Source organism: Muntiacus reevesi, chromosome 3 (assembly GCF_963930625.1).
Source record: "Muntiacus reevesi chromosome 3, mMunRee1.1, whole genome shotgun sequence".
In the NCBI taxonomy this organism is placed as follows: Eukaryota; Metazoa; Chordata; class Mammalia; order Artiodactyla; family Cervidae; genus Muntiacus; species Muntiacus reevesi.
Window position 1 is genome coordinate 117,795,541 of NC_089251.1, and position 142,470 is coordinate 117,938,010.

General features: G+C 47.3%; 3 protein-coding genes, 1 long non-coding RNA gene and 1 other non-coding gene across 8 annotated transcripts; 1 reads left to right on the forward strand and 4 right to left on the reverse strand.

Moving 5' to 3' along the window:
• Positions 1-4,545: 4,545 nt before the first annotated feature.
• COPS7B (COP9 signalosome subunit 7B) lies at positions 4,546-30,006 on the reverse strand. Of its 3 annotated transcripts, none has more exons than XM_065930354.1 (9): positions 29,850-30,006; positions 26,194-26,348; positions 25,020-25,284; positions 23,110-23,287; positions 19,472-19,547; positions 17,144-17,232; positions 15,030-15,232; positions 12,711-12,816; positions 4,546-6,290 (listed from the first exon to the last, which is right to left on the reverse strand). In XM_065930354.1, exons 4-9 carry the CDS (start codon positions 23,269-23,271, stop codon positions 6,132-6,134), a joined length of 795 nt encoding a protein of 264 aa, XP_065786426.1. In that variant the 5' UTR covers positions 23,272-23,287; positions 25,020-25,284; positions 26,194-26,348; positions 29,850-30,006; the 3' UTR covers positions 4,546-6,131. The 3 variants fall into 3 exon arrangements, with proteins under 3 accessions (XP_065786426.1, XP_065786425.1, XP_065786427.1); XM_065930353.1 differs by having other exon boundaries at positions 25,020-25,741; XM_065930355.1 differs by lacking the exon at positions 29,850-30,006 and adding an exon at positions 29,805-29,821 and having other exon boundaries at positions 25,020-25,741.
• A 374-nt stretch (positions 30,007-30,380) lies between these two features.
• PDE6D (phosphodiesterase 6D) lies at positions 30,381-85,265 on the forward strand. The gene is made up of 5 exons (XM_065927607.1): positions 30,381-30,610; positions 81,169-81,257; positions 81,836-81,961; positions 82,642-82,747; positions 84,669-85,265. The coding sequence occupies exons 1-5, from the start codon at positions 30,561-30,563 to the stop codon at positions 84,748-84,750; spliced, it is 453 nt and encodes a 150-aa protein (XP_065783679.1). The 5' UTR covers positions 30,381-30,560; the 3' UTR covers positions 84,751-85,265.
• TRNAN-GUU (transfer RNA asparagine (anticodon GUU)) lies at positions 51,711-51,783 on the reverse strand. Its single transcript has one exon. It is a non-coding gene; the product is annotated as a tRNA-Asn (tRNA).
• Positions 85,266-98,599: 13,334 nt separating the features above from the next.
• PTMA (prothymosin alpha) lies at positions 98,600-103,641 on the reverse strand. 2 transcript variants are annotated; one of them, XM_065930357.1, is made up of 5 exons: positions 103,404-103,641; positions 100,541-100,612; positions 100,192-100,285; positions 99,590-99,663; positions 98,600-99,343 (listed from the first exon to the last, which is right to left on the reverse strand). In XM_065930357.1, exons 1-5 carry the CDS (start codon positions 103,446-103,448, stop codon positions 99,296-99,298), a joined length of 333 nt encoding a protein of 110 aa, XP_065786429.1. In that variant the 5' UTR covers positions 103,449-103,641; the 3' UTR covers positions 98,600-99,295. The 2 variants fall into 2 exon arrangements, with proteins under 2 accessions (XP_065786429.1, XP_065786428.1); XM_065930356.1 differs by having other exon boundaries at positions 100,192-100,288.
• A 12,762-nt stretch (positions 103,642-116,403) lies between these two features.
• LOC136163171 (uncharacterized) lies at positions 116,404-118,918 on the reverse strand. The gene is made up of 3 exons (XR_010662196.1): positions 118,310-118,918; positions 118,181-118,234; positions 116,404-116,903 (listed from the first exon to the last, which is right to left on the reverse strand). It is a non-coding gene; the product is annotated as an uncharacterized lncRNA (long non-coding RNA).
• Positions 118,919-142,470: the final 23,552 nt, after the last annotated feature.

Below are 142,470 nucleotides of genomic sequence, written 5' to 3' on the forward strand. Positions count from 1 at the left end.
CCCAAGTTCTGTCTCAGGTAACTGAGTTATGGGACTGAATTACGTTCTCCCCAAATTCGTATATATTGAAGTTTTAACCCCGATATGACTGTACTAGGCCCTTAAAATAATTAAGGTTAAATGGAGTCATAAAGGTGGAGCCCAAATCAGACTGATGTCTTTATGAGAAGAGAAGGCACCAGGGATGCACAGGCCCAGAAGAAAGGCCGAGTAAGGACACAGGGGAGGGTGGCTGTCTACAAGCCAAGGAGCGAGGCCTCAGGAGACACCAAACTTGCCAACACCTTGATCCTGGACTTCGAGTCTCCAGAACTGTGAGGGAATCACTTTCTGTTGTTTAAGCCGGCTAGTCTGTGTGCTTCTTTATGACAGCCCTATAAAACAACACATTTGATGAACTGTGGGCATCCTTTACTGTCTATGAGAGTAGACCTGGGAAGAAAACCACCAGTGGATGGCTGGCAGTAGGAGCCACGTGGCAAAGGGTTTAGGTGTGGATGAGGGAGGAAGTAGAAATAAAGTGTACACAACTCTCAAGAAACTAAATTGTTAAAGAGCAGTGGCGGTTAGAGAGAGACATCAGGTTCAGAGCGGGTCTCCTTAACGTGTAAAATTCTCCATCACATACAGCCACCAGGAGAGGCCAAAGACATAAGTGAAAACTTGGGAGAAGAAGTGAGGCAGATCCCTACCACACAGGTGGATGAAGTACACTCCCGTGGAAGGAGGCTGCGTTTTCCACTGTGACAAGAAGACACAAAGGGTGGATGGAGGTGATTCTGAAGGTGAAAGACAAGAAACTGGGCATTTCCCCATCTGGTGAGATTTTCACTCTGAAGTAGGAATACAGTCATCTGCTGAAAGTGAGGGGTAAGATGGAGGAAATGATTTTAAAAGAACAGTGAATCAACACAATACTGTAAAGCAATTATCCTTCAATTAAAAACACACACACACAACAGTGAAACTTAGCTCTCGGGAATGAGTGAGAGCTGACAAGGGGCGTGTGCTGGGACGGCCCCACAGCTCTGAGGAGCCTGTTTAAGAGACAAGAGGCGCCGCCCCGCAGCTGTGTGCCTTCTCCACTGCTTGTATGAGGTACTGTATGAGGCCCCACTCTCCTCAGATGCCATGGGCTCTCTGTTGTAACATTTCTTCAGGGACAGCACTTCCTTTAGAACCCAGTCGAAGTACCTACTGTGGTTCCACTGTGATTTCTTTTACTTGTATATATTCTCCATAGCTTATATGATCCACACCCATGGTGACACCCCATTTCCTGTGACTCAAAGGTTTGGAAAGCTAATTAACTGGATGGAACCTTAGTAGGGTTTTGCTAGGAAAAAGCAATGTAAGAACAGGAACAAGTGACCCCAAAATTTGGGCTGCCTCTGATCTTTGCTCTCCCAGTTAACTTCATTGCGGGTTTCAACCTTAACCAAAGGACAAAGTTCTCAACCCTAATAGACCAACCAGTCTGTTGTTCCATGTCCAGTTCTAACTGTTGCTTCCTGACCTGCATCCAGATTTCTCAAGAGGCAGGTCAGGTGCTCTGGTATTCCCATCTCTTTAAGAATTTTCCACAGTTTTCTGTGATCGACACAGACTGACTCCAAATAGGGAAAGGAGTCCACCAAGGCTGTATATTGTCACTGTGCTTATTGAACTTATATGCAGAGTACATCATGAGAAACGCTGGGCTGGAGGAAGCACAAGTTGGAATCAAGATTGCCGGGAGAAATATCAATAACCTCAGATATGCAGATGACACCACCCTTATGGCAGAAGGTGAAGAACTAAAGAGCCTCTTGATGAAAGTGAAAGAGGAGAGTGAAAAAGCTGGCTTAAAGCTCAACATTCAGAAAACTAGGATCGTGGCATCCAGTCCCATCACTTCATGGCAAATAGATGGGGAAACAGTGGAAACAGTGGATGACTTTATTTTGGGGGGCTCCAAAATCACTGCAGATGGTGACTGCGGCCAAGATATTAAAAAATGCTTGCTCCTTGGAAGAAAAATTATGACCAACCTAGACAGCATATTAAAAAGCGAGACATTACTTTGCCAACAGAGGTCTGTCTAGTCAAAGCTCGGGTTTTTCCAGTAGTCATGTATGGAAGTGAGAGCTGGACTATAAGAAAGCTGAATGCTGAGGAATCGATGTTTTTGAACTGTGGTGTTGGAGAAGACTCTTGAGAGTCCCTTGGACTGCAAGGAGATCCAACCAGTCCATCCTAAAGGAAATCAGTCCTTAATATTCATTGGAAGGACTGATGCTGAAGCTGAAACTCCAGTAGTTTGGCCACCGATGTGAAGCATTGACTCATTTGAAAAGACCCTGATGCTTGGAAAGATTGAAGGTGGGAGAAGGGGACTTCAGAGGATGAGATGGTTGAATGGCATTACCGACTTGATGGACATGAGTCTGAGCAAGTTCCAGGAGTTGGTGATAGACAGGGAGGCCTGGTGTATTGCAGTCCATGGGGCCGCAGAGTCGGACGCAACTGAATGACTGAACGGAACTGAATAGATCAACACTCCCTTCTCATGATGACCATGTATTGTACCCACTTTTACAGTCTTAAGGTCATTATAAATAATCTACCTAAGTTCATTTTTTAAAATTATGTTTATTTTTTGGCTGCACTGGGTGTTCCTGGCTATGCACAGGCTTTCTCTAGTTGCAGTGAACAGAGGCTACTCTTTTCAGTGTGTGGGCTTCTCAGTGCAGTGGTTTCTCTTGTTGTGAAGTGCAGGCTCTAGGTACGTAGGCTTCAGTAGCTGTAGCACAAGGGCTCAGTAGTTGAGGCTTGCAGGCACAGGCTCAGGAGTTGTAGCACACAGATTTAGTTGCCTGGCAGCATATGGAATATTCCCGGAACATGGATTAAACCAGTGTCCCCTGCACTGGCAGGCAGATTCTCAACCACTGGACCACCAGGGAAGTTCCAGACATAAGTTTAAAGGATCTACTTAATGCCCTCAGGGTAATGTAAAGGAGATGTAAAATGAAATTTATAATAAAAAATATACCTTAATCTGTAAATCTCAAGTGTAACTATAAGAATAAAGACTTAATGAGGCAGTCAGATGCTCATGGCTGTATACAGATCCCCAGGAAGACAGGATCACAGACTGAAAAGGGTATGATACACTTGGAAATCAAACACATGAGTACTGAGACACTCCATCAGGTCCAGTAAAAATGAACCAACTGCTACATTTAAAACACGTTTGGAGTCTCAAGCTGTTAATGACTTTAAGTACAAAAACTGGAATGTTGTTTGGTTTCAGGCACCCCAGCACATCAGAAACAGAAAACTGCAAAGATGTAAAACATCACAGGTTGTCATACTAGCTTCTTTGATGGCCACCCTTTCCCATTACTCTCAAGTTTGGGGATGGATATGCTATCAGTGGTGGTCATCTGGATCTGGGGGACTTTTGACTGCCTCCCTCATGTTATCCAAGAAGAAACACAATGCCTCTCATCCAGACACAAAGTAAAGACGACCAATGAGGCCTCAAGGAAGCGGATGGCTTAGGGGTCAAAGATGGGCGCTACTACCGTTAACTGCTTCATACCGCAGTGTCTCCTTCCCGAACTCAGAGGGTTTCCTGCTGCTGAGGACACCTCTTCTGAACATTGACTGTGTTGATATGGAAAATACTCATGCATATTTCAGACCCAAGCCTGGCTGACACAGCAGGCCAGGTGGGAAACTGCAGAGCTCGGACAGCAGGCCTCCTAGAGTCCAGCGGAGCCAAGAACTTCCAGCTGTTCCCACAATGCCTGGTGCCCCACCCCACCTTCTGTTTCCTTATGAAGTGGCTGAGTGGGTCTGGGAAACAAGCTGTGATGTGTTGGGTGTCAGTTAAGAGCAAGAGGGGCCCCCAGAGGGATAAGCAAGTAGAAGGGTACTGAGGGTGAGTCTGGTGACCACCTAGAGAAGATAGCTGGGCACTCAAGTCCAGAGATCCGGGAGTCTTCATTTCACCCCTGAACACCAGGGGACTCTGAATCTCTGAGCTTCCATTATCGCACATGTAAAGTGAGGATGGCTCTAACAATACTTACCAATCTCAGGAGACTGTTTAATGGGAGGGATTCAATGACTTACTGTAGATGAAGTCATTCTGTAGAGCACCTTGTGAATGTTGTTCTTATGACTGTCACTACTATTTGTAAGGAACAGCAGACCTGTGGAGAAGGTGAACCTGGAGCCCCTGAGGGCTTGGAGCAGTCAAACAAGTACGTGCACACTTCCTGCAAATGAGTCACGTTTCCTAACCTGCTCCCTGGCAGGAAAGATAAGGATGAATGACCACTTGCAAGAGCAAGTGACTGTTTAGGATCTAGAAGGAATAGGTAGAAAAACCTATAAGGCTGGGAGGTGTTTTTGAGAAATACTGTTTCCAAAAATATCTCCAAAATATGTTCCACCAAAAATTACCAAAAAGGATAGGGTGCTGAGATGAGTGTGGTAACCAGCTTCCTCCCCCAGGCCTTCTCTGAGACCTTAACAATGAACTTCCAGTGAGGATATGGGATGCAGGATGTGCCAGATTTATTTAACAACAGAACCCCCTTTCCACAGAGCATCTACCAAAGGGTTTCATGAAACATACTTTGGGAATTAAACCCTCCAGCTGGGCATGTAATACGGGGACATGGATTATAAGAAAGGAAACAAGAACACTTTGTTAACATTCAATCAATGGTAGACAGCTGCTGGACATTTTGGAAAAAGGAGAAATCTGTTTTTTACCATGGCGCTGAAACAGTATCACCTGTTCCCTGAACCCTCTAATTCCAGCCCCTCGAGACCCACCAGCTATGCAACCCCACATTTTACAGTCACGTACATTAAATCTACATTTATTTTTTGTTCTAAAATGTGCTTTTTCTCTCTTTAATATCGGCCCAGGACCTCCACCTCCCCTTAAAAAAAAAACCAACGAACACCACCACACACACACATACACACACACCACCCTCCAACCAGGTGAAAATCCCCGGCGATCAGTCTATAACAAATATTGACACAAGGGGGAAAAAAGGCATGTTGAAATGTATTAGAATCAGAACCTGTACAAAAAAAAAAAAAAATTAAAATATAACCTGAAACTGTTCAAGTTCAGAAAGGCTACTAGTCAAGTCCTTTTCTCTTGCCAGGAGAATGCCATCATCAGAGGGCTCTGCGTCACCAGCCAGGGAGGGTGGGAAGAAAGAAACAGAAGCAGCAACAAATCCTTCACCAGAGGGGCCGCGACACACCATCCCCACCACGGATGCAGCCGGGAGGAATTAAAGATCTCGGGAGAGCGAATGCTGGCAGACAGCCCCCATGGGCAGCCGGGGCCTTCACACCAAAGGCCAGTCTGAGTAGTCAAAAGGCAGCAGGGAGCGAAGCCAGCAAAGAACACCAGCCGGAAGAGACTTCTGCCACCCAGCAGACCCATGGCAACCCACCATTGGTGCTCAGATCCCAGGGGTAAAGACAGCCCAGTGCTCCCAAATAATGAGAGATTGGAGCTGGGCGTTAAGAGGCTGAAAACCCGCAGGTTTAGTAAACACAGCCCAGCATCGGCATCCCTCCATGGCCTGATCGGAGCTGCCAACAAGGGGTAAGGCAGGTGAGGGAAAACGAAGCATTTTGATACCTGGCTACTAGAGAGTGCCCGCACCTCTGTGGGTACTGTGTACAAGGGGCTGGAGAAGGATGCCGCCCCCCCCTCAGAGAGCACCCATCCCTGTGGGCCGGTTAAAGCTGCTTCCGGCTTATGAATAGCCTGACAAAATGACACGAAGCAAAGGGAAAACTAGGAGGGAGACAAGCCCTTAGACAGAGACGAGAACCTCCTGGAGGGAAGCTGGGCAGTGTCGGCCCTGTTGGGATGGCATCCGTGGAGCCCCTGAGTCTGAAGGGAGCAACTGGGGACAGGGGCGGTGGGTTGGTGGGGAGGGACTTAACGGTTCTTCTGGAACAGTACCAACGAGGGGGGAGGCGCTGGTGAGGGGACGGGCAGGTCTGGAACTCACGGAAGGTGGAGAGGGGAGGAAGCAGGCCCTCGGTGTCCCCTCCCCACCTGACCCAGGCCTGGTGAGTGCCAGCTGCCCCAGCCGGCCCTAGTGGCGGCTGGAGACCAGACCTTTCACTTTGGACATCTTCTTAGTGGGCTGCCTCTGCTCGGCGTGAGGGGGACACTCTCGTTCGGCCAACTGCTGTTCCATCTCCTGAGCAGAGGAGGACGCGGTAGCTTTGAGGGTCTTCTTAATGTTGGTAACCTGGAAGGAGACAGAGAATTGGGGTGCTCAGCTCCTACGTGCCAGAAACTCATAAGCTGCTCCTGCAACAACGGGGGCCACTCAGCGAAGAAACCAGAGCCCTCTGCAAGAAGACCTGAGATTATCTTCAGAAACCTAGACAAGGGGAGAATGAGCAGGGGCTACTCACAGAAGATACATGGAAATGAATCAAGCAGAAAAGCGGAACGAATGATGCTTTCTTGGTTGAAAACAGGAAACAAGCCAAGTGAAAGTGGACCATTTGGCAAAAAGGTACAATAGAGCAGGTAAGAGAAAGCACTGGCTAAAATGGCCACAGAAAAAGAAAGGGTGACACAAGATGCTATCCTCAGCTGACCACTGTTCAGGTATGAAACTCAGATTGTTTTCACAAGAACTCTGGAATACAATTGCATGAGCCTTTATTTCAGCTTCCCTGGTGGCTCCGATGGTAAAGAATCGGCCTGCAATACAGGAGACCTGGGTTCAATTTCTGGGTTGGAAAGATCCCCTGGAGAAGGGAATGGCAACCCACTCCAGTATTCTCGCCTGGAGAGTTCCATGGACACAGGAGCCTGGTGGGCTGCATTCCATGGGGTCACAAAGAACACGACTGAGCAACTAATTCTTTCTTCTTGAACAAGCAACTAGAAGGTAAACTTCAGCCAACTAAGTGACCAATGACAAAAAATGTAGTCAAAGAAAAATGCAATCACAGTACTGTTTTCAGCAGACCTTTCTTAATAGATATTTAAGCACCTCCTGAACATATACTATACAGTAACATGGATGTACTGTTCTATGATGAATGTTCTACCACTTTTTAATTAGTTCCTAGCTTGCTTTTCACTTACGTATGGTGCTTCAATAAACAGCCTTTGCATACTTTTTTGAACACCTGTGGAGCTTTCCAGATCAAAGGGTTTACACATTTTACTTTAGTAACTACTGCTATACTGCCCTCTGAAACATGACTGTACCAACTTGTCCTACAAACTATGTGCTCCTATTTATGTACCCATATTTATACACATTTCCCAACGCCAGTTCCAATGGATCATTCATACCTTTGCCCTTCAGCTAACTGAGAATAAAGGGAAGAAAAACAGAAGAGGAAATATCAACTTTTTCCCCCAATCATTAGAAGGAAGAAAGAGGAGAAGGCTGATGCAGAAAAAAGGTGTACGCTTGTTGGTAAGAAAGTAAGCAGCTTCCCCTGTTTTGTGGCTTCCGTGTTCTCTGGGAAGAAGCCCTGGTTTCTTACAGAACAAGAAGGGAGTTATCAGCGTCAACACTTCTCAACAGTCACAGCATCAGGAGCTTGAGTAAGAGAGGCCGAATGCAGAGAGGAAAGCAACATAAAAATTAGGTTCCTGGAGGAGAGCTGTCATCTGCGGAATGGGCCTAGACTAGACTGCAGGTCATTTTTGTTTTCTGTTGTTCTGAGATGTAGGAACAGCCACGCCTCAAAACTGCTGTCCCCTCAGTCATCTCAATGACATTTCTAAGAGGAGCATCAACAGAGGACTGTGGGCAGGGACAGTGGACACAGAGGGCCACCGAGTCCACGGCTGGATGCATCCACTGTCTGCCAGGCCAAGACATGCCCTCTCAGGACCCCGGGCATCCCACCTTCCCGTGCTTACTGCTGCTCTGTTATCTCCTGTTCAGGAGAGTTACCTGGTGAGGTAGTGAGCGAAGAATTTGAAGCAAATGGACAGCCTGCCAACTCTTTCTCTTAGAAAAGAGCTATTTTGCTTTTTGCTTTACTTCAAGGCATATTTTGATGACCGTGGAGGAGAGATTAAGAAATGTGACTTATCAGTTATCACTGCCCTATAAAACAACACTCCAAGGCTTGTCCAGTTTGCTATGTTTTCTAAGCATTCAAGTGCCTATTTACCTCTTCAGTTTCTTATAGAAACTATCTCCCAGTAAGCTGATATTTTGGGTGCTCAGTGACACGTGAAGAAATGAGACCTACCTCAAGGACAAATCTGGCTTGTTCTCCATTTCCAACACGCCACTCAAGACCTTGTACCATCTTTCCCTTCACAATATGTGCCCTCCATTTGAGCCATGCCAAGTCCCCGGCCGCACACGTGGGAGCAGTCATTTCCCTCGGCCCGGCTGCCTGTCCTGCACACCCTGTCATTCCAGCCTGGGCAAGCCTCCTCCTTCTCTGGCCCCCTCTGACCCCACCTCTTCCACCCTTCCCACCCTGACCACTCGCCCACACTGACCTGTCTCCCCTCAATTACACTGCCTGACAGTACCCCTCACTGTCAGATGGCGGCCTCCTACATGCTGTGTCTCCTCTGTGTTTCAGGGGTTCACATCTAGCTTCCTATGGTAAGACTACGTGCTGAGCCCTCCACAGTCGGGGAAACAAAACACAGAAGAAAAGAGGGCTTCCTGAAGAAATGAGGCCCTTTATCCTCATAAGGCTTCAGCCGGATGCGGTGGGGGTCATGACGTGGCTCACAGTGGGTCGTTATGCATATACCATGCTCAATCAGTTTGACTGTTGGCATTTAAAATACACGGAACTCACAAAGGAGACTGCTGAGCCAGTAACAGACACTCAGAGTTGAAGGGGAGTTGAGTCAACCAGCTTTCTGTAATAACTCCCCAGGTCTAACCATAGACACCTCCTTCTAGAACCCAAGAGTGGCCACTCAGGCAGGTCCGCCAATTAAGCCTGTCTCAGCTCCACGGGAACAATCCTGAGAAGTCTAACTCTGCCCTCAGAGCCGCCCTTGAAATGATGATTGATATCCTGCAGGCTGATCTTTCGCCTCAATGTCATGCTGCCTTCTAACTTTCTTCCTTGAGCAGTCTGACTTGCAGGTCAGCACCATTCCATTACCCCAGATGACCTTGAGTTTGTCAGGTCCCTCAGATTATGAGCGCCAGGAATTTTCACACGGGACTGCACCTGCTAACACAATCACAGCCTAGTTCTACTAGAGACTTTAGATATTCAGGTAAAAGGAGAACCGAGACAGCTCTAGGGCAGGAAAACACCTGGAGCTGTGGGGCCGAGCAAAGGCAGACAGGAGAAGTAGAGCGTGCAGTGGGAAAGGGCCACTCAGAAAAAGGAGGACAGGGAGACAGAAAGAAGTCTCTCAGGAAGCACGGGGAAGCGCACGCTAACAGCCAATGGGCTCAAGGTCTAGCACCAACTCAGCTTCTGGAGGATTCGCCATACTGAAAAAGAAGAGAGTGTACTTTGTCCAGTTACGCTCTATTACCTACCTGAGTGGAAAATGGCCTATTTTGTAAATGCAGCAAGAGCTATATATTGACATTCCACCGAACATCAGACTTACAGGCACATTCAAATATGAAGAAGAATACATTCCAAAATCAAATATAAGTGATGAGGTACTTTGTAGAGGTGACCATTACCTCCCTCCAGAGCATTTGCTCAGAGATGACAAACAGTTCGTGACATCACTGCTCTATCTCCTGCAGGTATGCTGGCATTGTGACTAATTAGTTCATGTTATTTCTATGAAAGACTAAAAGGAGAGAATATTCTTAGGCAGTTTGCATGGGGCTGACTTCATTAAGAGGGAAAGCTCTTAAAACTAATAGTCACCAGAAGTTTGCTGTTAAAAGATTTGAGGGAAAAAAAAACATGAAGTTTTCCCCTCTGAGAACACCAATCTAACTTAAAAATAAAGATCAACTTAGTTGAGAAGATGCCTAAAAAAGTTATGAGTAACAGAAGCATCAATACAAGCAGAGTAGAACAAAATTACAACTTGGTGGTAGCTCTGTTTTCAAGTCAACAAATACTTAGTGGGCACTTTCCTTCTTGTGCCTTCAGCCAGGGGACAATCAGCACCCTACATGTAGTAGCCAGATCATGCACTTAGAAAAACTGACAAGGCTCTGGGCTTTGACCACGCTCCCATTCTTCTCATAGCTGTCTATATTTCCTAGAAGAATAACAAATTAGTGAAAAGTGAATGTGTGAGTTGCTCAGTCATGTCTAACTCTTTGTGACCCCATGGACTGTGGCCCGCCAGGCTCCTCTGTCCATGGAATATTTCCCAGGCAAGAATACTGGAGTGGGCTACCATGCCCCTTTCCAGGGGATCTTTCCGGCCCAGGGATCAAACCCAGGTCTCCTGCATTACAGGCAGATTCTTTACTTTCTGAGCCACCAGGAAAGACCAAATTAGAAGACTGCTTTAACTGGGACTGGAGGTGACCTTGGTGGTTGTTGTCGCTGTTCAATTACTAACTTGTGTCGGATTCTTTGTGACCCCATGGACTGCAGAACACCAGGCTTCCCTGTTTCCCTTTAGTTGGCTCAAATTTCTTTCTCTTGCACTTAAGCAAACCCTTACTGCCACCTGGTGGCAGCATCAGGCCCTGCCAGCTGGAGCAAATGTGTTTCCAGCAGTGGACTGCTGACAGCAAGTCCACATGTGCTGGCTTTCTCGTTTCATAACAGTAATTAAGAGTCCACACTGTTGTCTAAGTACTGGTCGGGTTTCAACATAAGGAGTCATTGCCTTCTTTCAAACAGATGCCATTTATTATGGAAATAAACTGTAGCCAGTCAAAGTTCTACGAGTATCATTTATGTTGGCAAGCCACCACAATCAAGTCCACCACCTGCCACACAATCAGCAGCGGTCCAACCACCCCGGTTCGATTCCTGGGTCAGGAAGGTCCGCTAGAGAAGGGATAGGCTACCCACTTCAGTGTTCTTGGGCTTCCCTTGTGGCTCAGCTGGTAAAGAATCTGCCTGCAATGCGGGAGACCTGGGTTCAATCCCTGGGTTGGGAAGATCCACTGGAAAAAGGAAAGGCTACCCACTCCAGTATTCTGGCCTGGAGAATTCCATGGACTGTACAGTCCATGGGGTCGCAAGGAGTTGAACACGACCGAGCAACTTTCACTTTACTTCACTTCACTTCAACCACAATGGGGCAGCCGGCAGTGATCAGGCTCCTCCTGGGCGACCAACCAGGTTAAAGAGCATCTCAGGTGATCCCGGGTCAGGTGGGTGTTTTGCCTCCAAATCTCCTGTTTCCAGGGTCTGAGTTACAGGGAAGTGTCAGTGAAGAAGGGAGAGAGGTCAGTGAAGAGGAGAGAAAGAGGTTAGCCTTTCCTACTTCGCTCAGACATCAATCCCAGGTTAGAGAAGAGACTACAATCTTCAACAAGGGGATTACAGAGTTTGTTGGAAAAGCAGCAGGCTTACTTTCCTAACTGTATTTGTCTTTGACTAATGCTAAATTAAATATAGATCACACTTCTGCAAGAAGTAGGGTTAAAAATTTACAACAGGTGGAACATTCCCAGAGTAGGTGTGCCTATGTAGTATACATGGGTATTTGTGTACATAAAATAAATTCTCTCTAGTTTGTGAAAAGCAGACTTCAGAGTTCACTGATACTTACAGTGTGTGCCTGAAATATACGACAATCATTTGAGCACTTATGCGTAAGGCATGGGGCAAAGAGCTGGTCTTACAAAGATCAGGTTTTAATTTAAATAAGACACAGGTTTTATTTTCAAGGAATACAAACAACAGAGTAGAGGAAATCTTCAAATGTCACAAATCCCCCTTTGAAAGGCACGACCACTTATTTCTTATGTTCCTTACCTCTAATTCTGGGTTCCAGTCTGCCATACTCTAGGACACCTGACTTTTAAAATTCATTAAATATCGTTAATGCCGCAAGCTCCATCATACCAGAAAAGAACTTTCAGTGCTAAAATTCTGATCTTCAGGGCTCCAAACAAATTGGGAGATGACTCCCAGGGGTGTCCAGGCCACAGGCTCACAAATGCCCATTCACTGCAGGGCTGGAGCCTGCATCTCCCCAGAGGCTAAAAGTGTCCTAAACAAACAGGTGTCTAATACCACAATCACACACTTTTACCTTCACTTGCGTTTCTTACACCAAATTTTTTCCCTTTCTTCCTTGTTCAGGATAAAACATATGACACATTTTCAAAGGTTACAACAAACATGCACAGATTAGAGAATCAAACAAACACGGAGCACCCACCACACCGCTGAGGAGCAGAGCAGCATTAGGCCTGGAGGCCAGGTGCGTCCGCCCAAGCTCACCCTCCATCCGCCCAGCCGAGTAACCATCAACCTTCCATCCGCCCTCAAGGCCATCCCCAAGTTTGCTCCTTGTGCTCTGCAGGTGCAAAGTGTACGTGAACTGAGGAATTACAACATTCTGGTCTCCAAGCCAATCACCCTCTGGCGACCGGGAATCAGAAAGGAGACAGAGAGCACCGAGCCCAGGGATGGGTCATACTGTCCTCTACCCGAGCACCTCGCCCAGGGCCCACTCGTGAGCGCTTCATCTCCGCCAAGATTCACGAGACAAGGAACAAACAGGGATACCTGGGAGTGGGGACAGACACTCCCTGCCTTACCTCAGCCTCTACCTGCTGCTGAGTTCGGCTGTGGTTCTCCTTGTACTGGTTGGCTCTCAAAACTTGCTGCTCGATGCCCAGCAGGACTGCCTCGCAGCCATCACACCTACATAGGAGAGAACCAGCCCTGAGCTGCAGAGAAGCTCGGGAGTCCACCAGTCTCCCAAATCTCCCTCCCCAACTCCACACACTTGCTGGAACATTCCGTCTGCCAGGGCTCCTGCCCCTTCACTCCTGCCAAAGGACAGGTTGTTACTAAATACGTAAGACAGGGCATATGGAAACAAACACAGAGGTCATGGAGCGGTTTCCTAAGAGTTTACTTTTGACCACGCATGCAGAATGCAGGATCTTGGTTCCCCAACCAGGGATCAAACCCACGCCCCCAGCAGTGGGAGCATGGAGTCTTAACCACAGGACCACCAAGGAAGTCCCTGGGGTGGTTTCTTAGAATACAGCTTCAATTTCCAACCTCTGTGTCCCTCGGGAAAGTGGCACACACCATGCAATTAAAGGAATTAGGAGAGACTGCACAGGTGGCAATACTTAATCAGTTTTCTCAACAGAAAAAATTATTTTCTAAAAGCATCCTATTTTGAAGATTTGCCTTTTTCTCAGAAGTGTGTTACTTCCTGGTTGCTACCCACCTCCTCTTTATTTCATTTTCCCCACCTTTTATTTTGAAAATTTTTAAATGTTTAAAAAAAAAAAAAAGGTTGACAATATAGTACAGTAAATACCCACCTCCCTTCCACTTCAGAGTCAGCAGTTGTGAACATTCTGCTGTACCTGTGGTACCACTTTATGTATATGTACCAGCTTTGTTTAAAATCTAACTCCAATGCCTAGAAACAAGAGGTAAGAATTTGTACTCGTAGACACTCTGGGATGGGAGCTAGGAGAGCCCCAAGTGCAAATATGTTGACGCCAAATATTGGAGGTGAAAACTGTGTCGGTCATCTCAAAGACAGAAACAGACAGCCAACTTCAGCAGGACTAGACACCGAAAGCTTCTCTTCCAGACCTTGTTCATGTTACGGGTATTTTCTAAGTTTATTTCCCTTCTATTCTGACTTAACAGTTTTACAATCTTTTGAAAGTTCCTGTTTGTGTCACATGTTGTAAAGGGAAGGTGTCTGGAGTCACACCTAGGACAGAACCTGGGGTAACGTGTGGGCAGCAAAAGCCTGGGGGTCTGACAGGAGCTGCAGTGAGAGAAGCTCAGAGGGCTTTGGACCTCTGGAAGGTCAAAGCCGGGCTGTACATCCCTGGATATACACATCTTGTGGCTAAGCTGGAGAGTCAGTCTGTTTAAAGTCAATTTTCACCCCTACCTCCACCCCTTGTACAAAGTCTACCTGCCCCGCTTCATGATCTCCAACACGCCATGAGCCCACCTGCAACTGTACTCTCCTCACCTCCAACTGTACTCTCATCCTGGCCCTCCTTCACAACTCGGTTTTTAATAACTATAACAAATTCTTGTAGAACGTGCAACAGCTCTCACAAGCATCCAATTCTATTAAAATAGAGTATGTGCAAATGTCCCACTCCTTTTTATATACCAGAATACAGTTATCAAATATTCTGTATCTGAATCTATGTCCCAATTTAGAATAACCCATTCCTTATCTTCAATATCCCTCACGGTGTTTTACAAACGCTAGCCCAATGTTACTGATACTGAATATGGTTCTTTTATCCCCAAAATCTTACTGACACGAATTTCCCAGCTTGGTCGAAGGCTGAGGGTGAGTCTGTGAAGCAACAGGATCAGTGTCAGGCTTAAGAGACTCTACCTGCCAATCCTGGGCATTTCATAGCCTGCTGCTAAATAGCCCCCAGTTGCACAGGACAAGAACTATTTTACAACTATGACACTATAGGCAGCATGAAGTGATTCTTGCTGTCACACAGCTATAGTCACAAATGTAGTTTCACACTCTGCTTGCTGTCCCAAGGTCCCAGCACCCAGGCAGCCCCCTCTGATATGTGAAGACCACATTTCTCCAAAAAGAAGCACGAAGGCCAGGACAGATATCCCCTTCCTAAAGGCGGAGTCGAGGGGTGGGCAGTTGGCTTCCCCGGTGGCTCAGCAGTGAAGAATCTGCCTGCAGTCCAGGAGATGTGGGTTCGATCCCTGGGTTGGGAAAATCCCCTGGAGAAGGAAATGGCAACCCACTCTAGGATTCTCGTCTGTGAAATCCCATGGACAGAGGAGTCTGGCAGGCTACAGCCCTTGAGGTCACAAAAGAGTCAGACACAACTTAACAACTAAACAACAACAAAGATGGGGGCGCCTCCTTCCCTGAGCCTCACCATTCATGCAAGGTCTTGACAATATTATTGATATCTTTCTTTCGGATATCACGGCCAATGCAGAAATCCACTTCCAGCAGCTGGTTTCGCTGGTCCAGCTTGCCCTGGATGATGTCAGTGTAGACCGCCTCGATGATGAGGTCCTCCAGTTCCCGGAGGTTCCGCATCTCCAGGTCCTTCAGTAGCACGGAGTAGGGGATACACTGTAGAGAAGGTATGCGTCACACTTACAAAACCACTGGTAAACATTCAAGAAAATTCAGGTTATTACCCAGATAGCCAATGTCTGCCTCAGGGCTTTGGGAAGTGCGGTCCACTGGTAATTATTAACATCTCCGGTGCGGTGAGATCTGGGCTTCCCTGGTGGCTCAGCTGGTAAAGAATCTGCCTGCAATGCAGGAGATCTGGGTTCCAACCCTGGGTTGGGAAGATCCCCTAAAGAGGGGAAAGGCTATCCACTCTAGTAATTCTGGTCTAGAGAATTCCATGGACTGTATAGTCCATGGGGTCACAAAGAGTTGGACATGACTGAGCGACTTTCACTCAGAGCAACAAGAGATGGATAAAAGAGCTGTGAGACCTGTGGGATCCAAACCAGACCCACAGTATCTAGGAATGCATTCTCCTCCATCCTCTGCCTCGTGGATGTTGCTCACCTTTCAGATGAGAAGAGAGAAATACTCAGTATTTGGCACTCTGCTGCCTTCTGGAAGCTTGCAGAATTTGTGTAACATGCCAGGCCATCAAAAAACTCCAAACAATCTCAGACACCAGAGAGACAAACTGGCTGCTTGCCCAGCAGAGCACAAATTTTAAAAACTTACAGGCTAACACACCCACCTACAGGTGGCCACTGGGTACTGCCAGCTCAGAGGTCATCCTGAAATTTACATTTGCTTTCTTAGTCTCTTACCCAACAAAGTCAACTCCCCAATAGTAGTCTTGTAATAGGCTGTACCAAAATTCTGCATGACTTCAAGGAAACTGGATATTTAAATACTCAGTTTTCTGCAAACCCTCTGACACATCACTATTAGCTTGAAAATTAACAGAGCAATCAAATCTGCAGAAACAGACAAGAGGAAGATGTATGCAGAGACTATGACAAACCTACCTGAGGGGTGTTCTATGACTAACGGTCTGAAATCCAGAGTTGGTACATGGGCTTACAGGTTGCAAAAATGAGGTAAAGAGTCACTACTACTCTTTGTTATACTTGAGAAGTCCGTGATCAGGACAAAAGGGGAAAAAAAGTTCAGGCCCTCATTTCCTAACAAATTAGGCCTCCCACCTGTATTGCCCAGCTGAGAATCAGAAATCTATGATTAGACCAGATAAAATAATATTAAGAAGTGAAAACAACAATCCAAGAACAAACATACATCTTTCTGGCTCAATCACAGAGGGAAAATGCAAAAAAGCAAACTTTTTCAAAGGCACAGCTTCACGAAAACTTAAGACATTTAGGTTAGGATTGAACAGAGAGCCAAAAACCAACTATAAATTGACTGAATCTGGATCTGGCTATGAGCAGATGGTTGCATGTCATCTAAACTGAGTGGGGCAAAGAACTCAGAGATATAGTGGAGTGGTATTTTACACAAGGTTAGGGTCAGAAGTTAGCATATAAAGCAAAAATTCCAATTAGCATATTCAACCTTGAAAATCCCCAGAGGAAGGCAGCCTATTAAAAAATCAACTTCTCAGTAAGTCCAAACAAGTTATTCCTCCAGCATGGGAACAGTTCACTGTGCACTGAGCAACAGCTGACGTAGTTAACTTGCCTTGAGATGCCTTGTTGTTTGAAAAGTCTGTATCTTGAAACAGCAGTCTCCTTTAAGCATGGCAAATGCTCAAGCACATGGGGTACCATGGCACGCCAGAACTGAGACCTGCTGATTCATATCCCTCCTGGGCATACTTTCCTGAACAGAATCGTGAGTAATTATCTACACTATTTTAACTGCTATCTTATTCTCTTTTGTCCTTTGCCAGGCAAATTTTATGCATTTATGATGCAACTCTACAGTGTGCAGCCGGGAGTTCCCACACTGATGCCAACAAGACACCTGCCTGGAGGTGAGGAAGGAGACAGGAAAGGGCCGGGGCCGTACCTTCATCCTCGACGCCAAGCTCACGATGGTAAGGTGTTTCAGCTTGTTCTGCTGAGCTGTGCTCAGTTCTGGCAGGCTCTCCTTGTTGGCTGCTCAGTCCCACCCACCACAAAAATCAAGACACAAAACAAAATTAGGATTTCTTCATGGAATAAGCACACAAACTCCCCACATCAAACCTACTACTGAATCACTGTCATGACTCTGCACTTACTCATGAGGCAAATGTTCCATAAGCACCTCCTGTCTTCACTCAAAGACCACGGGCTTCCAAAGAAGAAAAAAACTGAATCTCTACACCTAAAAAGCTGGGTCTCCTAAGAAGCCAGGCATGACTGCACAAAATGATATGACAATTATCTTAATGGAATACTATTTTCAATGTCTTCCCTAAGTATCTGTTATGTGCAATGCACTGTTTTAAGTGACTCAAGGGGAATAAGATGGGCCTTATCAGGGCTGCCGCGCTTCACAACTCCAGGAGCACCAACCACCACCCAGAGTTGGGCAACTCAATGGCACTGGACTTGTTCTCAGTTGTCATTGACGTTTCAACGGCTACAAATGCAGGAGAACTACCAGAAGAAAGGTACAAATTACCAGAAGATGACAAGAGGGTGAGAAGAAGAAAGGGAAAAAGAGAGAACACAAGTGAGTGCAATCACACTGGGGAGGTAGGAGAGAAAAAGAAAAACAGGTGGAGCTTCAGATGACTGTGGAAGGACGGGCACAATGTGAGCAATGACAACAATGGAAACAACGGCAATGGCAGCTGCCAAGGGAACACAGACGGGAAGCTGTACTTAGTGCAAGTGCACACACAGATCCACACGTACACACACACAACCAGGGAGTCCTCACAGCAACCCCACAAATCAGATTCCAAATGTTTTCGGTTCCTTATCCATAATTCTAGATTCCAATTGGTGAATCCAAACTGCCTTTTTTCCCCCTTGAACACTGTGCTGAAATTCACGTGGTGGCAATTCCTGACCTAAACTGAGTTAGGCTTTTGAATCCCATTTGTTGTGAACAGTCATTTATCTTGCTGCAAAACTTGAATGTGTTTGATTCCTGGTTTTGCCCACATCTCTCAAGGGTGTTACAAAAAAAGTATATGCATCATATAACTTTTTAAAATCATATAACCTTTTTAAAATCCCCGGAATTCTAAATGATGAAACATTCAGCCCAAGAAGTGCAGATAAAGGATTGTGGACCTTTTTATTACTCCCCTTTGACAGATGAGGGGACTGAGGTACAGAAGATCACTTAATTTGCCAAAGGACACACAACTGGTAGAAGTGGAGACAGAGTATAAAAGCCAAGAATCCTGGTTCCAGAGTCTGTAAAATGCTGCTTTTCAGTGAGGATGGAAACAAAGGATTCACTCACTGGAACAAAGTGAAGGTCAGAAAAAACTGGCAAGTGGCAAACTGTCCAGCATGATGGCAGCACAGAGTTAAGTAGAAGTGACCAGGGAGAAAGAAAGTGAGAGGAAAAGAGAAGTCAGGGATACCACAGTGAAGACCTTGAGTCATACCGCTAAAATAAACTTCCAGGTCTATGTCATACCACTAAAATAAACTAGGAAAGCCAGACAAAAATGGCTTGAGTAGAATGTAAGCTAGTGTTTGGACATGCATGTATCTCACTCCTGACAGTTACAATGACTATGCTGTACAATAACTTACAATGACTCAAATGATCTAAAAAAGAGAACTGGGTAAGTAGATTATGGAGTATTAGATTATGGAATATTAAAAATGACTATAAAGATGTAAAATGTGGATAAATGCCTATGAAATAAGTGAATAAAGCAAGATATAAAATTGTACACATAATCTAATTACACCTACAGAAATCATAAGCACAAGGGAGGAAAAGTCCAGCACCATAAAACTAACAGTGGTTATAGGTGGTACAACTACAAGTGACTTTTTCCCCTATTTTTCAAACCTTCTTCAATATGGTGATGGTATTTAGATAATATTTAATGCTTAAAGACTTTCCAAATGGGTATTCTGACATTTCACAATACTCCCAAGTGCTCTACCAACACCAGTCCTCAAGAACCTCATGTGAAAAAAAACAAGGGCTGTATTTATGGATGAGCATAAACTTAGTCCCCTTTAACCCACTGGGCAATAAAAGGAGGGAACCAAAGTCCTCATGGGATGTCACCTACGGAGCACAGTGAGATGAGAAACAGCCAGGTTAAGTGCCCACCCCACTGTATCCCAGACCTCAGTGAGCCTCAGGAAGACAACACACCCAGGCAGAGTAACATAATGAAGAGAAGTCTGTGGAGGATCTTAACCAACTCACCTATGTAATCTGGGTATGTTCCATAGGCAAACAGGTTCAGCAACTGCAAATAAGCCGCATTTGCTCCTTCTGCAAGCTGAGGAGGAAAAAAAGAAAACAGTTCACAGACCGAGCTGTCTACACATCACTGCAGCATTCGAGCAGAGGGCAGGTAGGTGATCACGGGCCACAGTTCCATACTGTTTTATTGCTTGGTCCCTGAGATCCCTCCCAACTCTGATTCTTTGGGAAAAAATAAATAAGGTTATTAAAGGCCCATATTAAAATTTTCTCTCTCAGGAGTACACTCTTTACACTCTATTCAGCTTGCCCAAGGAACTACTTTTGTCACAGAGATGCGCGTACATGCACACAAAGCAATAAGCACTGGGAGCAGGAAGAATTTTCTCAGCGTTCCCACCACTGAAACGAAGACTGGAGCAGCTCTGCCGACACCCCAGCTTGGCAGGAACAGCACAAGTCACTCTGAATCCAAACTGAAAAAGTACAGGGGTGGCTCCAAGTCTCAGGACTACAAGGGGACTGTGAATGCCGGAGATCAGCAAAGCCTAAGATTCGACAATACAGCCCAGCTGGGAAAGGAAACCAGGCTATCAGTCAGCCTCAAACAAAACTGTTCATTAAAATTACCTACTCCTCACTAATACTAAGGGCAAAGAGCCACCTGCGGAAGAAAAAGCAAAGCGGCCCCGCTCTGTTGAGAGTTGCTCCACCCTGCTCTGCTGCCAGGCACCATACCTGTGTGCTTCCCCTACTCGCAAATATGACCTGTCACTCTCCCAATTTACCAAACCCAGCAAAGTCTAAACAGGAGCCAAGTGGCATTCTGTGGACACTGATAATACCACTCAACTTTAAAAGGTTCCAAAAACTACATCTGTAATTTCTGACCACTGAAAGGCAACTAGTTTATTCCCAGCTCACATATGGAAAGAAACCGAACTGTGGGAAGATAAAGGTGTTCTGCTGAGCACTCCAATGAGAACTCTGGCATCCTAATACTCTGGTCTACCTTCTCAGGTTATTGAGAATCTCCTGAGGTCCTGAATCAGAAGTGGATGAGACCATCAAATCTAGCCCCCACTTTTCAGACAGTTTCAAAACGAGCCATAAAAGACTATTTTCTCTAGGGCAGACACTCCAAAATTTCTCCCACTGGCCTAAATCAGTAACATCTTTGTGACTAATTTTCATCCATCTCCTCTTACCCAAACTTCCATAAAAAACAACTACTTGTTTATATTCATTCAGGCTTTTCACAAACCTGAAGAAACAAATTACTCCTAGCTATCTTTTCTTTTGAAAGATGATGACCTATCAAGCCACAAAAAGACACGGCGGAAATTTAAATGCAATATTACTAAGTGAAAGAAGCCAATCTGAAAAAGCTACATATAGTTTCCAACTATATGACATTCCAAGAAAAGTAAAAACAACAGTGGTTGTCAGGGATTAGAGGGGAGGAAGGGAAGAACAAGCAGAACAGAGAATCTTGGGAGCAGTGAAACGCTCTCCCTGATACTGTAATGGTTGATACATGTCATTGAACACTTCTCTAAATCCATACGGTCTTCCCAGGTGGCGCTGTGGTAAAGAATCCATCTGCCATTGGAGTGGACACAAGAGATGTGGGTTCAATCCCTGGGTCAGAACGATCCCCTGGAGGAGGGCATGACAACCCACTCCAGTATTCTTGCCTGGGAAATCCCATGAACAGAGAAGCCTGATAGGCTATAGTCCATGGGGTCTCAAAGAGTCAGACACAACTGAGCACACACACACACAAAACCCATAGACTGTACAACACCAAGTGTGAACCCTAATGGAAACTATGGTCTTTGAGTGATAATCATGCATCAGTGACATTCCACACTGGAGGAGGATACTGGTAATGGGGCAGGCCATGTATGCATGAGAGCAAGGGATATATTAAAACTCTCTGTACCATCCTCTCAACTTTGTTGTGGATCTAAAACTGATCTAAAACAATTAAGTCTTAAAAAAAAAGAACTCAAATTTTCTTAAATTTTCCTCACAGGATTCCTTTTCTATCTCTGGTAATTAAATTTTTACTGAATGTCTACCGTGTCAGGGTACATAAGAAGCTCTAAGGAAACAACAGTGGGCAGAACAGACCTTACCCTAACAGAGCTTACAGTCTAGCAAGCCAATCTGATGTTAAATGAAAATTTACAATTAAAAAAAAAGTGAGTCTTTCTGTTTTCAACTGTTCCAGGGATAGGAACTGATGCCACACCCATACATCTGCAAGAGATGACAAAGGGGAACTGCTCGAGCTACCTAATCAAAAGGAATGAACTCATGTACAACAGCAAGTGCAGAAGACCCAACTCCTTCTGCTACAATGGGCTGACTCACAGCAGGGCAATAAGCATGAAGTTGGCAGCCAATGGCAAAGGCGTTTGTCCTACTGTCATGAACTGAAGAACTGGCCAGCAAAAGTCAGTCACCCCATTTACGTGGACCATCATCGACAAGAAAGCCCAACCAACCCTAAGTAGCATCTTGCATATGATCCTCAAGAACAAGGACCACCCAGACCTGCACAAGGCAGCCTTCAGCAGAGCAGGAGTAACACTGGGCAACCAGGAAGAAGCTCTGACAGTGTAGAGGAAGTCAGCCTTCCCCACCAAGAGCTCCTGGTATAATAAAGTATGTAATACAAAAAGTATGTAATAAAGATGTCACCAGGCTTTTTAATCAATCAACATAAAAGCATCAATCAATAAATATGAAAATATCTCAGGTGGGAAGCAGAGGTGGAAAAGTATGGGATCCTTTACAGCTCCATTCCACCTGGTTATTCTTCTCATTTTTAAGGTACAACAACCAAAGGTGATACCCAAGTTTTTAATAACCACTACCAAACAAACAAACAAGCAAACAAACAAAGCAAAAAGGACTACTTCCCAGCTTTTCATGTCATATTGTTTTTACACATCTTCAGCACTACACTGCCCTTTTCACAGAAATAATACATTCTTTATCCATGCCCATCTCATGCTCAATAACAAACACTTCCTGCTATGTATATGCCTGACCAATCTTCAATGTCCATGTTTACACTGGAGGCTTTTTGTCCCTAAGAATGACTGGAACTACTAGTAACATCATTCATGCTGATACTATACTTTTCTAATTTATCAGGTCCAGCTGGATTTGTCCCCTATCTTTCAAATTACTACCACTTCCCCGGTGACTCAGACAGTAAAGAATCTGCCTGCAGTGCAGGAGACCCGGGTTCGATCCTTGGGTCAGGAAGATCCCTTAGCGAAGGGAATGGCAACCCACTCCAGTATTCCTGCCTGGAGAATTCCATGGACAGAGGAGCCTAGCAGGCTACAGTCCACGGGGTCACAAAAAGTCAGACACGACTAAGCAACTAACACTACTACTAATCTCAATTTACTCCAAATTCAGATGAAAATACCGGCCAGAAGGAGCCCAGAATTTCATCCCTACTCTCTGCCCCTGCCTCATCAATTCCCATTCCTCGCTCAAAAATAGCATCTCACAGGTCCACAATGCTTCAGCACCAATAATTCCTGGAAGCCTAGAGAATCTCAGGAAGGTTTAAAACAAAGAAAATAGAGAAATTGTCTGAAAACTGCCCTTACCTCCTGCACATTGGCCAGCTCCAGCAGTTCTCCAAAGACATATACTCCAGGAGCCTCCAAGACTTGGTTTATGAGAGCAGTGAGGGCTGAACCACTGGTACCTTTGGCTAGTAAGATAAACTGTTCCAGGAGGTTACTTGAGGGCTTCTGTTCACCTGCCATTCTCTGGCCTTGAGATCTGTCCAAAAGAAAAGCGTTTCGGTCATTCTTCCTCCTCCTTTGCAAAATCTATGCTTTATTTCATGCTGGATCAGACATCAGAATAGTTTGGGGAGTATTCAAAAAGAAAAAACAGCTCCTGAGTCCAGATCTCACTTTGTGACATGGTAGGGTCTAACCTGGAGTTACAGGGATTTGGTCCTTATTCTGAGATTTGAAACATTTAATAAAAGCCACTTCATTCCATCTGACCCTTCCCCAAAGGCAGCACCTTCGAAGCCCTTAAACCTAACCAGGACCTGAAGAAACACACAGGAGTAACTCAGTAGCTGTCTTATATTCACCTCATTTTTAAGACTCTGGTTAAGAAGCAGAGAATCTTGTCAAAACACAGAGGTATCAGATGTAAGCAAAGCAGTTATAGCTTTCATTGTGCCATTAGAATCCCACCTACAACCAGATACAGCTAAGGGAAAACAAAAGGCAGACAAGAAAGATGACGCATTTAATCAACAAAATCACTGACTGCATAGAAAAGGGAAGGGGATCATCTTGAAAGATAAAGAGCAACATATTCAAACTAAGAAAATACATGCACACATGCTGTTTAAGTCCATGTGGAAAATCCCTTTATTTGGCTTCCTATTGGTATGTGACATTTCACCAAATACGACTTCAGAATTTGTAGAAAACCTCCAGAAAACAATAAAAAGATTTGAGGAAACAATGAAGATACAGAAAACCTCCAGAAAACAATAAAAAGATTTGAGGAAACAATGAAGATACAGTAGAGCCATCCTGAAGACATTAGGACAAGAGGGTTCCTCGATTGTAAAATCTACTGACTACAAGCTGAGTGTATATGAACACACACGCTGCATATCTACTCTACAGGAGTCCTACATAAGAAAAGATTACTTCTCTAAGAATGATATATCCTAGGCAGTGTGACAAAATGAAGGAGTAGTAGAGGGAAGAGAACAAATCGAAAAAGGATAGCTTGGTGCAAGAGAAACCAAGTTTTCCTTTGGAGGCAGGCACCAAGAGCTGCAGTCCTTTCATAGTATTACAGGAACAAGTATGTCGTTTCACCAGGGTTACCTAAGAGGGTCTTGTTGGAAACAGAAAAAAATGAAGTGCTAAATAAAGAGAATAAAGGTTGCTGAGGGGAGGGGAAACTGGACGGAGAAGAGGACAGGGTATGAGCGAGATGTCGGGGGAAGGTGATGTGTTTGGAGAGGAAAAAAAACCCTCCCTTCCAAGTGGAAATGTGTGAAAACACTGAATGATAGGGGATGGAGAAGGGGTAAAAACATGGATAGAACTTCGGTCCCTCAAAAAAAAATCTCGGCCTAAAAAAGCAAAGTCCGTGGGGGCACAGAGATAATAAGGAGGCGCTGATAACCGCTTTCTTCTGGAGTGGGAGGGCCCAAGGAGGCGGCTAGGAACTCAGGCGAGAATTCCCGTCCCGCGGGGAGCGCTATTTTGATGGACCGCAGAGGGGCAAAGCCGCAGCCTTTGCGGGTGGAGAAGCGAGAGCAAGCGCGGTGCCGACGCTGAGGGTCGCGGGCTGGGGTGGGCTTTAGGGCGAGCGGCGTGTACCTTACAGGGCCGCGGGTGCAGGGTGAGGAGCGGAGGGGCGCGCTCCGAGGCGGGGCGGTGTGGCCGCGGGATTTTCCCACGGCTGGCGCTAGGTGTGACGGCCCAGCCGCGCCTGGCGCACCGGGCCCCACCCTCTCGCCGGCCCCTACCTGTCCTCGGCCGCCTCTCTGTCCTCTCGGTCGCTGGCTTGGCCTCCCGGCGCCTGCCCGCAGGTTGTCAAGCGTCCATGATCGGCCCGGCGTCCGACGCTTTTCTGCCTCCGCCGACCCGTTGCCCTTGCGGCTCCCCCGGAAGCCTCCCGCCGCTGCACTCGAGTTCCGCCCACACTAGGTTCCCCCGCCTCATTCGCAGCCTCGGAGCTCTAGTGAGGCCTGCACCAGAGAAAGGGGGTCCGAGCCGGCTGCGGTGGGGGTCCTGAGGAGAGAAATTCAGCGTAGGCAGGACTGGGGCCCAAACCATCGCCATCAGCAGCTTTGGGCCCTAAATTCATTCTCCCTGCCGAACTGTGGCTATCCATGGGGTACAGAGCATTTTTGCATATGCCAGGTGCCGTATGCTGTACACCGTCTCATCGAATTCTTACAACTCCAGGCCTGTAACATTATTCCCATTTTTTCAGATCCAAAAGCCAGTGTGTCAAAGTCTGCTTTGAAACCCAGGCTCTCTGAAGCCAAAGACCATGTTCTTCACCTCTATTCAGAAAATGTTTTAAAATAAGTAAAACACGGGTTGAACCAACCATGATTCTGTGACCAAAATGATATTTGTGGCGTTGCATCTGGTATTTACCAACTCACCTGGAAGATGGCCAGGAACGCCACGCAACTGAACACCTAAGCTGGCTCCTTTAACGTGTACACCAGACTAAGGTCTTGAAAATGAGAAGGGGGGGGGGCCCTATTCACCTTTTGTGAATTCAAGTGCAGAAATCAGACAGCAGAAAAGGTGCAGGGCACCAACACATTCATTTAAAATTTTCCTTTAGTGCCTGTTATATTCTAGAAGGTTTTATGAAGATAAGGTTCTTGCCCTCAAAAAGCTTCAATCTGTTAAGTGCTATGAGAGAGATGACAACACTTTGGAAGCACAGAAGAGAATGCACTGGGGAAGAGAAAGTGGGCATCTTATGGGCAACAACTGAGAAGAAAAGAGGTCTGCGCTATGTAGCACATATTGATGCAAAAAAGAAACCAGAGTGACTGGAGCCCAGGGATCATGGGTGAGAGATGGGGGCTGCAGAGCTGGCATCAGGTCATCAGTGTTCTTGGAAACCACATGCAAGGCACTATACCCATGAAAACCTAAATACAGCAAAGTTCCTACCTGGGAAGTTCATGGTTCTGGGGGAGACAGGCCTGTCGGGCCAGGACAGATGGTGTCACAGGTATCCCAGGAGTGCAGCCAAGGCTCTCCTGACTGTGCCCTGGGGAGAGGCGATTCAAGGCAGCCTTCTGGAGGAAATGAGGCTTGAGTTGAGCCTGGAAGAAGGAGCAAACAAATCAGAAAGAAGACAAGCCCTGTAAAAGAGTTTTTCTTTTATCTTAGAGGCACTGGGGGGCTATTGAGGGTTTTTAAGCTGTGGAGAGGTCTGAATAATTGCCATTTTGGACACTAGCTGCTTTAGGAATGGACTGGATATGGAGAAAACTAGCGGCTGGGAAACCCTTGAGGTGACTGATGGATTCCGGTTAAGAGATTGTGAGATCCTGAACAAAGGTGGCGGCAGTTGGGCTTGAAATAGAAAGGTCCTTGTTGGAGATGTTTAGACCATAGAATCTGTCAGACCTGGCAACCAGCTGAATGCAGGGATAGAGAAGGAAGGTATCACCCAGGATTCTGGCTGGGGAGGCCAGAGCTGTCTGGAGGTGGTGGTAAGTGAACAGGGCTGAGGAGGAAAAGGGACAAATTTGGTGTTGGAAGGAGGACTAATAAGTCTTGTTTAAATTCATAAACATTCTGGCTGTGCCTCTGCTTCCTCCAGAATAATGTTCAAATTTGAAGGCTCAGGATGCCTCCCCCACCCATCCAGCCTTGTCTCGCTGCCTCCCCCCGACCATAGAGCTCAAACTCCATGCCATCCCAACCCACCAGGACTCAGATCTTCCCTCTCTGACACCAGGGCCTAGGCTCAGACCTGCTCTCTCTTCCTTTGTGCAATGTTCTTCCCTCATATTTGTCTGCTAAAATTCCACCAACTATGTAGGCAAAGAGTTAAACAATTCAAAAAGCACTAGTCATGAAAAGGTAACACTGAACTATGGCCCTTCATTAAAATTAAGAATTGCTCTTTCTCAAAAGACACCAGTACAAGACTAAAGGGACAAGCCACAGACTTGGAAAAGATATTTGTAAAGCGTGTATCAGACAAGGAACTCCGTATCTAGACCATATAAAGAAATACAAATCAACAAGAAAAGAATCAGCCCAATTAAAAAACTGGGCAAAAGACTTGAACAAACACTTCACAAGAGGATATAGCAAACAGTCAACAAGCATATGACAAGGATTCAACACCAAAGACAATGTAAATAAAAATATAATGGTATACCACTTTTAGTCAAAATGGCTAGGATTTTTAAAAACTGACACCGTTCTCTATTGCCAAGGATAAGAGTCAGCCAGAACTCTCTTATGTTGCTGTTTAAGGTGAAAATTGGTACAAATATTTTGGAAAACTGGCAATATCTACTATTGCTGATCACACACCCTCCACACAAGCCAGCAACTTCTCTCCTAGAAATAAGTGCACGAGTCCACAAAAAGAACCATTTAAGAATGTGTCACTGCAGCTTTGTTAATAAAAGCCAAAAATTGGTAAATGAAAACCTAAATGTCCATCAACAGTAGAGAAGATAAACAGTGCTATATACCTACAATGGAATACTACTTAGCAATTAAAAAATTAAAAAAAAAAAAAAACTTAGCTACTGCTACATACAGCATAGATGAATCTCACAAAAATACTGAACAAAAAAAGCCAGACTCATACTGTACATAGTGTATGATTACATAGGAATTCAAGGGACCTCCTTGGTAGTCCAGTGCTTAAGAATCCACCCTCCAATGCAGAGGACATAAGTTCAGTCCCTGGTCTGGGAACTAAGATCCCACAAGCCGTGAAGAAATAAGGCCCGTGCACCACAACTATTGAGCCTGCCAGCCCTAGAACCCATGCTCTGCAATAAGAGAAACCACCACGATGAGAAGCCAGGGCACTGCAACGAGACAGTAGCCCCCACTCGCCTAAACTAGAGAAAGCCAGCATGCAGCAACATGGACCCAGCTCAGCCAAAAATAAAGAAATAATAAATAAATAAATGAAATTCAAGAACAGGCAAAACTGATCTATGGTAACAGAAGTCAGAAGAGTGATCATCAGGACAGAAGGATGACTGGGAAGGGGCGAAGGGGTGCTGGAAACATTCTCTATCTGGATTTAGGGATTCATGACACAAGTGTATACATAAGCAAAAATTGTGCCCTTGCTGTATGTGTTATATTTCATTAACAAAAACAATTTACAGATAAAAATTGTAACGTAGAAAAAAATCCTACCCCTGCCACCTCCTCTATCAAGTTTTGCCAACTGAATATATCTTTCCATGGGGGCCTCTGTAGCATTCTAATGTCCTTTCTTTTGTGCCATTCCTAACAGTTCATCTTGAATTTCAGTGGAATCTCTTTATTTCCCTAACTAGATTGTTATCTTCCTGGTAGTAGTGACCATGTCTTTCACCTTCTACCAATAAAGTCTGGCAAATAACAGAAACTGGAAAAGGTGTTTGCTGAATTTCATGGAAGGAAAAATTAGGTGGATGGCCCAGATGGGCAAAAGGGATAAAGGAAGAGGAAGGAAGGCCTAGAAAAAGAGTAGCAGATCTCAAACTTTAGCTTAAACTACAGTATTTATCTAGTTTCTGAAATCATATTAAAGCTTTATTGTCTGAACCCTTGAGTAACATAGAACAAATCAAAACACCAAGTCTTACCTAGACTGAGGATAAACAAACATTGCACTCCTTCACTTGCAGGAAAGTCACCAAATAAATGTTCACCTAATATCCACTGTAGAAAAACGCACAACCTAAAACTTGCAAGTTATGTTTTATACAGGGAACTTACTGAGGACTATAGCCCAGGAGACAGTCTCATATAACCCTGAGTGAGGAACTGCTCCAAAGAAGTAAGGGAGGAGCCAGGATATATAGCAGTTTTTGCTGAAAAGAGAGCTTGTAGCTGAACATCAAAAGATTACTGCTAATTAACAAGAAACAGACAACTCAAATGAATGATTTCTGTGGTTTTTTATGCATGGGAAGATGCAAGTGTCTGGGCTCACTGAACTCATTCCTTAGATATGCATCATAATTATCTAGGGCAAGTTCCTATTTTTCTCCATCCTGAATCCTCCTCTGGGCCTATCTTCAGCGGTGGCTTCAGTGACTGATGGCTTGACGGTGGGCAACGTTTGTGAAATGTCAGGCAACATTTTTTTGTCCACAGTAACCTCTGAGTGTTTCAACCTTGATAGGAAAACTTCATCAAGGAGAGTAAGATCGCATAGCCATGTTGCTAAAAATATCATTACCCTAGTGTAGTGCAAAAAGCCCAGACTGCAGCAGTCTTAGAACTGAATTCTAACTCTGTCCCAACTTTCTGTGACCCCGACAATCTCTCTGCCTCTCTGGGCCTCAGTTTCTTCATACGTAAAATAACAGAGGTTGGATTAGCAAATCCTCTTAATTCTGACTGTATTGATAGTCTGAGCACACAACCTTTACATCTCTTGGTCCACCGCAGGAGCACACCAGAAATCCCTGCGAAATACCTAACCGGTTCCCCAGGCCAACAAACAAGTACGACTTGAAGGAGTCATTCTGTTACATTCTCTTTCATGATTTCATCAGTGTTTGTGTTTGTTGTTTCAGCCTTACCATGATTTGCAGGAGATTTCTGGGTTCCATGTAAATAGAAGTTACCTGTCTGTGGGCTGTCATCTTTTGAGGCTGAAGAGGATGTTCCCGCCAGGTTTCAACCCCTGGGATCCAGAAACCACCAAGCCTACAAGCAGATTTATGGATTTGCGCACACGGCGCGGCACACTGGAATCGAAGTTAGAGGAACTGAGTGCGGGGAATGCTGGGATTTGTAGTCCCTGGGCTTTCTGTTGCGTGCTGGGATCTGTGGTCCTCCCGGGCGCCCCCTGGAATGCTGGGAAGTGTAGTCTCCACCACATCGCACAGGGCAACCTGCTGTCATCTCAAAGCCCTACTGTACCCAGCCGCAGGAGTGCTTCTGCAAATCTAAAGCAAATTCTCCTCTGGGACAAACTCTAGGCAACCACGTCGAATAAAAATTTTGTCCTACGGGACTTCCCCGTGAGGGCCCTTCCCATTGACGCTCTTCGTCCCCCTGCGAAGCCGCTAGGTGTTTCTATTGGTCCATCAAGATGCCAATCGCCGAGGCGGGCTTTCTATTGGCTGCAGGGCGGGCGCTCAGAGGCTAGAGAGAGGGAGAAGGGATCAGGAGCGGGAGCTGAGGGGAGGGAGAGGCCGGTCTGGGTCTGGCCGCTGCCGCTCTTCGCCTGAGGTCTTCAGGCCGGGCTGCGGTTCCGTCCTTAGTTCCTGAGCACTGTCTGCGAGGCTCCGCCAGGCCAGCGTGAGAGAGCCGCAGGCGGCAGCCGCCGCATCATGTCAGCCAAGGACGAGCGTGCCAGGGAGATCCTGAGGGGCTTCAAACTGTATCCGCCCGGGAGCGGGGCGGGGCCGGGAGGACTCGAGAGGCGGCCGCTCGCTGAGGAGACGGACCGGGGGCGGGGGCCGCGCCAGGTGGACACCCGGGAAAAGGGTGGCGGGAAAGGAGGAAAGGAACGGCGTCCGGGGGCCCCCGGCGGGACCCGGCGCGGGAGGCGGGGAAGGGGCGTCCGGAGGGAAGGAGGGGACGTTGATGGGAGCCCCGTGGGTAGAGGTAGAGGAGCCGCCGAATGGGACTGGAAGAGGCTCCGGGCGTCGGAAACCGGAGTCGGGGAGGCGCGCTTGGGTCCGAGAACGGAGGCCGGGAAGGGGTTGCGGCCCGTAAGGCAGGGCCGAGGGGGCGCGGTGGGGGGGCCTCGAAGCCCAGCAGCTTCTCTGGCGGGAAGTCCACCGGGCAGCAGGGGGAAAGTGACTTGGAGCGAGTGACCTTGTGTGGGACAAATACAGATGCTGGTGTTGAATTCTCTCAATGCGAGCGCGGTTCTCGCATCCCACTCCGCACCCCCAGCCCCCCGCTCCCCACCCCCCGCCACTCCCCTTCTCGTTTCCACAACTTCTCTTCCTCACTTGTGGCTCCTTCCAGGGCTGGAGCGGAGGAAGGTTGGGAGTGAGAAGTCCGAGATGGACCTCATCTTAACTCTGTCTTGGCCCTTGGAGGCGTTGGACGGTCGCTGCTTCTCCCTCAGCTCCTCAGTTCTCTTTCCAGCGAAATGAGGACCCTAGATGTGTGCGTGAGATGCCTTGAGGCGTTTTGGTTTTGCACTGGGACTCCTGGCGAAGGTGTGTCTGCTCGCACGAGTTTGTGTGGTTAAGGCGTAGACACTCTGGAACTGTCCAGCAATTATTTGATTACGTTGGGGACACTGTAGGGTTTAGTGGGGTGTAGAAATCAGTTTCGGACCTGTTGTGGTGCTGCGGGTACTACCTTCTCTCCTTACCCTTGTCAAACTGTGTTTGAATGGAGTGTTCATCTTTGACCATTTGATGCACATGGAAAAAGTGCAATCTTGTCCGTTCCAATCTCACATTTTCCTGCTGACCTTAATCTCTTCTTACATCCTATGTTTACAATATGGAACATTCTTCACTTCGTCTCTTAGTGAAAATATATTCATCCCTGTAGGGCTCCTCCCCAGGAGATTTAGTCAGGCACGGTTCTCTGAGCTGACTGTGTGTTTCCACAGAGTCCATTTCACCCCTGCAAATTTAATTGCCTTGTCATAATCAGAAACCAAGTTGGTAGTAAGTTTTAGAACCCAACAGCAAAAAAGTTTAACAGGAAGTTTCGGAGGTACAAATTAAGTTTTTCAAAGGGGAACTGACCTCCTTTGCTTTTTTTCAAGGGAAGGCATTATCACCTAAGCTTACTGCCATTCATGATAAACTTTCAGTACTTTCATGCAGTGAAGTTTCCTAACAGCCTCTTTTATGTATTAATAGCTTCATGTACCTTCCCCTGTTTCTCTTCCTAATAGTGCCTATAGATAGGAATGGCTGAAGTGTTACAAAAGCTATGACATGGATTTTATTTTTCCCTTAAGTAATTTATATTGTTACTTAACATTTATGCTGTAAACGGTAAACTGAAGACTATGAAGAATTGAGAGATTTCAGAAGCCATGTTTTTATCTGATTGGAGTTAACATGTTGTGACAATAAGAAAGCGTCTTTTGAATGTCTTTAAACAAACCAAAAAGGGAAAGTTTGAGCTTCTCACCTTCAGTCTTGGTTCTTGAATGTTGTTCAAGAGAAACTTTGGCTCTTGAGAAAGAGGCAAAGGACAAATATGGAAAAGAATAGAAAGTAGAACCTGTGTCGTTTAGTGCATCACAAAACAAGCTTTCAGGGAAAATTTGACCAGGGCTGATTAAACCACATGGGGAGCAGCCACCAAGAAAAGTTAGCATGGAGACAACAGAATATCATCCTCTGGTAGCTTTTATTCGCATCTGAGAATTAAGAGAGAAAAGGAAAGAGTTCTAGGATTTGTTACTACCTTCAGGGGAAAATAAAATTAATGTTTTAATAAGAAACTACTTGACTGTTATCCACCTTTTATTGGATAAATTGTTCCGAGTATCTTTTTCTGTAAGAAGAGTCATTTCTACCAAAAGAAATCACCATTTTATTCTCCTGCCAACAATGTTGATAGTACTCATTTTCCACATTGACTGTGTTGGTTTTTTTCTTTTTGTCTGTTTGAACAGTAGATGACATCTTGTGTTAACTTGTGTTTCCCTGATACTGCTATCTCTGGAGAGGTAACAGCATAGTGGTTAAGAGATATACTGGCTTGAGAGCTTTACTGTTTGCAATGGAATTCCAGCTTAGGTTGTGTGTCCCTGAGGAGCTTCTTTTAACTGCTGCTACAATTTCCTCAGCAGTTAAAAAAGAATAAAAATAGTACCTTATCTCCTAGAGTTGTTGTGAGAATTAAATGAGTTGATATCTAAAGCATTTAGCCAAGCACCTGATGCCTGTAAGCACATTGTATTAGCTATTATCATTGTCATTGTTATTAGAAGAAGTCACAAAATCTTCTGTTTGGCCATTTCTTTTTCTATGAATTATTTGTTGATTTTATTTTTTGCCCATTTTACTATTGAGTCGCATATTTTCCTTATTGCTTTGTAGGTGTTCTTTATTGTAATATCAATCCTTTGTGTATATTACATATTGCCAATGTTTTCTCTCCACGTTTTACTTTTTTGTTGTTGAACAGAAGTTTAATACTATAACTTCAAATTCATAAATGTTTTTCACATGGCTTTTGAATTTTATGTCTTGTTTAAGAATACCTTCCTTATCTTACTGTTAAAAAATAACCTCCAATGTTTTTTCTCTTTTCAATGTTTAGCTCTTTAATCTACCTGAAATGTAGATTAAATATACATATGGTATGGGGTAGAAATTTAACTTCCTCTGCTATTTGGATAGACAGTTGTCCACTACCATTTACCAAGTAGTTAGACCATCCTTTCCCCACTGTTTTGAAAGCTATCTTTGTCATGTACTAAGTCTCCTTAAGACCTGGGTGTATTTTTGGAATATTTCTGTTTCACTGATCCATTTAGCTCTTCCCATTCCTTTACTGTATGCATTGGTTTAATATAGTTTTATAGCTTGATTTAGTATAGTTTACAAGAGGATTGATATGTCACAGACTTATGTGTTTTAAGTCATATAAGTTCCCTATAAATAATCATGTACTCTTTATACAAACAGAACTTTGCCCATGTGCTCATAATAGATACTCAATAAGTATGAATAACATACTTCATAAATCAGGCATAGTCTTTGTGTCTGAGAGAATCCAACATGAACTTTATATTTGTCATAAGATTTTTCAAAAATGAAATATTAAAAAAATTTTTTTTGACTGCTCAGCCTTGCGGAATCTCAGTTCCCTGACCAGGGATCAAACCCATGCACCCTGCAGTAGAAGCTCAGAGCCCTTAACCAGTGGACCACCAGGGAATTCCCAAGATTTCTTTTTCACATCACTTCCACACCACCTGCTTTTAGCTCATACATATTAGGAACTAAAGTTGTGAATGAAATATGACTTGGGGAACAAATGTGATTCTCTTGCAAGGTTTTGAATTTGAGTATTTAAGTAGCTAATATGGAGATTTTGTTTGTGAATTCTGCGTTCCGTATTTTATTCATTCAATAAATATCTGTTGGGCGATTTCTGAACAGGGCACTGTGCACTTAAAGGACATAAAAATGAGTGAGTCACAGACCCTTCAGAAGTCTAACCATTTTTGTGTCTGTTTAGAAGGGATATCTTATAAAGCAATGCATTTTTAAAAATAGCATTTAATTTTTCTTTTACAGACTCCAGCTACCTAGATATGACCTTTGTTAATATTTTAATATAGTCTTCTAGTGTAGCTAATGTTTATTGTATTTCCTTTTATTAAATGGAATCATAGGTATTATTTTGAAACTTTTTAAACTGAATAAATTTATCATGTTCATAATTGTCAAAGATAGTTATTAATACTTTGAGTTACAGTCAGTGACATAGATTTGTCACGGAAAGCCTTATACTAGTTTTGTAGTGTAGGCTGTAATGCACTATTCTGCCTATCAGATTATTTTTTCCTCAACATAAATCTATAATTTTATTAACTTAATTTCAAGAAACTGACCCACTGCCATAAGAAAGAATTATGCTTTTATGATCTCATTATTTTTAATCTGTCTGGAATTTGCTTTGGTATAAGGTATGAAGCAGTGATTTAATTTTTTTATAAAGACTACTAATTGTCTTTATTTCCTTATACTCCAAATATTAATATAATATCCAGAATATAAGTGCCACCTACAAATCAGTAAGATAAATATTTAATTCAAAATGGGCAAAGGATATGAAAAACAGTTCACAGAAGAAAACTGCAAATGACCAATGAATAGATTCAGAGATGTCCAACCTTCTTAAAACAACAAGGGACTTCCCTGGCGTTCCAGTGGCTAAGACTTCTGCTTCCAGTGTAGGGAGTGTTCCTCGATCTCTGGTTGAGGAACTAAGATCCCACATGTCTCGTGGTGTGACCAAAAAAAAAAAAAAATTTATGCCTTTTTTCCCAATTAGTTAACAAAAACTTAAAAGATTGATAATAGTCAGTGTTGGCAACTATTGGGGAAAGAGGGTGTTTTGTGTGTGTCTGTGTGTCTGTTTAAGACCTTTTGGAAAGTAATTGGTATCTATCAAAAGTGTACATGTAGCTGCAGCAAAGCACAGAGCAGTCATTGGAGCCTGGACTATACGTTCAGATTTTATTGCCTCTACCACTGTGACCCTAGGCAGAGCCCTCAACTCTGAACCTCAGTATCTATTTCATTTCTTTAGAGGGTTGTTAAGAGGATTAGATGAGACTGCATATAAAATGCTTAGTACAGTGCCTGGCTCATAGTAAGTAATAAATGTTAAGTGCTATATTATTTGTTTTATTAATACTTATTAACGTAATAGTAGTGTTAATATTACTGTAAGTGAAAAAAGTGAAAGTGTTAGTCGCTCAATCATGTTCAACTCTTTGTGACCCCAGGGACTGTAGCCTGCTAGGCTCCTCTATCCATGGAATTCTCCAGGCAAGAATACTAGAGTGGATAGGCATTCCCTTCTTCAGAGAATCTTCCCAACCCAGGGATCAAACCCAGGTCTCCTGCATTGCAAGCGGATTCTTTGCTGTCTGAGCCACCAGGGAAAGCCACCTATTTTTCTGAGGTCTAACCAATGACTTCATGCTACCATTCTTTCTCACTGAACAGCTATATCTGTTTTGCCTCTTTGAAGAAATGATTCAGTTAAGTAGCATCGATGTATACCTAGTATTTATCTTATTTTCTAGCAACTAATCACATTCCAATTTATGGCAGTGAGCAAAAAAAAAAAAAATAACTAGTTTGATTCAGAGGTTTCTGAAAGCAGCTTTCACTTATGTTCTTCCATTTCCTCTATGTAGTTTGCTCCTGGATCCCCTACCTTCTCTTTCTCAGAGCACCTTGATCTTTGACTTTACTTCCAGTCAAAAGTAATTGGTTTTGCGTCATCTATTCACTTAGATTTCCTTGTTAAGAATTGTAGACTGTTGAACTTTTTTTGAATGTCAATATTGCCTAAGAGATACCTTGACCAAGTGTTAAAAGTGAGTCCGGAGTTCATCTAATCAACCCCAAATTTGGGGAAAGTAAAACACACCACCCATACAGCCTGTGAACACACAGACTTTTATTTATTTATTTATTTTTAATTTTTTTTATTAGTTGGAGGCTAATTACTTCACAACATTTCAGTGGGTTTTGTCATACATTGACATGAATCAGCCATAGAGTTACACGTATTCCCCATCCCGATCCCCCTTCCCACCTCCCTCTCCACCTGACTCCTCTGGGTCCTCCAGTGCACCAGGCTCGAGCACTTTTCTCATACATCCCACCTGGGCTGGTGATCAACACACAGACTTTTAAAAATATTGATTGATTTTATGTATCTGGCTGCTCAGACTTAGTTGCAGCTTGCAGAATCTTTTATTTGGCATGTGGAATCTAGTTCCCTGACCAGGGATCAAACCTGGGCCCTGCCTTGGGAGCACAGAGTCTTAGCCACTGGACCACCAGGGAAGCCCCAAACAGATTGGTTTGATCTTAGATCATAGACTTCATGGAGATTGTGATTGGTAGTTTGTTCTCCAGGACCTTCCTGCGTGGGCTTAGAGAAGTTGTTGTTATCCTGAATTGATTAAATAGCTATAACATCCTATTGTTTTTGTTATTTAGGATTTTTAAACAGGAATTGCTCCTTTTGCATTTGGGGAAGGAATTTAGAATATAATTATACACTTAAATTCTTCTTCAGACCTTCTAAATTTCTTTCCAGAATTATGTTTATAGTGAAATACAATACTGACTTCTGGAAAAATGGAACAGAATATGGTAAAACTGTCATGGAAAATTCCAATTGTATCATCATTATATTTGATAAAAGACTATCAGTGGTGCTGAGGTTTGCCAGCTCTACGTTCTTATTAGGCTTGACCTCGCTTTTGCGTCACAGGCATCACTTGTCAGCCCTCTGTGTCCACAGATCGCCATGTTAGAGGAGGACTTGACTTCTAAAAGTATGGACCTGTCCCTATTCCTGAGCTTTGGCATCAGAGGAAGATACTATAACGGCAAGGCCATCTTGTCTAATAAAATCTGACTGTTCCAACCATTGCTTGAATGCTTACAACTCAAATTATCAAGATTTTAGTAGCAACATTCTTCTTTTGCTTTTCACCTGCTGATAATTTTGAAGTTGAGAGGAAAAGCAAATATATTTTCTTAAGCCCTATATCCATAAAGATCTCAGTGGATTGGACTAAAGAAAGAAGCACACTGTTTATAGAGGAATCTGCTTAGACTGCAGTGAGGATGGGGGGACATAGCGAAGTGGAGCTGGCCCAGAGGAGAGACACTTGAAAAATGTCAGCACAATAATTGGAGAACTGAGGGAGGTTAACCTGAAGATGAGTTGGGCAAAGGATATGAGTGTTGTAAAGTTTTAAAAAACTGTTCTAAAGAGTTAAAATTGAATGTATTCTTTGTGACTCTCAGAGGACACAAGGTTAGCAGTTATAAGGGACAGAGTTTAGCCCAGTTGTTTTTTGTCTTAAAGGATTTTGCGGGGTGGGCCTCTGTGCAGTAGGCAGGATCTTAGTTCCCTGACCAGGGATCAAACCTGTACCTCCTGCAGTAGAAGCAGAGTCTCAACTACAGGACTACCAGGGAAGTCCCAGCCCAGTTTTAATAATTAGAATTACCTGAAGAGAAAAAATTTTTCCAGAAAATATTTTAAGGAGCAGATGGATGCCTATCCATCAGGAGTATTGCAGAAGGGAATTATATATGCATCAGACAAGATATTAGAGTACATGGTTTCCAAAAGGACTCAAATCCTTTCAACACTGCAGTTCTTTGATTTGGTGACAAACTTTCTTAGTTAACAAGGACTCTTCAGCAGCTTATTTCTATTGAGATATGTACTACACCTAAAATAGGCAAAACACTTTTTGTGATTTGATATAATGAAAGCATGATAGCGTTTCCTTTTTGTTTTTCAGACAAGTCTTTAGGAACTCAGTATTGTTAATGTGTTTCGTTTAGTGTATTGTGGATCCATTGATTCAAAGTTATGGAGAGCAATTTTTGCCTCTGAATTTGAATAAAGTCTAGAGAACTAAACATAAGTAGTTCTAATATAAAAACCACTTTGCATATAGCCACAAGAAGAAAGGGGAGAGTCTAATAATATCTCACACTCTTGTAGTCTTTTTCAGTTTTTCAAAGCCCTTTGATGTATTATTACATTATTATTATATACAACTCTATAAAATATTAACCTCACTTTATTAAGGAGAAAAGTAAGGATTGACAAGGTTGTCACTAAGATAAAGGCAGAACCTTAACTTAAACTTTGGCTTGTGTTTCTACAGACTACTATTTTCTATAGCATATCATGATGCCTCTCTGGAGAATTTATTTTTGTTGCTATATTATTGGTTTTGAGTTTGAAAATTTTCCTCAAAAGAAAAAGAAAATTTTCCTCAGTGGTCAAGTTACAGATTTATTTTTCAGTTGGAAATTATTCTCTTCTGTTGTGATCCTACCCCCTATATTCTTCTTTGTTTTTCCTCAATTCTCAGATACAGAGGGCAGGATTTAGCTTGGGGTAAGGGAACATTTCCTAACAATTAGAGTTAGCTGGGGGGGAAAAAAAGATGTTTCCCCCACAGATGGGGGCCTTAAACAACAGAAATTTATTTCTCACAGTTCTAGAGTCTCGGAAGTCCAAAACCAAGGTACTGACTGATTTGGTCCCTGGCTCCCACATGGCCACCTTCTCCCTGAGTCCTCACGTGGTGGAGAGTAGATGGCAAATCGTAGGAGAGTCATCACTCTACCATGTGTGGCACTGCTGCCTGGCCGGCAGTTCTACTCAGAAAGGATGATTTGTAGACAGGTCACTGCAAAATAAACTTTTTTAAGGGACTGAATCTGAGAATCTAGCCTGATCACTTACCTTCATGGAATAGAAATTGATAGATTTAAATTAAATGTCTTTTGCTTTTGAGCCACTTTCTGTGAGAAGGATAAAGGCAGAGGAACTCTGGCCTTAGGACTGCCGCTTACTGGTGGTTCATTCAGACATTTGTTAGCAGGGTCTGTAAGTGCCAGGTAGTTTACTAAACCCAGGAGATGCAGAATAATAAGCCAGTTTCTGTATCCAAAGAGCTTTTATGAGGGAGGGAGAGACCGAGATGGAGATGATAACAAGCAGAATACAATGCGGTAAATGCCTAGTAGTATGAAGTACTGAGGAACCTCAGAATACTGTGGAACCTGCGGCTGGAGGCGTTCTAGAAGACTTCAGAATTGTCGTTGGAATGAGGTCTTGGATGATGAGTAGGTGTTGAGCAGTTTAATTTTAAAGATACGCGACAGTAACTTAGAGGAAGGAAGGTGATGGCATGGAAAATGAGGAAAGAGGATTTCAGAGGGGAGTTGGGGTCAAAAATGGGAAAGAGGGCTTCCCTTGTGGCACAATGATCCCTGGTCTGAGAAGATTCCACTTGCCTTGGACCAACTGAGCCAGTGCAACACGAATACTGAGTCCATTCTCTAGAGCCCACGAGCCGCAACTACTGAAGCTCGTGAGCTTTAGAGCCCGCATGCCACAACTACTGAGCCCACATGCCTAGAGCCTAGTGCTCCACAGCAAGAGAAACCCCCACAGTGCCCTGAACAGGTTAAACAGGGTGGCATAGCTACTTCTTTAAACCTCATTCTCTTGTGGAACCTGCAAAATTTGCAAGCTGCAGTAAAATCCTTTATAAAATCCTGAATTAAAAAGGAAAGAGAAGCCACCACAGTAAGCCTGCGCACTGCTAGGAAAAATAGCTGCTGCTTGCTGCAACTACAGAAAGCCCTCTCAAAACAACAAAGACCCTGCACAGCCATAAGTAAATATATTAAAAAAATGAGAAAGAATGAGGATCAAAAACAAGTCCTTGAGATTGCTGGAAATTTCATTCACTCCTTGAATATTTGAGACTCTACTGAAAGTTCCATAATCCTTTCTTGGTGATCTTTTTGAGAATAGCAGCTATTTGGGAAAACAAATTAACTACCAAGATTTAAAAAGTGGATAATAGATGAGGAAATAAATTCAGCAAGAATAGATTACTTTTCCAAGAAATCTGGTGACCTGAGAAAGCAGAGATTAGGGAAGTAACTTGAGTAGGCAGAGAGATTTTATTAAAGAGTGGAAGTCACTTATTAAAGCTTATCCAACTTTATGCAAGTTGCTTAACACTTATAAGACAAGGATAATGCTGGTTCCATCTGCCTTATAGAGATATTATGAAATTTGAGTGGAATAATATTTGTCATCTCACTTTAAAAACTGTAGCTCTCCAACTAATAAAAATAAATGGAAAAAAAAAATAAAAACTGTAGCTCTATAGACACATTGTGCTTACTATTACACTGTTATTTATCTTTGCTTTAAATTTCAGGATTGCTTTCTATTTTTCAAATTTTAGATTCCATATTTCAGGGTGTTGATAAAACCAGAGCCTTAGTGGTCCTTTTTTTTTTATTCTAGATTAGACATCTGAAGCCTTTTTCATAATTCTGGAGGATAATTATGGCTGCTGGAGTGATGAAATAAGCCCCCTCCATGGCACGTATGTCCCATTTGAAAGCCAAAATCATCTTTGGTTTTCTTTTTTTTTTTAAGGGTTATAACTTGAGAAAGTTGATTTCTCAATACTGTAGCATTTTTAAAGCTAGGTAAAATTTGGGATCTCTAAATGTTGATTTCAGTAGGATTTAAGGTAATATTCCTGTTCCTCTGAATTATGTATAAGAAACAGCTTCTGATCCTTTTGGGCAAGTACCCTGTGTTGTCTCTTCCTCCATCAGGAGGTTTTGGAAAGCAAGTAAAAATGCAAAGGGAAGATCTATGAATCTCTTTGGTTATGTCTCTTCTAGCTTGTTTCTGAGCAGTTTCAGGCACATAACCACACATATATCAGTAGAAGAATACACCTGCTAGAAAAAGGTTTGTTTCATTGTTTGTCTTTGCTAGTGAGAAGGCTGTTATATTTCAAATACTGTTCTTTTTCTCATTATAAATTACTTGCCTCCACTCTTTGCCCAGGCCAATTTGAATTTTGATTGTGCACTTTCTGAGCATAGTACCTCTGCCAGGCCAGAGTATTATTTCACTGGTATCGCCACTGATCATGGTGTGCATATTATGTTTCAAAGATACTAAAACCAAGTTTCTCAGGGATCTTTATATTTTGTCACCTTGTCCCCATGCATAAGAGAAATACCACATGGAAAAATCACTGGGAACTTACTGGGCAAAGAAAGATGTTGTTCAGTCGCCAAGTCATGTCCTACTCTTCGCAACTCCATGGACTGCAGGAAGCCAGGCTTCCCTGTCCCTCAGCATCTCTTGGAGTTTAAATGTCTATCAATTAGAACTGGTTCTTTAAACATACTAAAAAGTAGGATGCTCTCTATAGCCAATGCTAGGGCAGAAGGAGCCTAGAAGGAGGCTTTTGGTATTTAAGAATTAATGAAAAGCAGGGGGAGTTCTCTGGTGGTTCAGTGGCTAAGACTCCGTGATCCCAAAATGGGGGCCCCAGTTTCCATTCCCGGTTAGGGAATTAGATTCCATATGCTACAAATAAAAGAGACCACATGCCACAACTAAAACCCAGTGCAACCAAATAAATAATTTTTTAAAGGATTGCTGAATGAATACCTTATTTAAAAAAAAAAGAATGATAATGGGAATAAGAGAAGGAAGTGAATTCAGAAAGTGAACAAGGAAGAGAGGGTTCTAGAGGGGAGAGATCATAAAGTGTTAAAGTACAGAGAACAAGAACAAAAAGAAAAAGCTACAACTAAAAATGAGGAAAGCAGAGCAAAGAAAGGCACTCTATGATGAAAATGCTCAGAATACCACTAAATAGAAATTCCCTTTGTTTACTGCTGGTCATTGCAGCTGCTTCCACCCCAGAGGAATGAGAAGGGGGAGGTTTTTCCTCATGCCTGTGACCTTGGTGTTGAAGCTTTGCCTCCTATTGCTCAGGTCAACCATAGTAAATGTTAGCATATGTCATTTGTGCTTAGTCAGCCATTTTGCCTGACAATTCTACTTACCTTGAAATTCCTCCAGACTATAGGTAATGAGCCGCATTCCCATGTATAATTGACTGTGCCGAGTGACGAATTCAACTTAATACAGAATGGGCTTTTCATTCTAATGTGTTTTCATGTACAGTTTGGCTTAGTGATGAAACCGTTCTCCCAAAAGAGAATGGGGTTTTGGGGTCTGTTTGTTGCCGTTTGTTTTTTGCCGAACTCCATCTCTAAGCTGGCCTCTCCCTACCTATTGGACCCTGAATGAGCAGCTCTACTTGTTTGGCTTTCAGGCACTTTTCAGTGAGCCTCGCTTTCTGGTTGCTCAGCCTGAACAAGAATCTAATCAACCCCTCTGACGTGCTCTCTGATGCTCAGTGTAGTTCAACATGTATTTGAAAGGCTATTTTGTGCTGAGCACTGAGAAGAGAAGGGTAAATAATACAGTGCCAATGGAATTTGACTCACAGACTTATATTCATGGTGCATTCTGATAAGTAATATGATGCAAGTTTAAACAAGTGTACAAGTGCACTGAGGAGGGATACGAGCTTTGCCTCAGGGTGTGTCAGAGAGGTTGACAGCAGCACTGAGTCCTTAAGAAGAGTACTGGATGGGGGGATACATATTCTAAGTGGAGTGGAGCAGTAGTCTGCTAAACACTCAAGCAAAAGAAAATAAGGTCTTTGGGAAGTATAGCAATTAGGGGTAGCTGGAAAGTAGGCTGTGCCTAGGATCTAAGGTAGGAGGTGACTGGAGAATGGAAAGGATGGCTGGGACTAGACTCAGTGTCTTCCTCCCTCCAGTAAGCCTTGACTGACACTCTTAACTTCACTCCAGGCTTTCAGCAGTTCATTATACCTACTACCCTCCTGGCTGCCTGTTGATTTCCTGTTCTTTATTAAATTGTCTTTTCTACTTGACCTGCCTTCTTATCTCACCCTTCTCCATTGTTTTTTTTAACCTATTATTAACTTATAACCTTTAAAAAAAGAGTCAGTATTCCCCAAACCTATTTACAAAGCTTGAACTTTATATAAAGTTCCTTAGAAATGTGTGTGTCAGAGGATGGAAAGATTTTTTTTTTTTAATGCTCACATGGGATTAATTGTGCCCATGTCAAGCAAGAGCCAGGGTCTTATCTTTCTATCCTCTCAAATAGGGGTCCCCAACCTCTGGATCTAACACCCGATGACCTGGGGTGGAGATGATATAATAATAATAGAAATCAAATGCACAGTAATTGTAATGCGCTTAAATCATCCTGAAATCATCCCTTACTCCAATCCAGGGAAAAATTATCTTCCACAAAACCAGTCCCTGGTGCCAGAAAGGTTGGGGATTGCAGCTTTAGATCAATGCTACTTAAACTATTACTGTAAAACAATTAAAAAAAAAAATGGGATTCCCTGGTGGTCCGGTGTTTAAGACTCTGAGCTCCCAATGGAGGGAGCACGGGTTCTATCCCTGGTTGGGGAACTAAGATCCCACATGCTGTGTGTCCAATAAATAAACTTAAACTATTACTGGTAACAAGCCAGATTTTTACTTCTAATCCTTTATAGACTGATGTTTTTTATAAAATAAATAAAAGTGAGTTATTAGAAAGATAACATACAAAATGTCAAAAATTTTATGATTAGAATCAACATTCAAATTTCTCTGCTAAATTCCTGTTAAACTTTTCAGACCCTTGTCACAGACAGGTAACTAGTGCATTCACAAACCAGCACCAGTCTGTGGACCACGTTTTGAGTTACATGTCTGTAGAATCCCCAGAACAATTTGTGCCTGATACACAGTCGAACTTCAGTGCATGTTTAAAGAGTTAAGTATGCATGTTTAAAGAGTAAGTATGTGAATGAGATGGTTAGCATGATTATAGTAGTAGAAAGGGGAAAATGAACAATGGCGGCTCTCTTTAGAGAGTTGAAGGGAAATAATTTAGTTAGAAAGTAAAGAGTACCATAGCAGTGTTACCCTCCATGTAAAACAAGCTTTCTGTCATCACTCTCTGAACATTGTTCCTTTGGCTCTCTAGGCAAATACTAGTAAATCACCTGTGTGAATTTATGAGAAATACTAGTTTTGATCTTGACAAAAATATAAAAGTTACTGTGAATGTCTGTAGAAAACTGTCAACCTGCTTTATCTGAACTAGTTTTCAGGAGCAAAGCTACAGTTGGCAAGGATTGATTCAGATAGTAACCCTGCTCTTTCAGTCAAAGTACTCCTCCGTGTCATAATATGAACCATACTGCCAAATGCTTTCCCTGCCTGAGATTTTCTTGTTTCCTTTTGCTTCTTCTCAGAAGATTAGCTGAATAAGGTAAGAAGTCTTTATATCAGAAACTTTCTAATGAACAAGCTTTCTGTGTCAGGTAAGATAACTTCAGATTGCTTATTACACTACACATTTTCAGTTCCTTAAAGCAAGTTGTAAAGTCTTGAATTCCTTTCAAATAAGAAATTCATGCTGTTGTTCAGAGGATAGAAAAGCAGGAGGTGTACTCTTTAATATTCGAACACACGGATGCATTTCAAGGAGATCATTAATCTAAAATATTTCATTAACTGAATGCAGCTTATAACAGGGGACTTCTGCTGTCGTTAAGTAGAATCGTGTTTCCATTGTGGATCAGTAAAACCAGCCCTCCATATTCATGGGTTCCACATCCAGGAATTCAACCAACTGCATTACCAGAAATATTTAGGGGACTTCTCTGGTGGCACAGTGGTTAGGACTCCACCCTTTCAATGAGGAGGCATGGGTATGATCCTGGTTGGAGATCTAGAATCCCACATGCCCAGTGGTGTGGCCAAATTTTAAAAAACATATATTCAAGAAAAAAAATTCCAGAAAGTTTCCAAAAAGCAAAACTTGAATTTGCCATGCCAGCAACTATTTACATAGCATTTACATTGTATTATATATTATAAATATTCTAGAGATTATTTAAAGTATAGGGAGAATGTGCATAAGTTGTATGCAAATACTACACCATTTTATAAAGAAAGGACTTGAGCATCCACCGATTATGATGTGAGGGGGTCCTACAACCAGTCCCCCGCAGATACTGAGGGTACAGTTGTACAACATCAGTAGCTCAATCCATAGTCCCTATTCTCTACTAACCATATCCCAAGAGAACATTGTTAGGTGGAGCAAAAGGACCATTTTGAGGTCTGCCTGCCTTTATCATCCTCTCATCAGTTTCCTCAGCTCTTCTAGCACTGGAGGCCTGTCCTCATAAAGATACCCAGGATCTTGCAGCTGCCTGACGTCACTTCTTTTCAAGAGCGTGTAGTATGGACAGGCCTCACCTGAATGCGAGCTGTGTTGACTACCTGAGTACCTTTCTCATGAGTTCCTGAGAAAGATGTTTAACTTCTGAGATCACTACTGTTTCATGTGAGTGTCGTTATCAAGTGAGATAAGATTGAAAAATAGAAAAGACAGGGGCTCTTAGGACAGTGCTCAACTGGTATATTGAATGTAGGTACTCAGATAGTAGTTCTTTCCCCTACCTCTTTCTATGAAAGACCAGCTTTAAGCGATTAATGTAGCCAAATGTCAAGTAAGGCTGGAGATACTGTTTACCTTTTCCCTGGTACGTTTGCTGTTATCAAGTTGAACAAGACTGCTAGGAAACTGGCTTCTCGGGTGGCTTAGTGATAACAAATTCGCCTGCTAAGGCAGGCGACGTGGGTTCCTTCCCTGGGTGGGGAAGATCCTCTGAAGAAGAAATGGCAACTCACTCCAGTATTCTTGACTGGGAAATTCCATGGACAGAGGAGCCAGGCAGGCTGCAGCCCATAGTGTCCCAAAGAGTTGAACGTGACTGCACACGAATGCATGCTAGGAAGCTAGCTCTGAGAAATGCAAAGAAGTTAGGACTTTCTTTATCTGTCTGCACTGGTAGTGAATCGTTGATTAAGAATTATTGATCTTTGTTGCCACTGTTCAGCTACCTTCAGTGAGGTTTCCCTTAGCCTTTGGAGATTTTTACAGAAGCTCAGTAGAAAGACATGAACCTCAATCTGAGACAGATTTCTTTTTTCCTAGTCCTAAATTCCTGGACTAAATTATCCAGCAACACTCCTTACCATTTGAATGTGGAGGAGACCAACCCCTCAACTAGTACTAGATCTCTTATCTGGACATGTTGTGACTTTCTTGATTTTATAGAATTATATGGTTCAGTAATTTCTGGAAAGCTTGCCTAAGCTAAAAGAAATTATGTCTATAGTCACATAACGTGTCCTCTTTGTAAATATGTCTTCTGCTCATCAAGAGTATATAAAAGATCAAGAATCAGGGACCCCAAAGGTAAATAAGTTCTGACCCATGGAATACACCAGTAGCATAATCTGAGCTGACATGCCACAACACCACACGGCATCCTGTATTCTACAGTGTTTGAAGTACCTTTCCAGCCTTGTGTCCCAGAAGAACTGCTTGTCCTGTACCACAAGCTTAGGCATCACAATTTACATTCTATCCCCCAGTCTTGAGTATAGTTTCTCCCTGGCACAGACTTAGCACATAGGAGGGCTGTTTATGTCATATAAATGTTAAGAGAATAGGTGTTGAAATCAGGCACTCAAAAACCAGCTTTATGACCTACTGGCTTCATGACCTTTGAGCATGGTACTTGCCATGCCTAAACCACAAATTTTTCATCCATATAAGGCCTGTAATAATCACACCTATTTCATAGGGTTGTGCTTAGATGTGGATAAAGCACTTAGCCAACATCTGGCACTCAACACATGTTAACCATCACCGTTACACAGTAAGTAAGTGCTGAATATACAGATCAGTGGGACCATTGTGGTTGGGTATGATTCTGCCAAAGATTCTTACATCCAAGAGATGTGTAACATGAATCATGACATCAGAATTATTTTCATTACTTGGTAAAGTCTTCGCCTTTAGTTTCTTCCTCTTTAGTTTATTTGAACAGAACTTTACTCAGACATGGCTGATCTGATAAAGTGTACTAGCTGATTCAAATAATTCTCCAGTTTTATGCAAAAGTTTTCCTATGTTATTGTTTTTAGAAGTTATTTTGGAGGACAGTCTGGTGACTTAATAATACTTTTATATTTTCTGTTTATGAATACTTACATACTTTGTCATTCTACAAAATAGGCTAAACTTTTCTAATTTTCATGGGAAAGCCCTCAGGGGGGAAAAAAACCCTTTTTGTTCCATCTCCATTGAAATTTAGAAATCTGAAGTAGAGTGTTGCCAGGAAGCTTCATGCATGCTGAGTCGCTTCATTTGTGTCTGACTCTGCGACCCTATGGACTATAGCCCGCCAGGCTCCTCTGTCCATGGAATTCTCCAGGCAAGAATATTGGGGTGGGTTGCCATTTCCTACTCCAGAGGATCTTCCCAACCTAGGGATCAAACCCGCTTCTCTTATATCTCCTGCATTGGCAGGCAGGTTTTTTACCACTAGTGCCACCTGGGAAGCCCCAAGAAGCTTCATAACACCCTGTGTTTGAGCATCTCAGTGTTCCTTCTCGGAGAAGGCAATGGCACCCCACTCCAGTACTCTTGCCTGGAAAATCCCATGGACGGAGGAGGCTGGCAGGCTGCAGTCCATGGGGTCGCAAAGAGTCAGACATGACTGAGACTGCACTTTCGCTTTTCACTTTTATGCATTGGAGAAGGAAATGGCAACCCACTCCAGTGTTCTTGCCTGGAGAATGCCAGGAATGGGGTTGCACAGAGTCGGACACGACTGAAGTGACTTAGCAGTAGCAGTAACAGTATTATTTCTGCACACAGTGAGAAGCATTTGGGCAAATAGTCCACTGTTTGTTTGCTGGTTCCTTAAGTGCTGCCAGGAGAGACTTATACTCCTGGGGTCTCTTTTTTGGTCCCAGGAGTGGGTTGGTGGAGGATGGTTAGTAATCTGCACCAAGTTTATTAGCTGTACTGCTTCCCAAACATGTTTTTGGCAGTGAAATATTCTACAGGTCTCCTTGTAGTGTTTCTCTATCCATTTCCAGCACAACAGCCAAAGATTTTATTTTTCCCATAACAATTCTTTAGACAGTTGATTTTTTTTTTTCCTTACACTGCCAACCTTTCTTGTCTTCATTCTCGCTTGTCCTTCTTCGTGCACACAAACTATATAAGCTCTAGCAACTATTTTCCCCTGAAAAATGTGGTTATTCCAGACTTTCACTTTCCTAAAATCTTATTTTTTAGAAACATCTTTTAACTCCCCGTTTCAGTTCTTTGTCCATCTGTGGTAGACTGCCCTCCCTGCCTGGTGGCATAGAGCATGGGCTTCAGTGGCTATAAATGTTTCTTTCCATTTAAGAGTTTTCCTTCCCAGAACCCTATAGCTACTCAGACCACGGCCCTTGAGCCAATGCTGAATCTCAAGTCCTACGCCAGACGTACTGAACCAGAATCTAGACTTTGACAAGATTTCCACATGATCTATATGCACATGAAAGTTTAAGAACGCACTGCTGTAAATCACTGTTTTGCTCAAAGCGGGGAAAGCTGTCAAGTGGTGGCTCTTAACCCTGATGTTTAGTGGAATCACCTGGGGAACTCTGAAAAATACTAATACCTAGGTCCCATCTCCAGAGATTTTGATTTAATTGGTCTGTGGGAGTGGTCCAGACATTGGGAATTTTAAATATTCCCCCAGGTGATTCTAATATGCAACCAAGGTTGAAAACCACTCATGTGCATGAATCTTATGATTTACCCTAGTTTCCTAGAATATCATTATGTGTTAATCAGTGCAAGACTAATGACTAAGCAAAAGATTTAAGTTTTTCACAATTACATTTATTGGAAGGACATATACATGTAGATAGAAAAAATTGGAAATACCGACACAAATATTAAATAGTAATCTCTGGTTTACAGGAATACAGCTGTTGTTTTTTGTCCTCTATTTTCCAAATTTTCTATAATAGCCATGAATCCTTTTGGTAAAAAATCCTCACATATGTATATATACTTTTTAATAAATGTGATCACATTATATGTGTTTTGTAAACACCTTAATTTTAAAATTTTATCTTTTTTCACACCAATAAATTACAAACATTTTCTCATACCATTAAATATCATTTAAATAGGCTTTTATATTGTTTAAAATGAATCTTGACCCAGGGTGACTGTATTTTTACTTAAAATATACATTTATATACTGACTAGAGTCTTTGAGAGACTAACTCCTGGAGAAAGCTATAGTGTTTGGAAGCTTTCCTTGTCCACAGACGGAACTATGTTTATTTATGTATATTTTTTCATTTATTTTTATTAATTGGGCTAATTACTTTACAATATTGTAGTGGTTTTTGCCATACATTGACATGAATCAGCCATGGATTTACATGTGTTCCCCACCCTGATCCCCCCTCCCCCCCCACACACACACATTAGGAACTATGTTTAAATGGATACGTCAGAACTGCAGTGAGGTCAGGTCAGACCTTCCCAGAGGCTTTTGCAACTGTCATCAGTTGAGTACCAGCATTTTTTGAGCACTTAAACCTAACTAACACAGAAAACTTGACTTTTACCATCCCAGAAGATGCTGCCCCCTAGGGAATCCTTAATGATATTTGGATTGCAGCCTACATGTCCTGTTGAAGGGCATTATATTTCTGAATTTCCTCTGCAAATCCTTTTTGGTTTAGTTGGAATTGTGCTTCAAGACAACAAATGCCTCTCACAGTTTGAGTCTCCCCTGCATTACTGTGAACATTATTGTATGTAAAACTAGAATATCCTTTGAGCAAAATCTTGAAAATATCAATGGTGTATTATAGTGCTGTAAATCAGCATCACTATATGTAAATCAAACACATCCAGGCTGTGTTGTAATTAAAGAAATTCAAGTACCTCCTTTTTCCCAAACTTGGGAATAAATACCAGTCCTCCCCCAACTTCAAAAGAAAAAATAAATGATCTGCCTATTCTTGACTGTTCTATTGTTGACCCAGACCAGTTGCACTATATGGGAAAGGAATAATTTTGCTGATAGTCTCTTTACAATTGGAAGAAAGGAGATGCATTCTATAGTTGGGGAACCTTTTAAAAGAGGCACAGTAACCTGACTTTGTGGGAGAAAAATTCTGCTTGTTATTTTTTTACTCCATTTAACCTTTTCTCTACCAAAATCTATATTAAAAAGGTTCAGAAATGTACAGTCTTTAATTTCAGAGAAATAAGCTTAATGTTTTATTTGCATATTTTTAGTTCTAACTGAGCTTTTAAACTTAGCTTTTCTTCTGAAGAGAAAGATTTCAAAACAGTTCACAACCTAAAGACTTCAGGAACTATACCTACTAAGATCATGAGGGAATTTGTGTTCCTTTGAGTAGTATTTGATCTGAGTTTGTGCCTTAACCTGAGACAGTAGTGCTATCAACCTGGGCTATCTTACCTAGTTATGCAAATCAGGAAGAGAGGAGACACCTGGGTATGGCACAGTATCGAAAGGTGATACAGGTTAGTGAGTGGATATTCAGCTTTAGAGGCATGTTTTGGACACTGATACTTATCTTATCTCCCAAGACCTGATCATAAGCAAGCCAAAGATGGTACTTTGTACAAGTCTCCATTATAGATAGTCATTCTCACATTGCATTGTAATTATTCTTTTACCTGATAGTTTTCCCTACCTGAAGGAGCACTCCAGAGAACATGTACACAGTCATGTCTTATTAATCATGGTGTGTGCTAGCCCTGAGCCTAACAGTCATAAATGTTTAGTAAAGTTAAACAAATGAAATCTCCAATTTAGCCATGTTGTAATACAGAACCCTTTGGCCATATTCAAATGTAGATTCAATTGACTTCTTTCTTTTTTCCCAACAATTATAGGTTGATCACTACTTAACACCAGTGTTTAACAACTGTATAGTAGATGACTTCTGGAGTTCTGGACATTCTGGAAGGAAAATAAAAGGGAAATGACTTAGGAAAACCTCTATCTAAAATTATATCAAAATTTGGGGATTAGCTTTTCAGACCATATTTATATTCAGAATGGTATTCTGTTTTGGAGGACATGCATATACTATGCTATCTGTCATTATAGTGCCTTAATTCTTAAATAAGATATGAAAACACAAATTAAGGAAAGACTGTTTCCTGATATTAGTATATTAGGTAAATTAAATGGATGAGACACACATTTAACTTTTGAATACATAGCAAAGTTATTGCCCAAAAGCATTACTTTGACTTCTTACCCATTAGTCAAAAGCATTATTTTGACTTCTTAGCCATTAGTCAAACTCTATAGTAGTCAGCTTGGAATCTGTACATTCTGAGTAATTGTTTTTGAGGGGTTTTTTGGCTGCACCACACAGCTTATGGGATCTTAGTTTCCCAACCAGGGATTGAACCTAGGGCCACAGCAGTAACAGTGCCAAGTCCTGACCACTGGACCACCAGGGAACTCCCTGTGTAATTGTTTTTTGATTTTTAAAAATGAAATATATGATTGAAATTAGTATAGAATATATGTTATACTGTATATTAAACTATGTTTCAATATGGACCAAACTGCTATTTAAAATTAGTTCCAAACAGTTTTTGTAAGAGAAAATTCAATAAGAAAAAAATTGTATTTCCTAAAAGAATATTGTATACAAAAGAGCAATTTCTTTATAAACGTAGAAAGTGGCTTAGTAGAGTGGGACCTAGGTTCTAATCTGTCTATACCTCTCGCTAGGTGTGAGGCTTTAAATGTCTGTTAATGTTTCTGAGGCTCTTTCTTCATCTTTAAAATGGGAGTGATACCTGCTTTGATAGGATCAGCTGAGATAAAATGTGTAAAAGTGATTTATAAACTTTAAGGTACTATGCAAATGAATGATGGATTTCATTGATGGCCTTAGTAAATCTGATAGCCTAATTCTGTATCTTTTTATTATTATTAGAACAATGATTTAGAAAATACTAGGGTGGAAGGTGTGTTTGGCATGAGAAATAACTACTTCTAAGCTTTTCCTGTATCTAAAGAGCCCATGTGCAGACCAGATCTTTTTTGTCATTTATTAATATCAAATAAAACTGCAAAAAAAAAAAAGTTGTAACAGTTTGTGTTAGACTCTCCCTCTTGTGTTTTCTAAATTTTTTCTAGCTTTATTGAGATAGAATAGACATATAATATGTTTTTTAAATTGAAATATAGTTGATTTGCAAAGTTGGTTAATTTCAGGTGTACAGCAGAGTTGTTCAGAGATAGTTCAGTTCAGTCACTCAGTCATGTCCAACTCTTTGTGAGAGATATTCAGAGATATTCTTTTTCAGATTCTTTTTCATTATAGGTTATTACCAGATATTGAATATAGTTCCCTGTGCTATACAGTAGGTCTTTGTTTATCTTTTATATATATATATAAATATATTTTTTTTATATCCTTTTTATATATGAAACAAAGTGTTAGTTGCTCAGTTGTGTCCGATTCTTTTCAACCCCATGGACTCTAGCCTGCCAGGTTCCTCTGTCCATATGATTTCCCAGGCAAGAATACTGGAGTGGGTTGCCATGCCCTCCTCCAGGGGATCTTCCCACCAGGGATCAAACCTGAGTCTCCTGCACTGCAGGCAGATTCTTTACCATCTGAGCCACCAGGGAAGTCCAGGGATTAACATATACACACTACTGTATAATGTGGCTCAGATGACTGCAGTCCATGTGGTCTCAAAGCGTCGACTGAGCCACTAACACTTTCACTTTTCATATGTTATCCCAAACTCCGTTTATCCCTGCCCCCCATAGTGTGTTTTTTAAAAATTTGTTTTTCAGAATAGATCCAGACCAAGAATGTTTTTACTTTATTTCTATATCTTTTTCGCGTACTTACCAAGTGTTTTTCTGATTATTTTGTGGATTTTTGTTTTTGAAACATTTCCTGACCTTTTCATTAATTTTGAAGGCTTTTTCTTGATATCCCTGTAATTCTTTTTAAAATGCACATTTAACAGCTTTATTGAGATACAGTTCACCCATTTATAATGTATAGTTGAGTGGTTTTTATTCTATTCACAATGCTATGCAGCCATCAACAGTCACTTTGGGAACATTTCATCACCTTTTTAAAAGAAACCCCTGTTTCCTCTTGCAGTCATTCCTCATTTCCTCTACCCTCCCATCCCAGCTGTAGGAAACCACTAATCTACCTTCTGCCTCTGTAGATTCCACTATTCTGGATATTTCATACAAATGGAATCAAGGAATTTGGGGGCTTTTGTGACTGGTTTCTTTCACTTAATGCTTTCAAGTTTCATCCACGCTATAGCATATATATATGTGTCTAATTCCATTACAATTCCAGATAATAGTCCATAGTGTGGATCTACCACGTTTTGTTTATCCATTCATCGGTTGATGAACATTTGGGTTGTCTTCACTTTTTTTTAGTTATTAGGACTAATATTGCTATCAACATTCACGTACAAGTTTTTGTGTGAACATATGTTTTCATTTCTCTTGGACTTATACCTAGGAGAAGAATAGCTGGGCTATGAGGTAACTCTGTTTAACCTTCTGAGAAACTGCCAGACTCTTCCAAAAGTTGCACCATTTTACATTTCCACCAGCAGTGTATGAGGGTTCTAGTTTCTCTACGTGGTTGTGAACACATGTCTTCCTACTAATACTCATCCTGGAGGGTGTAAAGTAATATCTCAGTGTGGTTTTCATCTGCATTTCCCTGGTGACTAATGGTGTTGAGCATCTTTTCATGTCCTTTTGACCATTTCTGTATCTTTGGAGAAATGTCAGTTCAGATTCTTGCCCATTTTTTAATTGGGTTATTTGTCTTATTGAGTTGTAAGAGTTCTTTATATATTCTGGATACAATTTGCTCCTCAGATCCGTGATCTGCAAATATTTTCTCCCACTATGTAGATTGTTTTTCCATTTTCTTAATGGTGTCTTTTGGAGCATACGAGTTTTTAACTTTAATGAAATCCAGTTTATTTTTCTTTTGTCATCTGTGTTTTTCTAGTCTGTCATATCTAAGAAGGGTTTTAACTTACCCAAGGTCACAAAGAGTTATTACTGTATTTTTCCTAAGAGTTTTGTAATTTTAGCTCTTACATGCGGACCTATGATCCACTTTAAGTTAATTTTTATGTATGATGTGAATGTTGGGGGGGGGGGGGTCCAGCTTTTTTTTTTGCATGTAGATAGCCCATTGTCCCAGTACCATCTGTTGAAAAAACTATTCTTTCTCCCATTGAATTGTCTTGGCAGCCTTGTCAGACATCAAGTGACCATAAATGTGAGGTTTATTTATGGACTCTCAGTTCTTCCCTTGTTCTGTATGTCTGTCCTTATGCCAGTACCACACCATCTGATTATTGTAGCTTTATAACAAGTTTTGAAATCAGGAAGTGTGATTTGGCCAATTTTGTTTTCTCTCTCAAGGTTGTTTGAGTTCTCTGAGTCCCTTGATTTCCATATGAATTTTAGGGTCATTTTGTCAATTTCAGCCAAAAAAAAAAGCCAGCTGGGATTTTGATAATGATTAAGTTGAATTTGTAGAGCAGTTTGGGAAATATCACCATCTTAATCTGCCCAGTCCTCATAATTCTCTTCTGACATGTAGGAGAGAAGCATTGTAAAGAAAAAAGTTCTTTGCCCTCTTTTCACAAGTAAAGACCCTCTGAGCAGAATTTGATAAATGGGTGAATGAAGGGAGAAACCTCAAAACTCCTGTTGATCATCCACCAATCCCAGTCTCCCTGAACTCAGGAAGTTACCGACACTGAGCCTTAGAGAATCCATGCCCAGGGTATCTGTCCAGAGGCTGGCAGTGGGCAGCTCCCCTACTGACAGGAATGTATATCTACTCCTTCTGACCTCTAAAATACCCTTGGTAGTTAAGAGATAGTAAATTGGGGGAGGCATGTTTATTTTCTAAGTAGGTGAACTTGTTTTGTTTTATGGCTGTTGGTTTCTTTTGTTTGCTTGTTTTAAAGTTCTTTAACCTTTATCAGGCAAAACAGTTTGAGAGTTAGCAAGGTAAAATTTGCAGGTTTCACTCAGAGGCAGTGCTTTCTCACCATCTGGAAACTGTAGGCTCCTGAAGAGGCCTACAGGATTAGGCCTACAGGCCTAATGTGTGATGATTCTACTGGAAATCAGTTTATAAACATAATTACCGTGTCAGTTAATACTGGAACCAGTGGTTCATTTTTATGTTTGTTCAGTTCTTACCAAACAAATCTAGTTGTATGTACTGGCACTCTCATGTAATAGATCAGAGTAAATAATACACAGTTGTGGGGTCTGTCCTTTTGTCCTTTAGGGTTTTGTCTTTTGACTCTTTAAGACTCACACTCTTTTAAATGTTGCCTTTGGGAAAGGTTGGCCTCTTCTGTACTCAGAAGGCTTGGTTCTGTTAAGAGCCTCTCTTTCTCCTCAGAAAGACAGGGTGCTTCTCATTGATGGAAACCTGGTTTTTATTCTGATGCCTTATGGCATGATTTCTCATGCCAGAAATGATCTTCCTCTCTTATAACAAAACATGGGGCTTCTAGTGTGCTTTCTTTCTTAAAGTCAGAGGGTTAGAGCAGTCCCTGGAGGAAAGCACAGTCTCTGGCTGTTTGGGGAGTGAAGCTGAAGCCAGATCTGGTGACAGTGCTCAGTTCTCCCTGGGAGAAGTCTCCTGGTGAGGGAAGACCAGACCTGACTCATTAGGACTGTCCAGTGATCATTCATGGAAATCATAGACAGTTTTCAACCTTAAAAATAGATCAATCAAAAGAAAATCACCTGCTTCTTCCAGCTGTTTAATATTAGGTTCAGTCTTTAATATCTCCAAGTTTAGTTTTCCCACCCAGAAAGTGAAGTGATGGAAGTAACAGTACCTAACCCATGTGGTTTTGTATACATAAAGCACCTAACGTAAAGCTTTACATCCAGTGTTAATGAGTATAAAAAATTTAATTTTAAGAGAGAAAATAGCAGTGCCCACAAGCACCAACTCATAAGAAAAACTAAACTTTATACTCAGAGAAAAGAAATGTATTTGGACAGTAATAATGAGTACTATCTAGTGAGCTTCCAGGCATTACTACTGATCTCCTGTGCTCCAGGCACTGTGTTAGTTTTACATACCTCAGTTCTCATTGAATCTTCACAAAAATTGTGCAAATATTTATTACATTTTGGAGTTGAGGCAAACTAAGCTTTAAGGAAACCGCTTCCCTGGTGGCTCTGACGGTAAAGAATCTGTCTGCAATGAGGGAGACCCAGGTTCAGTCCCTGGATCAGCAAGATCCCCTGGAGAAGGAAATGGCAGCCCACTCCAGTATTCTTGCCTGGAAAATCTCATGGACAGAGAAGACTGGTGGGTTACAGTCCATGGGGTCACAAAGAGGCAGACATGACTGAAGCAACTTAGTGTTCAAACCTAAAAAAAGTGACCCCAAGGTCACAAAACTATTAAATAATGGTGCCATGATTATCACCGGGGCTGGGAGACTCCCCTCTTGTGCTTTAAGCACATTGTATACTCGCGGGAGAAGAGGGGTTGAAACTGAATGTGAAAGAAGGCTAGACCGTGGAGAAGTAACAAGGAAAGGGTCTTTCGAGTGTAAAATCAGACTTAGGAAAAACATAAAAAAGGTTTTGGGGGGATGGTGGCACATATAGGGACAGGTCTGTGATGGAACCAGTTTGGCTGGAACAGGTGTTTTTGAAGTGAACCTGAGACTCCTCGTGATGTCGGATGAGCATGTGTGGCTATGCTTGACCCAGAGACAGCAGAAAGCACCGAGAGGTTTATGAGCAGGGAGGAGAAAAGATCCAAGTGATATTTTAGAAACAATAGTCTGGCAGTAGTGTGCAGATTGGATGGGGGTGGGGGGGGGGAGGTGAAACTGCATTTTAATGGAAGAAAATAGCAGAACTTGGTGACTGACTGGAAAAGAAGGTCAAGAGAGGTCAGGATGGTCAATGCCCAAAGAAACAAAGCCCTTCGGGCAAGTTTAGCACCAAAATAATTTTGTCAAAAGTTGGAAACCTTGAGAACAGGCTATAAATGACTCCATAAACTTCCTTTACCCTCCCAAAGCGTGGGCTCCTCCAGGCACCAGTCCATTCTGATGGTCTCACCCTCTTGCCTCTTACTCCACCCAATTCTCCCCAACACCACCCCATCAGAAAGCCCTTTTTTGCTCTAAACACAATCTCCTCCTCCAGGAGCACTTCTTGGAGCCCTCCCTTTCCCTGAAACCTGATCCTCCCTCAAGGAGGCACCTCTCCCTCGGGGTTCCAGGGAGGCAGCGCTTTCTCTCACCTTCTGTGAGGGCCAGTCTGGGCTGGGGGAGTGTGACAGGTGAAAACTTGCATTTCCTGCATTTTTTTGCCTACTGTTCTTTTGAGCCATTTTGTCTTTTTCTCATGTAAGTGCTCCTTCTGTGGTAAAGACATTGTCCCTTTGCTTGTCATATTTTTCTAGTTTTTCATTTGACTTTACTTTGTTTATGATGATTTTGAGGTATAAAGTGTTCTATGGTTTGACTTTTGAGATACTTTTAAATTAAGTAATAGAGATACCTTCTTCTTGTAAATTAAACAGTTTGAAAAACCTAGTCTGCTTCAATCTCTGTCCCCAGAGCACTCTGTCTAGTGAGCACTCTATCTAGTGCTCGCCCCCTCCTGCTGAAACCACTTGGGTTTTGAACTGTTTTTCTGGAATTTGTACATACTTTATTCTTCTATGGTTTATTTTCTTTTGCATTTCTTTTTAGAGAGGCCTTCTTTATCCTTAGGTTACATATTCATCTATATTTTCTTTATATGTAATTATTGAGGCCAATTGTAATATAGTAAACAATATGAGATAATCAACCATTTTTCTTCAATAATTTGGAATTTAGCATATGGCATAGAATGCAGCAGGGCTTCCCTTGTGGCTCAGACGGTAAATTTGCCTGCAATACAGGAGACCTGGGTTCAATCCTTGGGTTGAGAAGATCTGCTGGAGAAGGAAATGGCAACCCACTCCAGTATTATTGCCTGGGAAATCCCAGGGACACAGAGGAACCTGGTGGGCTACAGTCCGTGGGGTTGCAAAGAGTCAGACACGACTGAGCATGCTCATAGTCTTAAATGTCTTAGAAACTGCTACTAGTGTAGTATACATATGGGTGTCTATTTTTTAAATTTTCAAATTCCATTTTGGAATAATTTTAGGCCACAAGAAGTTGTGAAAATAGAAAGTGAGTTCTCATGTACCTTTCATCCAGTGCTCCTCAGTGATAACATCTTACATAGCTATACTACATTATCAAAACTGGGAAAGGGACATTGGTACAGTACCATTAACCACTATTTTTCCTGGGTCACATACCTTCTAGGATTACCCTGAGAGTCCACTTGGTGAATAACCATGCAAAACAGTCGTGAAACTAGCTGCTTTTCAGCTATCTTATTTACAGTCAAACTCCACAGTGTGTATTAAAAGAAATGAGAAGTGGAGTAAAGAAACCGAGGATATCAAGGAAGCTAGTGGACATTCTGGTCAAAGCCAGCTCTACACAATTTCCTTTTTTTCCTTTCTCTGACAGACTTTTCTGTTGTTCCCCAAGTAGCCAACCAAACGTTTCATAGAATAGCAGATTTCTTGTTCTGTTTGGTATCAATACATCTGTCTCCAGCTTTACCCTGTTTCCAGGCGAGGAGCCAGGAATCAAGTTCGTCAGAGCAGCAGAGGGAATCCATAACCTCTGCTGTTGTTACGAGGTAGAAGCAAACCCTGTTGCCCTCCCCTGTGGCTTCTGACGGAGACAAAGAAAAATAATGTGACAGGAGCGAACTGACAGCAGCCACCTCTGCCAGCAAACGCTAATACAGCCGAGAATTTCAGGTTACCTTGGTTGAGTAAACTTAGTGCTGCCTTGGACGTTGTTTCTCATGCAGATAGTTTGGTCTTGGCACTTGCTTGAGGTCATATTGAAAGAAAATGAAAGTATTAGTTGCTTAGTCATGTATGATTCTTTGCAACCCCATGAACTGTAGCCCACCAGGCTTCTCTGTCCCTGGAATTCTCCAGGCCAGAATACTGGAGTGTTGCCTTTCCCTTCTCCAGGGGATCTTCCCAACCCACGGATGGAACCCAGGTCTCCCACACTGCAGGCAGATTCTTTACCATCTGAGCCACCAGGGAAGCCAAGCATATGCTTATTATAAGGTGCCATTGATGTGATAATGATGCACTTCAGGTTCTTAAACTTAGGGGAAAAAAAGGAAACAAAAATGTCACTTTATGAAGACATCAAAGATATCTTTCTCTAAGAGAGAGACCTTGTGTGGTAGGGAAAGATATATTACAGTGATGTAACAAATTAAGTTCTGGCTTTTTAGGGGGTTCAGATCTGAAATATGATTGTATCTAATTGGGATATAATCTTCAGAAGTTGTTAACTAACATGACTGGCATTTTTTCCTATCACAATGAATACTTACCATGGATGTGCCCTGCCTGAAGAAATCACAGTAAACAGAAATTTGCTTTTAGAGATTTGCTAGTTAATCTCAAATTAGGGCTTTAAACATTTATTTCAGAAAATTTTCTCCATTTATGAGATAACTTATTTGGTACTTTTAAAACAATAAATTCCTGCAGAGAAATTTAAACCATGTAATTTACAAAAAGAAAAAACAAAACCCAAACAAAAACCACACTTCATTTTCACACAACTGTTCTAAACTGCTAACATTAAATTCATCTGCATAAAAAAGCAGGGGCACTCTCCCCTTTGTCACTCCCTCTCTCTCATTTTTCTCTGCCCCTTCCTCCCCTCCTTCCCCCTCTCCTCTCTCTCTCCCTTCCCCTCTCCATAACTGTCTATATCTGTCTCTCTTCTCTCCCTCTTTTCTCTCTCAATCTCTCTCTCCTGTTATATGAAGGAATATCACAGGATCTTAAATATGGTACCTCATTCTAGTTAAATGTGTGCATTCGAATGACCAGCAGGCAGACATTTATTTTTACAAACTAGAAAATCTCTAAAAATAGTATGAAAATATAAAGGATACTCTTCTATTTATTTATAATAATAATAGTCCATTTAAAAATGATCCCTTTGTCCTCGGTCAAATTTCAACCTAATAGAGCTAATGATTTTTGTTTTCTCTGGCATAGTTTAGGAATGTGCCCCTGTTTTGATTTTGGTAGCATCTGTAAGAGACTACATTTTTGAAAGTTTATAATTCTAAACTGTTATTAAAATGGAAAAAAAGGATTATGTCTAGAAATTGATTACTTTTAGGAAGACTGGAAATGAGAACTAAGTGCTGAGTAAACAAGAACTGTACAGTAACTTTAAGATACCTGTTAATAGTGAAGTGAAAGTTGCTCAGATGGAATTCTCCAAGCCAGAATACTGGAGTGGGTAGCTTTTCCCTTCTCCAGGGTGTCTTCCCAACCTAGGGATTGAACCCAGGTCTCCTGCATTGCAGGTGGATTCTTTACCAGCTGAGCCACCAGGGAAGAAAAGTGTCATGAAAAAAAAGTACTTTACAAAGTAGAATAAAAATAAAATGCTAACTAAGAAATTAGTCCCTTTTTTGCCTTAATTCAAGCATTATCCTAAAAGAAAAATCCTTTCCAAGAAAACTTACTCTATGAAAACTAATGTTGACCGTCCTTATACAGAGTACCCTAGACTTAATTTGGAAGCAAATTCTTATTCATTCTACTTAACCCTATTACCCCATCCCCCCCCCCAAATTTTTTTTTTTGCTAATTACTTTTGGCACACTGGAAAGTTATTGATTGATGTGATGCAAAAGCCAGGATAGCCAAAGATTTCCCTGGTTTTTGCTATCAACTCCATGAGTGGAAATACCTCTGCCTTCAGTAAGTCCATAAACCAAATTAGGGAAACAGTAACTAGTACACAAAACAGCTGCTAAAAGCTTGTGAGTATTCAGAATAAAAGGAATAATGAGGAGCAAGTACTAGAAAATCAGACAGAGGAAGACAAAAATAGACATTCAGGAGGGCCATTTGGCAAGCAGAGGCTCATTTTAAAATCTTGATTCTTTCAGCGATGTTGGATTATAGTGTCTGTCTTAGCCAGGAGATACGAACATGTGACGTGATTATTCTGCCCCTCTTTTTAAAGAAGCCCTCACACCTCTGCCTTTATGAAACCAGTGACACCAGAATTGACCGGGGCAGAAGCTGCTGCAAAGGTTAATCTGATCAAATTCAATAGATCCTCCTGGAATCCTCTCCATCCGCAGAAGTTACCATATTATTAGAGCAGTGAGGGAGCCAGGGCCAAGTCTTCACTACAGAGGAAAGCTTCCAGAGAAAGAAATTCAAGTGACCTAGGGTATGAAAACTTAGGCCTGTTCTTTGGTTAAGAATTAGGAAGTGATTCTTATTGAAGTTATTTGTGCTTTTGTTTTTAAGTAATATACAGATTAAAATGTTTTCAAATAGTGTAAAAGATTATACAGTGAAAACTAAAACTTTTGCGGTGTAAAAGCTGAACTGTGTTTTCTTTAAAAAAAAAATCAGATGGAGGAATAATTTATGTATTAAAAGAAATAACCTCTAGAAGATTTAAATGGGAGGAATAAGACAGTGACAGAAGAAATGAGGATTTCTGGCAGTTTGCAGTTTTGGTCAGAGAAGGAAGAGACTTCTGTAAAGGCTTCTGGATTTTTCATCATATTAGACCTTTCCCAATCCTACATTATGAAAACAATCCCCATACTTCCCTCTGTATTTTTCTCCTTCCTTGCTTTCTTTCTTTTTTAACTTTGATCTGTCTGAAGTACATTTTAATAGAAGGAGTGAGATAGAGATTTAATTTTTCTATATGACTACCTTTTTGTCCTAACACATTCAATAGTCCCATTGTTTTTTGCTACTGATTTTAAATGTTTCCGTTAACATGTTCAGTTCAGTTGCTCGGTCATATCCGACTCTTTGTGACCCCATGGACTGCAGCATGCCAGGCTTCCCTGCCCATCACCAACTCTCAGAGTTTGCTCAAACTCATGTCCATCAAGTCGGTGATGCCATCCAGCCATCTCATCCTCTGTCATCCCCTTCTTCTCCTGCCCTCAATCTTTCCCAGCATCAGGGTCTTTTCAAATGAGTCAGCTCTTTGCATGAGGTGGCCAAAGTATTGGAGTTTCAGCTTCAGCATCAGTCCTTCCAATGAATATTCTGAACTGATTTCCTTTAGGATGGACTGGTTGGATCTCCTTACAGTCCAAGGGACTCTCAAAAGTCTTCTCCAACACCACAGTTCAAAAGCATCAATTCTTTGGCGCTCAGCTTTCTTTATGTCCTACTCTCACATCCATACATGACTACTGGAAAAACCATAGCTTTGACTAGACAAACCTTTGTTGGCAAAGTAATGTCTCTGCTTTTTAATAATGCTGTCTAGATTTGTCATAGCTTTTCTTCCAAGGAGCAAGCATCTTTTAATTTCATGGCTGCAGTCACCATCTGCAGTGATTTTGGAGCCCCCCAAAATAAAGTCTGTCACTGTTTCCATTGTTTCCCCATCTATTTGCCAGGAAGTGATGGGACCAGATACCATAATCTTAGTTTTCTGAATGTTGAGTTTTAAGCCAACTTTTTGACTCTCCTCTTTCACTTTTATCAAGACGTTCTTTAGTTCTTCACTTTCTGCCATAAGTGTGGTGTCATCTGCATATCTTAGGTTATTGATATTTCTCCCGGCAGTCTTGATTCCAGCTTGTGCTTCACCCAGCCCAGCATTCCTCTTGATGTACTCTGCATATAAGTTAAATAAACCGGGTGACAATATACAGCCTTGACGTACTCCTTTCCTGATTTGGAACCAGTCTGTTGTTCCTTGTCCAGTTCTAATTGTTGCTTCTTGACCTGCATACAGATTTCTCAGGAGGCAGGTCAGGTGGTCTGATATTCCCATCTCTTGAAGAATTTTCCCATCTCTTTAAAAATTCTCTTTAAGAATTTTAATATGTACTGAATTCCATATGATTTTTTTCTCTTCCATTGATCTGTCTAGTCATATTCAACACTATTTTAGTTGTTAAAGCTCTATAAGTTTTAATATCTGTAAGGATATATTTCTTGTTACTTTTTTCTTGTTACTCTTCAGGATTTTCCTGATGATTCTCATACTTTCCATATGAATTTTAAGATCAGTTTTCGGGTTTTTTAAAAATCCTAGAGTTTACATTTATTTGGATTGCATTAAATTAACAGATGAATCTATGATATTAATTTTTTCCATCCAAAATTAGGATATGCTTTTCCATTTATTTAATATTTCTTTTGTGTCCCTCAGTAGCATTTAGAATTTATTTCTGATAGAGCTTGAGCCAAGCAGCCTTACTTTTATTGTTTATTATTTACAGTAACTTTTCTTTTGATTCTTCTCAGTTTTCCAGATATATAACCATATCACTGGCACATAATGATTATTTTATTTTCTCTTTTCCAATTTTTATATTTCCTATTTCTTTCTCTTATAATTATGTTGTCTAGTACCTCCAGAATAAAATAATAGTGGCACTAGAAGATATCTCTGCCCTACTTTGGACTTTAAAGGGAATGTTTCTAGCATTTACCCAGTAAGTGTGAATCATGGTTTGTTTTACTTAAACACCTTTATTTCTCCTGCTCAACATTTTTTTGGGGAGTGGGTAAAGTAGAAAAGGGTAGCTTTATTGCTTTGCCAGGCAAAGGGAGCCATAGTGGGCTGATACCCTCAAAGTAAGTACCCCTTACTTAACAGAAGTGGGACTTCTTTTTTTTTATTGGAGTATAGTTGATTTGCAACGTTGTATTAGTTTCTGCTGTACAGCAAAGTGAATCAGTTATATATATTCTTATATCCACTTCTTTTTATTTTTTTATTTTAAGGTTTGGGTTTTTTTTTGACCACACCACACAGCTTTTGGGATCTCAGTTCCCCAGTCAGGGATTGAACCCAGGCCACAGCCATGAAAGCCCAGAATCCTAACCACTAGGCAACCAGGGAACTCCCTCTCCACTCTTTTTTAGATTCTCTTCTCATGTAGGCCATTACAGAGTACTGAGTATAGAGTTCCCTGTGCTATACAATAGGTCCTTACCAGTTGTCTGTTTTATGTATAGTAGTGTGCGTGTGTGTCAGTCTGGGTCTCCCGATCTATCCCTCCACTCCACCTCTTTTCCCCCTTGTTCACCGTAAGGTTGTTTTCTGCACCTGTGACTCTTTCTGTTTTGTAAATAAGTACATTTATACTCCACATTTTTTTAAATTTATTTTGTTGCTTTTCTCTTTTTTTTTTTTTTTTTCCAGTGGGTTTTGTCATACATTGACATGAATCAGCCATAGAGTTACACGTATTCCCCATCCCGATCCCCCCTCCCACCTCCCTCTCCACCCGACTCCTCTGGGTCTTCCCAGTGCACCAGGCCTGAGCACTTGTCTCAGGCATCCCACCTGGGCTGGTGATCTGTTTCACCAAAGATAATATACATGCTGTTCTTTTGAAACATCCCACCCTCACCTTCTCCCACAGAATTCAAAAGTCTGTTCTGTACTTCTGTGTCTCTTTTTCTTTTTTGCATATAGGGTTATTGTTACCATCTTTCTAAATTCCATATATATGTGTTAGTATGCTGTAATGTTCTTTATCTTTCTGGCTTACTTCACTCTGTATAATGGGCTCCAGTTTCATCCATCTCATTAGAACTGATTCAAATGAATTCTTTTTAACGGCTGAGTAATATTCCATGGTGTATATGTACCACAGCTTCCTTATCCATTCATCTGCTGATGGGCATCTAGGTTGCTTCCATGTCCTGGCTATTATAAACAGTGCTGCGATGAACATTGGGGTGCATGTGTCTCTTTCAGATCTGGATTCCTCAGTGTGTATGCCCAAGAGTGGTATTGCTGGGTCATATGGCAGTTCTATTTCCAGTTTTTTAAGAAATCTCCACAGTGTTTTCCATAGTGGCTGTACTAGTTTGCATTCCCACCAACAGTGTAAGAGGGTTCCCTTTTCTCCACACCCTCTCCAGCATTTATTGTTTGTAGACTTTTGGATAGCAGCCATCCTGATTAGCGTGTAATGGTACCTCATTGTGGTTTTGATTTGCATTTCTCTAATAATGAGTGATGTTGAGCATCTTTTCATGTGTTTGTTAGCCATCTGTATGTCTTCTTTGGAGAAATGTCTGTTTAGTTCTTTGGCCCATTTTTTGATTGGGTCATTTATTTTTCTGGAATTGAGCTTCAGGAGTTGCTTGTATATTTTTGAGATTAATCCTTTATCTGTTTCTTCATTTGCTATTATTTTCTCCCAATCTGAGGGCTGTCTTTTCACCTTACTTATAGTTTCCTTTGTAGTGCAGAAGCTTTTAAGTTTCATTAGGTCCCATTTGTTTAGTTTTGCTTTTATTTCCAAATTCTGGGAGGTTACTCCACATTTCTTGACTCACTCTCTCGCCTGAATCCGAAACATTTCTTTTCATCCATTGGTAAAAACTTATATTTGTTCTTCCATTGCCTAATAGTCATCCTCAATTGCATCACCCAAAGACAGTAAAACTCAGGATGTGGATGAATGGGCGAAGTAAAGGAGACCTGAATTAAAGGTTGAAAGAATTAAAAGCTCTATTCTACCGGTGAATCAGTTTCCTGAGCAATCAGCTTCACCTAGAGTAGGAGCCAGTGACTGAAACTGGAATTGCCATTGGCTTGAGCAGTTTGGTGTTTCTAGAAGTGCTGAAGACTTAAGAGTTTTTCTGGGTCTTCTTAAAAATAAGTTGTTTGGAACTCTCATTAAGAAAAAAACATGGTAGTTTTAAAAATTATAATAGAAGAATAGATTTTAATCTTTGAAGGATAGAAAAAGAAATTTATTCCCTGTCATGGAGAGACAGTGGGAATAGTGGAAGAATCTTAAGCTTCAGAGTCTGACCATCATTCCAAATCCTGGGCTGCTGCCTCTTGGCTCTGCAACTTTGGTTAGGATACTGAGCAGCTCTGCTTTATGGCCTTTTTCTTAGTCATCACATGATGAGAAACTGCCGTTCTTTGGGACACGTTTTGCTCTACAGCATTTATGGCATTATATGAAAGTGGCATAAATAAATGTTTAAGCCACGAAGAGTGTTTCCTTCTTTCTGTAATGGAAGTAGAGACTAGTCACACTTGATATGTTTTAGAGAGATTTTCTTGGGATGATATGGGGACCTTTGCTCTGTGGTTGGTACATCTGGGGCATTTATAGCTGGCCTTTGCCAATGATAATTACTGTGTCTTTGTTACTCTGCTTCTCTGTCATGGTTGCCTCCAAGGGTCCTCTGAGCTAAAGACTGGTTTCTTCCCATCTCCTTTTGTCAGCTTGTCTGGTGTGGCCTTGTGGTGATCATAACACTTGATTGGGTTCCCAAAAAGCAGCTTGACTCTCTTGATCTTTCTGGCTCCTCTCATGAGAGACCTCAAACAAGTATCCAAGCTAACCAGAGAGCACAGAGGTGCGTGTGCATGCAGGCCAGATTGCTTCAGTTCTGTCTGACTCTTTGCAACCCTATGGACCATAGCCTGGCAGGCTTCTCTGTCCATAGGGTTCTCTAGGTGAGAATACTGGAGAGGGTTGCCATGCCCTCCTCCAGAGGATCTTCCAGACCCAGGGATCGAACCTGCGTCTCTTATGTCCCTTGTATTGGCAGGCGGGTTCTTTACCACTAGTGCCGTCTGGGAAGCCCCTAGAGGTGCATGGGCCACAGTATATTCACTGTGCCTAGATAAGAATGGGGTACAGGAAGGGATTGGAAGGGATATGAAGCAGAAAGGAGACTAGACAGATGCTGGGGCACAATGTAAAGAACTTTAAATGCCAAGCTAAGAAATTAGCAACAGTGAAAACTTTTGAAAATTTTTGAAGAGGAAGTAATGATATGATCCAGCTTGTACTTTAGAAGTGTAACTCCAGTCATAGATTGTAAAGGCTAGACAAATGGTACTTCAAATTTATTGCACATAAGAATTGCTTTTTAAAATGAGCATCGCCCGGCCTCACCTGAAGAGATTCTGATTAAATAAGACTGAGATGAGGCCTTAGGAACAGGATTTTTAACAAGATCATCAAACCACACCTTAAGAAAACAATGTGGAGAAGGAAATGGCAACCCACTCCAGTACCTTTGCCTGGAAAATCCCATGGACGGAGGAGCCTGGTATGCTACAGTCCATGGGGTCGCAAAGAATCAGACACGACTGAGCGACTTCACTTTCATCATATTATCCAGTAATTCCACTCTTAGGTATAGAAAAAATGAAAATGCATCCATACAACTTGTAAACAGATGTTTATAGTGGCATTATTTGTAACAGCTAGAAATCAAAACAAGTCAAATACCCATCAAATAATAAACAAAATATGGCATATCCAGACAATGGAATATTATTCAGCAATTAAAAAGAAACTGGGTACTGATACATGCCATGACATGGATAAACTTCAAGTGAAAAAAGCCAGACAGGAAAAGCCACATATTGTGTGATTTCATTTGTATGGAATGTCCAGAATTGTCAAATCTCTATATGGAGAAAGTAGATTAGTGGTTGCCCAGGGCTGGGGATGTTGGGGAGAAGTGGGAGTGACTGCTAATGAATTTGGGGTTTTTGGGAGGGAGATGATGAAAATGTTATAGAATTGATTTTGTGGTAATGGAGGTACTACTCTGTGACTATACTAAAAACCACCGAATTGTGCACTTTGTGTGAATTGTATGGGGTGAGAATTATTTATCAAGTTGTACAAATAAAACTTTATTTTTCTCCTTGAAAAAAAGAAAAAAGAAAACAATGGACTACAGATTGAAGGAGAAAAATTAGTTGGCAGACTATTGTATCAATAATATACAGGAGAAAAAATCAGAACTAGCTTTAATAAGTACAGTAGAAGAAAAAATCATTTTCTAGTGACTTTTCTCCAAAAAATCACCTAATTTTTAATTTTAGTTAATACATGTCACTGTAAAGTGAAAGTAAAAATGAAAGTGTTAGTTGCTCAGGTGTGTTCGACTCTTTGAGATCCCATAGACTGTAGCCTGCCAGGCTCCTCTGTCCATGAAATTTTCCAGGCAAGAGCACTGGAGTAGGTTGCCATTCCCTTCTCCAGGGGATCTTCCCGACCTAGGAATCAAACCCAGGTCTCCTGCATTGCAGGCAGATTTTTTTTACTGTCTGAGCCACTGGGGAAGCCCTGTCAGTACAAAATGTGAGTCAAACAGAAAACCAGAAGGAGTTATTAATAAAAGTTAGGTTTCATTTCAAATGGAAAAACTAAGAGAGCCATCTCTGCCTTTTTTTTTTTTTTCAGGTTAAGGTACTCAAACCCCTAAATACAATTTCTGCTATCTATCTAATATCTAGGATATGTGTATTTACAAATATAAAGTAGGTTTAAGTCTCACCTGTACTCTTAAACGGGCTTCCCAGGTAACACAGTGGTAAAGAATCCACCTGCCAATGAAGGAGACCCAGGAGACGTGGGGTCAGTCCCTGGGTTAGGAAGATCCCTGGAGTAGGAAATGGCAACCCGCTCCAGTATTCTTGCCTGGAAAATTCCATGGACAGAGGAGCCTGGTGGGCTACAGTCCTTGGGGTTGCAAAGAGACTCAACTGAGCAACTAAGTACACATACGTATGTTTAAACAGATGAAGGTGGGAAAAGAAATACTGATTCATATATGAGCAACAAAAAGGACAGCAAGAGATTTTCTAGGAATTATAAGGTTTTGAGTGAATAAACCAAAGTCAAACATTAATTCATATAACTAAACTTGTAATTTTTCCCTTGTTGAAGATTATACAGCATTTAAGATAATGTGCTTTTATTAGAGAATGTGAAATGACTCAGAAGTTGCTTCCTTTTTTTTTCTTTTTCCAATCCTGAATAATTATGATATATTAATGTCATACTTTTGTATCAAGTTTGTGTGTGTGCTCAGTCTTGTCCGACTCTGCAATGCCCATGGACTGTGGCCCACCAGGCTCCTTTGTCCATGCAATTTTCCAGACAAGAATACTGAAGCAGGTTATCATTTCCTACTCCAGGGGTTCTTCCCGACCCAGAGATTGAACCCACATCTCTCGTGTCTCCTGCATTAGCATGCAGATTCTTTATCATGGTGCCTCCTGGAAAGCCCTGTATCAAGTTTATCAGTTTATAGACCATTTTTGTAGGTATTTCATATAATCCTGCAGTAATCTTAAGGCTTAAAGTGTTATCAGTAGTTGACAAACTAAAACTCGGACAGGATGAATGACTTAACCTAAGATCAACAACTATTATATGATAGAAATTGGACTCTCATCCAGGTGTTCTGCTCCAAACCAATTTGGTTTTCCTCTGTCTCAGCTTTTCCTTGTTACTGTCTACTAATATACCCTGTGGTGTCTATCTTCCCCTCTACAATCCAAATGAATCCCTGAGATTTACAGGTGAACATCTTAAATATTTTTTTTAATATTTATTTACTTTTATTATTTATTTGGCTGAACCAAGTCTTAGTTGAGGCATGCACACTCTTAGTTGCAGCATGTGGGATCTAGTTCCTTGACCAGGGATGGAACACAGGCCCTCTTCATTGAGACAGGTGAGGCTTAGCCACTGGACCACCAAGGAAGTCCCATCTTAAATATTTTTAAACAAATTGCTTAGTGTTGAAATATTTTCATGTAGATAGATAATTTAGGTATCAGAGCACAGTTATTTGGTAATAAAACCAACTGAACTGATATAAATAAATAATTTGATTTTAAAGTAAATGGGAAAAAAGACAAATCTCCATTGCAGAGTTCCAAATAATTCATCTAGTTATTCTTCCCACTGGGACGTGGAGTATAACTCCCTACCCCTTAATTCATGCTGCATACGGTGACTTCCTTCTAAGAGGAAAGAAGGAAAGAAGGGGAAATGACTGTGTACAATGGAGAAGGCTGACAAGTACTGCCTCAGCCAGGCGATTGAGGTCAACATCAGCAGTGATAAGTCATGTTGATATTATGTACCCTTGACATGGCCCTTTACCTCAGTGGTCTTCCTCCTCAAAACCCATAACTCCAATCTAATCATAAGAAAAAAACATCAGACAAACCCCAGTTTTTGGACATCCAGGAAATATCTGACTAGTGCTCCTCAACACTGTCACCAAAAACAAAGAAGGTCTGAGAAATTCTCACAGCCAAGAAGAGCTTCAGGGGACGTCCCTGGTGGTCCAGTGGTTAAGACTTAGTGTTCCCAATGCAGGGGACACCAGTTCAGTCCCTGGATGGGGAACTAAGATCCTGCATGCTACATAGTGGCACAACTAAAATAAATAAATAAAAATAATTGTTTAAAAAAAAAGAACTTCAGGAGACATGACAACTAAATGTAACATGGATTCCTGAATGGGATCCTGGGACAGGAAAAGGACATTACATTAAAACTAAGAAAATTTGAACAAACTATGAAGTGAAGTGAAAGTCACTCAGTCGTGTCTGACTCTGCGACCCCATGGACTATACAGTCTGTAGAATTCTCCAGGCCAGAATACTGGAGCGGGTAGCCTTTCCTTTCTCCAGGGAATCTTCCCAACCCAGGGATCGAACCCAGGACTTTAATTAATGATAAGCTATCAGTGTTGGTTCATAAGTTGCAGCAAACATAAGATGTTTATAAAAAGAGAAACTGGTGTTGGGTATATGAGAACTCTACTATCTTACAGCTTTTCTGTAAATCTAAAACTATTCAAAAATTAAAAGTTTATTTAAAAAAAAAAACGGGCTAGAATAGAATAACGCTTGATAAACCAATTCCCTTCTTGGTGAATTGCTGTGAATAGAAATCTTATGTATCTTCCATCCTTAGATTGATATTAGGGTTGCAGTTAATATCATTAAAGAATTATCTCAGTATCATTGCAGATTATCCAGCTTGAGTATGAATTATCTTGAAGGAAGTGAGTAAATAAATTTTCTGGTTTTAAGTAAAGAAAACCCACAAGATTATCAGAATAATGCCTAAATAAATGGTGACCCTGAGTATAAGGCAATTTCTTTTCTTTCCAATGAAAAAATGTTTTAAAAAGGAATGTGGATGAAATATTTTTACATACATATTTAAGATCATTATTTTAATAAAATAATATGAATTTAGATCTATTTTCCCCTCTACCTGTCACTTTTTTCTTTTTCTTTTTTTTTTTTTAGTTCTACCAGTTTATTGCTACCAACTCATCTTCCTCCACCCTGATGGACACATGGTCAGTCATGTAACCCCATGGACTGCAGCCCACCAGGCTTCTCTGTCCATGGACTTTTCAAGGCAAGAATACTGGAGTGGGTCACCTGTCACCTTTTATGAGACAACATTGCCTGGATTTTTTCACATGTGACTTTGATGTCAGTCTTCAGCACACAGTAGGTTGTCAATAAACATTTATTAAATGAATGATAGTTTGAAATCAGATATATGGGGAGCCCTGCATCAGTCTGGGAGGATCCATTGAAAGTTTTCGACCAAGAGAGCCACACATGAAGGTGGAGTGGTATTTAGCCTTTTTTTCAGGGGAGATGGAGGTACCACAAATCCTCTGCTTCTGGGAAGCCAGCTGTGGCCAGGTGTTAGCCTTGGGGCAAGAAGAAACCCTGACACAGGAGTCAGGCACATCTGGTTTTGGAAACTGCTGGAAACTGAGTGGTCCCAGGTGTCTTTGAGGAGGTGGCACTGAAGCCAGGACCTGAGGATGTGAAGAGTCAGGACAAAAGCAGGCAGAAAGAGACTCTGTCAGAGACGTAGAAGGAGCCCACTATGAGCAGAACGTAGCAACTGGGGGACCCTGGAAACCAGACAAAGGGCTTCTTTAATTTTTAAGTGCAAAGGGAAAAATGGGGATTGACATCTGATTTACAGTTCTAAAAAACCTCTTCCATCTGTGAGGATGGGCTGGAGGAAGAGGCAGGAATGGAAACAGAACTTCCCTGGTGGGCCAGTGGTTAAGAATCTGCCTGCCAGTGCAGGGGACACGGGTTCGAACCCTGGTCTGGGAAGTTTCCACATGTTCTGGGACAACTAAGCCAGTGTGCCACAGCTGCTGAAGCCCTTGCACCTAGAGCCTGTGCTCTGCAACAAAAGAAACCACGGCAATGAAAAGCCCGAGCACCACAATGAAGAGAAGTCCCCATTCACCACTAGTAAAGAAAGCCCACACAAAGCAATGAACTCTGTGTGGCAAAAATAAATAAATTTTTAAAAAGGAGACTGGAAGCACGGAGGCCAGGTTGGAAATGATAAGCAGTAATAATGATAATAACTAACACATGGCTAACTAAATGCCCAGGCACTTTTTAAGCACTTGTATGAACCAGCTCATTTAAGTGTACCTCCCAGTACGCACCTCTTTCATTCTCAAAAATACCACAGTTGTTTGTTGTTGTTTTTTTTTAAATATAGTTGCTGGACAATATTAGATAAGTTGCATATGTACAATATACAGTGGTTCACAATTTTTAAAGGTTATACTCCATTTATGAAAGTGTTCGTTGTTGACTCATGTCCAACTCTTGGCAACCAACCCCATGGACTGTAGCCCATCAGGCTCCTCTGTCCATGGGATTCTCCAGGCAAGAATACTGAAATGGTAGCCATTCCCTTCTCCAGGGGACCTTCCTGACCAGGTCTTCTGCATTGCAGGCAGATTATTTACCATCTGAGCCACCAGGGAAGCTATCTATACTCCATTTATAGTTACTATAAAATATGGCTGTATTCCCCATGTTGTTCAATATATTCTTGTAGCTTATTTTATAGCTAATAGTTTGTACTTCCTCTTCACGTACTCCTACATTGCCCCTCAACATACCCTCTCCCCACTGGTAACCACAGTTTGGATAATAAATTTCAGAGAACTATGAATCAGCCAATTAACACTGTCAGAGGGGCTTAATGGTTGGATTGCTGTTTCCTTCTCCACCCATCAATTTCAGACCATTCTGTGAAAGCCATTAACCAAAATGCTCTATAGTGCAATATTAAAGTAGAAAAAACTAGAATCTGATCTCTCAACTTGCTGGACCTCTTCCTTTCTGTTCCCTTCTGTCCTCACCCTATCTCTTGGTTCTGAGTTTATATGGGCATTTTTGTCTCTTTTTCTCAGTGACTTTTTTTTTTTCTTTAACTCTCTCCCTCAAGTCCCTTTTCCTGTTCTTGTGTGCTCTGTTTCTTTCCTCTTTCCTCTCTTTGCCTTCCTCATTCCCTCTCTACTCCCTTGCCTTCCCCTAATGTCCCTCATTTTTCCCTCCCTTAAGTGGCCAGTGAGATACTGCCATGTCCGGTGAATCTGTTCTGTTCAGTATTTTAATGTTGTTAATATAACATATATTATATATACAGTATAATAATGAATGTTCATGTTATTCAGTAATTAATCAAAAATTAATGTTTACTATTTCCATTTAAAACTAATTAAGACCCACAAGACTCAATGTACTCTTCCAAAATGCTTCTATAGATGATTGTTATGAAGTATTTTAACTCTTTGTATCCCAGTTCCTGAACTGACATCTCCAGGAGAAATTTACCTAATACCCCATTCATCTCCAGTATTCTTGCCTAGAGAATCCCATGGACAGAGGAGCCTGGCAGGCTACAGTCCACGGGGTCACAGGAGTTGGACACAACTTAGGGACTAAACCACCACCACCACCACTCATCTAACTGGTTTCTTCCAACCCCCACATGCTCCCTCCCCAGTCCACTACCACCTCTGCACCTCCACTGCCTTCAGTACCTCAGGACTGTCCCCAGCTCCTATGCTGGACTGCATATAATTCATACCAGATCACATCTGTTCTTTAAAACATTAGAGGACTTATGCAACTGTCCATGTTAAACCAAATGTCTCGTTCTTCCATAATGTTTATCTTAGTTTATTTCCTCTGTTAACGTTCATAAAGCTCGATACTTTACAAACTATTGCTTTTGTTCTAAAGCTTCTTTTTAAGATGCATTTATTTTTACATGTGAGAGTGCGTCTCCTTTTGGGTGTCTGATTCCAAATATGGGGGTTTTGAGGACAACCCTTCTTCCCCAGCAGAGGCTTCCCTTAGTAAAGGAGCGTTCCTCTGAGCTCATCTCATATATAAATCACCAGGAAGCTTTTAAATGAGAAAAGACCCAGCTGACCCAGAAGGTGGTATTTATAAATAGTCCTCTAGTTCCCCCTCCTTAAAGCCTGTCCACCTAATCCTCTTCTCTTAAGATAGGAAGTGACTTGAACTTTGAGCCTTAAAATCAGGTTCTTATTTCTTTTAAAAATCTGGTTGGAAAAATAAAATAAAAATCTGGTTGGCAAAAAGCTGTTAAAAAATGTTTTCAGCCACATGATCAGTCATAAGAGCTTGTCTTTCATTTCCAGCATTTTTAGGCAAATATGCTTCTTTTGTAGACTAGCTTTTCTCATTGTTATTATTATAAGACACTTTCCTCCATCATTTTTATTTCTTTTTACTGATAGGGTATCCTGGATTTGTATTTTTATGATTTAGAAAGCTGTTCCCAAATGACTGCACAGGAGATGTGGGTTCAATCCCTGGGTCGGGACAATCCCCTGGAGGAGTAAATGGCAGTCCACTCTAGTATTCTTGCCTGGGGAATCCCATGGACAGAGCAGCCTGGTGGGCTACAGTCCATGGGGTCACAAAGAGTCGGACATGACTTGGTGTCCGAATAATGAAACAACAACAAAAAATGACTGCATCTCTGTCATGAGGTAAGAGCCTTTCTTTTCACCCTTAAAATCACAAAACTTGGAGGATCTCTAAGTTACCTTCACCCCAGTATCTTTGAATGGAGCTCTGTTTGTATTTCCCTGATTTTGTGTTGTATGTGTGGATGTGTATGTATGTATGTGCTCAGTTGCTTAGTCTTGTCCGACTTAGACTTGTGTGGCCACTTGGACTGTGGCCCACTAGGCTCCTCTGTCCATGGGATTCTCCAGGGAAAAATACTAGAGTGGGTTGCCATTTCCTCCTCCAGGGGATCTTCTCAACCCTAGGATCAAACCCATGTCTCCTGCATTGGCAGGTGGATTCTTTACCTCTCTGCTACCTGGGAAGCTTTTTGTGTTATTTAATGAGGCTCAAATGTCACAGGTTTAGGATTATGAAATGAATATATGATATAGACACTAGTAAATAATATTCCAGATTAGGGTACATACAGGAAATGCCTAATTGTTGAAGTGGCCAAAGATACTTTTTTTTTTAACTACATTTTCCCCAAAGATAATTAAATCCTTAATCTGATTATTTATAAAGACAAGAGATGCTTATATTAAGGAATTAAGCTATATGTTTTTAGCAGCCTCTCTCCCTTATAAAATGGAGGAAACAAATTCACTATCCACTATCAGATAGAATAATTTAAGTCTATTTTCTTTTTATCCCCTGACAGATTGAAGAGTAAGTCCTGGTCCCAGGCTTTTGTTTGCTGACCTGGGTCAGGGACAATAATGCTTTTTCTAGAAGCTACTAGGTCTGATCCATCTGTTGCTTTGTGAGGAGAACCCCTTCCCCAAGGCTTTTCTTATAGTAGTTTTGCTAGAATGTCCTACTTGCATTGTAAGCCTGGAAATTTAGAAGTAATTTTAGTTCTCTTATTTAAGAAAGGCTGGTGTCCATTGTGGCTATATTAGTACATAAGAGACTATCTGCAGGAAAAGAATGAAAAGCATGTACACTGCAGGTTGAATGAGTACTGTTGTCTTCTGAGAACCTTGGGCTTAAATGTCTAAGGCAGTTCTGTTTAGATCTGAGTTCAGCATGGACTTGCTAGAGCAGTAGTGCCTGTTTTATTTCTCCAGTTGGGGAAGTTTTCTCTTAATACACAGAGACTCTAGAATGGGTAAGTATATATGTATGTTGTTGTTCAGTCGCAAATTTGTGTCTGACTCTTTGTGACGCCCATGGACGCCAGGCTTCCCGGTCCTTCACTATCTCCCGGAGTTTGCTCAAACTCATGTCTATTGAGTCGGTGATGCCATCCAACCATCTCATCCTCTGTCACCCCCTTCTCCTCCTACCCTCATTCTTTACCAGCATCAGGGTCTTTTCCAATGAGTTGGCTCTTTGTTTCAGCATCAGTCCCTCCAGTGAACATTCAGGATTGATTTCCTTTAGGATTGACTGGTTTGATCTCCTTGCTGTCCAAGGGACTCTCAAGAATCTTCTCCAGCACCACAATTTGAAAGCATCATTTCTTCGATGCTCAGCCTTCTCTATGGTCCAACTCTTACATGTGTACATAAATATTGGAAAAACTATAGCTTTGACTCTATGGACCTTTGTTGCAAAGTGATGTCTCTGCTTTTTAATATGCTATCTAGGTTTGTCATAGCTTTCCTTCCAAGGAGCAAACATCTTTTAATTCCGTGGCTGCAGTCACCTTCCACTGTGATTTTGGAGCCCAAGAAAAGAAAATCTGTCACCGTTTCCACTTTTTAAGATATGGCCTAAGCAAGGGTGGATAGTTTTAACTTACTTTTAGATTCAGTTGCTAAAGTAAAAAAGTGGAATGTAAAAAAAAAAAGTGGAATGTAGAAATATGAAAGAGGTGAGAAAACCACATAGGTGCAACAGAGCAACCATATCAAGTGATATAATGAGCTTGCAACAGAATTTGTTAGGATTTCACACACTGAGAGGAGAGTAGCACAACAAACACAACTTCAAAGCAATGGTGGGGTCACGTCCGAAGACAGTGCCCAAGCAGGTCTAGGGCTCAGGAGGTTTAGGTACCAGTCACACTCAGGGCACACTACTGGGTAACCTGTGGTTCTCTTTTGTGACGTTTTTTACAGAGCAGCACAACTTAGAGTCTCTCCAGAGGGTTAAATGTAGAACCATTCCATACATAATGATGCTCATCTACTATGTTGTTCAGAGTTCTGCAGTGCAAGCTACCCAACCCATGGAAAAGACTCAGAGGCTCTCTGCTGCTTCAGAACTGACTGGCAGTCAGAGGGACAAGGGACACACTGCAGGAAGTGTCAGGTTGGCACAACCTGCTGCCCCACCCTGAGGAACTGCTGGCTTTTCCTCAAATCCTTGTGTGACAACCGCTTCAGGGCCCCAGGTGTCCCAGCCTAGGTCATGTGCTTGCCCCCAGCTGCACCGTGACCACGAGAGAAGAAGCTGAATCTTCTAGTTGCTTTAGTGCAGAGCACTCACTGCCTCCCACAGGGGAAAGGAGGCTGCGGGGTGCTGGTTGGGAAGAAAGTTTGGTTGCTAGACAGCCGGGAGGAAAAAAAAAAAGACATATAAACTATCAACTGTATTTATCTGAAGTTCAGTCTCTTAACAAATATTAACCATCTTTCTCAGGCTCAGCCATGCATGGAGAATATTAATTTTCTTTTCCTTTAATGCTTTGTTCATTGTTTTTAAAAACAAAAAAAAAAAAGAAAACTTGGGACTATCTTTAAATTTAGTCTTTATTTTTATCAGAGTTGTATGTATACTTCATGTAGAGTCATAGTTCTACCTGGTTTCTAAAGACAAAGAGCATTTCATTGCTCTTTTTCATTGCGATTTTCTACTCCCCAGAGAAAGCTATTTTCACTTCTTTCTAACTGATTTATTTGGTGTTTATCTTGATATTTCCAAATAGTGCACTGTGTTTATATCTTAGTGTTTCCCTTTTAAGCATTATTTATCGACTTTCCACAATGAAAATGAGTTTTGTTCTGTCTCAGTACTTTACTCTTAATCACACATACATTCTCTTCTCCTTTCCCCATCCTCCCAGGATAAATGTGTTGAATCTATGATCTGTGTTTTTATCATCACTTTGTGAGCACTGCGATGAAGCTGTGTAGTATGCTGTGACTACTCCTTTCTCCATTACCACATTTAATTTTTCCCTGATGCTAATAATTGTTTTTTTTTAATTTGCTTAAATTTTCTATACTTCTCACTAATTTGACCCCCAAACTTCCCCTAATTGAATAAACCCTCTTTCCATATAAACACATCAGATGTTCTATGAATTTCATCTTTTTGTTTTTGCTGTTTTTAATTTCATCTTTTAAAATGTCTCCATGAGTATTATGGCTTGCTCTTGTCTGGACCCTGGACCAGTCGCCCTCCAGGCCTGCTAAGGAGCTCTTGTCTTGGGGTTTCCTTCACCATCACTCTGAGGACCCCTTTGCTGTTTCTTGTTTTTAGATCCCTTGCTTCCTGGATTCCATGTCATCCTCTTCCTTGGTCTTCCCTGTCACTTTGAAGGAGCATGTTACCATTAGTTTCTTGAGAAAGTAAAGGTTTATTAGTTTCAGGAATCATTTATTTAAGAATTTTAAAGGCACTGCTCCATTTTTTTCTGTCCTCCAGAGTCCCCGTTGAAAAGTCTTATGCATTCTGATTTTGACCTTTTGGGTAACAACTCATTTTCCTTCTGGAAGCTTGTCTTTAACCTCGATGTTCTGCAAGTTCACAGTGATGCGATTCAAGCCCTTGCTGGACCTTTTCAATCTGGGACATTTTCTTGAATTCATTTTTTTTGATGACTTCTTCCCCTTGTTTTTTTCTGTTCTTAAAGTTATATTAGCTAGATGTTGGACCTCCTGTACTGGCGTCCAGTTTTTGTATCTTTACACTCATTTTCTATCCTTTTGTCTTTTTTTCTTTCTAAAAGTATCTCTCAACTTTGTCTTTCATCCCAGGGGACTGGGGCAGTCCCGGGGCAGGGTCCCAGTTCTCACAGCTTATTGTCCCTGACCTGACAATAGGAGAGAACGGCAGCGGTCATCTTGGTCTTGGAAGCTGACTTCTTTGAAATGCAGCCTTCAGTTAAGTTCTTCATGTGTTCAGCTCGATGGCCAACTTCCATCTCTGTCTATGTTATACTCCTTCATGTTGACTCAAGGAGGCGCCACCTGAGAGTCATCTGTAAAGGCTGGAGATGTGGGGTCACTGTTTCTGTGTCTCCGTCTTGGAAATGGGCTGTTTAGTGTTAAAGTGATGTTTGTGAAGCCATTGCCTTGAGGCCCAGAATAACCAGGCATGTAAAATTAGACCAGGGATGAGGTTCAGGTTCGGGATGTTTCAGACTGAGGCACCCACCTGTGAACATTCATTTTATGTGTTCCACATGTATTTTTATAATCATATGTGTGACATGTATGTACATATATGCATGTATCTCTCAGGAAGTAGGGAACTGGAAATGAGGATATTATAACCTCAAAATGATGGTAAAGAACCCGCCTGCCAATGCAGGAGATGCGGGAGATGCACTTTTGATCCCTGGGTTGGGAGGAGGGCAGGGGGAACCCACTCCAGTATTTTTGCCTGAAGAATTCCATGGACAAAAGAGCCTGGCAGGCTAAGATCCATAGGGTGGCAAAGAGTCGAACATGACTGAAGTGACTTAGAATGCACACAGGCTAAAAATTAGGTAAGAGACATTTGCCTACATGCAATGAATTGTAATAGAAATGTGATCTTCCCAAGTCATTGGGAAACCTGTTTTCTGCTCAGGCCCTCAGAGAATCATAGATGGTTGGGGTGAGGACTAAGTGAGTCCCCATTGGGTTTTTCTACATAGCAGACAGACAGTATGGCAAGCTTGACGCCTCTCCCCTCTTGCTGCCTAGGCTAGGCTTGTCCCGAGAACATCCCACAGCAGTTTGATATCATCCCCGTGACCTTTGGGTGTCCTGTGCCCAGCTTGAGGAGGCCAAGGTCTACTCAGCAACTCTTCCTGCTCCCAGGTTAATGGACTTGATAGATCCTTTGTCCCCGCCTTCCCGCTTGTCATGCAGGAAACAGCAGCTAGAAAATGCATAAGTGTAAACACTATGCTGAGCCCATGTGACCCCCTTAGGCTCCCTGCTGGTCTCTGGCTGCCAATCTCCCAGATTGATATCTCAGTTTTGCCTTTCGTGGTTTCTAGGCTAGGGGAGCAGCCTAACCCAGACATAGCCCATTGGCTTCCTTTGCAGCAGATACTTAACTCAGACAGAGCCGAGAGGACCCCCTTTTGCCTGTGACTATGATGTCTGTCACGGGCCTGGCTCCAGCAAGGAGGACAGCCAAGTTCCAATCTCAGACCCTGGCTTTCCTGAAATTGAGGCCGGGGGCTTACCATTTGGAATACAAAGTGAAGGGGTTTTTGTTCCATTTTTTTAAATGTAAACTTGATCATTTAATTGCCAATTTAAAAATAAATGACTTTATATTGATTGTGAGGGGGGAAGAAAGCTACTTGAGGGAACTCCTTGGCAGTGGTTAGGACTGTACGCTTTCACTGCTGGGCCCAAGTTCAGTCCCTAGTCAGGGAACTGAAATCCCAGAAGCTAAGTGGCACAGCCAAAAAAAAAAAAAAAAAACATTGTTTGAGAGGTCTGGATTGTGGACTGTGATTTTCACTGTAGGGTGATCTCCATGAGTCATGTCCTGGGATTTCTCTCATACCTGTTTCTTCAGGTCTTTTTATCTCAGCTGTCAGTTTCTGTTGGAAAATTTTAAATTTTGCACTGTTCATTTTCTAACTCTTTCTTGCAATTGCTAGACATGTACCATCTGTGAGCTCTCATGTTGCAGATAAAAATATCTCCCCTGGGTCTCTGCATCTTCCTTTAGATGTCTTCTGCACTCTATTCCACATTTGTATTTGCTTTCTTGGCACTTAACGGTCAGGCCAGGTTGCTGAGAAGTAAACAGGAGTCCATAGGAGCAAATCTGAGACACCTGGAGGATGAAGTAGGCAGCTTCAGGGTCTTCTTTTTCCTTAATATACTTGATCAGAAATTGGATGAACCTTCGGGATGCTGAGACAGGGAAGATACTCTGGCAAGGAACAGAAGACCTGTCAGTCCCTGGCGTGGAGCACGAAGGTACTTTCCACCCTTTTCTGCACAGGGCTAATGACGCAGAGCAAGGCCGGGGCGTCAGGTAGCTGAGTTGACGCAGCACCGCCAGTGGACAGGCCTCTACAGGAACAGCACGTCCATCCACGTGATGCTGAGACTTCTAGTGCCTTCCTTATGTTTCTTTCTCCTACTTCCCAGAACCAACTCTGTGCTGAAATGTTAGCATTAGAGCATACCCAAAGATATAAAGTAAGATATAAAGTAAGATCTTGACTTTTTCTCTGAAAGAAAATTTGTGTTTTTATCTCCCTGAAATAAAAATCAAGGGGTTAAAACCCACAGGACAGACTAGTAAGAAGGCTCCCATTCAGCCTCCTTCCTGATAAGAGGAGCTGGGCAAGACCTTTAGGTGCACTAAATCTGGTATTCCTTGAAGATCTTTCAGTCAGATGCATTGGACCAGTTTGGGACCTCTGCCTTTAATTAAAAAGTATAATTCTGTTACCGAGGCATTCTCTGAGAGTTAGCATAGATAAGATATGCTCTAAATCATCTCTAAGAAGTTCCCAGAAATGGTTTCAGTATTTCTTTTTCTTTACCAGCCCGTGTTCCCAAGAAAATCCTCAAATGCAAGGCAGTGTCTCGAGAACTGAACTTCTCTTCAGCAGAGCAAATGGAAAAATTCCGCCTGGAACAAAAAGTCTACTTCAAAGGGCAATGCCTGGAAGGTATTTTGCTGCCTACATGCCTCGTATCTGGGCTTAGGGTGACAGGGGCAGAAGTCAAGACTCAGGGAACTAAAGCCCTGCTTTGATAACATCCATTTTGCAACTCAGCTTGGATAGGGTTCCTACACCCTGGCAGATCAGGAGCTTGGGCACAAAGCAGAAACAAAGCTGGCATCTGTGAGGGGCTCTGAGCCCAGTGAGAGGATTACTGGCCCTGGAGGGCCTGGGGGTGGTGCCGGTTTTGTCACTGACAGGGTCGTGAGGAAGCACAGTGCTCTTCATACTGTCACATACAGATTCCACCAGCAGGGACTCCCTGCAGGGAGTTTTCTTCACCGCCAAGTGTAAGAGTGCACTCTGTGTCTTAGATCTGAAGTGACAACTGAAAAGGCCTGTTCTGTGCCTCTGTGCACAGTTTACATCCAGCCTACTTATAAGAAAATGCTACTGGTCCTAGTTCTTTAGATCTCAGAGCATGGGGAGCAGGCCTCTGGTGTGGTTCAGGGCACAGCCTGAAGGGGGCTTCCATGTCCTTTCTCGTGGTCTCTGGTCTGGGAGGTTTCTGATGGCTTCATTGGTGGTTCCTGCAGTAGGAAGAGGCTTGCTCAAAAGGATGGGGACACGGAGCCCCAAGACTCTGCCCAGGGTGCCAGCTCACCCATTTTTCCTTCTTCCTTCAGAATGGTTCTTCGAGTTTGGCTTTGTGATCCCTAACTCAACAAACACCTGGCAGTCCCTGATAGAGGCTGCGCCCGAGTCCCAGATGATGCCAGCCAGCGTGCTAACGTGAGTGAGTGGGCCGCAGGGACGGTGGAGGTGTCTAGAAGCAGCAAGTCCAGGCACATTGGACTCATGGTTCCATTCAGCAGGCAGGCAACCTAGGTTGAGAAGAGGGGTAAGACTATCCAGGGTATCCGAGGTCACAGCCTACTGACTTCAGTCACGTGAAAAAGACAGTATGATAGAGTGGAAAGAATTAAAAACTTCAGACTAGACCTTTAGACTAAATTCTTGATTAACCCTGACTAGCTGTGTAATCTTGGGCTATGTACTTTACTTCTCTGGGCCTTACTCTTCTCTCTAAACAGAGAATTAATAATCCTATCTCACAGAGGTAGAGTGAAGATAAAATGAGATCGTATGGAAGGAAACTAGCACATAACATAAATTAAATCAATGCTAATTTGCTCCCTTTCCTGACTATCAAACTTCTGATATTCTGTACTTCGTTTGACCCTGGGCAGAATGTGGCAAAGTCCTAATTCTGTTTTAGAGGATAATGTTTGATTGTAGTTTTTCAGAGACTCACTTACCATTTTTATAAATTTGCTTCCTGCTCAAAGAATAATTAGTTTGTCCTTTGTCCCCCAAATCAGTCAGTCACTGCCAACCTACCATTTTCTCTTGGGAAAAGATTTTAGTCTTTTAAAGGTTTTAGCAGTACTGCCTGGTAGCAAATCATGTACATGGATAGATAATTGTGTGATATTGGATCACCTCTTTAAACAGGTCCTTTATGAAAACCACATTGAATTTGTAGATAGAGGTTTTTTTATTTTATGTCTTGGATAGATTTTTATTTACATAATAGTATAAACTATAAAATACTATAACTTTATATAATAGTATAAATTATAAAATAATATAAATTTATATTTAATCAGTCAGTCAGATCTTGAGTTCCTTATTTACCCATTTTTTTTATAATTAATTACCAGCAAAATGCATCTGGTAGATATTAACCACCCTGGGAAAGTACAGTGTCACAGGTAGAAGGGCATTTTTTAGATTTTGTTAACCCTAACTTGACTTCTTCTTGACCAGGCCTGATTTCTTTCAGGTGCTAACACCAGCAAGTCTATGATAATATATTCAGGTTATTTAAGTTCTGTCTTACTTTTTAGAACCCAAAAATAGCACCACTCTTGCTTTTAACTCAGTTCAAGAGGAGTTTGATTTGGAAACACTGACATACCCACCAAGAAGAATGAAATTGCACCCTGTGTACAATACAGGTGTATCGTTTGGGGTTATTGAGCTATAAGCCACAGAAACTGACTCTGGCTTACAGAACAGAGTTGAAAGGTTAGGGCTGAGACCTGAGCAGCCAGAGGATACAGGTGGCAGGAATCATGGATGGATTCCTCAAGGAGCAGCCATGGGAATGATATTGCTCAGGGGAGAGATTCTGATTGGCTCAAATTATATTCTGTGCCTCACCTTTGCCAGGTGAGGGAGGGGCCACTTGGCTGACCATAGACTGGAGATAGGGTGGTTCCCCTAAGAGAATAACAGAGTGCTGTTACCCAAAGTGAGGAAAAGGATGCAGGACAGGCCAACCCACAGCTTCCACCAGAGTGAGTTTTATAGGAAAAGATACCACCCCTGCAGTCTCAGGTTTTCATGTGAATCAGAAAGTCATATTTATAGGCACCTCTGCATGCAGAGCACTCAGAGGGCCTTGGGTGTACTGTGGGTTAAGACATGCACCCTCTTCTAATTTCTGAACTTGAAGAAGATGAACCTCATCACGTAAGTTAAAGGTCATGTGAGATGTCTAACCCCATGTGATCTTAATATCCCCAAGCCAAGGTTATATACGTGAGTGCATGTCCACAGGCCCAGTAGACCCAGATTGAAACTACTTTGTGGAAATGAAATCTGTTGCTAACACGCTCACTCTTCTGCCCTCTCTTCTGATTTACAGTGGAAATGTTATCATAGAGACAAAGTTTTTTGATGACGATCTTCTCGTAAGCACATCCAGAGTGAAGCTTTTCTACGTTTGAGAGAAGAATGTGTGTGCATTTCAAGAATTCATTTTTTTAGGGGGATGGAGGAAACTGTTTACTTTTTTCCTCTACACCTTTGAGTTTTGGCACTTTCACCCCTGATTCCTTCTACGGCAAAACCCACCTACAGCCACCAGGGGACCAGCTCTGTGTAGGTAACCAGATGGCTTTTTTCTCTTAAGCCACCATCTTCCGTTGACCAGAGTATAAACTCCCAGTCCCAGACCAGGGCAGAGGGCATGCCTCGACTCCTTCCTGGAGTAGACCCGGGGACAGACACACACCACGAGCTGTTCCCGTCACCCTCCCTGCCTCCTTCTTGGGCCCTGCAGGCAACACATCTTCTTTTGGCCCCTGGTTTTGGAAAACTTCATGTTCCTGACCCGCGTTTAGTTTTTTCCTACCGTTTCTATTTCATACATTCTCATACATTTAACTTGTAAAATAGACTGATATTATTATTATTAATTAATTAAAACGTGAATTAAAATATTCCTACGTCTTTGGCATGACACTGCTTTCATCTCTCTTTTTTTTGGAATGTGAACCTGGCCCCATGATGGGAAGAAAGACATTTATCAGACTATAGGATCACAGCTCTGTTTTGCTCCAGAGAGGACTGATAGATCTTGCTATGATAGATCCTGAGTGCTTCAGCCACTGCTTTCCAAGAATGTACAACACACTTGAGCAGGACCCATGACCTTGACATTTGTCTTTTAGACGTGGTATTTAGTGGCTCTCTTCTACAACATACATGTGCCCTCTGTTTGTCTATTGTTTTTAACTTTTCCCCTTCTTTTATAATGTGCATTTGTTCAAGAGGTTTCCAGAGAGGTTGGAAGTTCTAAGCTGGTCGAGTAAGGACTCTTACCTTCCTAAATGAGAGACCAGAAGTTACAAAATGAAGAAATGGTCTCCCTAAACTCACCTGGAGAACAACGACGGGGAAGTACCTGGATGAGGAGGGATGCTTGGAGACCTTGAAAACCGAGGTCAGAGGGAGCCTATGTTGGGAAGCAGTAGTTATGTCTGCAGTGCTTTTAAGTCTGACAATAGAAAGAAAACTAAAAAGGGTTCTTCTGGGGACTTCCTTGGTGGTTCAGGGGTTAAGCGTCTGCCTTGCAATGCAAGGGATGTGGGTTTGATCCCTGATTAGGAGCTAAGATCCCACATGCTGAGCAGGGTGGCCAAAAGAGTTTAAAGGAAAAAAGACACAGAACAACAAGAAAGGGTTCTTTTTTAGGAACTTACCTGTGAGCTATCAGTAGCCTTCCCTGTCCTTTATAAAATACCAGCACTGAAAAGTCTTCTGGTTCCGAGACTACCGTGGAGGTCCAGGGGTTAAGACGTCACCTTCCAAGGTACACGCCTTCTCATGTGTCTCACTACCAAGAAAACAAGAGAGAAGCAATATTGTAACAAATTCAATAAAGGACTTTAAAAAATGGTCCACATCCAAAAAAAGATTTTTTTAAGCAAACTTTTCTGGTTCCTAAAGTAGTAAGGTCTGAGGCCAGAGGAGGGAAAATACACTGAGTGGGCCCTCTTGGTGGAGCCCCTGCTCCTAGATCCCTGCTCTCCTTCCATCTGTTACCGCAAAGGGCCTGTTTGCATCTGTGGGTGGGAGGAGAAGCAGAACATTTTTAGTACTGTATCTCCATCTTTCAGTGATGACTCCATTCTTAGATCTGTTATCTTCAAAACCTAATTTTTAAATACCAAAGGTTGGATTAAAAAAAAAAAAGATAAAAGTGAGTCAAGCTTTTCTTTTTCTTTCCAAAAATGCCTTGTCTTTTCTCAACGTCAACCTGTCTCTTTCCTTCTTCCTGGACTGTATCTTCTCCCCGGAATCCACCCAGGGAAGGCTCTTGGGCCTGGACACATCCTGGTGGAGAAAAGACTTCCCAAGGGGCTTCTCCACCTGCTTAGACTTCCTTTACTGCCCTGCTCCACTCACCCACCCAGCTAGCACTGCTTTGCTAGCTGCTCTGAGAAAAACAAAAAGAACCATGGCCCAGTCCTTCTTAGAAGCTTGCCATCTCTCTAAGGTTCATGTGCTCAGGAAATATTGAACATTTGCAAAGAACTGATGCTTTTTTACTGTGGTTCTCGAGAAGACTCTTGAGAGTTCCTTGGAGATCAAGGAGATCAAACGAGTCAATCCTAAACGAAATCAAACCCGAATACTCAATGGAAGGACTGATGCTGATGCTGGGAAAGATTGAAGGCAGGAGGAGAAGGGGATGACGGAGGATGAGATGGTTGGATGGCATCACCGACTCAAAGGACATGGGTTTGAGCAAACTCCGGGAGATAGTGGAAGACAGGGAAGCCTGGCCTGCTGCAGTCCATGGGGTCACAAAAGTTGGGCATGACTGAGCGACTGAACAACAACAGCAAATCATGAAACAAACAAGGAAGAAAAGCGTGTGCTTTGGGAACAATGCCGATCAAGCGGTTCCAAGCACGAGTGGGACTTGAACTGATGGGGAGGATGGCTGAATGCTACAGTTGGAGAAGAAGGGAGGTGGTACAGGCCGGGCAGAAGGAGAGGACACGGGAGCTGCAGGGACCAGGATCCTTGATGGGTTCAGGTCAGCCCCTATAGTGTTAGTGCTGGTCCAAATGCCTAAAAATCTGTGTGGGGTGGGGGGTAGATATATTAAAGATCACAAAATGTTATTTGAAGGAGACGCATTCAGATCAGACCTGGCACAGTGTACAGCCACTTTCTCAAACATTTATGGACATCTGCCCATCCCCAGAGATGACTCGGTGGGTGTCAGGCCCAGATACCTGCCTATGGAAGCACCCTGGCTGATTCTGCTACAGGTGGTCTGTAGAACAATCTTTGAAATACAGCACTGTCCCTGTATTTCAACATGGGTACAAATACAACACAGTGCGTCCCTGACAGTGCTGGCTGGGTGGGTGAGTGGAGCAGGGCAGTGAAGGAAGTCTAAGCAGGTGGAGAAGCCTCCCCTGGGAAGTCCTTTCTCCATCAGGATGTGTCCAGGCCCGAGAGCCTTCCCTGAGCGGATTCTGGGGAGAAGACACAGTCCAGGAAAAAGGAAGGAGACAGGTTGATGCTGAGAAAAGACAAGGCATTTTTGGAAAGCAAAATAAAAGCTTGACCCACTTGTACATTTTTTTTTTTAATCCAAAATACTGGCATTCAGTGTGTATTAGAGACACAATATGTCCACTGGTGACCATAAGATAAACTGAGATCTCCAAGCAACATGCTTAAGGAACAAAGGCAGACCCAGTTCTGACCTGTGCAAGTGGCCTGTTCTGACCTGTGCAAGTTCTGACCTGTCCAGTTGCTTGGGGCCGTCCAGAGGAACTTTGTCATCTTTAGAGGAAGACAGAAGAGCCCCAGGCAGCATGGCCTTTGAGAAAGACTTGGGAGAACTTAAAAGACTCTTTCAAACACAGACTTCTATTTAGAGAGTTTTGGTTAAGGCTTCCTGTGTGATGTGAGTCAGCCGTCTCATCCACCTTCCCATCTGTGTTACTGGCCAGAATGCTGGGTGGTTTCTGTGATGGGGCATGTGGTGAAGCCCTGAGTCTGGCCCCGGGCGAGCGTGGGAGTTGGAGGACGCGCAGTCTGACAGAGGGGATCTGGCCCATTCAGGCTACACTTGTGTACCAGTTAGCACAGGCCTGTCTTCTCGAGCGTCATCTCCAGTTGAGCAGTTATAAGTGCCTGCCACAAGAGAAGGACAAGGTGGGCATTCAAAGGAAGAGATGACATGCAGTGCAGAAAAAATCAGGAAAGCCCTCTCTTCTCTGGATCCTTCAACTCTCAGCTGACAAAACATGTTCAAGTTGCCCTAAAAAAAAAAGATGAATTTAAAAAAAGGCTTTCCTTCAATCCCGCGTAGCCTTCAGCTCCTGCTCCATCCTCTTCCTTCTCCACAGAGTCAAGCTCCCCAGAATTATCTCCTCGCACTCTTTGCACTCTCTGCCTCTCATTTACTGCTCGACCCTCTGCTGTCTGACCTGGCCTGTGGCCACCTCTCCTCCAAAGCATCAGAGAACTCTGCTGAGCCCCTGCCCCCGTCCAGCCCTTCTTGCTTTACCTGCTGGGGTCCTGGGAGCCCCTTTCCTGAGCGTTTGCTCCTTGTTCGTTTGCAGGCTTTTCATTTTCTTCCACCTGCCCTGCCCCTAAAATGTTGGTAAATTCGGGATTTTTCTTTTTTTTTAGTTAGTATATATTGAAAACATGCTTGTCAAATTCTTTAGGCATTATACATTCACTCCACACATACTTATTGAGCACTTTTTATGTGCCAGACACTGTTTTAAGTGATGGAGATACTTGCTGGACAAGGTGAGCGAAGTCCCTACCATGTGAGCCTAATGAAAAGAGACAGAAAGCAGATAATTTCAGATTGTAATCAGTTTGCTCTGAAGAAAACAGGGCAGTGCAGTGGCAGCGTGTCTGAAATGAGGAGGTGAAAAAACAGAAAGAAGTCAGTATTCAGCCCTTGACCCCGAAACGGGATTGACAAGCCCCCGCAGCAAGCCAGCAGTCTGGATAGCCAGGTTTGACCCAAACAGAAAGATTTTTTACATCCTTTAACCTGTCATCAACAAAGTAAGAACCAGATGTGCCAGGCTTGATACTACAAAGACCTCCCGGTGTGACGGGAAAGCCCTGCCCTGTGGGAGGAGTGACCGCCTGCCCCTTCCACCTGGTGAAGGATGGGGAGCAGGGTGAGGAGGAAGCGTGGCACAGACACCCATGCTGACATCCTTGCTCTCCACCCCTCAGGCCTGGAGGGGATGGCCGGACAGAAACATCTGCCTGGGACTTCCCTGGTGGCTCAGCCGTTAAAGAATCTGCCTGCCAATGCAGGAGTTGCAGGTTCAACCCCTGATCCGGGAAGATCCCACACGCCGCAGAGCAACTAAGCCCGTGTGTCACGGCTACTGAGTCTGTGCTTCTGAGCCCGAGTGCTGCAACTACCGAAGGCGGCGCGCTCAAGAGAGGCAGCGCTCTGCAACAAGAGGAGTCCCTGCAGTGAGAAGCCCAAGCTCTCGGAAACTCGAGAAACACCTGCACAGCAGCAAAAGACCCAGCACAGCCAAATAAATAATTATTTTTTTAAAATCTGCCCAGGTGTGGGGGATGATGGGGCCTTCTGGAGGTTAGTAGGGAGTGTGGGCTGCCCGTCTTCCAGTAGACGGGAGTCTGTTGACTCACCTTCATAAGCGTCTCCCCCATCATGTCCTCCATCCCCACCACCCCTGCTACAGTTCCTATAACCATCTGGGGCGGGTCCAGCCAGCGGCATGCCGGCCCCCCACCCCCATTTATCCTTCACGCCACAACCAGAGAGCGCCCCAGGGCGTGCATATGCTCACCAAGTTTTAGAATTTCTGTAGTGACCTGCTACTCCTCTTGCCGCCTTCCATAAATGCACCATTAAAATGGTCCTCAAAGTGAAAACATAAAGCCGCTTAGCAGCTCCTTCAGGTGCTTTTATTTGGTCTAAAACTGAGCAGCTTTGACTATGGCTTTAAAGCACCTGAGAAATTCAATGCAGTGGAGTGAGTAGCAGAAATTTAGTAAATATCGGGTTGGCCAAAAAGTCTGTTTGGGCTTTTCCATGGCAGCGTACCAAAAACCCAAATGAACTTTCTGGCCAACCCAATACATTTGTTTCCCAATCTGTACACTGAGGCACCCCAGGGCACTGCAGTGAATTCACAGGGGTGGCACAGGATCTTTTAGTTTTTAAAAGCAATGTAATGGTCCAGGACATCTGTTACACACTGCTGAAAATCACTGCGAAGAGGAAATGGGTGTGGTCTGATCTGACTCCAGGTTGGAAAAGCTGTGCTGGGTCCCACAGGCACACACACTCCATTCGTAAGTCCTTGTGATTGTAAATGAAATAAAAATATGTTTGCTCTCAATTTATGTGGCTTTTCTTTTCCCAAAGTAATATGATGGCTAGTAAGTAGGACGTTAATACTGAATAAGTTGTTCGGACCTAACTACTTAATAAAGAGAATTGTTAGTTATTTGTTTTGGTCTAGTTGCACCGTGAAAAACATTTCTGAGACAAAGATTTCTGTGAACAGAGAGCATTTGGGGCTCTCTGATAAAACCTTTAGTTTAAAATTATGTCTTTCAGAGGATTAGAAACATACTTAAACACACAAATATCACCATCACTGGCAGCAGTACCAACAAATGGGTATTGAGCACCCAGCTCTGAACTCCGAAACAGCTGCTTGTTTCCATCAGATGCTTTTAAAGTCTTGAAGTTATTTGGAGGAAATGTATTCAAAGTTAAAAAAAAATAGCATTTACTTAATTTTTTTAGAATGATTTCTTAGGTGACTTGATTTATTCAAATCAACCCCCAACAGCTCTTCTCAATTATAAGGGAATAAGGAAAATTATTGTCACCTTGAATGTTTCAGGTATATTATAATTATGACTTTTGTGTTGGGCTAAAGTGTGTATTTTGAGCTATCAGTATGCCGTCTGCATGGTACACGGGACACCCTGGTAGAATCAAGCTTACGTGATTGGTCTACCTGTTTAGAGAAAAGGAATTTCATTTCACTGCTCTGTGCTACTATTACAGAAGTTGATCATGGTCATTTCTTTTCTTTCCTGGTACATTGTCTGTCATACATATTGGGACCACATACACTTGGGACCACAACCCTTGGCTACAACTGGAATCCACCTCATCTCTTCCAGCAGATTATCTACGAAGTGTTACTCTCTTTTAATTGGCTTGTATTCAGCAACCATCTATAATGTATTTGGTAGAATTAGACTTAGGTTTTTCTTGGAGGGTTTGTGCATGCATGCAAGCATGCTCAGTCCCTCAGTCATGTCAGACTCTTGGCAACCCTATGGACTATAGACCACAAGGCTCCTCTATCCATGGAACTTTCTGGGCAAAAATACTGGACCGGGTTGCCACTTCCTACTTCAGGGAATCTTCCTGACCAAGGGATCAAACGTGCATCTCTTGTGTCTCCTGCAATGGCAGGCCGATTGTTTACCACTGCGCCACCTGGGAAGCTCTTGGAGGGTTCACATTTAGGTAAAAGGAGATGTTTCATGACACTGAAATGGTTTTATGACCAATAGTGATCCTCAGCGTTTCCAGGCTCTCATATAGTATCATTATGACCCAGAATTCTGGTAGCTGTGTTGTGGATTTGGCGGTGATCTGGAAGACACACAGAGGAAAACCTTGCCTCTGCTCACAAACACCTCCTTGACCTCCCTGGGTGGCCAGTAGCCACTGGGAGTACCCATCTGAAAAATATCATTGCATAACAAGAGACTACCATTTAAAAGTCAAGTCTGTGATTTTGGCAAGATTTCTACCCCCTCCCCAAGCAGAACAGGAAAATAGTAGAAAGCCCACCCACCTAAATAATGGGACCCATTAAGTGCCAAGGTCAATGTTTTTTCTTTAAAATGGATTCAGGGACTTCCCTGGTGGTCCAGTGGTTAAGACTGCACTTCCAATGCAGGGGTCACAGGTTTGATCCCTGGTTGAGGAACTAAGATCCCACATGCCAAAAATGAATAAATAAAATAAATATAAATTTTAAAATGGGTCAGACCTCACTGGTCTCCAAGGAAAGGAAGGAGCTTCTCCTGGGGAGAGACACTCACTACCAGGTTGACGAATACAGAGGCTCACCAGGGACAATGTTGACAAAGGGGTTAGAATTGTAGAAGCCACTGTCACTTCCCCCTGCGACTAGAAACACCCTCCCCTGCCCCCCCATTCTAGAGGCTGGGTGACTGCCCAGCAGGCCAAGCCCCGGGCTTCAGTAGAAACCACAAGAGTCAGATCTGGGGAGACTTGTGGGGAGACTTGCAAGGATACAGAGAATAACTGAGAAGGGGTAGAGATTGTCCAAGGATGCAGAATGGCATTGCGGGTGAATTTCTATCTCAAAAAAGTATGTACATATTTTGTGAATCTTGATATTTAGAGTCAAATGCTTTCTAGAAGGGTCTATACTAGTTCCCCTTTTGTTATCCCCCTAACCTACTGATAGGTCACCTCCCAGGCTGTGTTAACAAGGGCCACTGCTGTGCGCACAGGGTCCCAGGCCGCCTGCAGTCCAGGGAGCCTGTGTGAGCCCCTTGCAGGGCTCTGAGAGCCAGACTGTGGAACCAGTTCCCAAGGGAATCCTTTCCCGTCATCTGCTTAGTTCAGCAAATATTCCCTGAGCCCTGGAGATGGTCCTTGTGCAAGATCAGCTTTTTCTGGGCATGAATGTCCTTCAACATGTTAATAGACTTACTGTGAAAAAAATACAGGTCAAATAAACTTGGGATGAGCTGCATGTTAAACCTTATTCCTGGAGACTCCTTAGTATATTAAAGACCCAGCGAGTTCTGTAGAAAGAAGACACTTTGGACATTGGTTAGCCCAGCACTTCTCCACACAGGGGATCTCACCTCTCAGGCCCACCTTGAGACAGAAACAGTTGGGAGGCACCAGGCGGCATAAAGACGGAGAGTCTCACCTCTTACCTCTGGCCTTCGAGAGCAATCGACTTAGTTCAGTGAGACCCTGACTGTGAGGCACAGGTGGGTATGCTGGAAGTTCAGTGAGTCGCTGGGAGATCAGAGGACCAGAGAGTCCTGGGGCTAGAGATGAGGGAAAGGGGGTCTCCAGGCGGGTGATACATGAGGGGCAGCTCAGATGACCTGGGCCCTCTCTCCCCAGTGCCCACCCCCAGTTGAGACTGAATCCAGCAGTACTCTGCCATCCTGCTGAGAGATAGGCCATGAGTATCAGAGCCTCTTTCGAGGCTGATTCACCTCCCCCTGTTCCCTCTCAACCTCACTAGAGAAGCAATCCCCCACACCTCCATGCTCCTCCTCCTTCAGGCTGTCTTTGTTCATGGAAGCCTGGTTGGCCTTGGAGACCGGAGCCTGGAGCCCTGTATTCACCTGTTTACTGGTATGACTCAGAGACCACAGAAAACCCAACATGAACCAGCCTGAGCTAGGAAGAAATTTACTGACATGTATGATTAACAAGTCAAAAGATTGTTCTAGCTTCAGGCATGGCTAAACTCAGGGGACTCAAGCAAGGTCATCAGAAAACTCAGGGTTCCTCTGCATCTTGACTCAACTCTGCTGGTATCCATGTGGGCTGCAGCCTCAGCTTCTTACTCAGCTGCCCAAGTTCAATGCCCAAGGCTCAGAATCAAGTTTGTTCTCTTCCCAACAACTCAGGCAAAAATCTCACGGCTCACTCTGATTGGATCAACTTGAGCCAATCAGTTTAGCCAGAGGGTGCCTCCAGGCACTGACTGGCCAGGACCGAACCACATCCTTCCTGTGAGGTTTGATTAAGATTGGGAGAGGGGAAATTATCCAGGAGGCAGACTGGACAGTCTCAGGAGATTATTGCCAAGAGAACAGTAAAGACTGCTGGTCGCAAAAACAACAGATGTCCCCAGTACCTTCTGGAATCCTCACTAGCATCTACTTCCTTCAAGGGATCTGCTCGCTGCCAAGAGCCTCACAGCTGGGCCCCAGCATGGGTGCATGTGAAATGAGCTTGTCTCAAATGACCACCTGGCACTTCATGTTGCTATGGGCAGCAGCCTTGATGGAAAGCTCCCAAGGGCACACACACCCTTCTAGCTGGGTTCTTGGCTATGCCCAGGACTTTGTGGAATCCACACCAGGCACTGGCTGCTAGGCCATCTCCATAAATAATGTACATATTATTCACCCAGTATATATATAAGGTCAATGTCCCAGGCAGTTTTAGAATGTTTCACCTCTGTTTCCTTATTTGAGCCTTCATCACCTCTCTGAGCTCAGACCAGACCCTGTGGGCATAGACTGAGGTCTCCATAGGCTGAGGACAGCCCTGTCCTTGCCTACAAAGGGTTGACGTTAGGAGGGACAAGCAGCCACACTGCAGAATTGGACCAGCTCAAGTAAAGCTGTTACCAGGGTTTTCATCCTCATGAAGCAACTTCCACCAGGAGGGATCAGAGTGGCCAGAGACCTGAGGCAGGAAGGGCTGGCCTGCATCCAGGACACAGGAGGCCACAGGGGAGAGTGGGCATCAGGGTCCTGGAAGGACTGGGACCTAGGAGGCCTTTGGGCCCTTGGGCCAGCAACGGAGCCATGGAGAGGTGACCCCAGATCCTGGCCCTCAGGCCTGGGGCAGCCTGGAAAGGAGGCAGAGTTCCAGGGAGTACAGCTGGGAACCCCCGTCCCCCACCCCCAGATCCAATCAATTGAGGCCCTAGAGCCTCATCAGGGCAGCAGCCACTGTGTGGAGTCCTACAATAGGGCCCAGAGATGGCCCAAAGCTGTGCCTGCCCTAGGAGGACGCTCTGCCCACCACACATTTCAACAGAACTAAACAAGACAATAGTATTCAGATGGTAAAGAATCTGCCTGCAATGCAGGAGACCCAGAGTTCGATTCCTGGGTCGGGAAGATTTCCTGGAGAAGGGAAGCGCAGTGGACAGAGGAGCCTGGCGGGCTACAGTTTACAGGGCCGCAAAGAGTCGGACATGACTGAGCGACTAACACTTTCAAACAAGAGGGAGTTTGAAACAAGAGGGTCCAGAATCCAAGGGACTCCCATTGACTCCAGAGGAGCCAACCCTGGCCTCAGCACTGGCTCTGGGAGGCCTTTGGTCTCCACTCCAGGAAAAGAAGGATCAGAACCCTGAGATGGGCCATCAGCTGTCCAGAGGGAAGGCTTGGGAAATGACCACCGACTTTCATATCTGACTGGGGTTCCTTCCTGAGAGGCAGGAAGATCTTGTTTCTGGCGGAGGCTGTGAACGCGAGAGCCACATGCAGTTTCTCTATGTCCACCAGGGGGCGCCCATTCCCCACAAATCTTCCAACTCCGAGTCCTTGGGAATCCTGTCCTTCCCCTTGGAGAGAACTGGAATAGGATCCAGGCGACCCTGTACCCCGAGGACACGTCCCAGGCAGTGATAAATTGTGTACTAAACTCGGGACTACAGAGAAGTGGGTTCTGCTGAAGGCAGCAGGGGCAGTTCCAGACCAAACCTTTGGAGGGGCGAGCAGTACGGATGGGAAAGTGAGTGTGGTGAGCTCACAGTGCAGACTTAAGACCCTAGGAAAAGCAGCTCTGGGCCGTGGCACATGCCTCATGCTAGTGTTGCCTTCAGGCAGAGTAAGAGATGGAGGCCCAGCAGGGCTGTTATTTGCCCTACACTAACCACCCTTATGGCAGAAAGTGAAGAACTAAAGGGCCTCTTGATGAAAGTGAAAAAGGAGAGTGAAAAAGTTGGCTTAAAGCTCAACATTCAGAAAACTAAGATCATGGCATCTGGTCCCATCACTTCATCGCAAATAGATGGGGAAACAGTGGAAACAGTGGCTGACTTTATTTTTCTGGGCTCCAAAATCACTGCAGATGGTGACTGCAGCCATGAAATTAAGATACTTACTCCGTGGAAGGAAAGTTATGACCAACCTAGACAGCATATTAAAAAGCAGAGACATCACTTTGTCAACAAAAGTCCGTCTAGTAAAGGCTATGGTTTTACCAGTGGTCATGTATGGACGTGAGAGTTGGACTATAAGGAAAGCTGAGCGCCGAAGAACTGATGCTTTTGAACTGTGGTGTTGGAGCAGACTCTTGAGTCCTTACACCACACACAAAACTCCTCTGTGGACCCTTCACACCACAAACACGAGGCTCCTCTGTAGACCCCTCACACCACACATACACGAGGTTCCTCTGTGGACCCCACACCACACACACACAAGGCTCCTCTGTGGACTCCTCACACCACACACGAGGCTCTGCTGTAAACCCCTCACACCACACACACAAGGCTCCTCTGTGGACCCCTCACACCACACACACATGAGGCTCCTCTGTAGACCCCACACACAACACACACGCAGCTCAGCTGTGGACACACATGACACACACAAGGCTCCTCTGTGGACCCCTCACACCACACAGGAGGCTCCATTGTGGACCCCTCACACCACACACACACAAGGCTCCTCTGTGGACCCACCCACACTACACACACACACACACGAGGCTCCTCTGTGGACCCGCCCACACTACACACACACACACACACACACACACGAGGCTCCTCTGTGGACCCACCCACACTACACACACACACACACAAGGCTCCTCTGTGGACCCGCCCACACTACACACACACACACACACACACACACGAGGCTCCTCTGTGGACCCACCCACACTACACACACACACACACAAGGCTCCTCTGTGGACCCGCCCACACTACACACACACACACACGAGGCTCCTCTGTGGACCCCTCACACCACACACACACAAGGCTCCTCTGTGGACCCACCCACACTACACACACACACACACGAGGCTCCTCTGTGGACCCCTCACACCACACACACACAAGGCTCCTCTGTGGACCCACCCACACTACACACACACACACACGAGGCTCCTCTGTGGACCCCTCACACCACACACACACAAGGCTCCTCTGTGGACCCACCCACACTACACACACACACACACAAGGCTCCTCTGTGGACCCGCCCACACTACACACACACACACACACACACACACGAGGCTCCTCTGTGGACCCACCCACACTACACACACACACACACACACAAGGTTCCTCTGTGGACCCGCCCACACTACACACACACACACACACACGAGGCTCCTCTGTGGACCCCTCACACCACACACACACGAGGCTCCTCTGTGGACCCCTCACACCACACACACACATGAGGCTCCTCTGTGGACCCACCCCACCACACACAAGGCTCATCTGTAGACCCTGGAAATTTTTTTTTCCCCAGAAGGTTAAGAGGGCTCTTTAACAGTCACCTCTCTCCCTGAGGGCTTGTCCCTTTGTCCAGTTCGCTCTCCTGACTCAACTGTCCTGACTCACCTGTCTGAAAACTTCAAGCAGCTCACCCATCACCCCTTACTGTGCTGAAGGGGCAGGGTGTCTCTCCCTCAACCAAGGTATTTGCTTCTTCTGGAGATCGGGATTTTGAAAGAGCAAGGTCACTAAGGAATTTCCCTGCAATGCAGGAGACCCAGGTTCAATCCCTGGGTCGGGAAGGTCCCCTAGGTAAGAAAATGGCAACCTACTCCAGTATTCTTACATGGGAAATCCCATGGATAGAGGAGCCTGGCAGGCTACAATCTCTGGGGTCCCAAAGGTTAGACAAGACTTAGCTCTTAGTGACTAAACCTAGGCTGCATTAGTGTCTGGAATATATGTCCTCTAAAGGACTAGAAGATGCCACGTCACCACCAGGGGGAGCCATTCAGTGGCCAGGATAATCCAATGAGGCCTTTGAGGTGAAGGGCACGGCTAGCCGCTGTCCCACAGGGAGATGACATCTCTGGGATCTTTGGCCTGGACCCACTTGGGCCTGGACCACCCTCCACCCCACCTCCTGGATTCAGAGGGCAGCCCAGCATATAGCCTGTTCCCCCAGCTTACAGAGGTGTCCGCACCTTTCCAGTGAAACTGGGTTAAACAACTTCAGTGAAGATGCTCTCACTACAGTCCTAGGAAGAGATGAAGCTGGTAAGGGGCTCCCTCCTCAGCCCACAGGTCTAGTGCTCCCATCACGTCCCCATCAGCCAGTTGCAGCTCAGTCCTTGACTACAGGATGGCCACCCACCAGACCCTGGTGCCAAGGGGCAACACCTCCCCAAACTGAGGTCTCCAACCCACTGTCCCCAGGAAGGACAGCAGGGTCAGAGTTCAAGATCCTCCCCCTCTGTAGAAAGCCTATAAGAAACCAAAACAGAAAAACCAGGCCTGAGACAGCTTTGTTAGAACAACTCAGCAAAATAAAATTCCGGTTTATTGTTGGACAACATTGTTTCACACATACATCAAACAGGCCAAAAAAATAAACAGCAACTTCATAGACAAAAAAAGGAAAAAAAGAAACCTTTTATCTTTGGCCTTTTTAACCATCTCATACAAACCAACTACTTATAGTACAGCTAAGTACATACACAAAAAAAGTTACTGGAATGCTCGGAATAAGATTGTTTTTTTTTGTTGTTGTTTTTGCTTTTTTTACAAGGTTTTTTTTCTCCTTTGAGATTATAATGAACATGGTCACACCACAAGTAAAGTCAGAGTAGGACAGAGAACGCTCCGAAGGCTGGTTTGGTCATCCGAGATCATTAAAAATGGCTGACCCCTAACAATATGTACAAAAATATAAAATGTAAATAAAAAATACAAACAAATTTTCCTTTTTAAAGTACTTTAAGAAAAAAAGCAGGGCCTTGGAAGTTTTGGTTCTTTTTTCCTCCCCTGTTGCAAATTCACGTTGTGGTTTTGGTTGGGTGGTGGAGAGCGCTGTCGTCTGCGGGTGGCGCTGCCCGCCAGGGGCGGGCGGGCGGGCCTCTCTACTCGAAGGTGACCACGTTTAGATTCTGAGACGGGAAGTGGAGGGTGAATAGGTCACGGCGGCCTTTTTTTTTAAGTTTAACTTTTCCTTTTTTGCTGTCTAGTCATCCTCATCAGTCTTCTGCTTCTTGGTATCCACATCGTCATCCTGGGAAGAGAAGGATTGTCAAGGCCTCTTCCAATCCCCTGGGCCCACCCACCCACTGGCTGAGCTCCTGCTGGCAGAGCTAAAACCAGGCATGCGTGGTTCCAGAGGGCCCCTGTTCCCACTCCAGCTCAAGAGAAGGACCACACACCACATCTTATAACCACTTAAGTTCCATCAGTCCTTCCAGTGTTAGTGTCTCAGATTCCAGCCCTCTCTCCCAACTTGAGCCAGACCAGACAGACCCACCTCGTCATCTTCAGCTGCCCGTTTGCCCGTAGCTGCCTCGGCCTCCTCATCTTCATCTCCATCCTCTTCCTCACCTGGAAAGAACAAAGCCCAGGTAAACCACTCTGCCTTCCTCAACTAACCAGGCACAGTGGGTCCTGGGATTCTCCCACTCATTGGCAGCCACCAACGGGGTGTGTGTGTGGGGGGGGAATGGACACGACGACAGGAAAACCACAGCTCCTTGGGCAATCTCCAGTAAGAGTAGCCAGGGTTGAGTGCCGCCAAACCATCTCTGCTGCCTGACAAGCCGGGCAGTCGCTGCACCCACACTGCCCATCACGGGCATCTTGTCATCAGAGGTAAGAAGACCCAAGCGAAACCAGAGAAGCCCCACCAACCAACTGATCAGGGCATGGAGGGCACTCTCCAGTGGGAGTGAGCGTGGTGCTGGGGGCACAGCCCCACAGTCACTGGCCTAAAGTGAGGAAGATGCTGGCTCTGCGGCTACAAGCCCAGTTGGAAGTGGTCCCTCGGAACTGCCACCCCCCAGGGAGACCCCGGTCCCTCCCCATCCGCTAGGAAAGACCAGAAGAAGGTACTAGAGGAACATGGCTACTCACCTTCGCCTTCCTCCTCCTCCTCCTCTTCCTCCCCACCTTCCTCCTCTTCTTCGTCTACCTCGTTGTCGGCCTCCTGCTCCCCATTTTCCTCATTCTCCTCGACAGAAAGCAGAGCAGCTTGTTGATGAGGACAGAATATCACTCTGCCCACAATGTCCCTTCTTCCAGACCCTGCCCTGGGCTTCTACAGACTAGATCCCCAGAGAGATGCCCCCTCAAGTTCCAGCCAGAGATCCCAGTACAGAACTGACTAAGGCCTCGCCGCCCCCCCACCCCTGATTAAGCCCCAAGTCTTTTAAGAACTCCAGGCCAGGAACTGCTGGGGGTCATGACCACAGCGGACACTCACAGCATTCCCATTTGCAGGTGCCTCTCGCCCATTCTCTGCCTCCTCCACAACTTCCTTCTTCTCCTTTAAGTCCTTCAAAAAGGAAAAGGGAACCAGTAAGTCTTCTGAGTAGCCTAGGGCTGGCAAAAGGGCCCAAACCTACAGGTAGGAGGGACTCAGTGCCAATCCCGATGTCCCAAGTTCCAAGCTCAAAGTTACAGGTGGGAGAGAGCAAAGAATACTGCGTGTCTTGTGGCCAGGATCTCATCCTACTTCTCTACCCTTAAAAACACACAATACACTTTTAAAAACGGATCCAGGACAGCGGTTCCCACCGCACCTTTACTCATGCTTCTTAGGAAACAAGCCATGTGGCACCACAGCCCGAAACCTGTCTGGCCGGGCAGACGAGCCCAGGAACACTTCACTCACACTCTCTCATCACACACTTGTTTCCAACCAGAGAGCTCCGCCTCTCACAATTCCTTCTTGGAAGACAGCAGGTATGTGCCATAAATAAATAAGGCAATGGGGGAGGGCCCTGACACTGCGGGAGGACTCCCGTGGGTGGACTAGCCTGGGAAGGGAATGGGAGGGAACTAACTGGCAAAACTGGGGAAGCCGCTTCTCCAGCCAGAGGCCCCACAGTCGAGCTCGGAGCCCACGATCTGGCAAGCGCAGGGCTTTCTCTGAAGGAACCAGAATCCCACCGATCCCTCCTTAAGCCACAGCCATCCCAGGAGGCGGCAAACCACAGCCCTGGACATGGGCACGGGCTCAGGCGACACACTCCTGGGCCCGAATCAGGCCTTGCTGCACTCAGGCACGCCGTCCCTGAAATTTGGCACTTGGGAGCGCCAAATTTCCCTCCGTGGCTCTCTCGCCCGTCCGAGGGCCAGCTTGGTGTCCGTCAGGCCGCGCCTTGCCCTTGCCCCAAGGGGCAGCGCCGCCGCGGGCACCCCGCAGCCCCGTAATTTTTTCCACCCAGTGCGGCACACTCTGCCGCCAACACAAATAGGCTTCGAGCAGCCCGGGAACCGGAGGCCGCTCGAGCGCCTTCCGGTGAAGGGCCCCGGGGCACCTGCTGGCCCCATCCTCCTGGTGATCCCTGTCCGAAACGGCGTGGACCCCGGCACCGCCCGCTCCCGCCCCCTGGCGGCCGGAGCCCCGGGGAGTTGTGGGGGCGGGGAGGTCGTGGCGCGCAGGCGCGCACCCCCGCCCGGCGGGCTTTGCGCGCGGGCCACTGCACGCACCGCGCGCGCGGAGCACGTGGCCCCAGGCCTCCGAGTGCGCCCCTGACCCTGGAGACCCGGCGCCCGCTGGCTGCACTGGCACCGCCGGGCGCGCGCCAGTTGCTCTCCAGTCTTTCCGGGCCTCTGGGCGCCCCCGCCGCCTCCGCTCGCAGGCCTACGTCTCTGTATTTGGCGGGTAAAGCCCCTCGGGAAGTCGCCCCAAAGTCCGCGGGGTTTTAGCAGCCCCGCAGCCCGAGGCCGTCGGAGACGCATTTCACGCGGGCATTTAGGGCTCCTAGCGGGAAATCACCTTGGGGGAAAAGCGAACGCCCGCGCTGGGAAGGGCTGACCCTCTCCTTCAAACTAGTTCCCTGGCTGGGACCAGAGGGTCGGAGGGAGCCCGCGCGGAGATCCGTGTCCCAAACCCCACTCCTCTCGGGGAGTCGCCCCTGGGAAAGAACCAGGGGTGACGCCAGGGGCACAGGGGTTAAGGAGACGCAAAGGTGACTCGCGCCTGTCTCCGCAGGGGCAGGAATAAGGACCAAAGGATAAAAAAAGCGGCCCCTTCGCAAAGTGCCATGTTCCCGCCGAGGGCGGAGACACTCCCCAGGGCAGGCAGCCGGTCCGACGCGGCGCGCAGGAGCGGAGCTGCGCCAAACGCGCAGGATCTCAAAACCGAGGGCAGTGTATCCGCATCGCCGGGCCTCAACAGCCCCCGGCGCGCGGCTCGGCCCCGCAAGAAGGTAGTCGTGGCCGCAGCTTTTGTTCGCCCGCGTAGTCCCCGAAGCAGCAGCACACTCGGTGCCCCCGGGCAGCCGCGGGGGGCGCCCCTCGTCGCGCCGCTCCTTCACTTTCCGTTTCCTCCCCTCCAGCGCGTGGGCTCGCCTCCTCCTCAGCGAAGCCTGGTACCGCTGGTGTGTTACTGAGGCTGGCCGGCTGCTCCCGGCACACTCCTGCACACCCAGGGAAACCCACCTCCCCTCCCCGAGGACAGCCAAGGCGGAGACCTTCACACCTCCGCGGGAAGACAACCGACACCGCGGCCCCGCCGCCCCGCTCCGCCTTATCGGAGCCTAGTCTAGATAAACCTCCTCGGATCCACTACAAGGCGCGAAAACTCGGCCGCCCGGCGCCGAACAAAGAGCAGCGCCGCGGACGGGCGCTCGCCAAGCAGCCGTCACTTCCCGCAGCCGGCCCGCGCCCGCACACACGGGCCCCCCCACCCCGGCACTTCCGATTCCAAAAGCGCTCCAGTTTCAAACTTATCTTCGCGCGCCCCGTGGGCCGACGACCCCCCAGCCAGGCCCCTATCCTCCGGCTGCCACTCCAGAGTCACAAACAAGTTTCGGGAGCCCGTGCAGCAGCCTCCCCTCGAGCCTGTCGGCCTCCGCACCGGCATCTCCGGGTCCCTGAGGGCCCCCAGGTCACTCCCGGATGGGCATCACGTTTGCCCACGGCGCTTCCCGCCCCCTCCCCCGCACGCGCACAAAGAGTGGGCTACCTAATAGCCTAGGCCGGGAGCGGGTGGGCTCCTCTACGAATGGGAGTAACAGCGGGCCCCGGGCAGAGCCGGGCGCTGCGCGCCAAAGCACCGCTCCGGCAGTGGCGGCGCGCGGACCCCAAAAGGGCGGGCGGGCGGCGTCTAACCTCACCTTGGTGGTGATCTCGGAGCTGGTGTCCACGGCCGCGTCTGACATGATGGGGCACTCCGGTGATCCGACGCAACGGACTGAGAAGAAAAGCGGGAGTTGGAGGACTCTGGCGGTAAAGCTGCCGGAGTCCGCGGCGGCGGAGATGGCGCGCGGCGGAGGTGGCTGCGGCGAGCGGGGAAGCCGGAGACAGGAACAATGCAAAGATGGCTTTTCAGAGCAGCCAGTGGGGAACTCACGCGGCGCCAGAACCTTTAATATAGATTAGTGGGCGGCGCTCGGCCTCCTTTACCCGAACGCCATTGGCTGCGGGCAGGGAGCGGGCGCTCGCTCATTGGCTCGATTCCGAACAATGGGCAAGCATGCTTAAAGCGGCAGTGCCTTGGTGCGTCCGTGCTGCGCAGTCGCCGGCCGCCCTGTCATTCGGGGTCTGAGTTTGCCGGGTCTCGGCAGCACGGACGCCGCGGGGGGAGGGGCGCGCACTCGCTTTCGGGGCGCGCGCTCCCGCTGCTGTTTTGCTCGGGGCTGCTGACGCAGAAAGCCAAAGCGCGGCAAAGCTGCCCGCCCAGCCCCCACTTTCCCCCACCCAGTCCTCACCCCTCCCCGCGGTTGCTCGGAAGGAGGAGGGGAGGGAAGAAGAGGAGGAGGAGGAGGAGGGGGCTGGCCCACACGACGGCTGCCAGCGAGGGGGAGGGGTAGGCTGGGTGCTGGGCTGTGCTCGCCCCGGGCGGTGCCCTGCGTAGCCCGGGGATGCTCACCCCCGCGCCTTGGCACATTCCACCACGAATTTTCCGAGCGCAAGTCGGGGAAAGCCCCACGACGAGCGATGAGGGCGTGAGGCCGAGACCCGCGTACCTGGGCCACCCCTTACGTCCTCTACCCGCGTCCAGTTCTGGGTGCCCCGAGTCTTTGGGGAGGTGAACCCTTCGCCCACTACCCAGCCTAGGCGCCCGTCGCCAAAGCCAGCCGACGAGTGGGCTTCGTGCCAAGCATTCACGTTGTGGGTATTCGTGCATCGAGGGGACTCGAGGGCCGGTATTGGGCTCTGTCGTCGAGCTGAACAGCCCACGGACGTCGCAACACAGCGGGTGCCAGCACTTCGGGGCTGTGGTTTGCGCCTGCCCCGAGCGGTCACTGCCGTCGCGACAGCTAATGGGTTGCTTCCAGGGCCCGGCCTTCGAGTCTCGCTCTCCCGCCCCACTTAAGGCTCTGTGAAGGGTACTTGAACATATTCCCTGCTAGGTTACTCGAGGGGGCGTAATCGCCCCTCAGACCAGGTGGGCTAGTCCTTGGGGGCTCCTTGAAGTTTTGGGCGCCATTTAGGGAACACGCGGAGCCCGAAGAGGGGAATCATCCGGACGCCACACTCAAGATGGCGCTGGGCTCGGCGAACGTGGCGTGACGTGGCGACCCAACCCACTCGGACGATCCGAAAACCGTAGGCAACCTTCTCCTTATCGCTATCGCACTTGGCTGTCGAACTGAGACACCGGCTTTGTGGCAGGAAAGATCGAATTGAGTGCAAAGACGTTGGAGAGAAAAATACCTGTGCCACACACAAGATGGCGACAGATAGGGTTCATCCCCGTGTTGCCAGAAGGGGGCGCCCGACACGGAAGGCGGGACTCGGGAGAAGCGAGCGCACACTGGTTGAGAGTGGCGGGCGAACACAAAGTTGACGCTTTGCGTCCTGCCATTGGCAGGTTCCTCTGTCTGTCTCTTGGGGGCCGCCGATTTGGGAATGGAGAAAACCCGGAGTCTGGGATTGCGGAGGAGGGACGATTGCCAAGTCCAGCAGTGCTTGATGTCGGGGGGGGGGGGGGCAAGGAGAGAGACTGAGTGGGTCGCCCTTCTCTTTTATTTAAGTCAAGGACCCGTGGCCCTAGTCCCATCGCGAGACCCCCCCCTTAACTAAGCTCAGCGCGCACTCGCCTGGCTGCACCCCTTCGGGCCACAGACTCCGCTGCCCAGCCGGGAGCAGGCGCGGAGTGCCGGGGCGCCACTCGGGTTGGGGTCCCCTCCCACTGCCCCTGTAGCTCGCTTGTCAGCTCGCATCCCCGTTTACATCTGCCTTTCTGGCCGCTGGCCTGTGGGGGCTTTCCCGAGCGAGTTTATCCTTTGGGGAAAAGAGAAGCCCGGACTCCCTGTTCTCCGGCAGAAGGGAACGTGGGGCAGGTGCTGGACAGGACAGGGCACCGCGCCACCTCCGCTGCCTGGCGGTCGCCATCCTGTCCGGGGTACGCAACCGCGGAGGTGGGGCGCCCGCCGGGTCCCCGCCCTGCCCCAGGGCGCCCCGAAGGTTGGAGGTGCGATTCTCCCCCAGGGCAGGCGCCTGCCAAACCAAAGAACTGGCAAGTGGTGTCCCCCGGGGCCACGCGTCCTAACCTTTTTGTTCACTCCACTCCCGCCCGCCGTCAGTTGCCTTTATTGAGACGGAGACCGGGGCCGCCCTTCGCCCCAGAGTAGGAAGGGTCTCCTTGGCCGCTGCGGCCGCGACCCTTCCTTTGTATCACATTATCCCGAGAGGTGGAGGGATTGTGCGTCTCCTAAGTGGGGTACAAGAGCGCCTCCTGCGGCGCGACCCTTAAACTCTGGTTACCCTGGAAGGGATTGTTTAGTCCATGGAACGCGGATTTCTGTGCCGCATTTGAGCGACTGAGTCTTCTTCCCTGTCTGGATAGTGGCCTTGGGCAGTCGTCTCTTGTGTCCATGGCTGAAAACGGGTCACGATTGTTCTGGATTCTGACCTTAGTGAACAGGGGAGGGGAGGCCAGGGGAGGGGGCAGATCCTGGGAGGAACTGGGTGAATGTGAATTTCCCTCGAAGAACTGCTTTGCCTGACGCTGATCCCTGTGCAGCTGGCTTGGCTAGGTGGGTAAGTAAGGTTCATGCGCACCTGGTTCTGGAACCAGCGTTCCGTTCACCGAGCACACACTGGGTGCCTGCTCTGTAGGTGGCAGTGAGCGTCTGGCTCATGCTTCAAGCATTTTTAGGTATTTTCCACACTTTCCAAAGTAGGTAGGACAATTATAGGTTGGGTTTTATGAAACTGATGTTTTTTTGAAGGTCAAAACCAACTGGAAAAAAAAAAAAAAAAACAACTGAAAATCGGCAGATTTATAGGTTCAACCTCTAATATGCTATCACTCTCCTTTTTAACAGGTCAGGAAAGCGAACCAAGAGATTATAGCAAGGAGCTTGGGGTAACCAAGTGAATCAGTGACCAAGTTGAGGCTAAAACCTTAGAGTGGAGGAATCTTTGTTGTTAAATGAGCCCTGAATCAGCTATGGCCTTGAACCTCCATCTTGCTGTAAGCATGTGGTATTTGACACCTCATAAGTGAAGAAGTTATTTAGGCTAATGGAGAGTTTATTCCAGGACTTCCCTGATGGTCCAGTGGTTAGGAATCCTCCTGCCAATGTTCAATCCCTGGTCTGGGAAGCTCTTATGTGGAGCAACTAAGTCCAGGTGCCACAAGCACTGAGCCAGTGCTCTGGAGCCCACCAGCCGCAACAACCAAAGCCCATGTGCCTAGCACCCATGCTATGGAGCCCCCTTACTGCAGCTAGAGAAAGCCTGAGCGCAGCAATGAAGACTCAGCACAGCCAGAAAAAGAAAAAGCCTCGTTTCTCCAGTGACAGGCAACCCCTCACCTCCTTTGCTCTTTCTGAACAGGTTGTTATCCCCGTCCCCGGTCACTTTGACTCACTGGTGCCTCTCTGCCCTTTGCTGCTTCTGTGACCTTTCAACACCCCACCCCCTGCCCAGGACAAACTGGTAATGCCTTGGGAGCCCACATGTCTTGTCCCTGGTGGTTTACAGCCTGAGGCACACTGGCTTGGGTTAGAGCTGCTTTAAGCCAGGGGACCCAGTTGGCCTTCAACTGGGTTAGTTTTGGTTTTAGGGAATTTGCATGAGGGACACCTCTGCGTGGCCTGCACACTCTCGGCTGGACAACAGGCCTTTCTCTGCTGGCCTGGGGCACACAGTTTTTTCAGTTGCCTCACCCTGTAGGCACTTAAGTTTGCAATTCTTGCTCCAAAGCCATTTCCAACATGTTCCTAATTGGTCATCTCACAATTTCGATACCCAAGAGACCAGAAAGAATGTAAATGCTAGTAAAGCTGCCTAGGTTCAAATCCCAGCTCTGCCATATGCTTGCTGTGTGAATTTGGGAGAGTTATCTTCCCACCTTTGAAAAATGGAGATGACAAGAATAGTATCTACCTTCCACGGGTTCTGGTGGGAACTGAACAAGTTCATATGCAGAAAGTGCCTAAAAATAGGGTCTGGCACAACCAGGAAAGCTGTCAGTGTTCTCAGGATTCCACTTTCCAGCTGCCATCTGTACCTAAGTGGGTTGGCTTCACAGTTTTCGTAGGACTCTGGACAAAGGAACAATGTCTTCAGCAAATTCTTCCTGTATTCGGTGGGAAAGGAGGGCACCGGCCGAGTTGAGTTTCTGGAAGCCTGTGACTTGGTGCCTGACATCCTCAGCAGCCCCTGTGGCCTCAGAGGAAGGACAGAGTCTGAGAGGAACAAGCCTCCAAAAGACCCACCTTTAGAAACCCAGGAGTTTCAGGCTGTGTTTTCCTTGCCCAGGCATCAGGGCCTGGGGAGCTGCCAGGGCCCTTTCAACTCTCCCGCCCTGCTGAGCCCAGATAGGATTGTGTAAGAGCCGCCCTCCACACGCCTGCTCTCTCGTGCAGCACGCCTGGGCCTGCCCGTCCTCCCGGGGAGCCGGGCCAGAAGGCCCTGGTACCCACACAGGTCTGGCCACCCAAAGGCTCCTGCCTGGTCGGGAGAGGGAGGGGGACATCTCTTGAAGTTCAGGGCCTGCTCCCGAACTGATGCCAAACTGGAGTTCTGGGGAGGCTTGGGGCGAGGGGGTTGTGTGCTGTGTACAAGACCCCGGCCACCCCCTGAGCACACATTCCCTGGTGTCTCCAGGGATCTTCTGCCGGCCTGTACCACTTCCCAGGCCTTCTTCCCTGCATATGTGTGTGTGTGTGTGTGTGTGTGTGTGTGTGTGTGTGTGTGTGAGTGTGCCTCCCTGCATAGCGTGAGTAGGTGTTTTGCTTAAGCTCTGGGTACCGTTTGTGAGTGCGTGGGCCTAGCATCCCGGTGGCAGGTGAAGGCGCTGACTGGGGGAGAACATGTGTGGGCACACACCCTGTTGCCCTGGCTGTGAAAGCAGGGCGTCTGGAGAAAGGTTAATCAGGTATGTGACTGCGAGGAGGCATTTAAGGAGGCATCTCCGCACTTGGCCCCACGTGGAAACCCAGCAAGACAGGAACCAAGATGGGGCCCCAGCTGAGGACCTCGGTGGTCTGGGCCATGTCAGAAATCTCAACCTGATTAAAGTTGAAGCTGGGAGAGGCTGGCTCTTTGACATCTTGAAGGTTCCTCTTCCCTCTTCTCTGTTAAACTCAAATGGGTCTTTTCTACCTTTCCGTCACCCCTGGCAGAGGAGCCACCCCCAGTCTCGATTAGAGGGGAGAAGATATGAGGGATGGAGGACACACCATCAGCTCCCCCTCTCACAGCCAAGGGGAGTGCAGACAAGGTGATCGATTGGATGGTTCCGGGCTCAGAACACTCAGTGGTCCAACCAGGAAACGCCTGGACATGCCGGATGGCTGGTTACCCTGGTCTGATCCTTACTCATGTGCTGGTAACTATGGCATTCCTGCAGAAATCTGAGACACACGAAGAACGGACCTGCAGCACTCAGTTGGAGAACAGCTTCCAGCTCCAACGCTGCTTCTCTGCGGTGCAGAAGCCAGGGCGGCTCCAGGAGCATTTGGTTTGCACATGACAGAGCAGAAGGATGGTGAAGCTTAGCAGAGATCCCAGAGCAAGCGGGTGACACCGGGATCGGGCCTCCTGCACCCTCCTGGGAGGGCTCGCAGCTGCCCGGTGCAGCGCATAGGAATCTGTTGGTTTCCAGATCCAGGTGGGAGTGAGGGGAGGAGATTTCAGCCTCCTTTAAAGCAATGTTCTCTCCTCCAAGAGGTTTTCTGAGGGTTTCACAGGGGGAAAAAAGTGAGGCTTGGACAATTCCATAGGAAAGTCTCAAAACAGGATGAAAGGTTACTCCAGAGAGCAAACCTCCCCAGGGAAGGGAAAGAAGAGCACCCTTTCTAAGGAAGTGCAAGCTCCATGGGCATTTAGAGCTTGAGAGGAAAGTCAGAGCTCACACACCTGAACCAAGAGCCCCAGGCCTCCTCAGCTGCAGTACATTCTTAACTTACAGTGTTGTGGCCAAAACTACAATTGTGACTGTGTACTGGCTCTTGGCAGCTTTCTCCAGGGCAGGCCACTCTTGCCACTTAGGCAAGAGTGTTACTTTGAAAGCATGGGCTAGACACCTCCCCATCCACCTGGCTGCTGGCAAGGCCTCACTTTTCCCACTAGCTAAGTGGAAGGAAGAATATAGCCCAGGTTCCAGGGAGGGAGCAGCACGCTATCTGTACCCCCTCCATCCTGAGTTGTTCATGGGGCCACACCTAAGTCCTTGGCCAAGACACAGTCTTGAGACCGCCCCCCCCGGCCCCCCACGAAGTACCTATCACTGAGGGAGTAACCAGTGTCCTCTTGGGCCGTATGTGATAGGTTGGAGGTTTCCTCAATGAAGACTTTTAGGATGATAAAATGTATTCCAGAATGTTCTTCAAAGTCACCACTATAATTAAACAAGGGGCAGCCATGATGGAAGTAAAATGTGTTCTGAATACCTGTAGAAACAGATAAAAGGGAAGTCAGAAATTAATGATTAATGTTAATAAGTGAGCCTGCATGAAACGAGTGTCGAGTGTTAGTCGCTCAGTCGTGTCCGAGTCTTTGTGACCCTATGAATTGTAGGCTGCCAGGCTCCTCTGTCCATGGGATTCTCCAGGCGAGGACACTGGAGTGAGTTGCCGTGCCCTCTTCAGGGGATACTCCTGACCCAGGGGTTGAACCCACGTCTCTTGCATTGGCAGATAGGTTCTTTACCCCTAGTGCCACCTGGGAAGCCCCACTTGAATTGAAATGGCTCTCAAAGCAGGCAAGGACCAGCATTAAGAAATATCCATAGCTGAGAACCCCAGCTGCTGGTTACTGGAAGCTTTCGGCTTCATGCAGGCCTGGCACCTGGCAGTGGTGGGGGTCCTCCATGACACCTTACTTCAATCCCACCTCTCCCCCTCATGGAGCCACCGGTAGGAGTTGGGGCATGCTAGGGACTGGAGGATGCCTAGGACGAGGAGTGACACTGGTTCTAAGCAAATTTCTTTATCCTCCCCGCCTGGTTCCCATCACCTGGGCTGAATTGAGAGGGGATCTCTGGGCATAAGTGCAGACTGGGGGTGGCAGGGGCAGGTCTGGTTGTATCCCCCCATTTGGCATGGCCCTGTATTCTATACATCTGACTATACTTCATCAAGAAGTGACCATTCTATTTCTCTGAATCAAGTGGAATTGGGCCCGACATTCCACTGAGCCAGCCCTGATCCTGGATGTGAACACCTGCTCCATGCCAGAGGAAAAGAGAAAACCTGAACGTGCTTCAGACAGTTATGGCAAGCACCTCTGCAGATGGAGAGAATGGGAAAGAGCCTCTTTTTACAGGTGGGGTTGCTGGGACCCAGAATAGGTGCCTGATTTGCCAGCAGAGTGGCCCCTGGCCAGGAAGAGAGCCCCTTGGCCCCAGCTGCCAGGACTCCATGCCACCCACCCTCCCTCTTGATGAGCGACGGGGGCCCTGGCAGACACTGGCTCTGAAAACTCAAAGGCCCAGGGCAGAGGTGCTTCCTGGAGCATATCAGGCTTGGCAAGAAGCTAAGGTCAGGGAAAGAAGTAAGGGAGAGAGCAGAGGCGAGGGAGCCTGGGCAGCTCCAACAGGGAAACCAGCCAGATAGGCGCATGAACACGAGGGTGAGGCAGGAGGGTCAGAGGGGAGAGGGCACCTCTGAAAGCTGCCTTGCCCCAAACAAGCAGAGAAGTTCCAAACGTGCCCTTCCACAAGTGGGGCCTGGCTACCAGGCTAGAACCCTGAAGACCCACCCCAGCAGGGGCACGGCAAGGGACAGAACTACAAGGTGTAAGCAGTAGAGAGGGCGGTGAGACAGGCAGCTCCTGTTGACTGAACAAAGTCTGGGTCAGACATGACTCTGGACTCCAGACCCACGTTAACCCATTCAATCCTAGGTGGCGTGTTACCCACACTCATGGGAGTCAATTCTGCGTTATTCACTGGAAGGACTGATGCTGAAGCCGAAGCCCCAATACTTTGGCCACCTGATGCAAAGAACTGACTCACTGGAAAAGGCCCTGATGCTGGGAAAGACTGAAGGCAGCAGGAGAAGGGGACAACAGAGGCCAAAATGGATGGTATCACCGACTCAATGGACATGAGTTTGAGCAAACTCTGGGAGATCATGATGGACAGGGGAGCCTGGTGTGCTGCAGTCCGTGGGGCTACAAAGAGTCAGACACGGCTGAGCAACTAAACAACAATACAAGAGAGGAAACAGAGGCAGAGTGGGTGGATGTTGCCCAGGGTACCTGGCAGAGCTGGGTTTTAAAACCAGATGTAGCTCCTGCTTTCAAAGGGAAAAGCTGCTGGTCACAAGCAGTCCTGCCCCCACCAGCACGCGCCCACCCCTGCCTCCTCCAAAGGCACGGACAGGCTCTTGGACCTTCCTCTGTCAGTTGGTAAGGAGCTTATTTTCACCAGCTGAGGGGCTCGTCCTCCAGTAGATAGATGCCTTTCAGGTTGCAGAAGGAGCAGAGGATCCTCCCCAGATGGGTGATTTCTGGTTGCGAGGCGGGATTCCTTCTGGTGGGATATAATGACCCGGGGAGAACAGCATTTTGCAACTGTTTGTGGCCAAGAACTCACCAGTAAGTTAGCCTACTGAAAAATAAATGTGCCCGGACTGTTTCATTGAGCTTTTTCGTGACATCAGTAGACAGTTGGCAACAATGCCTTGAACATTTCTCCAGGCTACTATTGATCGTGCCCTTGCTCTGGGCTCTGGAAGCCCAGCATTGCACAATGTTCCTTTATAGTGACCCACAGGACAAATTCCTTTCAGGCCCCAACACCAGCAGGGCAGTGTAGCCTGGTGGTTAGAAGCACAAACGCCAGGTCCCTCTCCTGTCCTCTTGTTGGGGGGGGGGGCGGTGGGGGCAGGAGCCCATCAGAGCAGGGTTCCTTGCCTGCCTCTGTGGCTTAGCATGTGAGTCCTTGGGCAAGGTCTAACCTCCATGACCTTCAGTTTTCTCAACTGTAAAATGGGAATAGATAACACCCTCCTGAGACGTCTCCTGGGGAATTCCCTGGTGGGCCCGTAGTTAGGACTCCGCACTTTCACTGCCCGGGTTCAATCCCTGGTTGGGGAACTGAAGTACTGCCTACAAAATGGTGCAGTAAAAAAAAAAAAAGACTTCTCCCAAATAACTTGCTTTAGTTTTTCTTTATAGACCCTCTGTGTCTTGTAACTAAGCACATTTCCTGTCTGGGCTGCCAGAGGCCCAGCACCCACCTTGAGGGCACTCCCCAGTTCCAGAGCATGCTGAGGTGGATGGGATCAACCCTACCCTCTCTTACTTCCTACCTTGTTTTCCCTTAACCTAAACTCCTAAGTCATTTTTTTTTTTCCCTGTTGGCCTTTTGGTATTTCTATGAACTTCAGAACACCGGCCCCCAACCTCCAGGCTATGTACCGGTTGGTACCTCCTGTCAGACCAGCAGCGGCATTAGATTGGAAATAAAAGTGCACAATAAATGTAATGCACTGGAATCATCTCAAAACCATCCCGGTCCATAGGAAAATGGTCTTCCACGAAATCGGTTGTTATTCAGTCACTCTTTTGCAACTCTATGGACTGTATCCTACCAGGCTCCTCTGTCCATGGGATTTCCCAGGCAAGAATACTGGAGCGGGTTGCCGTTTCCTTCTCCAGAGGATCTTCCCAGACCGGGGATCGAACCGGTAGTCTCCTGCATTGGCAGGCAGATTCTTTACCGCTGAACCAGCAGGGAAGGCCCACAAAAATCGGTCCCTGGTGCCAAAAAGATTGGGGACCACTGCTTTAGAACTAAGTCCTAAATTAATTATTGTGATAAAAAGACTAGAGCCCTTTATACCAAAGCACTTCCTCACAAGTTATATGCTGTTTAAGCCTCACGCCAATCCAGGAAGGTGCCCCATTTTACAGGTGAGGAAATGGAGGCCCCTGGAAGGAACTGGCAGGGTGCACAAGGTTATTCCACGCCACCTGGGGGGAGCCGCCCACCACCGGTCTCCCCCGGCCCCTGCTCTGGCTCCGTAAGTAGCTGCTCCCTACTCTCCCAGCCCTTTTCAGAATCCCCCACCTGCCCCCACGCAGCTGAGTGATTCTGCCCCTCCCTCACACTTCCGTCCCATCCCACTCCATTTCCCTGTTATCATTCTCTTGACTTTGGGGGGACTTTCCAAGAAATGGTAAAATCCACTGCATTATTTAAGGATGATTGAAAAATCCGCCTCTGCTCTCCATGGCCCCCTCTATGGTGCTTCCACCAGACAGTCCAACTTTCGCTCTCTCCTCAACAGGGAAGGGATGACCCGAGCGCTGGCACACTGCTCAGGCCGAGAAGTTGTGGCCCAACTCTCCCAGGAACAAGCCCCAGGAGGGCAGAACACAGGGGCCACCAACTGCCTCCCCACCTCTTTCTTAGAACTGTCAACCTGGCTGTTTCCCCGGCTGAACCTTGACTAGTCCCTCAGGGGACCGCGCAGCGCGCTGGAAAGAGCCACCACCTAGTCTGGTGCCCCTTCATTCCCTGAATTGGCTTCCTGGGGAAGGCCATGGGCTCCCGAGGGGCTCACAAGTTACCAGTGCAATGTGGAGGGGACCCTTTTCAAATTCCAAGCTGCCGTCTGAGGCTCAGAGCCTTTGAGTCCAGCTGAGTTTTGAAGCCCCAGATGTGCCCATGCAGACCTAGAGCTGAGCTGGGGTCAGATGGAGAGAACTGAAGTGCTTGTGGAATACGGAGAGGGAGACTGGAGCTCTTGCAAGACACGGGGCGGCAGTCATTTTGTTCACATCTGAATAAGAAAGCAACCCACAACTTAGAGCTTGTTGTGTGTCTGCTCAGTCATGTCCAACACTTTGTGACCCTGTGGACTGTAGCCCGCCAGGCTCCTTTCCTCAAAATTCCTTGCCAGGAATTTTCCAGGCAAGAATCCTGGACAGAATCGCCATTTTCTTCTCCAGGGGATCTTCCTGACCCAGGGATCAAATTCGCATCTCTGGAGTCTCCTGCATTGGCAGGCGTGTTCTTTCCCAGCCAAGCCACCAGGGAAGCCCCTTTCTTATTATTTGGTGGTAATTTCTCTTCTCCGCACACAGAGCTCACGATGGTTGCCTTTCAAGGAACTGTGGCGGTGTGGTTGGTGGTATTAGCCCCAAGGTCACCCAGCTCCACCCTGAAGGCTCTGATCCCTGCCCACGGGTCCACCTCCCAGGGGACCTCAGTCCTTATCTGTCCACAGTGGCTATGCCCGTGTGTACGTCATGCAGGAGCCACAGGGGCCGGCAGGAAAGGCCAGGAAGTGTCGCAGCCTGAAACCCCAGAAATAGGGTCAGGGAGCCCCAACCCTGGTGGCTTCCTTCTGGGCTCTCCATCGATGGGGGGCCTGGCTTGCCAATCAAGATAGAAGCACACAGTGAAAGTGACAGCTGGGGGCAGGCCTGGGGCTGGCCTGGACACCCTTGGCAGACAGGCACACGGCCGGGGCGCAGCAGCCACACCCCTGGCCTTGGCCCAACTTCTCTTCTCTGGACTTGGCCCCATTCCAGGCCTCCCACCTCCTGATGGGTGTGCACGTGCCTTGGAAGTGCAACTGTGAACACATAGCCATGTCTGGCGACAGGTTTCCTTACTGTGAGCCAGACATGCGTGTTCACGCATGCGCGAATCTGAGCGCGCGCTTGCTGCGTTTGCAGTCATGGTGGCGCCCCTCCCATCTCGGGGCTGGCGCACAGAGCCGCTCTCCACAGGTACACGGGTGTTTGCTTTCGTTTCCTTTGTATTTCTCTGTATTTTTAAGCAGTCCCAAATGTTAGCATCCACCCACAGGCTCCCTCCCTGGTCACCACCCACTGAGGGAGGCAGGCACAGTCTGGAAAGTATACACTGTAACAAGGACCACAACAGCGAGAACCCCCGGGAGAGAGCAGACAAGTTCTGCTGAGCAGTCAGGGAGGGCTTCGCAGAGGAGGCATCTTCCGAACTGGACTCAAAGATGAGGAGGCTGCTCTGGGTGGACTTGGGGTCTCCCCTGCGGATCTCTCCTCCCTGCCGCGTCCCCTTCACGTGGACCCTGCTTTGCTGTCACCGCCTCCAATTCTCACCTCTCTGTGCTCCTGGGCCCAGTTCACGTACCTCTCTCGTGCCTCAGTTTTCTGACCAAAACAACAGCACACAAGCAAATCCAACAAACAGCTAATAAAACAGTCTATCTGGGTGCAACTGGAAGCAATGGAAGCACTGCTTTCCATTCCAATGGAAGCATTTCATTTGGCTCAGTCTTTTTCTGGAAGTTTCTGAGTCACCTAAACCTAAGAACAGAAAGGGATCTTGAAACTAAGCTGGTTCCTCATCTCACGCTGGGAGGTATGACCCCTAACTAAGCCCCCTTTGGGGGTCACCTGGTCTCAGCCTGAATGCCTACTTGCACCCACAGGTGAGCATACAATCCTGCCTGGACACCCTCACACCTGGTGAAATGCCCCCTCCCCACCAGCCGTCAGATCCCAGACAGCCTCCATGTCTTCTGCCAGGTTCTCTGTGCCTCCCGCCCCTGCCCAGAACTGGGGACACAGTGGCCTGGGGACCCGCTGGCCCCACAGCCTGGGGAGGGGTGAGCTCTGCCTCCCTGCTCACTGTGTGGTCTTAGCGAAGTTCATTAACTTCTCTGAGCCTCAGTTTCTCAGGTGGGAGGGGGGTCCAAGAAGAGTTACAGTGTGTAAACTGCTCTGCAGATGCTATTTATTATGATTAAACCATTTGAGAGCAATTATAGAGCAACCATCAAGGATTATAGAACAATACAGGGGAAATTGCCCACATATGTGCTAGGGAGCCCCCCCAGGAAGAACACTTGGAATGAGTCCGAGGTGGCTGTCTTTGGGTGGTATCTCAATGCCCTGTGTTCCCTGTACAAGATAAAATGCGTCTAATCCTCAGAGTCAGCCTGAGGGACGGCAAGCCCCGCACGACCACGGGGAGCAGCTGGCTCAAAGGGGTGATCATCCAGCTCGTGGACAATCGGCTGGCCCCGGAATTCAGGTCTCTGGCCATGAAATGTGGATGCTCTCCAATCAGCAGCTGCAGGAGGAAGGTTTTCAAGCTGGAGAGATTTGACAAGATGTGAGTCACAAGTGTTGACGAAGAGAAGTCGCTTCTGTGTGGGGAGGGCATCCACTCATTCATTCAGCAGCACTGGCCTCTCAACACCTGGCTCCTGCTGAGTAAATGAAAGTGCGGAGGGTGGTCATCGAGGGGACGTGTGTGGGCTCCTAAGGGCTTCTGTGGCAGAGACCAAGGTTGTGCCTTCCCCACCCACCTTAGTTCTAAGAAGGAGTGGGGCCCTGGCCTGAGGGCCCCTGGCAGGAACTGGCCCCAGGCAGCTAGCTACCAGGAACCTCCTATGCATAGACAGAGCTTCTGTTTTCCATCAAGACCAGTTAATTGTATCCCAGGGCTTCGGTTGAGGGGGGTCAGGAAGGTACAGAAGGAGGAGAGAAAAGGATGAGGGGGCCTCCCTCGGGTTACTCAAGGTACCCAGGGGACAAAGGGAGCAGGAGACAGAGCCTGGCGGGGCAGGCCAGGTTGGCGGAAGCTGGGCGTGGATCCAAGGCCACCAGTCCTGCATGTGGGAGGGGCTGGTGGATGGAGGCAAGCGCCACAGAGCCAGCGGGGAGCAGCCCGATGAATAGGATGACAGGGGCAGATGGACGGGCAGCCTGGGCTGCTCTGGGTACCAGCCCTGCGCCCCGGCCTCCAGTCAGGCTGCTGGGCTGGGGGCAGGGATGCTGCTGGCCTCTGGCAGGGGTGAGGCTGTGTTCAATGAATCACTGGCCGGTGCCAGGAGCCTGCAGGCCTCAGCGCTCACTCCCTGAGGACCAGCTAATTCACTTGGAGTGAGGCCGGCCGCTAATGACGAGAGCAGCCTCCTGGGCCCTGCCGAGCCCCACGCACGGCTGACCACTGAGCAAGGGGCCAGGCCAGGGGCGAGGGCAGGAGTGCCCACCTCTGCCACAGGCTTGGCCAGGGCTCCCCACCTGCCTGCATGAGGGCAGCAATGCCCCTGAGGACGGGTGGACCCTCTCCCTGGGCGAGCCTGAGTCTGGGGGTGGAGAGGAGGCACAGACACCCCCTCCCGAGCCACAGAGAGCCTAATTACGGTGGACAACTGGGAAGGTGGTGGGGAGGAGTGGACAGCGAGAGCCAGCCGAGCCCCCCCTCCTGAACAAGGGTTGTGAGCCCAGCCCCGCATCCCGGAGAAACCAACCACTTGAAAAACATGGCCTGGCATCTTGCCAGGCTCTTCCCTGACACGTGCAGTCTGCTGATGGCACAGGTGCAGCGTCCCCAGATGCCCCATCCTGGGCAGGTCCCAGGGTTTAGTTAGCATGTACTGTGGGGCTCTCTACTGGGGTCCAAACTCTGTCCAGGGGCTCAGTCAGGAAAGGGGTCAGCACACAGGAATCACCACAAGGACAGAGGCCAGCTTCCACTCACTGTGCGTCGGGCCCCACGCCAGGTATCCACCGACTTGTGTATCCTCACATCCACCTGCAAGGTAGGGAGTGTCAGGGAAGCCCATTTTACAGATGGGAAAACTGAAGCTCAGAAGGGTCACGCACTCACCCAAGGCCCTGAACTTAGCAGCAGCAGAGGCAGGTCTTGAATGACTCCAGTGTGTATAATCTCTGCCTAGCACAGCTCCAGGACTCCAGGTTTCAGGGTGAGAGGAGAGGGAGGCCCCCAGGCTTCTGTTCTTTAGGAATCAAAAGTCCTCACCGGAGGCTCCTTGGGGCCGGAAGAGCTGGACACTGGCAGAAGGGGAGGACGGAAGGCTTGCCTTTGGGATTCTTGCTCCCTTTTCAATGTTTTGGGTGGCCCCTCCCAGGGGAGAACACTTAACAAACTTTCAGGGAGACGAGGGGGCAGGGGCAGGGGGCAGGGCTGCAGGCCTGTGAGGCGGTGGGCTTGCGGGGGCCCGGGGGTCGCATGGTCCTGCCTGGACCGGTAGTGGGCGATGATGAGCTGGCTCTCCCTCCTTGGTCGTGGCGGTCCGTGTGCCGGGACTCGGTCATCTCCGGGACCAAGACGAGCGCGCAGGATCGGCGCCTGGAGAACACTGTAGCTGGGTGCTTCCCCGGTGCGGCGGCCTCTTTCCGGGTGGGGGAACAAAGGGGACCTAGCTTGGGAGGGCGGAGGGTGGGTGGCACCCGCGCGCGCTCCCTCCCGCCAGGGCTGGGCCCGGACGGAAGGGGTCTCGGGCGCCCCCTGCCGGCCTGGGGGCTCTAGGAGGAAGGCGGTGGCAGCTGGGGGACCTAGATTAGCAGTCCCTCCGCCCGCGCTGAGGCCTGGCATGGTTGTGCACTGGTGGGTCCGTGTGTGTGCAAGTATGTTCTGTGTGTGCAGGTGTACCTATGTGTCTCTGAGGGTGGGTCTTATGTGAGTGGGTCTTGGGTGCATGTGTCTGCAGATGTGCCTGTGGGTGCATGTGTGTCTGTGTGTCTGTGTGCATGCATGTGTAGATGTGTGCACATCTGACTGTGTAGAAATGTGTCAGTGTGTGTGCACACGTGCGTTTGTGTGTGCAGGTGTGTTCAAGTGCCTGTGTCTGTGTGGGTGCCTCTCGGCACACATGTGTCTCCCTGGGCTCAGGGGCAGGTGAATGGGGCCTGGCTTGCTCTAAAGCAGTTGCCTGTTCTGAAAGCACCCTGGCCAGGTGGTCCCTGGAGTGGACAGCTCACGTGGGCATCAGCAGAAGGCTGCAGTGGGCAGAGTTGGCCACTGGCTGCTCTAATGTTTATTTGCTGCCTACGAGAGGAAAGAGAGGAAGAGCCCTTTTGTCCTAAGCAGTTCTACATGTGAGCAGTTACAATCTAGCATGATAATTAAGATGATAAGGACACTGGAGGTGCCTGCAAAATGCAGGGAGAGCCTGGGAGGGCCTCAACTGGCCTGGAGAAATCCTAGAAGGCTCTGTGGGGGAGGCAAGCTGAGCTGAGGCTTGAGGGGTAGGGAAACCCTGAAAACAGGCAGGCAAGGTGGGTGGGGAGCCCAGTGGGCTCTGGGCAGAGAATCAGAGAGGGAGTGGAGGCTTGCCAGGTGAGTGGAAGCTCTGGTTGGGGGTGGGGAGCAAAGCCTGAGAGGTGGGCCAGGCATAGGTGCCCTGATTCTGCCTGGTGCTAGAGGGTCACTGAAGAAGTCTAGGCAGGGTTGAGACCATCCATTATGAGGGCAGAGGGGGGGCCCTCTGCCTCCTGCCAACACCTGGGAGGGAAGGTCCAGGGTGTTTCCTTCTGGGCTGTGTGGGCCCTGTGCAGGCCCTGCCTGCCACATGGAAGCCTCTCAGGGAGAGGATGCCTGGGGTTCCCTCACTGACCCCAGATGCTCAGACAGGGGCCCTGGAGCCCAAGGATCATCCTTCTTCCCCTGCCAGCCCAGTGATGCCCACGCTGCCCCAGCTGCAGTAGCCTCTGGATGCCTCTTTTGCCATCAATGCCTCCTCTGTGGCCTGGGTCTGGGAGGGTGGGCCGGGTGAGACTTTGGGCCCCAGCCAGCCTGGTCCCTTCTCAGGGTGGCACCAGGCTGGCCTTCTCAGCACTGGACTTGGGGTCTTAAGCGGGCCTTCTCCATCCTAAGGGTGCAACCCCTGGACACGCACTCATTCAGGTTTGGCAAAATGGGTGCCTGAGCACACACTGGGGATGGGAGAGCTTCCTCTCTGCACTCTGACAGCCTTCAAGGTCCAGCCCCACTCACCATCTGGACCATTGTGCGGTGCTGGCTTCCTGACCCTGCCCCGCTTTTTCCCTGTGGCACCCAGGCTTCTGCGGGCCACCGCGCCAGCAACCCTGTTCTTGCCCAGGCCGAGCTTGGGCTCAGGGACACATCCTGCACTTCTGAGCCCCACCCCCAAGCCCATCAACCTTCTCCATGTGCGCCCACCGACCCCCACCCCCAGAAGGGGAAGTGAGCCCCCGAGTGCTGCTCTGACCTCGCAGAGACCACCTGTGACTCAGGAGCCCGAGCCCCATTCAAGCCACTCCTCCTCCCACTAGTGACAACAGTTCACCTTCAGGAGCACTCCCGTGTGCCTTCCATCTCCAACCCTCCTGATTAACCTGCCAGGGAGGCCTCATAGCACCCACAAATTACAGCTGAAGGAGGTGAGCCCAGAGAGGCTCACCATGTGGACTGGGAGCCAGGCCTTCGTGACCCCAGGACCCCCGGTGATATCCCTACACCAGGACCATGACTCCTCTGCGCCCAGATCCACCTGGCCGCTGCCTCTTGCTGGACTGTGGCCAAGGTCTCCCCACAGCCCTGTCTGTCTCACTGCTTCTTCCTCAGCATCTTCTGTCGTTCTGTACCACGAACCTCAGGACAAACACGCCTTGGCACTCAAGCCTCCTGCTCAGCGTCTCCTATGCCCCTCCCAGTCCCACTGCCTAGCCTTTGCTCAGCTCTCCCAGCTCCCTGGACTGCCCTCCTTCTCTCCCATGGCACCCAGTCCCCCTCCAGGCTTGAGAGGAGAGTCAATGGCTGAGAAGGAGCCCGGAGGGTCAGTCCTCTCTCCAGCGGTGTCCAGCTGGCCGGGGGCTCAGGTTCCACAAGGGGGAAGTTTCCCCGAGGCTGCCCTCTGCAGAGTGTGGCCCTCCACTCTTTAGCGTCTGGCCTGCAGAAGCCCAAAGCCCCAGGAGGTGCAGTGTGCTGGATCCTGGCTCTCGGTCTTGGAGCCAACCGTCTTCTGGAGCAGGTGTTAACAGGGAGCTTGGGCATGGGGTGGGGGTGGAGGAGGGGAGGGCATGGGAGCTGCCCTCCTCGCCTGGTGCTGCCTCTCCCAGCCCCTGGGAGCCTGTTGCTAGGCTGGCGCACGCTCCTTCACAGGCTCAGCCTGTCAGCTGCACCCACAGCCCCCATGGCAGGAGCCGGGTATGGGAGAGGGGAGCTCTTTGCCCCTGGGAGATGCTGAAGGGCCCGCCAGACTCTGGGTGCTTGGGAGATGGGCATAGATGGAGCAGGGATCTTCCGTGACCCTCCCAGCAGGCGTGACTGGAGTGGGGGTCCCACTCCTGACACCCAGGATCCCAGCTGGTCTTCCTCAGGCCTTGTTTATCTGTCCCCTGTCTGATGGGCAACCCAGGGGCCCTCTGGCATGACTCGGGGCTGGGGGCCGGAGTGGGGGCAGCTGACAGGAGCCTTCCAGCCTTCCCCCTCAGCCCTGGTCTGTCGCTCTGCCCCTGTGGGAGGCCCCAGGGTCAGCAGATTCGTCCCGGCCTCCCATCTGGGAGCCTTGTCTCCTCTCCAAGCTCTGGGCCCTCCGAGCTCCACTCAGGGCCTCCGTTCTGGCTGGGAGCTCAGAGGCAGGGAGTCTGGGCCGGCTCTGAGTCCTCGGGCACCCTTGGGCCCCCCTGGGCTCCCCTGGGTCCCAGCCCTTCCAGTGGGCTTCCCCAGGACTGCTCTCAGGACGTGTGCGGCCCGAGGGGGAGGATTTGAGCCTTGGGCTGGGGGGCCAGATCCCCCCCCACGGCCACAGTCCTGGGGGCAGATGTACAGCTGGGTGCAAGCAGGGAGGGCCCAGGGTTGGGGGCGGCGGAGGGAGGGGCACGGTGATCCTGGGCAGACTCTTCAGCTGGCAGAGGCTCCTGCCAAGACAGTTCCTGCCCCACCCCCGCCCCTCCACTCATTATCAACTTGGGGTTTGTGTGCAAACAGCAGCTGGTCTCTTTTGTCAGCTTCCCCTCCTCTCCTCCCCCCACCGCGCCCCTTCCCTCCTTGCGCAGGCCTCCCAACTGGCTCTTTCAGCCCAGGCCCCGCCCCGCCCCCAGGTGATTTAGAAGCTCAAGCTCTGGGGAGCACCTGGGATGGGGGACAGCCCCTGCCCATTCTTGGCCCTGAGTCCTATGTTCTCCTCTGGCCCTTCAAAGAGATGGTATTAAACTCATCTGGGACATGAGAGCCAGAGAGGGTGAATCACAAAGCCAGAGTCACAAAGCAGGCAAGTGCAGAGCCATAACCCAGACCCAGGCGTGCCTGAGTGTAGAACCTGTTTGCTGAGCTGGTTCTACTTCACAGTCTTCACTGTTCCTCTGACCGCCCCGTGCCTGGCATCACTCCTCTGCGGGAGCCCTGGGAAGGTGGACCCACTCCCAGCCTCCTCGCTGTGTCAAGGGCTATCGACTGAAGTACTCGTGTGCCTGTGGCTGAGACGGGAAGGCAGGCAGGCCCGGGTGGCAGGGCCCTTCCAGTTACACCCAGGAGTTGGACCTGGATGCTGAGACCAGGGGGAGGAGGAATCTCGTAAGCAGTGGGCCCTGCAGAACTGGGGAGGCAGAGAGCAAGAGGCCAATTAGAAGAGATAGTAAAAAGGACAAGCGTATGGGCCAAGGAAGACCCTGGCCCTGGGAGTGTGGGACAGCCAGACCTGGGAGCCAAAGATATGGTCAGAGTGGATGGTGAGCAAGCAGGTGGAGGTGGGGATGACACCTGGGTCACACCTGGGCAGTGGTGAAGATGTGAGTCCTTTACAGGCATAGGAGCGGGTGTGGCTGGATGAAGATCTTGAGTTTACCACAACCTGGGTTTGAGGTGCTGAGTGATGTCCAGGTGGAGGTCTCCAGGGGACCCAGGAGACAAGTCCAGGCTGGGCAGGTGGAGGTCTGTGAGTGCATGAGCTCATGGAGGAAATAAGGGGAGAAGGGGACTGAGGATGGAGTCCTGAGCAGAAGGCCCGGAGGTCTTGGGAGGGGACTGAAAGGAGGGCATGAAGAGCAAGAGGAACATCCACTGGATTCGGAAACTTGGAAGAGGCAGGGACTCTGGGAGGGCAAGCCGGGGCAGTCTGTGTGGATGATCAGGTACTCACTCTTCTCTTTGCAGATTTCAGCTTTTTTAATCCCTTCAGCTGGCCTGGGATAACAAACCTCCGTTTCAGGTGGAACCAAGAATAGGTCTGAAGGTCTGTGTGACCCCCCCCAAGTATTTGGGATGAGGACTTGGTGCTGCCAAGTCTAAGGCCCTTGGCGGTTGATGCGGATCCCGGACTAGAGGGGACCACGTGATGGTGATGGGTGCGACCCCCAAGGCAGGTCTGGAGGGAAGACTCCTTGTTCATCAGATGCAGGTATCCCAGGTGGCTCAGTGGTAAAGAATCCCCCTGCCAGTGCAGGAGATGCAGGTTTGATCCCTGGTCCAGGAAGAACCCCTGGAAAAGGGAACGGCAACCCACTCCAGTATTCTTCACCTGGGAAATCCCATGGACAGAGGGGCCTGGCGGGCTACAGACCACGGGGTCACAAAGAGTTCCACACAACTTAGCAACTAAACAACAATCTGAAAGGCAGCAGACAAGGAAGCAGCCTGAGCAAAGACAAGGAAGCGTGAGAGAGCGAGGAAAACCGCGGCCCAGGAAGGAAAGGTGGGGCCTCAGCTGGACCACTGCCCAGTCCTGGTGCTCACTCGGAGCCCCCCGCCCATGGTCAAAGTCCAGCCTCTCGGAAGAGCTTTTCTGGGGCTTTGGCTAGGCCATCTGGGGTCATGCGAGTGGGTAAGGCCTGTGCTGGTGGCCGGACCCGGACTGTCCCTGGGGCAGGCAGGGCGGACCCGGCACACACGCGCGTGCACACACCGCGTACACGGGCACGTGCCTGCTGCTGGGTCCGCGCGGGCCGGAAGTCTCAAGGCCAGAGGCCGAGGCCGGGGCCGGGAGCCCGGCCGCCGGGGCTAGCAGGAACAAAGGACGCGGCGGGGCGGGGGCGGCCGGGCCGGGCCGCGATTGGCTGCCGACCGCTGGGGGGAGGCCGGGTCGGGCGGTGATTGGCCGCGGCCTCAGAGGGCCCCTTGCGGCCGAAACCCGAGCCCCAAACTGTGGCCCGGGACCGCCCGCACCCCGCCATCTGCGCCGGGGGCGGGGCGCAGGCGGGGGTCGGGGTCGGGTTCCTCCCCACCCCCCCAGGCTGGTCCTTCGAAGAGTCTCGCAATGTGTGCGCCCAACCCCACCCCCACCCCACCCCGCGCCCAGCTGGGCGCGGGGTCCCCGGGGACCCAGGCAGGGCAGGGCGGTCTGGGCCAACGCCCCGCGGGGACGCCCAGAGGGCCGGGGTGCCCAAGTGGAAAAGGGCTAGGGCCCAGGAAGCTGTTCCTTCCGAGAGGCTGGCCGGCGCCTGTGTTTGCACTGGGAGAGGAGTCAGAGGACACTCCCGAGAGGACGGGCTAGGGGAAAAACGAGTTGAGGAGGCTGCGAACTGCAGGATGGCTCAGAGGAGGGGTGTTTGGATGACCTGAGACCCGAGTACCCAAGCGGAGCGGCTCGGGGAGTCGCTGGGATTGACGGTGGCGCCAGAAAGCCAGACAGGGTCCTGGCAGGGCTCGCAGTACGGGAGGGAGTTAGTTGAGCTCACTGCCACCCAGTCCACCGCTAGGTGCTTAAGGGTTTAGGATGAAGGGCCTTCTCTACTCCTGCCCTCTTTCCCAGCTGCCTGGGAGGTGAGAGAGAAGGGGTGGAGCGAGGTACCCGGGCCACCAATCACAGCCTCTGCTCCTCTTTGAATCTGGCCTGGCGGGCTCAGGCTGCCCGGCGCCAGGTGTGCTGGCGCCCTCTTTGTCCCTGCTTGCCGGCCCAGGCCTGTCTTACTCCATCCACCCCCCCACCCTTTGGGAGATTCTGTGCGCCACCCAGCTGGTTCCCCTATCTGGGACTCAAACTGGACCCTGCTTCTGCCGAGGACCCTGGCGACTCCAAACCAGGAGTCACCCATTCCTTCTCAGCTCTGCACACAGTCCTTGGTGGCTCAGAGAGTAAAGAATCCTCCTGCAAAGCAGGAAGCCTGGGTTGGGAAGATCCCCCGGAGAAGGAAATGGCTACCCACTTCAGCACTCTTGCCTAGAGAATTCCGTGGACAGAGGAGCCTGGCGGCCTATAGTTCGTGGGGTCGCAAAGAATCGGACACAACTGAGCAACTCACACACACTCCCAGCCCTTCTCAGCGCCACACATGCTCACAAGCTACAGGGCACAGCTGCCTCCTCCTCCCTAAGATGGCCACCAAGGGTCCAATAGTTCTGGGAGTGGAGAGGGTAAAAGCCCATGATTTGCAGCAAAAGTCTTGGCAGAGGGACCCAGGACCGGCCCCTTACCTTCAAGGTGGCTCCCTCAGTTGTGAAACCTAGATAATAAGGGCCTAACTCCAGGTTGCTCTGAGGATTAAATGAGAGCTTGTAGAGGAAGGGGCTTTGTGAGGCTGAAGCCTCAACACTGAGGAGGGGAGGGGGATGTTTTCTCACTGGCCAAATGCTGCAGACGGTCGGTGGGATGCCTGCGTCCTGCCTGTGGGCAAGAGCCAGGGTGCTAGGTAGGATGGGAGAGACAGGTGCAGTGCCAGCCCATGGAACCCACAGCCCCATAGTCCCTTGCTGTCACACCATCCCCAGGCTCTCTAGAAAACATGGGGCAGAGGGATCTGGGGCTGCTTTTCTTTTGTCTTCAGCCCCAAGTGTACGGAGCCCTCTCCTAGGTGACGGTCAGAAGGCAGGTGGGAGCCCCACACACCCCTACCCTCTCCCCACTCTGCTTCCCCAGCCACTGCTTTCTGCCCCCTCCTTCCTCCAACTCTGGCTTGAAATCGGGCACCAAGACCTCCAGGCTGCTTCCCTCACATCTCTCAAATCTGTCTTCTCTCCACCCTCTACTGCCCTCCTGGTCCTAGGTGGGACCTTGGTCTCACCCAACCAGTCCCCCTCCCACCAGGCTTGCCCACTCTACAGCCAGCATGAGACACAAATTAAGTCTCATCTCATCCCTACTAAAATTCTCTCTCCCCAGGAAGCTCTGATTGGACCTACCAGGAAGTTCTAGTAACTGAGTAAGCGCACACTCTGGGACCAGCCTGCTTAGGATTGCCTCCATGTGACCTGGGCCTTGTTTTCCCCATCTGTAAAATGGATACGATGATAACAGCTGGGCAGTGTTCCAAGTGCTTTGCACATAATCATATTGATCCATTTACTCTATACAACAACTTTATTCAGTAAGTGCTAGCTTTACTGCACCTACAATAAAAGTTGAATAATGGAGTACCTATTTCATACAGTTATGGATTAAATGAATTAATGCATATAAAAATTTCGAAGAGCTTGAAACACTGCTGGTGCTCAGTGCAATCAATCTAGCTGTTATCTTTGACCCAGCCTCTCTTGCCAACACCTTCCCCGTCTAACCTCCAGTCCTGCCTCTTCGCTTGCCCTGTCCATCCACTCCCCACCGGCCCACGCCCCAACCTTTCTTCTCTGGGTCCTATCATCTGGTACAGAATGAGTGCTTAAGATTATTTAAGAATGAATGAAAAAGGTTTTGGAAGGAGGCTAGGCTTAAAAGGATTAGTCAGTGCTCGTGCGCCCCCTGGTGGTCATTCTGGGCATTCACGCCTTGGCCCATCCTTTAAAACAGATAGGAAGGCAGAAAGCAATCTCAAAACCCGGGAGGCCATGACTGAGGACAGACTGCGACCTAGGGGGTTGATCCCAGGGCTTAGGCACAAATTTATACGTGGTTCCAGAGATTTCACAGCCCCTAGCCAGCTTGACATTTTTTCCTCCTTGTCTGAGAGCTGTGTGTGTGTGTGTGTACACTTGTCAGTGTGAGCTACACTATGTGCCCAAGAGGCCAAGAGTTCAGCTGTGTCTGCAGAGAACCGATGATGGCAGAGGTTCTATCTTCAGAAGATATATGTGAGAGCGGGGCGTGTGTGACCAAGCCTGTGTTCATGTGTGTGTCCCCTGCTTGCGTGTGACTGTCACCAAAGCCTCTCTGGGTTTAGAACGCTAGGCCTCAGTTGGCACTGAGCCAAGGGGAGACTGGAGCCAGTCACTGGAACTTTCTGGACCTTAGTGTCCTGCATGGTGTCAAAGGGTCTATGTTCTAGAAGGACCAATACCCAAGCTCCAAGCTGTCCTGCACACAAGCAGCTACTGGGTCACCCTGGGCCTATGTGTATACCTGGGCAGGAAGCTGGCTTAACTCTCCCTTTCTCTCATATTTGTGTATTCACCATGCTGGTATAACTGGCCTGTCATAGCGCCACTTACTTCTGGTGAGCACCTACTGTGTGTGCTCCTGGTGCAGGAAGGAGTTGTATACCCTCACTCATGAGCATACTCATACCTCTCCTAGTTATTTTGCCAGGTCGTCTTCCTGTGCATAGGCCAGCTTGCATAAGAGCAAGGAATTTGGAGTCAGACATGTTTGAGTTCAAACTCAGGCTTCCCCTAGCTGGGTGATTTTAAACAAGGGATTTAAATTCACTGAGCCTCAGTTTCCTCATCTGCTACATTTGGATAATAATAACAACCATTTCCTATGTTGTTGTGAGAAGTAAAGAGATGACGGATAGAAGGCCTGCAACATGGTGAAAGGCACACCAAAGGCGCGTGATAAATGGTGATGATTACTGGTTCCAGTGTGCTTTTGGCTTCTAGCTGGGCTTCCTGTCCCTGTGTCCTGTGACCCATGATACAAAGCAGGGTGTAAGGCCAGGCCCTGCAGACAGTCCTTCACCCGTGTTTGGAATGGCTGTCAGCAATTGCCTGCGGCCCAGCTAAGGGTAGTTTACACCTGGACCACACACAGTTCACAGCAGTGAACACACATCCAGGTGACCTGATTTTCCAAAGCTCAAACTGGAACACCTGGTCTGACCAGGCAGATGTATTTATCAGGCTAAAGGGGCAAGATATCTGAAGGGAGTCCTTGCACATGCCCCAGCTTCAGGCCTTGGCACATTTGGCCACCTGGGGGAGCCCTGTGTCCCCTCTGTTCAGAAGGAGTGGAGGGGGTTATTTGTGAAGAGGGAAGGGGTGCCAGCTGCTTTGGGGGCCGAGGAAAGTCCACGAACAGAGGAGGGAGCTAGCTGCCCTAGGAAGCGTCTCTTCCAGGAGCCAGGCCAGGCGGTTAACCTGTCTACTGCCAGCCTCCACCCCTTAGGCTCCGGGTCCATGGTGGGCGAGGCTGGGGGGATTTGACCTCCCTGGGAGCAGTGCCAGCTGAGGGGAGAACAAGGTATCCTGGATCAAGGCCACTCCTAAAATGACTCAGGAACGAGTGACACATGGAGTATGCGAGCGCGGGTGTGACTTCTCAGATGGCAGAGAGCCCCAGGTCCGCCAGACTGCCTGACCTGACAGCCCTGGGAAGGCCTCAGTGAACCTTCGCCTGCTTATCTGGCCCGTGGCTGTCCCTGAAGCCCGGCTCCAGGCTCCGGCAGGCAGAGTTCAGAGCTCTGTCTGAGCCGCAGCCGCCCTGGGCTGGCCCATGACGGAGGGAAGACCAGTGCTTCCAGACCCTCACGGGACCTGACGGGTCACCTCTGTGTTGTCCTCCCCACTTGACAGCTGAGGAGACCGGGGCACAGAGGAAGAAGGAACTGCCCAAGGCCGCCCAGCTGGTGGGCCGGGAAGCCTCTTGGTACCCTGGGTGTCTGATGTCAGTGCCCAGGTCCCTGCCCCCCCCAACCTTCTGCCGCTCTTTGGGGAGAACTCTGACCCAGGCAGACAGAGGGACATGCAGAGGAGGACAGGAAGGACTGGGGGAGAAGAGGGAAGAGGACCATGGCAAGGGGGACACAGTGCTGAGGAGACCCGCCTCTGAACCGCCCTGGGCTAAGGAATGAGGAAGGCAGGAGGAAGTGGAGGCAGGTGTGGACATCTCCTTCTGGAGGGTGGCTGTGGGGGAAGGAAGCCAAGGGACAGGTGGGCTCGGGGCACTCCCACGAACCGGGGAGGGACCTGGCGGCTTCGGTATTGAGGGGAGGAGGCTGCCGTTGAGGATCCGTGTGGAGTCAGGTGCCCAGCGGGGTGGGGCAGGGAAGGCAGCCAGCACAGTAGCAGGGTCACCTCTGCTTCCTCATTGGGGACAGGGGTTCCAGCTGCTGGCAGGTGACAGAAGCAGGAAGGGGAGTGCCCTCTGGCGAGGGGCTCTCTTTTCTCTGGGACCTGGAGGGTGGGGGTAGAGGAGGGAGCACGGCTTCTCAGCTGGGGGCGGTCAGAGGCCAGAGCCCTGAGGGGACAGGGCCCCGAGACCTGCCCTCCCGCCTGTAATCGTCCCCTGCGCCTTCCTTTTCCCCCTGAGGCCCTCACTCAGCTCTTCAGGGGGACTCCAAAACCTCCAAAGAACTGAGGCTCATCGACTTGGGTGGAAAAGAAGAGTTTCAGTAAAATGGGGACCTCCAGGGCCCGAAAGTGAAAGTGAAGTCCCTCAAATGGGTCCGTGGACTGTAGCCTACCAGTCTCCTCTGTCCATGGGGTTCTCCAGGCAAGAATACTGGAGTGGGTTGCCATTTCCTTCTCCAGTCCAAGGCCTGAAAGGGTTTTGAAAAAGCCAGGTGGTCTAGGTTCAAGGTTGTCTGCGGTGCCCTCTACTAGGCAGGGGAAGGAAGGAGGTGGGGGTGGACCCCCCCCCACCTTCCCGTGGGGACTGACCATCTTTTTCTGGCCTCATTCCTGCCCCTCCACACAAATTCCCAGGGACTTGCTCTGTGCAGAGGTCTTGAAACCCATCTCTTCCTCAATGCACTCAGCACCCATCCGTTAACCCTGGGAGCCTGTTCCCAGAGGCGGGCGGGCGGCCTGGGGGACCCTGCGTGCTGGTGCTTGGAAGGCCCTCCCTGTAGCCGGTTCTGCTCCCCGAAGCCCGCAGCCTGGGGAGCAGATGGCCCGGTCTCTCCCTCCCAGATGGCTCTACCCTGAATCCCTGGGGGCTCTTTGGCTCCTCCTTGTGGCCTACCCAGTCTTCTCCTCCCACTGTGGGAAGCAACGAGCTGAAAAGAGACAACATCTGGGTCTCCCCAGGGCCCTGGTGGCCCAGCTGCCTGACTGGCCGGCAGCCTTAGCAACCACCCCCTTTCCCAGCGCCGGTGTCACGGACCCACCCCCCTCCTCCGGTCTCATGTGAAAGCCTCGCATCCTTGGAGGCAGGGGTCCTGAGCCTGGTGCTAGAGAGACCCCTGCCCAGAGCCACACTGTCCCTGTTAATGGTAGGTGACCAGCCAGCTCCTCAAAGATCTTTGCCATATGAGTCCCCAGACTCAGAGGGCCAACTCAGCCCCAGGCTGAAAGACATTCTTCTCTGAACCAGAGGGAGGGAGGACAGATGCCACCCACAGTGTGTGGGATGACACAGGACACAAATGACTGCAGATGGGGCAGAATGCTGTGTGTCTCATTGGGCCGGGCACCGAGGGTCCTGGGCTTAGGTAGTGGAGAGATGATCAATGCCACCATGACCCCAGGTGCCCAGCCCACTTCCCTCTGCGAGGACACCCAGGGGCCAGGTCACGGGCACTCTCGGAGGCATCTGGGTCTCCCTGGGTCTTGTCAGAAGTGAAGGAACAAACACTGATTTACATACTGGGCTCCCATTTGCATTTCACCCAGGCTCTGGCCTTGACCTTCTCCACCTGGCTCCTTCCCAATTGGGCAAGGTTCACATGGCCCACTTTCTGAGAATCACAACAATTATATACTAGCCAGCAAAGCTGAGATCCAGGGACTGAGGGCCAGTGAGCAAAGTGACCTTCCTGAGGTCATCCAGCCAGTTAGGGTCAGGGCTGGACCTTGACCCTGGCCCTGAAAACCCATCCAGGAATCTCCCCCAGCACCTGCCAACCAGCCGCCTGCGTTAGATGGACCACAACAGGTTCCAGGGGCTCTTTCAGCCTCTCTCAGGCCTGAGGCAGGACGGGAGCTCTGGGCAGAGCCCACCTGCAAATCCACACCACTCTTATCAGCCAGGGAGGGAGACACTTGCCTGCACTGGGAGTCAACAGTGCAGAGAGGCTGACGGGAGCATGTCAGTGTCAAGCATCCAGTGTGTTGTAGCTGGGTGGAGGGTGGGGGAGGTAAGGAGGGGTCTGGGTGAGCCCTGGCTCTCCTGGGCATGTCTGGGCCCCCCCGCTGAGCCCCGTGGTGTAAGGACTGAGCAGGTGTCCTCCTGGAGGTGAGCCAGCTGCCCCAGTGCCCACCCTCTGCCCACCGCTGGGACAGGAGTTGGATTCTGCTGGTGGAGAGGGGCCTCTCCCAAGCCTTCCTTCCTTTCTCAGACTCTTCCTTTCAGTTGCCCTGCACTGACCTTGTGGGTTTCTGGGGCTTCCTCTCTGTCACAAGGATCCTGCAATGGGTGTCAGCAGGAGCAGTGATCCCGCCCCGCCCTCCCCTTCTGCCCCACCCCCACCCCCCCCACCCCCCCCCGCCAGGCCGGCTCGAGCCCCGCCCACTGCTCCATGAGCTCCTCCCACTGCACCCTCAGGCACTTGCTGACCTGGGGTGCACCCTCCCTGACTGACAGCCATTCTAGAGGGTGGACACTCAAGTGGCATAAAGCCCCTTCTGGGGAGAAAAACCCCTCTGTATACAGCCCCCCTCATCCTTCCTTCTGGGACCTTGTAGACCTTTACCCACCTTCCACCTAGAAGTTCAGGCCAGGCCTGGTCCCAGGCTGACTCCCAGTCCACCCGCAGCCGCCTCGGGGCCAGAGCCTCCCCTCATCACCCTTCATCAGATCCACAAACTGGCGGCAGGGCGCGGGATTCTGACCTGGCCCCAAACTGCAGAGGGGGCGGGAAGGAGCAGGTGTCCAAGGTGGGGACACTGACCAAGGATTGCTCTCCACCTCCTAGCTATCCAGGAGTCAGACAACAAACACATATGAACCCCGAGCTGTGTGTTCACAGCTACCCTGCACCTGCTCAGCTTTGGGTGAGGGCACAGCTGAGCCACAGCGTCCGGAAGCCCTGGGGCCCCAAGGGGCTCCCACCAACGGTGATCAGGGACCTGCTGAATACCCGAACACGGGTCTTCGCTTGGGGTCTCGGGGAGAGCCCCAAAGTGTGCTGAGCCAAAGTCACACCTTGGCATCTTCTTTGCCCAAGCCAGAGTCTTGGCCCCATGAACAGGTCTTTGGATTCAGTTGCTCAGTTGTGTCAGACTCTTTGTGACCCTCTGGACTGAAGCCCGCCAGGTTCCTCTCTCCATGGGGTACTTCAGGCAAGAATACTGAAGTGGGTTGCCATGCTCTCCTCCAAAGGATCTTCCTGACCCAGGGATTGAACCCGCGTCTCTTGAGTCTCCTGCATTGCAGGTGAATTTACCACTGAGCCACCAGGGAAGCCCGTGAGCAGGTCCTACCCAGGAGCATTTGGGCTGCCAGTCCCCAGCCCAGCCTCCTGAGATGCCAACTGGAACCACAGGCCCTTCCCAGGGCACAGCACCATTGCCACATGCAACATGGAGCCCTCTCTGTTGAAATTGTAAAAGTTAAAGTTACAGCAGTGCCATACAAGGGACCAATCTCAGGCTCAGACAGATGCAACCACAGCAGGATGTTAAAAATAAGGCCTGGCAGGGTCAGGCCTCGTGGATGATAGCACAGAGCACACGATGAGAGACAAGCCCCACTCCACTTCTGTGTTGCTCACTGCAGGGGCCTTTGCTGAGAAGAAACGCTGACACCCCGAGGCAGCAGTGGGGTGGGAAGGATGAAGAATGTTCTGGAAACCAAGTTTCATATGGGATGGGAAGTGGGGGAAATCTGGTGTGGTTTAGCGCAGAATGGAGGGCTCCAAGTAGCTCTTGGGTGAACATTCAATATGGTTTCATCATTCATTCTGACCACACGTCCACTGAACACCCCTGTGCTCCAGCGCTGTGGGCAGAAGCAGGACTCACAGGGACCCCACCTTCACAGGACACACAGTCAGACAGACAACAACCATGACAACGGACATTAAAGAAGGCAGATTTCAACTCTGCATAAGACAGAACACACTGAAAGAGTGAGCTCCCTGCCGCTGAAAGCAATCTAGGAATTCAGAGGCGATTTCTGCTCCAGGTATTATAGTTGGAGTGAACAAGGAGCCTACTAAAGTCCCTTCTAACCTGAGACTTGGCCTTTTCATCCGCAGACGGATAACTGAGTGTCTCATGCTTTTGAGTATCCATTTCCCTGTCTCCCTTCTTCAGATTCCTTAGGGATCTTTCCCCAGTGTGAAAGGAGGAGAATCTCAAAACTGGACCGTCTACCACTAAGGCACTGTTTCAGTCCACTGGGAAAGGAGGGCCATTGCCATTTTACTAACAGGATTAGGGTTGGTTTTTTAAAAAAACTTTCTGGCCTTGATTTCTGGCATGCAAGATCTCAGTTCCCTGACCAGCGATGGAACCAGTGCCCCCTGCAGTGGAAGCTTCGTGGAGTCTTAACTGTTGGGCCACCAGGAAGTGCTAGCATTTTTTATTTCAGCTCCAAAAACCTCCTGTCCCACAGTTCAGTTCAGTTCAGTCGCTCAGTCGTGTCCCCATGACACGACTCTTTGCGACTCCATGAACCACAGCACGCCGGGCCTCCCTGTCCATCCCCAACTCCCAGAGTCCACCAAAACCCATATCCATCGAGTCAGTGATGCCATCCAACCATCTCATCCTCTGTCATCCCCTGCTCCTCCTGCCCTCAATCTTTCCCAGCATCAGGGTCTTTTCAAATGAGTCAGTTCTTCTCATCAGGTGACCAAAGTATTGGAGTTTCAGCTTCAACATCAGTCCCTCCAATGAACACCCAGGACTGATCTCCTTTAGGATGGACTGGTTGGATCTCCTTGCAGTTCAAGGGACTCTCAAGAGTCTTCTCCAACACCACAGTTCAAAAGCATCAATTCTTCGGCGCTCAGCCTTCTTTATAGTCCAACTCTCACATCCATACATGACCACTGGAAAAACCATAGCCTTGACTAGACAGATCTTAGTTGACAAAATAATGTTTCTGCTTTTTAATATGCTGTCTAGGTTGGTCATAACTTTCCTTTCAAGGAGCAAGCGTCTTTTAATTTCATGGCTGCAATCACCATCTGCAGTGATTTTGGAGCCCAGAAATCAAAGTCAGCCACTGTTTCCACTGTTTCCCCATCTATTTGCCATGAAGTGATGGGACCGGATGCCATGATCTTAGTTTTCTGAATGTTGAGCTTTAAGCCAACTTTTTCACTCTCTTCTGTCCCATAAAAGAGTGTTCCTCTAACTGGGTGGCCGGAACCCTGCCTGGTCCCACTGCACCAGGATAGGGATGAAGGTGATGTTCCCTTTGTTGGGGAGTTAACAGCCATGGCTGGGGCAGGCCGCTTGGCCATGAGCGCCCTGAGACTCAGGAACAGACCTAAGGGAGCCAGGGATCAGGGGCTGCAGGAGGAGGGACGGGAGTCACAGGAAGGAGGAAGCAGGGGGAAGATGGAGAGACTTTCTTTTCTCTCAGTCCACTGAGGGAGGGAGGCGCTGCACCAAAGGCCTCCCTGACTGGATGGGGATTATCTCAGCCACTAGCCTCCAAATACGGTCCTTGAAATCAGACCTACTAGAGAGTCACTGAGGTGAGCACCCCACTAATAGCCCTATTTAAAAATTATCCCACGGGGAAACTGCCCTGTCAGATATCAAAGTCTACTCAGTATTGGAGAAGTGAGGTAATGACCCAAGAATCCAGGGTAGTTCAGGGAAGTCAGAGTAGACACCCCAGAACCGGGCTGGGGGGAGGGGGGCAGTGGTCAGAGCCAAGGATGCACTAATCAGGTTCTGGGAAGCTGGAGTGCCTGTCCAAGTCACTGTCCCTGCGTCCCCCAAGGTGGGGACCCCAGAGTCCTGGCCTTGCAGTGGGAAGGCTGCACTTTCTCCATGTTTTTGATGTCAAAGCCCTCCTGGAGCCCGAAGCCCGCCAGGAACTGATGGAGCCGCATTTCCTGGGATGCAGCTTCTTCAGTCCCACCCCCGGGCTGTCCTTCCCATGAGTCACCCTGTTATCCCCTCCCGGCCAAATATAGCTCCCAAGGCAGAGGAGGGTGCTGCGCTCTGCGCTTTGGGCAGACGGGCCAGGGAGGGGCCCAGGCACCCCACCCTCCTGCACCCAGGCCCCAGATCTCGGCCTGAACCTCAGCCCTCGGGGACACCTTCCCACCAACGCGCGGCAAGTCGGGGGGTGTGGGGAAGAGAGGGTCCCGCCGAGACGCAGGGGCCGCTTCCTCCTAGGGGGATGTGGGACGCGCTCCAGGGGACAAAGGACAGGACAGGGGACCTTTCCTTTGTCTAGCCCTGGGGATGAAACCGAGATCCCGACGAGCCGCGATCACCCGGGGCGGGTCTAGCTCCCCGCCTCCCACCACCACCCCGGGCGCCGCCCCGGCCCTCGGAGCCACCACATAAGGAAATGTTTGTGCCTGGGCGGCGCGGCCTCTGGGCAGCGGCTCGACTAAGCTCCCTCCCCCCTCTCCGCCCCGGCCGCCTCCGGACCCGCCAGGCTGGGGCGGCCTGACCCCGAGGAACCGCCCAGAGCGGGGCGGGGGGGACCCGCCCAGCCCCGAACTGGCCTCGGCGGAGGGCGGGGAAGTGGGCGGGCAGGGGCAGTGATCGGTGGTCTTTGGGCCGGGCTGCCCGAGGGGGACACCCGGCCGAAGAGGGGGAGAGGGCCTCCGGAAGCCTCTTCCTGCGCCCCCGACCTCAGCCCACTGCTGGAGCCCCGAGGCTGCCCTGGGTTGGGGGGCAGGGAGGACCTGGCTTCGCCACCTCAGAGGCGCCACACCCTGGAGTCTCCAACAGGAACCGCCGGGGGGCAGCGCGGACGAAGGGTCTCCCTGGAAAAACTCCACACACACACACCCCCGCCCTACAAGAAGTTGTCCCTCCCCAAGAGCCCAGAGCTATGGCTTTTCTTTCTGTGGGTTGTGACTGAGGCACCCTGACTCCCAGCCACAGCGTAAAGAGGAAACATTTTATAACCTGTCTGCTGGCTCGCAAGGTCAGGCTCACACGGTCTGCGTCCCCTTCTGGAGTTTTCCATTAAGTTATTTACACAGAAGCAGCCCACAGACCTCTGCAGGAAGCCGGCAGACACAAGGTGGCATTTATTCTTCCGCACAGTCTCATTTTTCTGAGGGATCCCTTCTTTCTTAGATGTGACCCTCTGGAGGTTAGAAGCTGCCCACGGGTGGAGCCTTCTAGGTCCTTGTGGTTTATTTTTAGGATCTAGAGATTCCCGCTCCCACCCCCACCCGCGCCAGGTATTTCCTGGGGCACAGACTTCCAAGCCCACCACAGAATTCAGAGGGGGCAGCTCTGGCCCCTGCTCTGCTTGGGAACAGGGGTGTCGGGGAGCCCACCTCTAGAGCTCATATTCCAGGAAAAGGCCTTTGAGGGAGGGTGACATCACCTAGACCCTTGGGCCTTTGGCAATGTGTGGAATGTAGAGCAGTGATCCAGTACAACTGGCCCCTTCAGCAAGAGAGGCACGGGGATCACCTCTCCTACTTCCAGGTTAGACAAAGTTTATTTAGATCAGCTCTCGGGAGGCTCCAGCCTGCAGCCCTGCTGGTGAGTTAAAACGGTGGAAAAACCTGCCCCAAGCCTGAGGGACATAGGATCCCCAGCCCTGGGAGGCAGGGCTGCCCAGAAGCTGGCTCATAAGAGGGCTCAGTAGAATCGCCCCCACCCCTGAGGCCAGCCGGGGTGTCCTCCCTGTCCACAGCCCCATGTCTGAGGAAGATCCCTCCTGGTTCTTTCTATAAAAGTGGCCAGTGCTTCTCAGCATGTGTCAGTTCCTGCCATCCCCAATTGGATGAACTGTGGACCATGCCCAGGCCAGGGACAGCTGTGAAAAGTATGGGGGAGAGGGAGGCTGTGCTTGACAAGATCACTCCCCTGCAGGGGAGTGGAGGGCACGTGCCTGTCCAGTCCCCAACCCCAAAGACCCCTACAGTATTAATTCAAGATGCATGGGGGCACCTCAGAGCGCTGTGACAACACACTGCATGGACTTCCAGCATGAACATATCAAGTATGAAGCAGCTGTGTCTGCTCTTGGAACCTGGGACCCTGCTGTTTGGGTCTCTAAGCTCCTGGATATAGGAACTGTTTGGTTGCTGTAACCCTAGCCCTAACACAGGCCCAATATACAGCATGTGCTCAGAAAGTATGTTTTGGGTAACAGGAAAAAAAAATAAAATTCTTCGTTTCAGAGCGCAAACATCTGGGTCTCACTAAAAAGGCTATCCTGTGAGATGGCCCTTTCTTCCTCATGAGATTCAAGGGGGTGGGTGCTCCACGTTGTAGGAGGCTTCTCAATGGGAATGTCAGTGGTATGTTAGAGGAGAAGTGGACTTTTATGCCCTTAAAATATACCTAGTCATACTGAGCACAACAGAACATCCCATAAACTTATGAAAGATAGGGAAATGTGGTGGTTCTCTGATGGAAGGGAAAGAAGGTCCAGGCAAGACAACTTCGGAGTCAGTTCAGTTCAAAGGCTAGCATCCCATGTTCATCAACAGTTACTCTGTGCCTGGACTGTTCTCTTGCAAGCCAGATCTCCCTCCATCCACACTGACACACACCCTTGCCCAAAGCCCAGCTGTAAAGGGCAGTGCTGGAGCCTGAGTCTGTGCCTCTCTTCTTGGGAGAAAACTGCTTGTAACACAGAAGAGCCAGAAGCGGGGGGTGGGGAGGGGTGGTGGTGGGGGGGTGTAAACCAGAGCCACCATGGTCCTTCCGTCCTGCTTTCCCTCCCTTCCTGGGGAGGTCACTTCCCTGCTGAGCTGGGTCCCCAGGTCTTTTGCCTCCTGGGCCCCACAAACAGCCCTCTTTCCCCATACACCCTTCTCTCCATCACCTGCCCCTTTTCAATCCCCTGTGTTCTCAAGTGTGAATTTGATAGTATTTCCTGTTGAAATGCCTCTCAGATCAAAGTTTTCAGGCTTGAGCCCAAACTTGGGGCTTGACCCCTGATATTTTCTTCAGCTAAGGCCTGACGAGCTAAACTGGCCTTGGTTCTTGGCTTCCTCTCTGAAGTTTTAAGTTTTTGGGCCAGGGGCCTCCAAAGCTGCATCAGGCTGCCTTTAACTGCCCACTTCTCTGTCAGTTTCCCTCACTAGCCCTGTCTTTGTCGCCAGGTGCCCACAGTGCAAAGTCAGGTCCACGGAAGGAGGCCAATAAAGGAGACCTTAATAACAGAGAAAAGATTAAGAATAGCATACGAGGTGGGGGGCGGGGGACTTGCCTGGCCCCTGCTCAGGGAACTAAGACTCCACATGCCCCATGTGTGCATGTAAATCACTTCACTCTGTACGACTCTCTGCAATCCTAAGGACTGTAGCCCACCAGGCTCCTCTGTCCCTGGGATGCTCCAGGCAAGAATATTGGAGTGGGTTGCCATTTCCTTCTCCAGGGGATCTTCCCAGCCCAAGGATCCAACCGGTGTCTCTTTTGTCTCCTGCACTGACAGGCAGGTTCTTTGGCACTAGCGCCACCTGGGAAGCTGCAAGTCCCATGGTGTGACCAAACTAAAAAAAAAAGCAAACGGTAGCAGATGGGTGGTTATGATTTGCACATAAACTCTGCAAGAGGGAAAAAGAATCCAAGATCGTTTCCGCGGTGCTGGAATTGCACTCCTGGGTCTGCGAACATCCTGGGTCACGAAAACAGGGTGGTGCATACCCCCGATTCAGGAGGGCACGCGTCTATACACATACCGGGTTAGTGCAAACACAAGTTCATGCACACCCAGGCCTGTATAAGCAGCCAGACAGTGCAAACACCAAGTGTGCATACACTCAGGTCCAGCACATTAGAATGCGTGGAAACCCATGGGTTCGTGCACGCCCGAGGCCGCAAACACGAAACTGGCAATCCTATGGCCACGAAGCTCCCAAGGTTGAGCATACTTCGGAAGAGTGCACATTCCCGGTGGTGCACACACGAGGCCGTGCGTGGCACTGAAGCCAGCTCGCGGGCCCATCCATAGGAAGTGGAAGCGCTCACTTCCCTCCCTACTCGGGCACAGCTGCAGTCTCTGAGCGCCATCTTCGCCCAGCGGGCAGCGGAAGGACCTGCAGGCCGCGCAGCCCTTGCGCCCGGGCCTTTGTTGTCCTGGTTTCCGGGCATCCATCACGCGGTGGCCGCGAGCGCCGGAGCACGAAATGGCGGCCGCGGCGGGGGCGAGGCGAGGGCGGGGCGTCCGGGAGCAGCAGCCATTCCCGACTCCCGGCTGGGCGCGCCGCCCGCCCTCTGGCGCAGGCGCACGGCGCGGCGCGCGTTCCCGCGTTCCCCCCGACGCGCGCCAGGACACAAAGGGCTGGACGTAAAGCACGGAGAGCGGCAGCGCCTCCGGAGCGGCCGGCGGGCCGGAGCGGCCTGGAGCGGACTGCCGGGCCGGAGCCGGACTCACCGGAACCGCGCGCTGGGGCGCCGGGTGGGGCGTGGTGCGACCCTCCTGCCCCTCCCCTCGTCTCCCTCAACGGCCTTAACGGCCTCGCGGGCCGAGGTGGGCGCGCAGAGCGCAGGCGCTGCGCTAGCGGTCGCCTTGCGGCGGACTGAGGGCTTCCATTTTCCCTCGCGCGCCCTAATGGCGGGAGCTGGGCACTTTTTCCTCAGAGCAGAGCGAGGGCTCGCCTCCAGGGACGCCCGAGGCCTTCTCCACGAATTCTTTCTTCCGTCCATGCATTTTAGCGCGGAAGCGGGACGAAGTAGCTCTTTAGAAAGTTTTTCGGACGTGATTCCCATAGTTTTTCAGACGTGATTCCCATAGTTTTTCATAAAAGGAAAGCAGACCGCTCCGCCAAGTACTATATAGTTTGCAGCTTGCTGCTTGAAATTAGGAATGTGGTTTTGGGGGAAGGGTGAAGACACGGACGAACAAAAAGTAACTTTTTTTCAATTAAAGAGAGGTTTTTAAAAACAAAAATTAAAAAAAAATTTTTTTCATCATAGTAGTAATGCATATTCTTGGTAGAGTATTTCGAAAGAAATAAATGGCATGCCACTGACTACTTCCAATGCCGGGTCCTGTTTTAAGTGCTTTAATTTTCATCACCAGATACAGATGGAAAAACCGAAGCACCGAGGTTACGTACACAAATGTACTTCAGGTTCAGGAAAGCAGGAAAAGTAGTAAACCCAACCTTCCAGGACAACTGCTCTTGAATCAACTGGCGTGGTTCCCGTCAATGTTTTTCTGTGCCTTAAGAAGTTTGGTTCATGTTATACACACAGCCTGTGGCATTATTTGATTAAGTGGGAGAGCTGTGGGTGGGCAAATGGGAAAGGAGCTAGGAGCGGCTTGGGAAGTTCCCTGTTCCTCCGGTTGCTCGCTCTCTGTGGGGCCTCTTGGTCTTGTGCAGTTTGAGACTGCACTGGGTAATGTCTGAGGAGCACCCCAGCTCTAGAATGTTGCCATCCCATGGTCCAGAAGAATTCTTGCCACTCGTGATCATTTCTGGAGGTTGGGAGGAAAAGCCTCCTTAGTCCTCCCTCCTTTCTCTTCTTGCTGTAGCACATTTTCAGCTCATAAATGCCTTACTTGTGTTTTCCCAAGCTCCTTTGGTTCTATGAGGAATGAAGTTTTGCAGATCAGAATAGGATCAGTTCAAGAGGTGGGAAGGAATGATTCCTCATTTACAGGCTTCCCACGTGGCTCAGTGGTAAAGAACCCACCTGCCAATGCAGGAGAGGCAGGTTTGATCCCTGGGTTGGGACGATTCCTTGGAGAAGGAAATGGCAACCCACTCCAGTATTCTTGCCTGGGAAATACCATGGGCAGAAGAACCTGGGGGGCTACAGTCTGTGGGGTCGCAGAGTCAGACATGACTGAACAACTGGGCACAGCTGGGATTTAGGGTTGTAAGTCTTGCCCAAGTTCATAAACTAATCCACAGTGGAGCGGAGATGCTTCATCCAGCTGGAGGCATCTGCTTTGCAACCTCAGTCACCAAGTCTGCGGCTTCCATCCGATCTATAATTATGTCCATGCTTATTTGTCTAAACTTTAGCAAGGTGGGAATGCCAACACCCAGCATTACCGATAAATGATAGTTGCGTCTCTTGCTTAGTGAAAGATTGTCTATTTTTAACAGTTGAGCGGAAAGAAGCTAGCTTTTCTCGCTTAAGAAAGTAGCAGGATCAACTGGCTGGGTTGCCTTTGAGAAAACAGTACTGTAGCTCCGTGCAGATCACAGCTGTGTACCTAGTTCTTCCCCAAACAACATCTAAGATTGCTCAAACTTCTAGTCAAGCAAAGAGAAGCTTTAAAATTCATTTGAGAAACAAGTCAAGTGCTTGATGCATCAGGCATGTGCGTTATCCAGAGTAAAATACAGAAGTTCTCTGTGAAGTGCAACCAGTTAAGGTCTGACTCTCAGCTTTGAAAGGGCCTGGAGAATGGGGCTCAAGATTAATTGTGACCCCAAGGGAAGGACCTCTGTCTACTTAAAGCAACAGGGGTCCCTGAAAGCCACAGTACTCTCTCTCTGCGACTGGGTCCTGAGGTCTCTGTTCAGCACATTTCTAAGTGCCTTCTCTGTTTGTGTGCTGGTGGCAGGGGGTAGAACAGTGAACAAGATAACCCATCCTTGCCCTCATGAAGCCTGAAGTTTAACAAGAAAGCCATTCCCTGAGCAAATAACCAGGATGGTAAGTGTAGGATGGTGAGGTGGTACATGAGGTGGCAGGGGCCCTGACTTAGGCAGAGGACCAGGGAGGCTCCCTGGAGGCAGTGATCCTTCAGCTGAGCCCAGCATTCTCCGAGACTTTGAAGAGGAAAAGGACACATTACGCTTGAAATACTGAAGTCCAGAAGTCTGGGCATGGGAGGCAGGGGGAGGGAGTGACAGGAACTGAGACAGAGAAAGGAGGAGCCAGACAATGAAGGTTTCTGCAGGAGAAGAAAAAGAATATTTTTCCTCTACCCATCCTAAGTTCTCTGACCAAAGCCCTGTACACTA

Coding starts and splice junctions, on each gene's coding strand:
- COPS7B (XM_065930354.1), bottom strand. CDS start 23,271: ATGGCAGGTGAACAGAAGCCCTCAAGTAACCTCCTGGAACAGTTTATC. Junction 19,548..23,109: donor AGCTGGCCAATGTGCAGGAG/GTAAGGGCAGTT, acceptor TTTCCTCCTCAG/CTTGCAGAAGGAGCAAATGC. Junction 6,291..12,710: donor AGCAGCAGGTAGAGGCTGAG/GTAAGGCAGGGA, acceptor GTCTCCTTCCAG/GTTACCAACATTAAGAAGAC.
- PDE6D (XM_065927607.1), top strand. CDS start 30,561: ATGTCAGCCAAGGACGAGCGTGCCAGGGAGATCCTGAGGGGCTTCAAA. Junction 81,258..81,835: donor CCCTGGCGTGGAGCACGAAG/GTACTTTCCACC, acceptor TTTCTTTACCAG/CCCGTGTTCCCAAGAAAATC. Junction 81,962..82,641: donor CAAAGGGCAATGCCTGGAAG/GTATTTTGCTGC, acceptor TTCTTCCTTCAG/AATGGTTCTTCGAGTTTGGC.
- PTMA (XM_065930356.1), bottom strand. CDS start 103,448: ATGTCAGACGCGGCCGTGGACACCAGCTCCGAGATCACCACCAAG. Junction 100,613..103,403: donor GCTCCGAGATCACCACCAAG/GTGAGGTTAGAC, acceptor TCCTTTTTGAAG/GACTTAAAGGAGAAGAAGGA. Junction 100,289..100,540: donor CACCTGCAAATGGGAATGCT/GTGAGTGTCCGC, acceptor CTTTCTGTCGAG/GAGAATGAGGAAAATGGGGA.